Source organism: Odocoileus virginianus, chromosome 26 (genome assembly GCF_023699985.2).
Source record: "Odocoileus virginianus isolate 20LAN1187 ecotype Illinois chromosome 26, Ovbor_1.2, whole genome shotgun sequence".
Lineage (NCBI taxonomy): Eukaryota > Metazoa > Chordata > Mammalia > Artiodactyla > Cervidae > Odocoileus > Odocoileus virginianus.
Window position 1 is genome coordinate 3264769 of NC_069699.1, and position 144179 is coordinate 3408947.

At 43.4% G+C, this 144179-nt stretch overlaps 2 long non-coding RNA genes and 1 pseudogene across 2 annotated transcripts; 1 reads left to right on the top strand and 2 right to left on the bottom strand.

Moving 5' to 3' along the window:
• Positions 1 to 46746: 46746 nt before the first annotated feature.
• LOC139031288 (uncharacterized) lies at positions 46747 to 99935 on the bottom strand. Its single transcript, XR_011483771.1, has 3 exons — positions 99769 to 99935; positions 77646 to 77729; positions 46747 to 46941 (listed from the first exon to the last, which is right to left on the bottom strand). It is a non-coding gene; the product is annotated as an uncharacterized lncRNA (long non-coding RNA).
• LOC139031287 (uncharacterized) lies at positions 59178 to 65667 on the bottom strand. The gene is made up of 2 exons (XR_011483770.1): positions 65553 to 65667; positions 59178 to 59571 (listed from the first exon to the last, which is right to left on the bottom strand). It is a non-coding gene; the product is annotated as an uncharacterized lncRNA (long non-coding RNA).
• Positions 81211 to 82997, top strand: LOC139031192 (RNA-binding protein FUS pseudogene; annotated as a pseudogene).
• Positions 99936 to 144179: the final 44244 nt, after the last annotated feature.

Genomic DNA, 144179 nt, shown 5'->3' on the forward strand with positions numbered 1-144179 from the left:
CTCTGTTGCCCCCCTCTCCTGCCCTCATCAGGGTCTTTATCAGGGTCTTAGCTCTATAAATCTCTATTTTTCTGCATGTGCTCTGCTTAGCTGCTCAGTCATATCCTACTTTTTACAACCCCATGGACTGTAGCCCGCCTGACTCCTCTGTCCATGGGGATTTTCCAGGAAAGAATACTGGAGCGGGTTGCCATTTCCTCCTCCAGGGGATCTTCCCAACCCAGGATCAAACCCAGGTCTCCTGCATTGCAGGCAGATTCTTTACCATCTGAGGCACCAGAGATATGTGTTATTTCCATCTTATATCCTTTTTCACTTGTTCTGCACTACTTCTCAGTTCAGTTCAGTTCAGTCGCTCAGTTGTGTCCAACTCTTTGAGACCCCATGAATCACAGCACGCCAGGCCTCCCTGTCCATCACCAACTCCCAGAGTTTACTCAAACTCATGCCCATCGAGCCAGTGATGTCATCCAACCATCTCATCCTCTGCCATCCCCTTCTCCTCCTGCCCTCAATTCCTCCCAGCATCAGGGTCTTTTCCAATGAGTCAACTCTTCTTCGCATGAGGTGGCCAAAGTACTAGAGTTTCAACTTCAGCATCAGTCCTTCCAATGAACACCCAGGACTTATCTCCTCTAGAATGGACTGGTTGGCTCTCCTTGCAGTCCAAGGGACTCTCAAGAGTCTTCTCCAACACCACAGTTCAAAAGCATCAATTCTTCGGTGCTCAGCTTTCTTCACAGTCCAACTCTCACATCCATACATGACCGCTGGAAAAACCATAGCCTTGACCAGACGGACCTTTGTTGGCAAAGTAATGTCTCTGCTTTTTAATATGCTCTCTAGGTTGGGAATAACTTTCCTTCCAAGGAGTAAGCGTCTTTTAATTTCATGGCTGCACTACTTCTAGAACCCAGAAAAAAATCATTTCATCCCTCTTTGTTTTCAGTGATGTTTTCGATCGGGGATCAACCTGACTCTCACCGATGATCTAAGATGTGCCTTTGGCCACACCTCCCGAGGCAGATCCCAGGCCCTGAGCTCTCTGAGTCATCCATCACTGCTAACCACCTCATATGCATATTCAGCAAAGTAGCCATGGAGCCGTTCTGTTGTTCCTTTCTGGCTAATCTACTGAATAACACACTTGTTGGTTATGTGAACAACGGCATGTTAGCTGTTTTCACTTATCAAAGGCTGCCTTTGTGAACGGCGCTTGTTGCAGTCACTTCTGTGCAGAATAATGGACTTGCTCTTTGCCTCACTTAACAAAACCTTCCAAACGGGTTTGTTTCTAATTTCAGTTATAAGAAGACAGCCCTCCAAACTGCAGGACATTCATGCTATAGGGATCGTGATAAAAGAAGGAACGCTTAAAGTGAGAAGGAAAGATACTGTTCGACAAAAATCTAGGTTTCCAGAAAAAGCAAGTACAGTGAGAACCAGTAAACGTCCAGGTAGAACCATGCTCTTTCTGTAACAGCTCAAGGCTTTTTAACAGTTATGTGGACCCCCTGGTCCAGCCCTGGACTATTCCCTACCACTCCCTTTCACACTTTCTCTCCATCACAGCCCCTGATCTGAGTCCTAGCTCTCACCCATCTTTCACATATTACTTCCACCCTCATGGTTATTTTTATCCTCCTGACTTCTGATCTTGTCTTGCTCCTCTTTCTGCCCTTAACTCAGGCTTTCAACTTGATATATTATAACAACATCACAACTATAGGTTTGACTTAATCACTATCAAATATATCACTCTCGATTCCAAAGCATATGTTCTCAGACTACTTAAGGTGCTCATTATTGGACCCCTAGGACTCCCATTCCTAAAACCGCCCCCTGTCAAGGTTAGAGATCTAATATGTGTCATGGAGATCCCAGTGGGAATTTATCTGCAAACAATATAAGGCACTGGTTAAGACTGTAGACTCTAGAGTCAGACACTCTGGATTGAAATATCAGCTCCCTGAATTACAAGTTATGTGACATTTGTAAGTTTAGTTAAAATCCTTAGATTTAATTTCCTCATAAAATGTTGGTACTGACAGTATATATCTCCTGGGTTTACCAGAACTAAATATAGAGAGAAGACGATTAGTCTATAGGGTTACTGTTGTTCAGTCATTAAGTCATGTCTGACATTTTGTGAGCCCATGGACTGCAGTACACCAGGCTTCCCTGTCCTTCACTATCTCTAAGTTGCTCAAATTCATGTCCATTGAGTCAGCGATGCTATCCAACCATCTCATCCTCTGCAAGATCAAACCAGTCAATCCTAAAGGAAATCAACAATAAATATCCATCAGAAGGACTGATGCTGACTGAAGCTCCAATACTTTGGCCACCTGATGCAAAGAGCTGACTCACTGGAAAACAGCTTGATGCTGTGAAAAGATTGAGGGCAGGAGGAGGAGGGGGCAACAGACAATGGGTCTACAGGGAAACAGAAATCCTCATTAATGGTACTATTATGATTATTGGAAGTGATCAAACAGGAGATAGAAAGAGTGAACGTCGACATTTTAGGTATCAGCGAACCAAAATGGACTGGAATGGGTGAATTTAACTCAGATGACCATTATATCTACTACTATGGGCAAGAATCCCTCAGAAGAAATGGAGTAGCCATCATAGTCAACAAGAGTCCAAAATACAGTACTTGGCTGCAGTCTCAAAATGACAGAATAATCTCTGTTGTCTCCAAGGCAAACCATTCAATATCACAGTAATCCAAGTCTATGCCCCAATCAGTAATGCTGAAGAAGCTGAAGTTCAATGGTTCTAAGAAGACCTACAAGACCTTCTAGAGCTAACACCCCCAAAAGATGTCTTTTTCATTACAGGGGGCTGGAATGCAAAAGCAAGAAGTCAAGAAACACCTGGAGTAACAGGCAAATTTGGCCTTGAAGTAAAGAATGAAGCAGGGCAAAGGCTAACAGAGTTTTTCCAAGAGAACTCACTGGTCATAGCAAACATTCTCTTCCAACAACACAAGAGAACACTCTACACATGGACATCACAAGATGGTCAACATCGAAATCAGACTGATTATATTCTTTGCAGTCAAAGATGGAGAAGCTCTATACAGTCAGCAAAAACAAGACCAGGAGCTGACTGTAGCTCAGATCATGAACTCCTTATTGCCAAATTCAGAGTCAAATTGAAGAAAGTGGGGAAAACCACTAGACCATTGAGGTATGATCTAAATCAAATCCCTTATGATTATACAGTGGAAGTGAGAAATAGATTTAAGGGACTAGATCTGATAGACAAAGTGCCTGATGAACTATGGATGGAGGTTCATGACATTGTACAGGAGACAGGGATCAAGACCATCCCCAAGAAAAATAAATGCAAAACAGCAAAATGGCTGTCTGAGGAGGCCTTACAAATAGCTATGAAAAGAAGAAAAGAGAAAAACAAAGGAGAAAAGGAAAGACATACCCATTTAAATACAGAGTTCCAAAGAATAGCCAGGAGAGATAAGAAAGCCTTCTTCAGAGATCAGTGCAAAGAAATAGAGGAAAACAATAGAATGGGAAAGCCTAGAGATCTCTTCAAGAAAATTAGAGATACCAAGGGAACATTTCATGCAAAGATGGGTTGAATAAAGGATAGAAATGGTATGGGCCTAACAGAAGCAGAAGATATTAAGAAGAGGTGGCAAGAATACACAGAAGAACTATACAAAAAAAGATCTTCATGACCCAGATAATCACAATGGTGTGATCACTCACCTAGAGCCAGACATCCTGGAATGTGAAGTCAAGTGGGCCTTAGAAAGCATCACTATGAACGAAGCTAATGGAGGTGATGGAATTCCAGTTGAGCTATTTCAAATCCTGAAAGATGATGCTATGAAGGTGCTGCACTCAATATGCCAGCAAATTTGGAAAACTCAGCAGTGGCCACAGGACTGGAAAAGGTCAGTTTTCATTCTAATCCCAAAGAAAGGCAATGCCAAAGAATGTTCAAACTACCACACAACTGCACTCATCTCACACACTAACAAAGTAACGCTCAAAATTCTCCAAGCCAGGCTTCAACAATACATGAACCCTGAACTTCCAGATGTTCAAGCTGGTTTTAGAAAAGGCAGAGGAACCAGAGATTAAATTGCCAACATCTGCTGGATCATTAAAAAATCAAGAGAGTTCCAGAAAAACATCTATTTCTGCTTTGTTGACTATGCCAAAGCCTTTGACTGTGTGGATCACAATAAACTGTGGAAAATTCTTCAAGAGATGGGAATACCAGACCACCTGACCTTCCTCTTGAGAAATCTGTATGCAGGTGAGGAAGCAACAGTTAGAACTGGACATGGAACAGACTGGTTCCGAATAGGAAAAGGAGTACGTCAAGGCTGTATATTGTCTCCCTGCTTATTTAACTTATATGCAGAGTACATCATGAGAAACGCTGGGCTGGAAGAAGCACAAGCTGGAATCAAGATTGCTGGGAGAAATGTCAATAACCTCAGATATGCAGATGACACCACCCTTATGGCAGAAAGTGAAGAACTAAAGAGCCTCTTGATGAAAGTCAAGGAGAAGAGTGAAAATGTTGACTTAAAACTCAACATTCAGAAAACTAAGATCATGGCATCTGGTTTCATCACTTCATGGAAAACAGACGGGGAAACAATGGAAACAGTAGCTGACTTTATTTTTTTGGACTCCAAAATCACTGTAGATGGTGACTGCAGCCATGAAATAAAAAGACGCTTACTCCTTGGGAAAAAAGTTATGACCAACCTAGATAGCATATTAAAAAGCAGAGACATTACTTTGCTGACAAAGATCTGCCTAGTCAAGGCTATGGTATTTCCAGTAGTCATGTATGGATGTGAGAGTTGGACTATAAAGAAAGCTGAGTGCCAAAAAATTGATGCTTTTGAACTGTGGTGTTGGAGAAGACTTTTGACAGTCCCTTGGACTGCAAGGAGATCCAACCAGTCCATTTTAAAGGAGATCAATCCTGAATATTCATTGGAAGGACTGATATTGAAGCTGAAACTCCAACACTTTAGCCACCTGATGCAAAGACCTGACTCATTTGAGAAGACCCTGATGCTCAGAAAGACTGAAGGCAGGAGGAGAAGGGGACGACAGAGGAAGAGATGGTTGAGTGGCATCACCGACACAATGGACATGAGTTTGAGTAAACTCTGGGAGTTGGTGATGGACAGGGAGGCCTGGCGTGCTGCGAGTCCACGGGGTCGCAAAAAGTTGGACACGACTGAGCAACTGAACTGGACTGAACTGATTATCATTATTGGTAGTATTGTATAACTAATAATGAATTATAAAGAAGTGCTTTTTAAATTATCTTATGTTTCTTTAAAATCCCATAGTGGTTATTATTATGTACCGTCTACAGGGCGTACAGCAGAAACAAGTAGCTTGACTTGATATGTTCACAGAGAGTTAGTGAGGGCATTTCACACTGAGAGAACAGTCTGTGATGCTGATTCAAATTGTTGCCATCAAAGATTTCACCTCAAGTGGAAACTGTGTCATTATTTAACAACTGTCTTTTTTGGAGGCATTTCACAAATATTTTGTTGAAATGACAAATGAGGGAATCATTATTTAGTAAAAAATTAAAATTCAGTTGTCCATCCTCATAACTATAAAGCTTCCCCTAAACCAGTGAGTCTCAAGCTTCAGTTCGCAGCAGCATAACCTAAATGTTCCAGAACCTGCCCCCAATAGGTGTGTCATGAGTCAAGAGTCTGCATTTTTAACAAGTACTCCCGTGTCGTCGTTACTGTGGAGCTGCCTGAACCTCAAACTTCATGATTATTCTGAATAGGAAAGATAAGAAAGAAAAAAAAAATGTTTAAAAGTCAGTTTTTCAAAAATTGAGATATAATTGACATATACGTGTACATGCTAATTTGCTTCAGTCATGTCCAACTCTTTGCGGCCCTGTGGACTGTAGTTGGCCAGGATCCTCTGTCCATGGGATTCTCCAGGTAAGAATACTGGAGTGGGTTGCCATTCCCTCCTCCTGACCCGGGGATTGAGCCCACATCTCTTCCGTCTTCTGCACTGGCAATCAGTTCTTTACTGCTAGCGCCACTTGGGAAGCCCTAATTGACATATAACATTGTATTAGTTTCAGGTATAGAACACGAAGATTCCATAGTTTTACATAAATATATATCATGAAATGATCACAAGTCCAATTAATATCCATCATCATCCATGGTTATCAAATGTTTTCCTGTGGTGAGAATGTTTAAGATCTATTCTCTAAGCAACTTTCAAATACATGCTACAGTTTTATAACCTAGAGTCATCATGCTGTGCATTCCATCCAATGACTTATTTATTTTACAACTGGAAACTTGCATCTTTTAACCCCCTTCATCCATTTTGCTCACTCCCTACATCCACCGCTGGCAACCACCAATCTATTCTCTGTATAATGCAGTTTTTAAAAAGTTTTGACCATTAAGTTTTGCAGTTGAATTATCATATTAATTGCTTAAGTCTTGCCATTTTGCTCTTGTCCATGTAAACAAGCTAAAGGGTTGGCCTATAGCAGAAAGAGGTTTTTGTTGCTTTCCCGTTTCCTTAGTTAAACAAGTCAGTCTGGTTAAACAACAAACAAATGCGTTGCTCTGACCTCCCTGGATTTGTTTCGTATCTAGGTCATAGGGCATAGGGGTCACAGTCCCCGTCACAAACAATAGCTGTCATTTTTTGGTGTTCTCCTATATCCCAATTGCAGGCCTCAAACTCCAAACCCAGAACCAGGTTATCATCCATAACCCAGCACCATTTTCCATCCATTGGCTTCTCCGTGTACGAACCTGAAAAACACAGTCTCCACAAATTCAGAGAAAATTTTTATGCTTGGGCAGCAAATAAATTCAAGGAGAAAAAATGAGTAAGTCATTACTCTGTGTCCAGAGCCCATCCCTCAATAATTAACTCATCTGTTAGACACTTTAGGATAATACATTCCCTGGAGGCTCCCAGATACACTTCCAATACCTGGGCCAGGTCAGTGACCTCGGGGGTTGTCTGGAGCTTTACTGAAAAGCAGGAACCAAGCAGAAGCTTAGTCTGAGATGAAGCAGAGATGAATTTAGGGAGAAATTAATCATATTTTTCTTCCTTGGTGTCTCAGTCAAAAAGATGCTTTAAAATCTGAAAAGGGGCAGAGAACACATGTGGGAGAACGTGGGGAGATGACCTCATCGGGGATCTCCTGGGGCAGTCAGGTCCCCTGAGTCGTGTTCCAAAGAGCTATGACCTCATACAGCAAACAGGCTGAAACAAAAGACACAGGCCACCTCCTGTGGCCTGAGGGCTTGTTCAGAGCTGACTGAAGGAAGATGATGAGAGTGACTATGACGCAATCCGTACATAGGTGCATTCCTACATGTTGACTCAATTAAAGATGGGATTAGGTGCCCTCTGGTTGATGTCTCATCATCTGAATGGCCTTGGTATTATTCGAGGGGTCGGCAGAGCTAGGCCGAGAACTAAGCCACATTCTCCGGATACTTACTTGTCAGAGCTGTAGCAGGAGTTCAACTTTAATACCTTGCAAGCACCTCAGTCATTGGAATGCTCTCCCAATTTTTGTTATTTTGTCCTCTGGAAAGCACATCATCTGCTGTGAATCTGACTGTCTTGAGGGACAGGACGTAATACAGACACCACCTTAGGGAAGGAAAGCCAGTGGTTTGACCAGCATGGTGGACAGAAGACCGGCCTCCCAAAGATGTCACGTTCCAGTCTCCAAAACTGTGAACAGGACTTTGTCTATGTGATAAAGTTAAAAACAGGACATGTGAGATTATCCTGCGTGATTCAGGTGGGGCTAATGTAACCATGTGGGTCCTAATAAGAGGATCAAGGTCGTAGAAAAGACATGTAATGCATGAGGTAGGGCTTAGAATGATGAGCTGTTGAAGATAAAGGACCACAAGCCAAGGAATAGAGGATTCCTCTAGAAGCTAGAAAAAGCAAGGAAACAGTTTTCCCAAGAGATCCAAAAGGAACACACCCCTGCTGACACCTTGATTTTAGGGCCAGAGGACCTATTTTGAACTCCTTACCTCATGAACTATTAGATAATAAGCCACCTAGTTGTAAGCCATTATGTTTGTGGGAATTTGTTAGAGCAGCAACAGGAAATTAATACAGCCAAGGTGCCTTCAACTGAGAAACACGTGGTGCGGTATGTCATTGCTCCTGAGACAGATGCTGTTTAGGTTACTGAATCATTGTTCTGCAGGTGATGTTAACTGAGGTTGCTTATAGAGAGACAGGAGGTAAACACAGCAGTAGGTAAGCAAACAGAAGAAGAGTTATTAATATGCAACAACCAAAAAGACAAGAAAGCGCCAAGGACAAAAAGTAGGTTAGGAAAACGTTTATTATAAGCATTGGTGGTTAGAAGTTCTCAGACTGTCCCAATACGATAAGCTGAGGTAGAGAAAATGTGGCTGCTCTTACACAGCTGGTAACTGGCAACCAGAATCTGCACCAGGAAGTCCGACTTCAGAGCCTGCGCTCTCAGCCTCTCTGTTCTGCAGCCTCCTGTGTGCCTGTGACACCATCTGTGATTGGATGGGCAAGTTCTTCCAACATGTCACAGACTGAAGAACTTTGGGGGGGACCACTGATGGCATGGGAGTGCTTTAGCCAAAGGTGGTAAACATGGGCAGGAGAGGACCCAAGGAATGCCATCAGTCCATCAGAGGCAACAGGCGGTCCGCTGAGAGAGGTCAGATGAGTCAGATGGCAGAGATCAAGACTGTACAGAGAGTCTGGGTGGCAGGGAGGGTGGGGGGCTCAGAAGAGCAGGAGCACAATTGAGGGGAAGGATGCTTGAAGCCCAGGCCAACCTCTGCCTCAAACAGGATTATCAAGGCAGCCCCTGGGATGGACCCAGGGGCCAATAACTCTAGCATCTCGGAAATCCCTTAGAGTGGACCCTGGGAATACAGGAAACTCAACAGATATGCAGCGTTCAACTGTGCACCAAAAGTCATGTCCGAGAATATTTATAGAAACTATTTATAACAGCTCTACCCTGGAAACTACCCAAATGCTCATCAACATCAGGATCTATAAATAAATTACAGCACTTTCACACAGCGAAATACTACTCACCAAAGTAAAGAGAAGACTTCCAACTACACTTGAAAATATGGTTGAATCTTATAAACATAATGATACATGAGGGAAACAAGACATAAAAAGTACATACTTTATGATTCCACATATGAAGTTAAAAAACCAGCAATCAGAAGTATTCAAAGTCATGACCGGTGTTACCCTGGAAGGGGTGGGGGGGTGGGGGTGGTGTCTGGAGGGGAACACAGAGGGAGCATGGCTTCTGAAGCACAAATAACCTGTCTTTTAATCAGGGTAGTGCTTACATGGGTGTGTGTTCAAGAATTCCACACTTATGTGCGCACTTTTCTGAACAATAATAATGTTAATAAAAATAGGAAAAAGGTAGAAATATGGATGGATCTCTGGGTGACAGGAAGTGTTAAAGATTATATTTGAATCCAAACCCAGAATTAAACTGGGCTCAGCATCTGTAATTGGCTGCTGGAGGAAAATCCAATAGCTACTTGAGAAGAATCAGGACTCCACACTGTTGTCAGGTGAGCTGTATTTAATGCCACTTGGCCTGCACATGGTCGCTCACTGTGTTAGGGATAAATCCTTGTTGCTCGCTATTAATAATTACTAGCCACAGTTCAATTGACTTACCTTACTTCTCACACTGATTACATATGTCTTCTGATGAATAGTTCATTCACATTGGTAGATGATTCCAAATCATTCATGTCCTAAATATGCATCCATGTCGATGGTAAAAGAGATGGCAGTTTCACAGCTCTGTGAAATAAGCCAGATTCTGTGTTCAACCATCCGGTGGCTCAGATAAACTTTCTGTCATCTAGATACACACAATATCATCTAGATCCATTTCCTCTCTTTTTTGAATATTCATTAGTTCCCTGCTGATGAGCACTGAATTTGATTTGGGCTCAAAATCACTTTGTCTAAGAAAATTTCCTTTAACAAGACGTTACCAAGATAATCAAGTCAACAGTTTGTTTTGCTTTAAAATAATGGGGATTATAAGCACAAAATCAGGGCAGGATGGGTGAAGACATGGAGATGGTTCAGGATGTGTCTAAACTGATACTGTTACAGGCAGTTGTACGTTTTTGCAGCGTTTACACATAAAAGCAGAAAGTCAAAAATATGAATTGTATAATTTTTAAATTTTGTCAACAAGTCTTGAAAATTTCATTTGGTACAAGCCAAGCAAACTGAAGCTGAAGCTCCAATACTTTGGCCACCTGATGTGAAGAGCCAACTCACTGGAAAAGACCCAGATGCTCGGAAAGATTGAGGGCAGGAGGGGAAGAGGGTGAAAGAAGATGAAATGGTTGGATGGCATCATTGACTGAATGGACATGAATATAAGCAAACTCTGGGAGTTAGTGAAGGACAGCCGGGCGTGCTGTAGTCCACGGGGTCACAAAGAGTGGGACACATCTTAGCAACTGAACAACAGTACTGAACAAGCAAACTGTATCTATGGGTTGGGATTCAGCTCAGCATGGCTAGTGTGGGCTTCCACTAGTGTGATTTTATTCACTCTGCAAAAATGCCCTTCAGTAAAACTGTTTGGGTCAAGTTCACACAGCTACGGAAAGGCCACGCCAGGACAACACTCAAGTCTAATTATCCAAATTAGTCTTCCATTCCCCAATAAAGGCTTCCTGTTGGCTCAGGCAGTAAAGAATCTGCCTGCAATGCAGGAGACACGGGTTTGATCCATGGGTCCGATCCCCTGGAGAAGGGAATGGCAACCCACTCCAGTGTTCTTGCCTGGAGAATCCCATAGACAGAGAAGCCTGGAGGGCTACAGTCCATGGGGTTGCAAGGAGTTGGGCACGACTGAGCGACTAACACACACACCCACAAACACACCCTCCCACAAGCTTTCCACCTCCCTATCCTGAGTGTGGTTTTCCAGAGAGAAGTCTTAAAATGACCTCAACTAGTCATCCAAGTGTATACCCATTTTACCTGAAAACCTTTCCTCTTTAACAAATGAAGAAATATTTTTAAAAAATTATCTGGAGAACCAATAGTACAGAATTGCTAGGAAATGCCTCTTGCTTTGTTTGTAATATTCCAAACAGACATTAAATACATCTTGTCTTTGAAGAAAAGTACAACCATTTGTAAATAGTATGAAATGCGATTGAAGAATTACATGTGAGGAGAAAAGATGGCCTATTTATTTAAAAAAAATTTTTTTGTTTTTGTTTTTTCTAATATAGAAGCATGTAAGCTAAATCTAGCCTTATTTTAAATTAAAGTTTATTTTAAACTATCTTTTTAGTTTTTGTTTTCTCTAACATACAAGGGTATAAGCCACATCTAAGGGGTTCCAACCCTTTCAGATTGCAGGGCTGGGACCAGGCCTTGATCATCTCTAAAAATCACAAGATTCCTTTGAAATGAGATGCTTGTTTGCTTCACACCTCAGTATGGCGTTAGCTATTTTAGTTATAAATTTGCATCTGTTAGGCTCCTTGGTTGATATATATGGGAAAGGGGATGTATGCTCACATCATCCTTCATATGTTCACTGTTCAGCAAGCTATGTGGGAATGTGCTGAATGCAAATTCATTTCAACCTGCTAAAACCACGGAAATATTGCCATTTCCTCCTTTTGCTTTTACTGCTTAGTCGTTTCAACTTTTCATACGCATTTGCATAAAGATCTGACCACATATACCATCTTCCTTCCCAGGACAGTGACTCAGACCTTGACACCAAACCAAGAACGTTAATTTTGTTCCCCTCATACTGTTGATCACATGAACTGGCTTAGACTTGAACACAAAAATATTCACCATAAGTATGGCTTCACCTTTTACTCTAGACACTACAGTTTCATGGACAGAGAATATCAGGTACTTAATCTTAAAAAATAAAATACTAAGGCCCTAAAAGGAGCTTCTACTTGGTTAGTGTTTTTCCCTGGAGGAAATCAGCCAATTTATTCACCAATTCTAACATCATTACTACCTTGGGAGCTGAAGGAGAAAAAAGAAAGAAATGTACATGTTATTTACATATAGCTTAATATTTAGTGATGTATATTATTACATATAGCAATTCTTATAATTTAGTGATTTATATTATATATGTTAACATATATGTATCAGTTCAGTTCAGTCACTCAGTCATGTCCGACTCTTTGCTATCCTATGAACCGCAGCATGCCAGGCCTGCCTGTCCATCACCAACTCCCGGAGTTCACCCAAACCCATGTCCATTGAGTCAGTTGATGCCATCCAGCCATCTCATCCTCTGTCGCCCCCTTCTCCTCCTGCCCCCAATCCTTCCCAGCATCAGGGTCTTTTCCAATGAGTCAACTCTTCGCATGAGGTGGCCAAAGTATTGGAATTTCAGTTTCAACATCAGTTCTTTCAATGAACACCCAGGACTGATCTCCTTCAGGATGGACTGGTTGGATCTCCTTGCAGTCCAAGGGATTCTCAAGAGTCTTCTCCAACACCACAGTTCAAAAGCATCAATTCTTCGGTGCTCAGCTTTCTCTATAGTCCAACTCTCACATCCATACATGACTACTGGAAAAACCATAGCCTTGACTAGACGGACCTTTGTTGGGAAAGTAATGTCTCTACTTTTAAATATGTTATCCAGGTTGGTCATAACTTTCCTTCCAAGGAGTAAGCGTCTTTTTATTTCATGGCTGCAATCACCATCTGCAGTGATTCTGGAGTCCAAAAAAATAAAGTCTGACACTGTTTCCACTGTTTCCCCATCTATTTGCCATGAAGTAATGGGACCAGATGCCATGATCTTAGTTTTCTGAATGTTGAGCTTTAAGCCAACTTTTTCACTCTCCTCCTTCACTTTCATTAAGAGGCTTTTTAGTTCCTCTTCACTTTCTGCCATAAGGGTGGTGTCATCTGCATATCTTAGGTTATTGATATTTCTCCTGGCAATCTTGATTCCAGCTTGTGCTTCTTCCAGCCCAGTGTTTCTCATGATGTACTCTGCATATAAGTTAAATAAGCAGGGAGACAATATACAGCCTTGGCGGACTCCTTTTCCTATTTGGAACCAGTCTGCTGTTCCAAGTCCAGTTCTAACCGTTGCTTCCTAGCCTGCATACAGGTTTCTCAAGAGACAGGTCAGGTGGCCTGGTATTACCATCTCTTGAAGAATTTTCCACAGTTTATTGTGATCCACACAGTCAAAGGCTTTGGCATAGTCAACAAAGCAGAAATAGATGTTTTTCTGGAACTGCCTTGCTTTTTTGATGATCCAGCGAAATTGGCAATTTGATCTCTGGTTCCCCTGCCTTTTCTAAAACCAGCTTGAACATCTAGAAGTTCACAGTTCACATATTGCTGAAGCCTGGCTTGGAGAATTTTGAGCATTACTTTACTAGCGTGTGAGATGAGTGCAATTGTGTGGTAGTTTGAGCATTCTTTGGCATTGCCTTTCTTTGTGATTGGAATGAAAACTTTTGAGCATTACTTTACTAGAGTGTGAGATGAGTGCAATTGTGCAGTAGTTCGAGCATTCTTTGGCATTGTCTTTCTTTGGGATTGGAATGAAAACACATATACATATATGTATATATATATACATATTAATGTAACATTCTATCTTCAGATGGCTTACAATCTATTAAACAGTTGAAATTTAAAAAGTATAAGACTATGTCAAGTGAAAATATATCTTGCTTGTGTTTTTATTTAAAATAGCCCAAGATAATATTAACACACTCTTACACAGCTTTGGACACTAAATAAATATAAAGCAGGTGGTACATCAGATTATTTAGAGAATGTGTTACATGTCTATTTCATGTAGTTCTTAACCTCGTATAGGTTAATTTAAAAAACAAAAACAAAAAAAACAGTGGACTAGGAAATGTTTCTACTTAAGGGAAAATTGCAAAAAATTTCTTTCATTGATAAAAGTAGCATAGAATACCCACAGAATCAAAGGCCATTTTAAAGAGCTTCTGTCTTTATCTTTAGCCAATACTGAATTTTGTTGATTTTCAAATGATTATTACACACAAAGCCAAATGCTAAGCCAGGCTCCTGGGAGAATTAAAACTGTAAACGGTAGTCCCCACCCTAATAAAATCCCTCATCCAAATGGATGACATGAAAGTAAAATCTAAGTGGATGCCTGGTGGTGAGGGGAGCCAAGTGCTGGTCTGTGCAATCCAGTTTAGACCCCCTGCTGTGATGGAGTTGCTCTCAAATCCTGTCTCAGCAGCACATGCCGTGGGGAAACAGCTGCAAACATCAATCATGAAAATATCCACACACCAACTACATGTCAGCGTTTCAAGACAAATTACATTGATGTCTCTAGGTTCTACTGTTCTTGGCTTTTGCCCCAAACGCAAAGCTCTCCTCCAATACTGTGTCCTTATTGACCCTCTCTGGGCACTTGACGATTCTAATTTTTCTGCTCACATCTCTACTAGTGTTTCTGTTCTTCCTCCTACTGATTAGAGCTGTTCGTGATATATTCTGGCTATTAAGTGTCATTATTTTTCAAACATCACCCAGTGTGTCATCCGTCAACTTTGTTTATGGTGTCCCTCACTGAAGACAAGCTTTCAGTTTCGAAAGTCAAGTTCACTGATGTTTCCGTTTTGGTTTGTGATAGAGGGAGAAGAGCTTATTTATAAAATTCTTTCCCACTAGAGTATCTCAAAGACCTTCCTCAGAAGAACCCTTACTATTTACTCTTTATTTTTCAAATCAACTGGGCCTCAATTCTTCTGTATGAATTCAGAACAAACCTATCATTTTCTTTAAAACAATCTTGCTGGAATTTTATTGAATTTATAGACCAACCTGAGTTATTGTTCAGTCACTCAGTTGTGTCCGATTCTTTGTGACCCCATGGACTACAGTACGCCAGCCTTCCCTGTCTTTCACTATCTCCTAGAGCTTGCTCAAACCCATGTCCATTGAGTCGATGATGCCATCCAACCATCTCATCCTCTATTGTCCCCTTCTCCTGCCCTCAGTCTTTCCCAGTATCACCAATTTGGGTAGCACTGACATCTTTAAAGCGTTAGCTCATTGCAAATATAAACAATATAGCTCTCCATTGATTCAATTCCTCATCAGCATCCTACAATAGAGCTTACAAAATGTCCTTTCTACGGTTCTTTTATTGTCTTTGTTAAGTTAGTTCCTGAATAATGTAGCACTGTTGTTAGTTTCAAGAATATCTTATTTTTTGTTTATAATTTCTTAATTACTGTGAAAAGAACACTATTTATATTTATCTCCTCTTCAACCATGCTCTTTTATTAATTCTAATAATATCTTGATTTTGTATGATTCTTTGTAGATAATTAACACATCTGCAAATAATAATATTTTTGTCTTTCTGTCTTCTATGCTTATAACTGGACAAAACCTCCAAACATATTGAACAGTAATGGTGATGAAAGGGTTTCTTGTCTTTTTCTGGTCTAAAAGAAAATACATCTAAATGTTTTCCGCTATGTTTAATGTTTGTCTAAGTTTTGGATATACAGTTTTAATGACTGAAAGATATTTCCCTTTTGATCATCATTTTCTGAGAGTTTCTCCTATAAAAGTTTCTCCTATTGAAGTTTCGGCTATTTATGCAGCAGATGAGATATCCATGTGACTTTTTTCAATTCAAGCCAACTTTTCCAATCATGGTGTGGCCCAGATTTTGGAATGACTTCAGATCTCAGGAGCTGCTGAGAAGTAAGTGAGAGAGTGCTGGATCCCAAAGAAGCCGGCTGTGGTGTTGGAGCCTGGTTACCGGGAATGACCCCGGAAGGAGCAGCTCGGGTCAGCACCTAGACACGCAGGAACAAGGACACCCTGGGTGGTCCAGCATGCAGGGCTGCTGGCCCAGGCTGCCTGCTTCCCCCCGGGGATCTTACATGACCATAAAGCCCACCAGAACTTAGATGCCACTCCAGGAAACAGGCAAGGCGGAGGAAATCAGAACAGAATGTCCGAAAGTTTTCATCCACTGGCCAAATGAAGGAGTTATCGTAGAAATGGTGTTCTCGGTGGAAACCTGAAGTGATGTTTCTTGCACACTGAGTTTGTGAAATGAACTTTCTCCCCACTATACACTTTATATCTCCCAACTGAAAAGAGTACTTGTCAAAGATGTGGCATGTGGTCCACTGGAATGTAACCACCAGAGGTCATGACTTCTGGCAAATGATTCATCCTCTCACTGCCTCAGTCTCCACATTTATGGTGGGGACTTTATTGCAATTTGTTTAATACCGAACTGAAGCACTGCGTGTTTCCCAACACAGAGGGTCTAATTAGTATTCAGTGTTTATCTTTTCGTTTCCTAAGTCTAACTCCAGGGATAAAACAGGGAGAAAGTGGCTACAGAGATTTAAAAAAAACAAAGAGCTGGGGGAAGGTATCAGCCAGATCACTAATGCTGTTACTGCTAATTATGAGGCTGGGTGTGCAGCTCCCGGACAGGGACCTCGATTGGCAAAATTTGTGATTGGGGGCTCACGTCAGTTAGTGAGGCCAGGCCTGCTGGTTAGCCGGGACTCCAAGTTCTTATCAGCCTTTTTCACCTCCACTTGCAGCAGCTTGGGCATCAGCTGTGCAAGACGGGGCCCAGAGGATACCCATGATGCCTGTTTATCCGAAGGTCAGCAGACTACCTTCCAGGTCTGTGCTATTGCAACAGGGAGTCCCGTCAACACTCCACCACGAACTAACCCACGTGGAAGCAAGAACTGGTTTTGTGTGCTCACTGTCTTAGTCCTTCTGAGCTCCTGAACAGAAAAATGTATGGGTACTCCTCCTGATTTTGTTTTCTGCTACTTGCCATATGGCCTACCCGATCCAGCCATGTGCCTGTAATTAAACAGCATGTGGTTTCCCCCACCTTGCATTCACAGCTTCACCCTTAGAGATTTGTTCTTCTAAGTCCTGTATGATCTTCCAGTGTAAGGAGTTCCCCCTGGAAATGTAGTGGAGAAACTACTTGCTCTTCCCTGCCTCAAGTTTTATGTGGATTTGTGAGTGACAGCCTGGAAGATTGTTTCGGAATTTCTCGGCACTGGGGCTTTGGGCCGTATCTGAACGCTTTGCCTTTCTTGTTGATAAAAAGAAGTGTGAAGTTAAGTCATCTGTGGTTACATGGAACATACATCATACGTTTTCTGAAACAGACTCCATTTCAAAGATTCCTTCCCTTTGTTCTCATTAGTAGATTCATTCCTTTTAGACCCAGAGTTCAAAAAAGCATCTCAATTTACTTTCAAGATTATAGCTGATCAAAGTTTCTATGATTCCGTTAGAGAACAAAATATAAAACACCTTGGGAGAAGGAAATAGAGTGAGAAAGGGAGGAGGCTGGAAGGTGCCATGTTTCAGAAGGGAAGAAGTGGGTTCGGAAAGAGATGCTGGGAATGGACCGAGTGTTGACCTCAACTTCTTCACAGATTTGCTCAAGCTTTCCTGGCGACCCTGCAGCAGACATGAGCATGTTCTTCAAGATCAGGGCAACAGGTCCCTTCTGTGTAACTGTTTTCTTGTAAGTTAGAAACTAAACATTTTGGTACATGCTTTAAATATAAACGGGGGTGTGGAGTGCTTTCAGAATCAGAACTGAGCTGCAAGTGACAAAGAACAGACACAATTCATTCACTGGAACGATGTCTACAGACAACAACGGTCCCTCAGGTGCGGTGCCCACCAGTGGGAGAACAGGGATGAGTGAAGCCCTGTCTCTGTCCTCAAAGACCTCAGAGTCTAGGGGAAGAAGCAGAGGTATCAGTAAGTACAACGGAAATATAAACATGCATCAAAGGTAGCTCAGAGCAGGTGAGTAACTCCTATGGGGAAATAGTAAAGAAGGGATTCCTGCAGAAGTGGAGATCTGAGTTGGATTCAAAGGACGAAGAGCACTTCCTCTGGTGATAGTGGACAGCACTGAGGGGGACAGAAGGCAGATGATTCTTTACCATCTGAGCCACCAGGGAAACCCCACAGTACGTTTAGGAGATAGAATAAGACTCTCAGATGCTCTAAGAGGCTTGATATTTCTAGAGCACCAGGTGTAAGACGGGGCATTGTGGAGGCAGGCCAGAAGAAACATAAGCCTCAGGGAGTCTGTGAATTCAAGGGCAGGAACCCGTTAGAGCATTTCAACCAGAGCTACACGCCCATGAGGAGCTGGTGAAGCACCTAAAGCAGCGGAAAACGGGACCGAGTTTGCCAGCAGGGCTGGAAGCAACTGAGGAGGTACTGAAGGGCAGCTAGCAGGAGGTGTTCCCGAGCATACAGAAGCAGTACAGGTGGGAAGTCAAGACGGCTTCATCAGGGACAGCAGCAGTGGGAAGAGAAACAATGTCTCATTGGCGGGATGGTCACAAAACTCAACAGAATCCGATGCCTGACGTGAGGGGTGAGAGTGACCACAATCCTCAGGCCCACTGGACTGAGTGGGGTTTGGCGTCATCAATTGAAAAGTAAAATGAGAAAGGGGCGTGTGGAATGAATCTGAGGGGCCAGAGGTCAATCCAGACCCGAGGAGATGATGGGCAAGAGCTGTAAAAAGCTCCAGAGAGACAGCTCTGTCCAGCTCTGGAGGGCGCCACTCATCATCACTTATGTATCTGATGCCTGTCACACAGGAGCCACCAAGCTAGACTCAGGGCACACGTGGAAATCACCCCAGCCCCAAATGTAGTGGCCTCGAGGGGGTTTACAAAGATGATGTGGCAGAGGGTTCTCAGTGCTGTTAGGGGGGAGGCAAGGACTGTTGACAACACACACAGAGGGTTCACAGCAAAGACCTGGCCTTGAGGTGTAGCGGCGTGGGGCACGGGACAGGCCGCCTGGGAAATACAGAAAATGAAGAGTTAGTAGGAATTACAAAGTGAGTGAAAAAGAGGCAGCAAAGAACTTGCCAAGCAGAGGAGGCTGCAGGCCAAACAATCACAAGGAAGCATAAGGACAGGATCCTGAGGACAGGGGGAGGCCCCGTGGGCTGGATGGGGTATCGGAGAAGGGCCAGAGGCGAGGCTGTGAGAGTCAGCCCTGCAAGAGGCTGCAGAGAGCGCTTTGCAGAGCTGAAACTTCATCAGCCCTGTAAGAGAAAGCCACTCGAGGCTTTCAGCAGGGGACTGAGACAATTATAAGCCTCTTATCCTTATCCATCAGAGGGCAGACCGAATGAAAACCACAGTCACTGATCACATGGACCACAGTCTTGACCTAACTCAATGAAACTAAGTCATGCCGTGTGGGGCCACCCAAGACGGACGGGTCATGGTGGAGAGGTCTGACAGAATGTGCTCCACTGGAGAAGGGAATGGCAAACCACTTCAGGATTCGTGCCTTGAGAACCCCATGAACAGTATGAAAAGGCAGAAAGGTATGACACTGAAAGAGGAACTCCCCAGGTGGGTAGGTGCCCAATATGCTACTAGAGATCAGTTGAGAAATAACTCCAGAAAGAATGAAGAGATGGAGCCAAAGCAAAAACAACACCCAGCTGTGGATGTGATTGTGATGGAAGCAAGGTCTGATGCTGTAAAGAGCAATACTGCACAGGAACCTGGAATGTTACGTCCATGAATCAAGGCAAATTGGAAGGGGTCAAACAGGAGATGGCAAGAGTGAACATCGACATTTTAGGAATCAGTGAACGAAAATAGAATGGGTGAATTTAACTCAGATGGCCATTATATCTAATACTGCAGGCAAGAATCCCTTAGAAGAAATGGAGTAACTATCACAGTCAACAAAAGAGTCCGAAATGAAGTACTTAGATGCAATCTCAAAAACAAAGAAATCATCTCAGTTCATTTCCAAGGCAAACCAATCAACATCACAATAATCCAAGTCTATGCCCCAACCAGTAATGCTGAAGAAGCTGAAGTTGAAAGGTTCTATGAAGACCTACAAGACCTTCTAGAAATAACACCCAAAAAAGATGTCCTTTTCATTATAGGGGATTGGAATGCAAAAGTAGGAAGTCAAGAGATACCTGGAGTAACAGGTAAAATTGGCCCTGTGAATACAAAATGAAGCAGGGCAAAGTCTAACACACTTTTGCCAAGAGGACGCACTGGTTATAGCAAACACCCTCTTCCAACAACACAAGACAAGACTCTACATGTGGACATCACCAGATGGTCAATACCAAAATCAAATTGATTATATTCTTTGCAGCCAAAGATGGAGACGCTCTATACGGTCAGCAAAAACAAGACCGGGAGCTGACTGTGGCTCAGACCATGAACTCCTTATTGCCACATTCAGACTTAAATTGAAGAAAGTAGGGAAAACCACTAGACCATCCAGGTAAGATCTAAATCAAATCCCTTATGATTATAGAGTGGAAGTGAGAAATAGATTCAAGGGATTAGATCTCACAGACAGAGTGCCTGAGACTATGGACAGACATTTGTGACATTGTACAGGACACAGGGATCAAGACCATCCCAAAGAAAAAGAAATGCAAAAAGGCAAAATGGTTCGCTGAGGAGGCCTTACAAATAGCTATGAAAAGAAGAGAAGCAAAAGGCAAAGGAGAAAAAGAAAGATTTGAATGCAGAGTTCCAAAGAATAGCAAGGAGAGATAAGAAAGCCTTCCTCAGTGATCAGTGCAAAGAAATAGAGGAAAACAATAGAATGGGAAAGACTAGGGAACTTGAAGAAAATTAGAGATACCAAGGGAACATCTCATGCAAAGATGGGCACAATAAAGGACAGAAATGGTATGGACCTAACAGAAGCAGATGATATTAAGAAGAGGTGGCAAGAATACACAGAAGAAGAATACAAAAAAAGATCTTCAGGACCCAGATAATCACGATGGTGTGATCACTCACCTAGAGCCAGACATCCTGGAATGTGAAGTCAAGTAGCCCTTACAAAGCACTGCTACGAACAAAGCTAGTGGAGGTGATGGAATTCCAGCTGAGCTATTTCAAATCCTAAAAGATGATGCTGTGAAAGTGCTGCACTCAATATGCCAGCAAATCTGGAAAACTCAGCAGTGGCTACAGGGTTGGAAAAGGTCAGTTTTCATTCCAATCCCAAAGAAGGGCAATGCCAAAGAATGTTCAAACTACCGCACAATTGCACTCATCTTACACACTAGCAAAGCAATGCTTAAAATTCTCCAAGCCAGGCTTCAACAGTGCATGAACTTGAAATTCCAGATTTTCAAGGTGGATTTAGAAAAGGCAGAGGAACCAGAGATCAAACTGCCAACATTCATTGGATCATTGAAAAAGCAAGAGAGTTCCAGAAAAACATCTATTTCTGCTTTAATGACTACGCCAAAGCCTTTGACTGTGTGGATCACAACAAACTGTGGAAAATTCCTAAAGATGTGGGAACACCAGGCCACCTGACCTGCCTCTTGAGAAATCTGTATGCAGGTCAGGAAGCAACAGTTAAAATTGGACATGGAACAGACTGGTTCCAAATAGGAAATGGCTTCCGTCAAGGCTATATATTGTCACTCTGCTTATTTAACTTATATGCAGAGTGTATCATGTGAAATGCCAGGCTGGCTGAAGAACAGGCTGGAATCAAGATTGCCAGGAGAAACATCAACAGTCTCAGAAATGCAGATGACACCACCCTAACGGCAGAAAGTGAAGAACTAAAGAGCTTCTTGATGAAAGTGAAGAGGAGAGTGAAAAAGTAGGCTTAAAACCTAATTCAGAAAGCTAAGATCATGCAATCCGGTCCCATCACTTCATGGCAAATAGATGGGAAACAATAAAAACAGTGAGAGATTTTATTTTTGGGTTCCAAAATCACTGCAGATGGTGACTGCAGCCATTAAATTAAAACACACTTGCTCCTTGGAAGAAAAGTTATGACCAACCTAGATAGCATATTAAAAAGCAGAGATATTACTTTGTCAATAAAGGTCCATATAGTCAAAGCTACGGTTATTCCAGTGGTCATGTATGGATGTGAGAGTTGGACTATAAAGAAAGCTGTGCCCCACTATGAAAAAGAATAATTTGAATCAGTTCTAATGAGGTGGATGAAACTGGAGCCTATTATACAGAGCAAAGTAAGTCAGAAAGAAAACCACCAATACAGTACATTAACGCATATATATGGAATTTAGAAAGATGGTAACGATGACCCTATGTTGAGACAGAAAAGAGACACAGATGTAAAGAACATACTGTTGAACTCTGTGGGAGAAGGCAAGGGTGGGATGATCTGAGAGAATAGCACTGAAACATGTATATTATCAGATGTGAAACAGATCACCAGTCCAGGTTCGATGCATGAGACAGGGTACTCAGGGCTGGTGCACTGGGATGACCCAGAGGAATGGGATGGGGAGGGAGGTGGGAGGGGGATTCAGGATGGGAACACATGTATACCCATGGCTGATTCATGTCAATGTATGGCAAAACCACTACAATATTGTAAAGTAATTAGCCTCCAACTAAAATTTAAATAAATAAAAGAAAAAAGAAAAAAAGAAAGCTGAGTGCCAAAGAATTGATGCTTTTGAACTGTGGTGTTGGAGAAGATTCTTGAGAGTTCCCTGGGCTGCAAGGAGATCCAACCAGTCAATACTAAAGGAAATCAGTCCTGCATATTCATTGGAAGGAGTGATGCTGATTGAAACTCCAATACTTTGGCTAAACCTTTTGTGAAGAACTGACTCACTGGAAAAGACCCTGATGCTGGGAAAGATTGAAGGTGGGAGGAGAAGGGGACAACAGAGAATGAGATGGTTGGACGGCATCACTGACGGAATGGGCATGAGTCTGAGTAAGCTCCAGGAGTTGGTGATGGACAGGGAGGCCTGGCGTGCTGCAGTCCATGGGGCCACAAAGAGTCAGACACGACTGAGTGACTGACCTGAGCTGAACTGAGACAATCACAGCTGTATTTTAAAAGCTCACTCCAGGCACTGTGCAGAGGAGAGACTGATTAAGATAGGGAGCCTGGCATGGAGCACCATTTCATTCAGCATGCTAACGTGCTCTGCCCTGCGGCCTGCTTTTAAAAATTGCATTCTGAATTAGTTGTGGGCATTGAGCAGTTGGGAGCTCTCACATACACTTACAGTTACAGGCTTCTTTTGAAACTTAGGTGACCTGGCAATGCTGGGGACATATTCCTGACCTTTTGAAAACTGGCTGGAGCATGAGCCTTCTAAACAGCGACCCTTTTTGGTCAAAATGGGTGCTCTCCTGCATGCCATGGTCTGACAGAATTTCTTGGTTCAGTTTTATGGCTCCTGCCTTACCAAGAGAACATAAAGACCAAGGATGAGGGACTATGGTGTGCAACTATGTTAGACCAATATTGGGAGTCATGTCCCATCCCCAGGCCTGAGTCACTACAGACTTCACGCAAACAATTCTCCCCTTGATCATGGGATTTCCCCTTTCTCCAGGATCATTCTCATTGACAAAAGAACCTGTTGTCATTTCTTTGATCTTAAAAATAACTTCTCCTGTTCTGCTTTCTTAGAGCAAGAGGGATTGCACCCAAACAAACCTCCCCTTCACGTTGTCAGGAATTGGCAGCTGGCGAGTTTTAGCAGGCATCGCTGCCCTAGGCTCAGACTGCCTGATGCGTTCAAGAGCTGTTCATCCTCACTAGCAAGGCTGTGCTCACTCTGGCCCTGTAGCAGGGAGAGTAACAAGCAAGCACGTCCTTCCTTAGAGTTCATCTAACTGCTTCCGGCTCCGAGCACATTCCTCCAAGACAGCAGGGAACTGCATGCCTGATGGCATCTGTCACTGATGTCACCAGAACCCTGCGCACACCCCCCTGACCTTTTCTTTTTCTCATCTCTCACATCCTCCTGACTCTTTCCTCAAGGCTGTAGCTGACCACTTCCCTTCACCTCCAGTGGCACTCCCTGATTGAAGCCATGGTCTTCTCTGGATTAACAATATTCACTGTTTTAGTTATCTATTGTTACCTGTTAGTTATCTATCACTGTATATCACATGTCCCCCAAACTTCCTGGCCTGGAACAGCAACATCCATGCTCTCAAAACTCATGCGGATCAGGAGTGCACATGCGGCTTAGCAGGCTCCCCTGCTTTAGAACCCGTCATGGTCTCTAGGTATCCGCTGGGCTGCCCAGTCGGCTCCAACACACTGGCCTCCTCTCGCTTCTTCAAACATGCTGGTCATGCCGCTGCCCCGGGCCTCTGAACTGGCTCCTCCCTCCTCAGGAAAGTTCCTTCTCCAGGTTTCTGTATTGTTGATATACTCAGTGGGCCTCCCCGACGGCTCAGCTGGTAAAGAACCTGCCTGCCAATGCAGGAGACACAAGAGACAAGAGTTTGAAGCACTAACCTTCTTTAAGGCTTTGCTCAAACATCATCTCCTTTTTGCAGTCTACCCTGGCAAAATCACCCCATCCCCGGAACTCCTGATTTCTTTTATATTCTTTTGTTTTTCAATAACAGTTCTAATATACTAGTTAAATTACTTACTCATTACATAACATATAACGTTAAACCCATAAGGGTGAAAAATCTTTTTCTGTGGTTTATGGCTGAATCCCAAGTGCCTGGAAAAGAATAGGTGCTCAAGAAAAATTTCCTAAATGAATAAGTGAAGATGGCTGAGGACCAGCCTTGGGAAACACCATGTTTAAGTGACTGGCAGAGGAAAGGGACCCAGGAAGGAAATGGAGTACCGAGCATCTCCTGTGCCCTATTTCATGTCCTACTGGCCCCTTTTCTCTCTTTTTTTAAAGCGATAATTCTCTCAGTTTTACTAATTTAATTTTTGTCCACATCCTTCAGCAATGTGTGACCTTAGTTCCCTGATGAGGGACCAAGCCTGCGCCCCCTGCATTGGAAAGTGGAGTCTTAACCACTGGACCGCCAGGGAAGTCCCCTCCTTTCTTAATTTTGCCGTTTTCGCAGGTGCGCCCAGCTGAGCTCACACACAACCTGAAAGTATCTCATCACAACTGTACCAAGTGAGCGGGGGTTTTGCTACAAGGATTCGCTGCCATCGGCAGAAAGGGTACCTTCAGGGACCCCCTGGACTCTTTTCCCACTCACACAAATGGGGGAGCGAAATGCTTTTAACAGCCTTGACCAGTGGGGGATGGGAACTGATGGGTGAAGCCTCCCCTCTACTGAACCTCTGGAGGAACACTCCCAAGTGCATCTTTGTAGCTCTCTATACTGTCCCTAGCAAGATAGAATCTGGTGGCCATAGTGGTGATATTCTCAGTCCAGGGTAATACCAGAAAATCAGTTTGTTTTCCTTCTCTGCTTTACTGTTCCAACTCCCTCTGAACTCACGTTTAGACAGAAATCACTTTCAAAAATTAATTCCTGGCTTGCATGCCTTTGTTTCATCATCTGCAGGGAAAGCTATGTTGAGACATGTCAAAGTGAGACTGCTATTTATTAAAAAAATGAATCCACAGATAATCAAAAAAGCATGAATGAAAATACTTTCCAATGCTATACAGAGTCGAGTGAGATTAGGAAATCTGGAGACCACATTGAGTGCACTAGAGAAGGGGGGTGGGGAAGCAGTGTCAGAAAACTACAGTGAGGTATCAACTCACACTGGTCAGAATGGCCATCACCAAAAAGGCTACAAAGACAAATGCTGGAGAGGGTCTGGAGATAAGGGAGGCCTCCTACGCTGTTGCTGGGACTGTAAATCGGTGCAGGCACTAAGGAGAACCATATGGAGGTTTCTTAAGAAACCAAAAATAGAGCTACAGTATGACCCAGCAATCCCACTCCTGGGTGTATAGCCAGAGAAAATTCTAATTCATAAAGGAACTCTAATTCAAAAACTCTAACTTGAAAAAGCGCTCCAGTGGTCACAGAAGCACTGTTAACAATAGCCAAGGTCTGGAAGCAGCCTGAAGCAACCTGAGTGCCCACTGACAGATGAATGAATAAAGAACATGTGGTATATACATACGATGGAACATTACTCAGCCAGAAAAGCAATGAAATAATGCCACTTGCAACAACATGGATGGGCCCAGAGATTATCATACTAAGTAAATAAAGTCAGATAGAGAAAGTCAAATATTGTATGCTAACACTTACATGTGGAATCTAGAACAGGACACAAATGAACTTGTTTATGAAATAGAAACAGACTCACAGGCAGAGAGAGCAAACCTCTGGTTACCAAAGGGGAGAAGGTGTGAGGGGGTAACTGAGAAGCTTGGGATTAGCAGACACACACTACTATATATAAAACAGATAAACAACAAGGTCAGGGAGCTAGATTCAATATCCTGTAATAAGCCATAATGGAAAAGAATATGAAAAAGAATATGCATATAAATATATATGCATAATAACTGAATCACTTTGCTATACACCTGAAACAAACACAACAGTGTAAATCAACTGTTCTTCGTTCTCCAAAAAAAATAAAACAGACCATGTAGTAGATGAAGGTAAGAAAATGGAGATGACTCTGTTTTGAAGGAAATGAGCAGATTGGGGAGACAGCTTGAGGTGGGGGGTGGGATGCTGGGCACAGTGGGACAAAACAGATGTTCCAAGAATAAATACAATTTAATGAAGAAAGTGTCATAAAGTCATAACACAGGGATCTGCATGCCACATCGGCTGAGGAAGGAATACAGGAAGGCGATCATGAGCGGAGTCTTCCAGCACAGCGTTGCTGGCAGAACTGTTAAAGGGTTGCAGGCCCACAGCCTCTGAAAGGCACTGAACGCTGAATGAGAGGTGTGCCTGAGGAATTTCAAGTTCATCACCCAGGTTGGAGCCTACGCTGTCCTGATGGTTACAGGTGGCACCAGAGTCGTTACGGGGCCAGAAGGTTGTCTGAATAGTTTCTGAACAGTGGCTGAGTAGTGTCTCTCAGCGAGCTTTCCTTCATTAGGAACAGTTCAGTTACAGAAGAAAGAGTGCCGTGATCACCCTAACAAAACCGATAATTCCCTGGTGTCGTCTAATACTTGGTCCATCATTTATTGAGCCCAACTGTTTTTTTTTGTTTTCCTTTTGGCCAACCCTATGGCATGTGGCATCTTAGTTCCCTGACCAGGGATTAAACCCTTACCCCTGTATTGAGAGCACGGAGTCTTAACCACCGCACTGCCAGGGAAGTCACTGACCCAATGGTTACAAGAATATTTTTTAGAGTTGGTTTGCTGGAATCAGAATCTAAACAAAAGCAACATTTTATATTTTAAGTGACTCAAGTCTTTTTCATCTAAAGAAGTAGCCCGCATATTTTTTTTCCCATGACATTTACTTGTTGTGAAAATTGAATTCAAACATTTTAAAGTGTGTCTACTGAATAGCCAGGCAAGATTGATTTTATAATATCTGCTTTCTGGAAATTACTGAGATTTTCTTTACCACTGAAACATGGTCATTTTTGGCAAATGATTAATGGGCCCTGGAAAAGGAGGTCTGCTTTACATTTGGACAATCATGTTAAGGTTTTTACAGTCCTGGCAGCCCAGCAGCTGCAGGCTATACTCAGGAAAGGTGAAGACCAGGATCAATAAATAAAAAAAAAATACCTGTCCTGGATCAGCCCATCTGTTTGCTAAACAAGCATCCCTTTGTTTGTCAAGAACATGAAGCTAGTTGTCCCCAAGTTCTCCACACCCGGGGTTCCAGGCAGTCAACCAAAATTCTGTAGGAACATCTTCAGGATGACTCCATCCACAGGGGGAGACGAGGAGGAAAGGGTGGCAAATGACAAAAGGGAGCTCCTGGCTCATGTTTTGCCACAAATACTTAGGAGGAAGACTTCTTGTATAAATAATGTGGGGCATGACCCCTTAGCCCTCAAGGAGGTCTCATGATGACTGGCAGACAATTTACACCTCCTCTGCCTAACTGTGATGCTCAGGCAATGAAGGGCGGATGTGTCAGGACCTGAGCTGCTAAGCCCACAACTTCATGCTCCAGAGCCTCCATCTATAACCGTTATGCCAAGTGCCTTCATCCACAACAGTTATGTGCATGCTTTTGCCCCACAATCCTTGTACACATGCTCCTCCACTAAGGATCCTTGGGCACAAGCTCCTCCCCTCTCTCCCCAGAGCGGTACCCAAAGCTAGGTCCTGCGGGGTGACTGCACACTGACCAAACCCAGACCATGACCCCCCGAGTCTCCCAAGTTTCCTGGGACAAACTCTTCTCTGAGTCTTTTGACTGTATCACATCAGCTTAAAATTGAATGCAGATATTGGTAATAGAGACCAGAAATTCTAGCGGCTTCAGTTTGCTTTTCTTTTCTGTGTAGAGTATCTCTGAATTAGTCAGGACATGAGGAATAACAGTGGCTTCAGGACACCACTGAGGAACCAGGGTCCTCCCACCTTTCTGTCATGAACCAAGGTTTTTCAGCACGTAAGTACCTGCATTTCTGGACTTCCTCTTTCCCTTCTATTCCTACTGGAAGACAGGCCAATGATTTTTCTGAGTTCACCCCTTTAACGCGAAGTTCAGCCAATAGCACCAAGTCAGGCTACTAGTATTCTGTTTGTGACTCCTAAGACCACAAGCTCACTGAGCTCATTATCTGTCTTCCAAGTTAGTGGTGAGAATTAGATCAAATGTTTCACTACAGCATAAATGAGATGGATGGTGGTTTCATAACTTTCCTTGCCATTCTCTGACCAGACCCAGAGTTGATGCACATATATTGTTTGCTTGTTTTTCCCTCAACACTTACTTTTAGACACAGGTGCTTGTTGGGATGGTCTGGCTGTGTTTCTGTAATAAATAACCTCAAAGATTCTGAGGCTTATAACCACAAATTTTCTTTCTTTTTCATTCCCACCTCACTGAGATTCAGCTACGTATTTTCTACAATTCAAGACTGAGATTAAGTGAGCACTTCTCCCAGATGTTGCTGGGTACAAGGTAATAGAAAAAAGAGAAGGTGATGGCTCTTAAGGCTTCTGTTACAAAGTTGAACACATTATTTCTGCTCAAATTTCGTTGGCCAAATTTTCATGGCAGTGGCATAGAGCAACAAAATCCTCCTGTAGAGAAGATGATGCATTACATGTTCAAGCTTGAAGCCAGAGCAGGATATGCGTGCCTTTCCCATGGAGGGCAAAGCAGATGAAGCGAGCCCCCCATGAGTATTCCCTGGGCCTGACTATTTTGGTACAAATTGGCTTCAGATGCAGCTGCCAGCATGGAGCGTTCCTGTCCATGTTTAGAACAGGGCCATAATGCCAGGAAATCCATGCCTCCTCCCACTGTCCCCCACCCCCAGGAAGTCTTCCACCCAGTGAACATTCCAGCTCCCTCATCCCTCAGCTGCCCTCTGTGGTAACCTGCTTTATAACATCCCCTTTGCTGGCTTCTGTCCTGTTTCTATCTTGCTTTTCATTCCCAAGTTTGTTTTTCCTGTGATCACTTCCCATACAAACTACTTGCACTTGAATCTTTGTTCTGGGGTCGCCTTCTGGGAATCCAAACTAAGGCAGAAGGACATAAAATATTTAGAGCAATGATACAATCTGCCCGGAAGAGAAGAATGGCTTTGGGCGGTAGTTAGCCTTCAAGGCCAGAAATCCCATCTGGAGAATGGACCCACCCTTCTCCACGTGTCTGTCCTCAAATCTGTTCATCTCTTAGGCAGACCATAAACACTGTTTCCCAGAAGTGATAAGGACTCCAGTACTAGATTTTTTTTTTTTTTTCCATTTTTGGGCTACAGGAAGCAAGACTGGTTGTTTACTCTTAACAAATCTCACTACCTGTCACAGGGCCTGGAGGCATTTACACAGGAATTCCTTTTATAGGCAATTTATAGGCCCCCCGCTCACAGTACTGATGCTGCTGTAGCAGGTGGAGAGGCTGAGAGCAGGTGTGTCCCAGCCCTTCTCTATGGCTCACCTTCCCTGCTTCCCAGACACACCCCCTCCCCACGTGCCCATTCACAGAGCATTTCTAGTCCACAAAAATCACCCTGCACTGCTGCCCAGCATCTAAGAAGCCTCAAGCGTATACAAAGCACTCTCTCCACGAACAAAGGCGTGTGCTGTGTGCTAAGTTGCTTCAGTCGCGTCTGACTCTTTGCAACCCCAGGCCTGCAGCCCTCCAGCCTCCTCAGCCCATGGGATTCTCCAGGTAAGAATACTGGAGTGGGCTGTCGTGCCCTCCTCCAGGGGATCTTCCTGACTCAGGGATCGATCCTGCTCTCTTACATCTCCTGCATTGGCAGGTGGGTTCTTTACCACTAGTTACCTGGGAAGCCTGCACTCAGGCATGCCTACAAACTAAAGCAGAAATGAGACAACTTAGTTTTCTTGTTTTGAAGCAAAAATTAAAAAACAACAACAGAAAAAGACTCAAAAAATCTTTCTAAATTGGCGCGCGCTCTCTGTCTCTCTCACACACGCGCGCGCACACACCCCGAGTCAGTGTGATACTCACGGTTCTCCCACTGGAAATGCTGTGACACTAGGAAGTGTGGAAGCCCACAGTTCAGCAGCATGTGCTGTGCAGGGCAGTGTAAACTAGAACTACATCCGTCCGCAGGAACGAAGTGCTCTCGCCCCTTTAAGAAGAAAGTACATGTAAAGACATTTTAAAAGGAAAACCAAAACAGGAGTAGAAAAATCCCTATTCAATCTAGTGCAGGGCTTCCCTAGTGGCTCAGGGGTAAACAATCCACCTGCCAATGCAGAAGACATGGGCTCAGTCCCTGGTCTGGGAGGGTCCCACGTGCCACGGAGCCACTAAGACCGTGCATCAAAACTCCTGAGCCTGTACTCAGGAGCCTGGGAGCTGCAGCTTCCGAGCCCACCTGCCGCAGCTTCTAAAGCCCGCGTGCCCGAGAGCCGCGCTCCACAACAAGAGAAGCCCCTGCAATGAGAAGCCCACTTGCCGCAACTAGAGAAAAGCTGGAGCAGCAACGAAGACGCAGCACAGCCAAAAGTAAATATCCACAAGCTAATACAATTATTTTTAAAAATCCTGTCCAGAAATCAGAACTTGGTTATAAAATATTTTAAAGCCCTTTAAGAGGATGGATGTTGCTTATTACTGTAAAAGTAATCAAACCAAACCTTACATAAGGATGGAGCCATGCAGACTGTGACAGGAAGAGCAGAAGCCCTGTTCTAACCGACATCCTGCACACAGGCTGCAGCTGTCACACAGATGGGACAGGGAATGAGCTTCTGTTCCAGGGAAAAGAGACACACACTTGTGTCCAAAGGAAAAAAAGTTCTCAGCTTTTTGTGTCATCTTTGAGTTGTCATATATTTTCGCTTCTTTGTATTCTAAGTGTCCGCTCTTCTCTCTGGCCGCCTGTCATCATGGGTGGCTGATTCGCTGTTTTCCAGCCATGATCCTCCCCTGAAAGGGAGCAGTACAAGGACTCAGCCCCTCTGGGCAGGGCACGCTGGGTGGGGGGGACCTGAACTTCCATCTGGATGTGACTTTCGATGACGCCAGTTATCATTTCTTTGAGGAGATGGCCTCAGAGGGGAAAAATCAATGGAGTGACATGCAAGAGGCAATTGTGGGTTGGAGACACACAGCTAGAATCCAGACACTGAAGCTGACACAGCCCTTACATGTAGGCTCCCAGACTAGGAATCTAAGGGAAGTGAGGTTAATAGCGAAAAACTGGGGGATGGGGCAAAGCCTTGCAAACTTTAAATTTTACCGAGTGAGCAGATTAAGAAAAGCCAACCTACAAAAGATACCACTTATTAGTGCCACTATTTTCAAAAAGAAGGACATCTGACCCTCCCCTTTCAACTGACTGTATGTTGCTTTATGAGAATGGATAATACGGTCTTAGTTTTCCTCCAGGCTGACGTCTAGATTAGGCTGGGGAAAGCTCCACGTGGGTCTCACTCTATTCCAAGGATGGATGTTAGGGAAACACTGTTTCAGGGAGCCCCCTGGAAGAGCTTTTATCTCCTGGGCAGGAATCTTGACAGGCTTCAGGTGTCATAATGTTGAGCACTGAAGCCTCTGGTTCATCCCTGAATTCCACAAATGTTTTAAGTAACTAGTTTGGCAGTGGTCTCCCCTGATAGATTTATAAAAATTTATATTTTAATGCCATTCATGTAATTCTTGAATTACTCAACTGATAGGTTTGCACACATGGGTGCACAAGAATGAGCTAGAACAAATTTACTGGGCCAAGTGTCTTACTATAAACCATTACAGCATTGTAAGATAAACGATTGGCCCACGTATTTTAAAGTGTTGTCTATCTTTCTCTGCTAAGCAGAACATATATTTAAAATACATCTGGTCTTTCCTCCAGCAAAAAAACCTGAGCCAAAGGTAAGGAGAATGTGCTCTAGTTAAGCATCTTCCTTGAGGATAATGCAACATGTATCATCTGGGTCCTGTTTAATGAGTCTGGTAAAAGAATTGTTAAAAGATCTTTAGGGACTTACCTGGTGGTCCAGTGGCTAACACTGTGTACTTTCACTGTAGGCGGCGCTGGTTCAATCCCTGATAAGGGAACTAAGATCTCACATGTCTCACAGCGTGCCAAAAAAAGAAGACCTTTCATCAGGAAACCAAGAGATGTTGCTAGTTCTTTTCATCAAGGTAATTAATTTGCTTTTCTCATTTAAGAAAATGTCCATATTTTAAAATAATACGCACTGTTCAAGGTCAATAAACTTGTGATGACTATAGTAAGGACTGGTTCCCAGGCAAGACTCTTCAATGGATACTAAATATAGAGGGACATTTTTAATGGAGAGCAAAATATTTGCATGGTCTTACAGTATCTCCCCTTAGAGAATCTCTTAGTTGAAAGAAGAAAAAAATATCCTAAATATACAGTAGAGTAATTGGAAAAGCCTTGGAGCAGGTAGTCACAGTTAATGTCAGGTGGACATCATGGGCCTGCAGGTGTGGACCTGCCCTCACCTTTGTAGTGATTACACGGACAAAGGTCAAGTCCAAGGGATGTAGGTGCAAGACCTGAGATGAATCTTGGGACAACCATGGGAGGAACCACTTAGTGGCTATGGATCATCTTAGAACTAGTATTATGTGGAATGGAAATAAGCTACCTTTTTTTTTTTTTTTTAACATTTAAAGACAGCTAAAATCCAACTTAGATACTTTAAAGATTTCTACATTCTTGATTCAGAAGGAATATTAAAAACAACTGTAGAAAACTCATATGTGAATTTGTGGCCTGTTCTAAGAGGTATTTCATTGTTATAAATGCTATAATTATTAAACAAGAAAAATAGCACAAATGAGAAAGGATTCAACTCAAGAAGTTATATGAAGAGCAATAAAACAAACCTAATGAAATATAGGGAGTTAATAAAGTTGAAAGCAGAACATAAATAATTAAGAAAAATAGACTGCATAAATAATATATTCTTGAGGACAACAATGAATTTTTCTGTCAAGTGTCATCTCAGAAAGAAATTAGAGAATATAAATTCACAAAACTAAGTTGAAAAATATATCATATTTTTTCATAACCAGAGAAATGAATATTGTTTTCAAAGTTTTAAAAAGTAATATATATTACCAATTCTTACACAAAATAGTACAAAATTGTACACAGATAAAATAGGTAACGAATAGCTGCGAAAGAAATGGAAAATGTTACCAAAGTAAGGTTCACTCAGATATGGCTTTGTAAATTAGTTATTTCAAAGTATGAAGGGACAGAAAATTCTCATAATAACTATTTCTATCACTGAAAATGATGGGAAGCTTCATAGCTCATTTATGGAATGAGTGTAAGGCTGAGGCTGAAACCTAACAGAAAAGACTAAAACATAAAATTTAAAGCTGAAGTAAAATATACAATAAAACAAATTCCATGTGATTGTTTCATATTTATGATTTGAACTTTTCTATATAAATGTGACACTTCAGTAAATACTTAAAATAGAAAAACATAAATCTCACTGTTGATATAAATAGTAAGCTCTTAAATAATAGTTAGATTCAGTAGTTTATTAAAAACAGCCACCTCAGGAGCAAGTGGGGCACTGTCTAAAATTTTTATCCTTGAATTAAGATTTCTTAGTAAAATATGTAATAATTTATCTCATCAAATAAAAACCATGTAGTAAAAAGTCATTTGGTGAATATAAATATACACAAAACATTGAACTAGAAATACAAAGAACATTTAACATGGTAAAAAAGAAAATATAAGGCTAGCTTCAGTTCAGTTCAGTTCAGTCGCTCAGTAGCGTCCAACTCTTTGCGACCCCATGAACTGCAGCACGCCAGGCCTCCCTGTCCACCAACTCCCGGAGTTTACTCAAACTCATGTCCATCGAGTTGGTTATGCCATCCAACCATCTCATCCTCTGTTGTCCCCTTCTCCTCCTGCCCCCAATCCCTCCCAGCATCAGGGTCTTTTCCAACAAGTCAAATATTCGCACAAGGTGACCAAAGTATTGGAGTTTCAGCTTCAGCATCAGTCCTTCCAGTGAACACCCAGGACTGATCTCCTTCAGGATGGACTGGTTGGATCTCCTTGCAGTCCAAGGGACTCTCAAGAGTCTTCTCCAACACCACAGTTCAAAAGCATCAATTTTTTGGCGCTCAGCTTTCTTCACAGTCCAACTCTCACATCCATACATGACCACTGGAAAAACCATAGCCTTGACTAGATGGACCTTTGTTAGGAAAGTAATGTCTCTGCTTTTTAATATGCTATCTAGGTTGGTCATAACTTTCCTTCAAAGGAGTAAGCATCTTTTAATTTCATGGCTGCAGTCACCATCTGCAGTAATTTTGGAGTCCAAAAAAAAAAAGTCTGACACTGTTTCCAATGTTTCCCCATCTATTTGCCATGAAGTGATGGGACCAGATACCATGATCTTAGTTTTCTGAATGTTCAGCTTTAACCCAACTTTTTCACTCTCCTCTTTCACTTTCATTAAGAGGCTCTTTAGTTCTTTTTCACTTTTTGCCATGAGGGTGGTGTCATCTGCATATCTGAGGTTATTGATATTTCTCCCGGCAATCTTGATTCCAGCTTGTATTTCATCCAGCCCAGCATTTCTCATGATGTACTCTGCATATAAGTTAAATAAGCAGGGTGACAATATACAGCCTTGACTGTTTGGAACCAGTCTGTTGTCCTTGTTCAGCTCTAACTGTTTCTTCCTGACCTGCATACAGGTTTCTCAAGAGGCAGGTCAGGTACTCTGGTATTCCCATCTCTTTCAAAATTTTCTACAGTTTATTGTGATCCACATAGTCGAAGGCTTTGGCATAATCAATAAAACAGAAATAGATGTTTTTCTGGAACTCTCTTGCTTTTTTGATGATCCTTAGCTTACAAAAATACCAGAAACATTCTCATTATAATAAGAGACAAAGAGGGTGTGGAGAAAAGGGAACCCTCTTACACTGTTGGTGGGAATGCAAATTAGTACAGCCACTATGGAAAACAGTGTGGAGATTTCTTAAAAAGCTGGAAATAGAACTGCCATATGACCCAGCAATCCCACTTCTGGGCATACACACCAAGGAAACCAGATCTGAAAGAGACACGTGCACCCCAATGTTCATCACAGCACTGTTTATAATAGCCAGGACATGGAAGCAACCTAGATGCCCATCAGCAGACGAATGGATGAGGAAGCTGTGGTACATATACACCATGGAATATTACTCAGCCATTACAAAGAATTCATTTGAATCAGTTCTAATGAGATGGATGAAACTGGAGCCCATTATACAGAGCGAAGTAAGCCAGAAAGATAAAGACCATTACAGTATACTAACACATATATATGGACTTTAGAAAGATGGTAACGATAACCCTATATGCAAAACAGAAAAAGAGACTCAGATGTATAGAACAGACTTGTGGACTCTGGGAGAAGGTGAGGGTGGGATGTTTCAAGAGAAGAGCATTGAAACATGTATATTATCTAGGGTGAAACAGATTCCCAGCCCAGGTTGGGTGCATGAGACAAGTGCTCGGGCCTGGTGCACTGGGAAGACCCAGAGGGATTGGGTGGAGAGGGAGGTGGGAGGGGGGACCGGGATGGGGAATACATGTAAATCCATGGCTAATTCATTTCAATGTATGACAAAAACTACTGTAATGATGTAAAGTAATTAGCCTCCAACTAATAAAAATAAATGGGAAAAAAAAAATTAAAAAATAAATAAATAAATAAATAAATTTAAAAAAAAAAGAGAGAGAGACAAAGATTTGAACTATTGCCATTGCTTTTTCTTACACCTTATTTTGAAAGATTCAATTAATAACATAAATGTAACTAAGATATTTAACAACTGAAAAGGAGGAGATACAATCATTATTTGTAGTTGCTATCATTTGACTTGAAAAATGAAGATAATTCAATAGAAAATTTTACAGAACTAATAAAATGCCCAGGGACAAGGTATATATGTAAAAACCAATAGCTGCAGTGGAAAAACTATTACTTCCACAATAGACAATAAAATATTTAATATCTAGGAATATGCTCAACAGAAAAAAGTGTAAGACAATTCTATAAGAAAAATAAAATCTGTTCTTATGTACAATATTCTGGAGTCAAAATAAATTCTTACCAAATAAATTTAATACAGCATGTCCTTTAAAACAGCTCAAAGTGTGTGTGTGTTTGTTTTAACCTGGCAAATTGATGATTAAATTTCATTTTGCAAAATATACTTGCCAAGAATATTTTGAATAAACAAGTAGTATTAAAAAGAAACCACTCAACTAAGTATGAAAATACACATAAAGAGACAATAATTAAGTGAAAATAATTTAAACAACAGAAAAAAATGGTTTTTATATACTAAAAGAAGACTCTCAAAGGTAACGTTTTGCACCAATAAATATTACTATGACCATTGGTTAACTATTTTTTGGGGGGTGAGGGAGGATTAAGAAAGGCTTCTTAAGTCAACAATGCAAAGAAATAGAGGAAAATAATAGAATGGGAAAGACTAGAGATCTCTTTAAGAAAATTAGAGATATCAAGGGAAAATTTAATGCAAGGGTGGGCACGATAAACGTTAGAAACGGCAAGGACCTAACAGAAGCAGAAGAGATTAAGAAGAAGTAGCAAGAATACACAGCAGAACTATAGAAAAAGATCTTAATGACCGAGATAAGCACAAAGATGTAATCACTCACCTAGAGCCAGACATCCTGGAGTGCGAAGTCAAGTGAACCTTAGGAAACATCACTATGAACAAAGCTAGCGGAGGTGATGGAATTCCAGCTGAGTTATTTCAAAGCCTAAAAGATGATGCTGTAAAAGTGCTGCACTCAATATGCCAGGATATTTGGAAAACTCAGCAGTGACCACAAGATTGGAAAAGGTCAGTTTTCATTCCAATCCCAAAGAAAGGCAATGCCAAAGAATGTTCAAACTACCACACAATTGCATTCATTTCACATGCTAGCAAAGTAATGCTCAAAATTCTCCAAGCCAGGATTCAACAGTACGTGAACTGAGAACTTTCAGATGCTCAAGCTGGATTTAGAAAAGGCAGAGGAACCAGAGATCAAATTGCTAACATCCGCTGGATCATCAAAAAAGCAAGAGAGTTCCCAAAAAACATCTACTCTGCTTCTTGACTATGCTAAAGCTTTTGACAGTGTGGATCACAACAAATTGTGGAAAATTCTTAAAGAAATGGGAATACCAGACCACCTGACCTGCCTACTGAGAAATCTGTATGCAGGTCAAGAAGCAACAGTTAAAACCTGACATAGAACAACAGACTGGTTCTGAATTGGCAAAGGAGTACGTCAAGGCTGTATATTGTCACTCTGCTTATTTATCTTATATGCAGAGTGCATCATGCAAAATGCCAGGCTGGATGAAGCACAAGCTGGAATCAAGATTGCCGGGAGAAATATCAATAACCTCATATATGCAGATGACATCACCCTTATGGCAGAAAACGAAGAGGAACTAAAGAATCTCTTGATGAAGGTGAAAGAGGAGAGTGAAAAAGCTGGCTTAAAACTCAACATTCAAAAAACTAAGATCATGGTATCCAGTCCCATCACTTCATGGCAAATAAATGGGGAAACAATGGAAAAAGTAGCAAACTTTATTTTCTTGGGCTCTAAAATCACCTCAGATGGTGATTGAAGCCATGAAATTAAAAGACTCTTGCTCCTGGAAGAAAAACTATGACCAACCTAGACAGCATATTAAAATGCAGAGACATTACTTTGCCAACAAAGGTCCATCTAATCAAAGCCATGGTTTTTCCAGTAGTCATGTGTGGATGTGAGAGTTGGACTATAAAGAAAGCTGAGCACTGAAGAATTGATGCTTTTGAACTGTGGTGTTGGAGAAGACTCTTGAAAATCCCTTGGACTGCAAGGAGATGCAACCAGTCCATCCTATAAGGAAATCAGTCCTGAATATTCATTAGAAGGACTGATGTTGAAGCTGAAGCTCCAATACTTTGGCCACCTGATGCAAAGAGCTGACTCATTTGAAAAGACTCTGATGCTGGGAAAGACTGAAGGCGGGAGGAGAAGGGGACGACGGAGGACATGATGGTTGGATGGCATCACTGACTCAATGGACTTGAGTTTGAGCAAGCTCGGGGAGATGGTGAAGGACAGGGAAGCCTGGCGTGCTGCAGTCCATGGGGCTGCAAAGAGTCAGACATGACTGAGTGACTGAACAGCAACAACAATATCACCTTACACAAAACATCAAAACGGATTCCAGATTATTAAACAGGTGAACATCTTCAAACAAAGCCTATGGATGAGTAGGTGATGAAAGGTTGGATATTAAAGCCTTCTCTTACAAATTCTAACTGAAGTGGTCAAAAATATATAAAAAGAAAATGAACTGTTAAAAAAATAACAGAAATAGATCAGTGTTGGAAAAAAAGAAAATGTGTAAACATACACTCCAAACTTTAAGTGTTAACATGAGAACAGATTACAGAAAGGCAACAAAATTCTGATTTCCTAGTAAGCAACGAAGAAGTCACCTACAGAGTAACCAGGGGACACACCTGAGAAAATGCAGGACTCCCCTGAGCTCGAAGCTGGGTAGCAGGACCGACTGCGGGCAGCCCTGAGAGACTGGTGAGAAGTCCATGGGGGCACCACTGCCCTGACCCCTGAAAGTGCCCTCAATGCTCATCCAGGTCCACAGGGAAGCTGGAAGCTCTGACCATCACTCCGCTACCTTCCCACAGTCTCCAGAGACAAAAGAGAGAAAGCTGAAACAAGGGCAGCAAGTGGATAGAGGCACTGTGGTGCAGACATGCATGCATGTGGAATCTAGAAAAATGGTGCAACTGAACCTTTTTGCAGGGCAGGAATAGAGACGCAGATGCAGAGAATGGATGTGTGGACACAGAGCGGGAAGGGGCGATTAGGCCTGATACACACACACACACACACACACTACCACGTGTAAAATAGACAGCTAGTGGGAAGCCACTGAACACCAGTCCGGTGCTCTGTGATGACCTAGGCAGGTGGAATGGGGGGTGGGGGGGTGGTAGGAAGGAAGTCCAAGAGGGAGTGGAGGGGACATATGTACACAAGTAACTGATTCAATTCCTTGTACAGCAGAAACTAACAACATTGTGAAGCAACTAAAATCCTAACTAAAGAGGGCTACGGACACGGCAGTCCTTGGGATGGGTGGTGGGAGAGCCCCCTAATGTCTAGTCACCTCTGCCCTGGGGTCTGTGTCCAGTGGAAACTTTCTTTACATTTGGGAATCCCAGGACAGAGTGAACTTGCACCCCTGCTTGTCAGAACTATAGGTCCCTAGACGCCTGGAAAAGAGAATGATGATTAGGGCTCCTGTGAGGGCCTGAAAGCAGCTTCACTCCTCCCCGCCTCCTCCACCATCCCCTGATCCCCTGCAGCCTCACAAAGGCAGAGGAGACTCCCAGACCCCATCCTAGCTCAGGAGGAGGCCATGGAAGGTCTGAGGGAGGGCCCACTGCTGAGAGGGGCAGCCTTCCCAGGCCTGGTGACTGGAGGGTTGGTGGGGCCAGAGTCACGTCAGTGGGGACAGAACTGATGGCCAGTCTGCAGTGCAAGACAACTGGACAACTGCCAGGGGTCCACAGGGATGAGGACAGGGCCTGAGTGCTGGCAGCGATGACTAGAGAAGGAGCAACGATCCAAGCGCCCCACCACCATCACAGAGACCATCACCTCTGCACACATACCAAGCACATCTCGGCAGGATGCACGCAAGCCCCTACTCCCTGGAAAAGGAAGGGGTGATTGAATTATACTTTCGGATTTACTAAAAAGTCACTGGATTGAACCGAGAGAAACTTGCAATTGGAGAGATCTGACTGATTGCTGCTGGGCAGCCCGGGGCTAAAAATCAGAAGTTAAATTGGGTTATGAAATAAATTCCATTTTTCCATGCCTGTGGCTGAGACACGCGTGCCTGTTACACCTTCATCAAGTCCGGTCTCCCCTGGCTTACCAAGCCGCTATAGCTTCTCGGCTGTGTGTAGGGTTAGAATCAAGTCGTGGCTCCCAAATCTTGGTGAGCTCCGCCCTGTGTCCCCCCGCTGGTTCATCTCCCCAACTTCCTCCCCTCCTTTCAGACACCCCAGCAGCACAGCCCTGTCCCCACCCTGAACAGAGGAAGACCTCTTCTGTCTGAAGGCTTTTGACCTCCTGGGCCCTTTGTCTGGTCTGCTGTTCCATTGCTTGGAATACAGTTTTCTTTTAACTTCCTTTTTAGTCTTGAATTCTCCGTTCCACTGTCACATCCTCAAAAATGGTCTGTCTGACTTTCCTAACAAAGACAGAGCTCTCTCCTATTATATCCCTAATGTACTTTCTTCATAATACTTTGTAAATCAGATTCTGTATTTATCATGTTTACTTGTTTACCACGTATTATGTGCCTCCTCTCATTGAATGAGAACTGCCTGGTGCTAGGACATCTTTAGCTTTCTTTTTTTTTTTTTTTTAATTTTGTGAATCCCAATTTCCTAGAATGATGCCTGGTTCATAAGATGCATTCGATAAAACTTTTTTGATTGGACAAATTACTCAATGATTTAAAATCATATTAAAGGGACTTCCACGGTGGTCCAGCAGTGAAGACTTTGCCTTCCAACGCAGGGGGGGTGCAGGTTGACCCCTGGCTGGGGAACTAAGATCTCACATGCATCATGGCCCAAAAAGTAAAACATAAAACAGAACCAACATAGTAACAAATTCAATAAAGATTTTAAAAATAGTGCATATAAAAAATATTTAAAAATAAAATCATATTAAAGGAGAGAATGTGTAGAAAGGAAATGTTCATGATATATTAAGTGGAAAAAGCAGATTGCAGATTGCTATTGTTGTTTAGTTTTTAAGTCATGTCCGATTCTTTGAGACCCCATAGTTTATAGCCTGCCAGGCTCCTCTGTCCATGGGATTTCCCAGACAAGAATACTGGAGTGGGTGGCCACTTTCTTCTTCAGGGGATCTTCCCAACCCAGGGATCAAATCCATGTCTACAGCATTGGCAAGTGGATTCTTTACCACTGAGCCACCAGGGAAGCCCAGATTATAGATAGATGACTTCAACATACAGCTGAATACTGAAAATTTTAAGTCCTGGAAGGAAATGTACTGAAAACTAACAGTGACTATTTTGGGGGTACTTATCATTTCAACTTCCTCTTTTACACCTTACTGGATCCTCCAATTTCTTGATCCTATACATACAGACACTTTTTTTGTATTAAAGATAGCAATTATCTGGTGGAATTTTATATTTTTTAGTCTGTTTTCCTTTATCTTTTAATTCTTTCTTAATCCTAACCCAAGAAAGGGGATGTTGCCATGGAAACAACAGACTTAGCCTAAACTCCATCTGCCTCCTAACGAGCACGTGATGTGGGGCAAGGTATGCCTCAGCTTTCCTGAACTTCCACTTCATCGTATAATAGAATCATGTTACAGGGGAAGAATGGACAGTACCTCACAGGAGACGGTGCAGACTCCCGCCCTTCACGCTGCGCCCACCTGCTGTCAGAGAACCCGAGAGGAGAGGGGAGCTACTGCCTCCCCTTCCACTCTTGCTCCTCATCAATCTTTTACTTATAGTTCCTCCCTTTCCTATTTGATCTGCATTCCATCAGTTCTGGAATCATGTCACAGGCATCTTCATTTATCTGAAAAGGCTCATCTGCTCACTGAAAAATGGACTAGTATGGGCGGGGCTAGAGAAACCCAGAGTAAGATTCTTAAGATGCTTTGGGTTCTGCTTCTAAATCCCCATCATCCTTTCCGTTTCTCTCACTGCTCCCTTTCAGGCTTTGAAACTCTTGACACTAGAGAGGAGAAAATGGAAGTCTTTGGACTAGAGTTGGAAAATCTTAGAGAAAGAAAAATGATCAACCAATCATATTCTACATTGTCTTTTCCTAGCCAAAGAACAGGTCAAAAACTGCAAAATTCAACTTGCAAACTATATTTGGCTTAGACCAGGGTGGAGTGAGGTGGCAATGAATCTAATTCTAAACAAGAGAAAAATAAGTTTGGATTTATTTTCTAACCGACTCAGGATTTCGGAGTAGAAATGTTTCAGTGTGGCTGGCTTCTCTCTGCCAACACCAGGCATTTCCATTCCACGTGGGAAGAACAAAATGAGGCAAACAATCCACGATTAAATGAAAACAGGTGGATAGGGAGCTGCATTTACGTTTACCACCTGGAGAAAGAATATTTTCCTCTTGTGGTTTTTATAGACTTGGGGGCTGTTGAAGAAATCACACTGTCTATAAATTGAATCAACACTCACTAAGCTCATTGGGAGAGATTCTGTTAGGAAAACAACCTACATGGAAAACAAGCCCTTTGTTTCTACTGGATTTTACAATAGGGAGCACTCCAAGTTTGCAGACATTAAGGTGAGAAGGAGCTAAGTATAGAAATTATCTTGTATGATTGGATTTGGGGGAGACTCTGTGTCTATAGAGAGATAAGCGTATTTATAGCAGAAGACTGAGATTAGACAGATATTTTATTTTCTTAAACCCCCCAAATAATCACCTCACCATCACCGTACCCTCTTTCCCTACCACCAACAGACTCCATCCCCTGCCTGCTTCTCCCTCAGTTTCATAGCTCTGCTCTAAAGAGCCAGCTTTTCAAAACACCTCGTTCTGCAGCCTGATGATGTGAAGCTTACCGCTCAATGTCCAGAGCTGCAAACGTTACATAATCATAACTATACACAGCACTGCAGAGCCTTATCTCTGAAAAACAGCCCTGAAATGGCCACTTAAAACTCAAGTAAGCTCTCTTTCCATACCAGACTGGTCTTTCTGTAAAGACCTTCCAGGGTAAAGAAGTCACTCTTCCGAAGTCCACTGCAAACTGGTTTCAGTGTAAACACATCCCAGGCGCCAGCAGCTATGCTGAGTGCTGCACGTAGTATAAACAAGGGAAAGGGGAAGGGGAAACTGCCAGACTCTTTCTGGGAGCTCTAGACCTTGCTTTGTTGGTGACCATTTACTGTCCGTTAAGCTGAGTTACAGGGGATAATTGTTACCAGCTAGAACCCTAGAACTGGAATGCAGTTAAATTGTTCTAAAGCTCATGATTTTTCCACTATCCTAAAGTTTGAGATGACTCAGAGGAAATAAATATTTAGCTTAGTACCAGCCAAAACTCTATGCACAAGAAGTACTCCTGGAAAGAGAGAACATTGTTCACTTGGGAGAAATTCTTTGATATGCCCATCCCGCCACCCTGTTCCTGGTAAGATTCTTTGTTCATGATGGGATGCTGAAGGCATGATGGACAAGAAAAGGGATCTGTCCTGCTTCTGGGAGGGAGAAGGCAGGCAGGTGAGCAGAAAGTGTCTCAAGTCTTCTGCAGACTCCCCCGTGTTAATGAGTGCTGCTAAGTCATGTCCAACTCTTTGTGACCCTATGAGCTGCAGCCCTCCAGGCACCTCTGTCCACAGAAGTCTCCAGGTAAGAATACTGCAGTGGGTTGCCGTCTAGGGGATCTTCCTGACCCAGGGACTGAACCTGGGTCTCTTACATCTGCATTGGCAGTCAGGTTCTTTATCACTAGTGCCACCTGGGAAGTCCATTAATGAGTGGGGTATCCTGAAGACAGTTGGAAAATTAAGTTTTGAGTCATAACTGACCTGGAGGTGAGACTCAGCTCACGTGATCTGGGAATTGAAGCAACGGAGAGGATGCTCCTGATCTGGGAATTCAAGTGACAGCTCATGGATTCCTTCTGCTTCCTGGACTGCCTGACTCCCCTGTTAGTAAAGAAATTCCCACCTTCCCATAGAAAACCAGCTATTTAGACCAAGGGTCTGTGGCAGGAGAAGCTGAAAACCACCTCTAAAAGAGCAAACATATATTCTGCCTTCTTTAAAAATTGCCTTTGCAGGTCTGGATATGTTCAAAGTGTCACTTTGTCAGACGGCAGCAGGAAAGCCCATCACCCTCGGATAAACTTGTGCTCACAGGGAAAGCTCAGGACCCCAAATCGAAAGGACCCTGGCATGTCACCAGGGACTCAGGCAAGTGTGACTTTAGGACTTACCAGAATCAAGTGTTCTTTCAACAGTCTAAGTCTACCAAGAAAATGTCTGCAAAAATCAATTAGATGCTTTTTAAAGAAAGTTGTTCATGCTTTTGATGCATTTTTTTTCAGTTAAATAATGAAGCAACAAGCAGGCCAAAAGCATTCTCCAAATTAAAATGTTAAGGTTATTCTAATTGTACCTAATCTTTATTGTTTCAGAGACCAATATTAAAAGCGCTTCATGTGAAACCATTAATCAAAATGAAGTCACTGCTCACTACCCAGAGAATTAAATGCACCAACAGGGTTTCACTTTCTGACCAGGGGATGTAGCAGTCAATCATTTACTTATAATGCAGTCCCTTTAAATAATTAAACTGTATTTTCAGGTCTTATGTGCTGTATGAAGAGGAACAATGAGGTTTTTAACTGCAGAATTTCATGCTTGAATTTCCACATCTTTGGAGGAGAGAAAGCCAATGTTCTGGAGTGGATGGTGGGGATATCAACGTGTTTCCTGATGTAGTTTTTTTTTTTTCTACAGAAAAGAACATACTACTCATTCCTGTCCTCTAGATCCAGCACGGATTATCTACAAAGCCATTTACCTCAAATTAAATAAACAATCTATTTGCCTCCTTTTTAGCACCTTGGCGCTGCCAATCCAAGTAGAATACAGTAAGCACCCCCGCCCCATACAAACGTTCAAGTTGTGAACTTTCAAAGATGCAAACGTGTGCTCCATCACTGTCAGGCATGAGGGGGATCACAGCTCGCCCTCCATCTCCTGTTACTGACGACCCTTCAGCTCCACCGTCTCCCACCTCCTGTCCCTACGCCAGGCAGTAACTCTCCTTGCCTGTTCACTTGATGCCAGCCCCTATATGCCAACTGCTGTACTGAACTACTGTACTTTTCAAGGTACTTCTACTGTAAGATTAAAAATGTTTTCTTCATATTTTTGTGTTTGTTTTTAATGTATTATATGTGTGAAAAGTATTATAAACCTATCACAGCACAATACTATATAGATAGATGATTGTGTTTGTTGGGTACCTAGACTAACTGTTGGATTTATGAACAAATTGGACTTACGGACAACCTCTTGGTGTGGAACTCGTTCACAAGTAGAGAGCTCACTGTATACAAATTTAGTATCATTACCTGTTTTTCTGGTGCATTAGTTTTTTAGGTTTGGGGCCTTTCTGCCAATTTCATTTAGGATATGATTCACAGATAGTACAGTTCACTCATTTAAAATATAAAATACAATGGATTTAAGCATATTCACATTACACAATGATAGCTACATGACTTTTTGAACATTTTTATCACTCTAAGAATAAACTGCATTTATTTTAAAATATTTTTAAAATATTTATTTAGGCTTTGCCAGGTCTTAGCTGTGGCACAAGGGAATCTCCTGGAATCTTCAATCATGAGAACTTTTAGTTGCAGTATGTGGGATCTAGTTCCCTGACCAGGGATTGAACCCAGGCCCCCTGCATTGGGAGCATGGAGTCTTAGCCACTGGATTGCCAGGGAATTCCTATTTTAAATTCCATTCCTATTTGAGTTTTGATACATGGATCACCTATGGGCCTGTTCCTCTTGACGGTTTCTTTTCTTTCTTAGTTACACTTATTTTGCTCTGTATCCTGACATATTTGGTAGTTTTGAATGAATGCTGAACATTGCAAATGAAGTATTACTGAGGCTCTGTGTGAAGTTACTTTTTTCAGAAAAATTTCATTTTCTTCTGACAGGAAGATAGACTGGGGGCAAATCATCTGATCTGATCAAGAATTGAGATGTTTTCAGCTTGAGAGTTTGTCATTGTGAGGGCTAGTCTAGTTCTAATTGTTCATTTACTCCCAGTCTTCTCAAATGAGATCCCAGCATATACACCAGGAACTCCCTTCAAAGAGCCCTGAAATTCAAATTCTCTCTCACCAGCATGATAGGTTTGTTACAAAGCTGTGCTAAATTAACATTTTAGCTTTTAGCTGCTGTTCTCTGCTTCCCTTGTATATACTTCTACTACACGTAGTTTATGATTTTGCAAGTGTTTGGCAGGTAAAACCTGAATAAAATTTTAGAACCACTTCTCTGGAGTTTCCCTTTCCTCTGAGACAATAGGCCCTCAAATTCCAGCTATTTAATAATAACCATGAGCACCAAAGTTGTCTCCTCAAGCTAGTGAGACTAGTAGGCTTGAGCTGTCATTTTTCTGCTTTTTTCTTAGCCCTCCACCTCTTATAAATTAGTAAATATGTTAAGAAGAAAAGTAGCCAGGAGTCCTAGACTCACCATGATACATTTTTCTTCAAAATCACGGTTGCTTTCCAAGGTCTTCAAACAGCTAGGAGAAAGGGAGATTGTTTAGTTTTGTTTGCAGTTTACTCAGCTTTTAGAGATTTCTAAGCAGTCTAATTGACCTATGTAAGCTACCTGATCATTGCAAAAATCAGAAGTAATATTCTATTAAAAGATTTGCTGATGGAAAATGTTATGGGAGTTTCAGGTCATCATTAGTGCCAATCATAAAATTTTAACATGATCCCCATAAAATTGAATCTGACTTGCTGCTATATATACATGGAAATTTATAACTGGAAAAGACCTAAGAACATATCCCTTTATAATTTCCCTGTAAGTGAACTGATGTAAGTGACCCATCAATTTAGTGATGAAGTTGGGGGTGGAACCCTGGTCCCCAGGCTTAGTCCAGTATGGGCTCCTAGGCCATGGTGCCTCATGAGTAATGCCACCACATTTTCAATAACTGCATCTCCATAACTACATCCTTCCAAAATTCCTTCAGCAGGGTTAAGTTGCAACGACTTGGGAATAAACATATTCTTGAAGTTCTACAAGGAGTTTCTACAAATACACAGACAAAGTTTAGTCAGACCAGTCTCCCAGTAGGAAACTGTCATTCTTTCATCCTTTGGCTTCTATTCCTAAATAAAAACAACCCCTATGTCCCAGATAAATAAATGACAATGTCTGTAGGCAGAATCATGCTAAGAACCCAGGGCAGGTAGAATGGCTCTAGGACTGGAGAAATGTCCACATCTACTGGTGAGGACTTTGGGACTGAAACCAGAGAAGCCCATTAATCTGAAATAAACTGGAGCGCGTCAGCCCAGTTCAGCTAGACAACTCCCGCGGTGCTGCTTCTGCTGCTGGCACTAAGTCCAGTTAACGGGGGTTCATGTTTGTCTCAGGAGGTCCTAGGATGGGAAAGGCATCTTTAATTTTAAAAAGCAGGATGAATCTCTTTCTCACCCTTTCCCTAACAAGTGCTTCCACAAACCTGGTGGTGGGAGTGGAACTCTGTAAGGCAGTGTGTCTGCATATGGCTTTGGTCCCCAAAGTCAGAGTGTATTTAGTAACTGTTTGCTATTGAGTCCACAGTCCAGGCTGAGTATTTGGGAGCCTTTCAACAAAACATTGGTGGAGCGACTTTCAGCCTGGCTGTCACGTGACCAGGCTACCCCAGGGTGTGAGTGATATACTCAGCTCAAAGACTTTCCAAGGGCCAGCTATAAAAACACACAGAATTCTCCCCGGTTACCCTTGTGAAACTTTATTTCCCCAGTGCTTTTTCTTTCTGAAATTAAGTTCCCTCCATTGAGAGAGATGGGAATTTGCTTAACCAGCCGGAGAGTCATAAAAGGCACCTCCCGATATTTCCTGCCCTACAGCCCGGAACACCCTTGGCATCAGAATCCACTCTGTTTAATGTACAGCAACGCATTGCTCCTACAGCAAGCAAAACAAAAGTTCCATATTGAGAACCTAGGCATTCTGACTGCGCTGTCTTATTTTCAGAGATTGTATAAAATCATCAGTGATAATTACCACCTAGAAATTCATTAAACACCCCATCAGTCGAGGTCACGGAGAGAACTACGGTTCCCGCACTCTTGACTCTGGTGTCTGTCAAAGGAAGTCACAAAAGTGCTGTCAGGTAATGAAGGAAAGCAGATAAACTGTTTTTACAACCACAGTTTATCTCTTAGGAGGCAGGCAGTACAACAGAATGTTCTGGAAAGAGTCTGCATTTTAATTGGGGCGTGAGTCAAACAGATACATGCATTTGTCCAAGCTCATCAAATTCTACACTTATGACCTGTACATTTCACTGGTGTATAAATTGTACTCTGAATTTAAAAAGAGTTGGGAGGAGGAAAGGGAAAATGACTCCAGTTTTGGCATGAACAACAGGTGTCATTTACTGAAATAGAGAATCAGGAACTTTCCTCAGAGTCATTGGAGGAACCAGGTGGGAGAGGCAGCCTCTGGCATAGCTGGCCAGGGAGCCTGTTTGCAAAAACCCTCCACATGAGGTTTAACTTTCTGTTTCTAGTGTGATTCTCTTAATGTGTCTGTATCTTTTGGTATAAGTCATCTCACACTCCTTTTGATAATAGAAAGAACATAAGCCACCAACAGATTCAATTTATCACACCCTAATGACCAGCTCAACTCAGCACAGGCATCTCTTTATCTCACATCCGTCTGACCAGCTCCTTCCTACTTGGTAAAGATCCCATGGTTCTTGTAGAGTGCTGGTCACTCTCTGGAGCACAGTGAATTCAGCAGAACAGTAAGGAAAAGTTCCATAGCACCTATAATGTCCTCTCCTACAATAAAAAGGAAGCTTTGTTTAAGAAACAACTGCTTGCTTCTTCTCCCCCCAGGAATCTCTCTATGCTTCTTTTCTTTAATATTCTAATTGTTATGACTAAAGAACAGTTAAGAAAAAAATGCCAGAGATCTAGATGCAATTTTAAAATAGCAAACAATTGTTATCTTTCCAAATTGGCAGGTATGTTAAAACAACACTTTCTCAGTGTATCTTGAAGGGAAGTAGTTTTTCTCTGATTTCCTACAGTGACTGTAAGATAATAAGGCAGGTACTAAAAACTAGCTTTGGCAATTAATAAACATGTCCAAACCTACTTCTGCTGTTTCTTTGTGTAAGTGGTTGTAGCTTATGATGAATAGTTAACATGGCCCTCATTTCCAATGGGACTGCTGCCCAGCTGTTTCCGTTCAGGGAAAAAAAAAAAAAAATCTTGAAAAATAAATTCCATCAGTGGAATACCTTAGGACTCTTACTGTGGTTCACCTTACAACCCCCCACTATTTCCATGAAATAGCTCCACTCTAAGGCCAGAAATCAGATGTCATTTTATAGAATAGGTTCTAGAGGCAAGAAGGTATAACAGCACAACCTTACTTCATACATTTCCTTATGTATTGCTTAAAAAAGAAATGTCCAACACAAAATACAATGGTGGAAGGTGGAAAATGAGTGGGTTAAGAATCTGGAAATCTGTTTCAAAATATGCTGATTGAAGAATTTTAAGTGCAGGATTGTACTTCAATGGTGCTGGTGGTGAAGCAGAGGAAAAGAGTTGACAAGATTACTAAAAACCAAAGGAAGTGGGTTCAAGTCATGGTCGTGCTACTGGTTGCAAATGTTAGCTAAAGCATGGACAAATGCATGCATTGGTTTGACCCACAGCCCAGTTAAAATATACACCATTTCTAGAAAATTCTGTGGTACCCACTGCCTCCTAAGAGATAAATTGTGGTTGCAAAAATCTTTCAAGAAACCTGTTTTCTCACCCTTTCAATTAGAGCACAGTTCTGGGCAATCTAGCACTCCCTCTGGACCTAGGATTCTGTGCAGAGTGTGTGAATGCGGAGGCTAGATCAATACTGATTTGTAGCATTTTAAATCACCTAGGCAAATCTCAACATAAAAAGTGCATCCATTTATTTATTCCTATCGTGTGCACCTGTCCACAATAGAGCATCTGTTTTCATTTCCCAAGTAATGGCCATTTATAGATCAAGAAGTTAAATGAGCAAAAAAGCAGATGGGTTGGCACATTTTCTCTTTTTCCTAATACTCAACTTCCGGTAACGGCAGTGAAAGTCTTATTTGCTTAGGGAATAGATCAGCCGTTAGGATCCCAACTGACTATCCAGTCAAGGTCATTGCAAGGGCAGAGACCAGCCAAGGTAAACAATTCAGAACTCCCTAAGCTTATTTTTAGTTTGAAGTATCAGCCTGCTCTCTTGTTTTCTTTCCAATGTGCTTCCACATAATATGATTCTGATTACTAAATTAATGAGGGAATTTTGAGATTTGGCTGTTGTTCATCTGTCTTGCTCAGGACAAGAACATGCCTCTGGTTCAGAACATGCCATTTACTGTTCTGGAGATGTTAGTCCCTCCTATCTGAAAAACGACTGGCAATTTTCTGTCTCCCAAGAAAAAGGAACACATCCTGGTGTGTGGACTCTTGCATTATTATTTACCATCTACATAAATAAGAGGGTCCAAAGAGAAATGACATATTGCACAAATCACAAACTTACAACATTAATAAACAAAAACCACACAGCTGAGAGCAGCTGTTTACAGTTTCCTTTGGGGCCCTGACGTTGAACCCAGCAAATGAGTAAGAACTTGATGATTTCCCCATAACTTCAACAGTAGGTGGCACTAAAAAATCTGTTTCCTAAACCCTGTGTATTCTATAGGATTTGATGCATCCCCACCGCTCGATCCTGAATCAGAGCTGTTGCCCTTCTGTGAAATCAACACCTTTGACTACACTCAACCAGTGGCCAGGGGTCTCGGTCCCTCGCCTGTACAGATAGTTAATAAGGCCAAGCCCTAGGCTTCAGACAGAGTTAATGATACTTCTTAGGACTTTAAAACTCCTGTCTACTTAGAGTTGTGCTCTAAACAAAGCACTAACCCCAGCCTGCCCAGGAATCGCCTGGCATCCTTGGCAGAGCTGCTGTGTGTGGATCATCAGCAGGTTGAAAGAGGGAATGGGAGTGTACCCAGGATATCCCTGCCTCTTACTCCTTCCACCTGCACGCCTTTGCTATGAGCCTGTGGGTCAAATGTAACTTCTGTCTTCCGAGGAGAGAGAAAGAGAGGAGGGGAGTAAGCGAGGCAAGAGAGCTATTAAAAATATATATTTTTCATGAGCCAGGGTCCATGTCAGATTCAGGCAACACAAAGATGGATAAAAGGCATGAGTGTAACCTTCAGACATGGCCCCCCCACCCCCGGCCCGGTCCCGGCCCAGTCTAACGGTGGAGGCAACATGTGCTCATGACGATTACAAGAGTGTGATCAAGTCAATTAGAACTACATAGTGATTCCACTCTGTCCTCCCAGTTGAACTGGAACCACAGAGTCTATCTGTTAAGATCCTGAGTTCCAAGTTCACAAGGTCTTCATCAAGGTCCTGATGATGACTCCATGCAAGCTCTTGCTTAACTACCAGACTCCTCTTGATCTTCAGTAACCCCTTCTGTGATGTGGGAGTGGGGAAAGGACTAGCAATAACACCTATATCATAGAAGTGCTCATTAGAACTAGCACAATAATACCTGCCAGTGTTTACATAGGGGCTTCCCTGGTGACTCAGTTGGTAAAGAATCTGCCTGCAATACAGGAGACCCAGGTTCAATCCCTGATGGGGTAGGAGGGGAGCGGAGATTCCCTGGAGGAGGAAATGGCAACCCATTCCAGTATTCTTGCCTGGGAAATCCTACGGACAGAGGAGCCTGGCAGCCTCAGTCCATGGGGTCACAAGAGTCAGACACGATTTTGTGACTAAAACCAATGTTTACATAGGGTTTGCAATGCAGTAAGGATGCAATAAAAATGTTAGCTCTTTCTATTAGATCACAGATGAGAAAACAGGCCCAGTCTATGCAAGGGCCTTTGTGTTGCAAGAACCCAGCTTGATTCCATATGTGACTCTGAGCCCAAAGCCCTTCCCCGTACAGGACTAACAGGAAGATAAAGTGACTCCGTCAAGGGCTCTGTCCGCAGAGACGCATCGTTGTGCTCCAGAGTTCTCTCCTCATGTGCTGCTGGCTGCAAGCTTATTCCTGCCCTCACCTCAGTGGCTCAGTGGCTATAGGAGCTCCCAAATATCACAGACTGTGCCTTCATCTGCTCACCAAAGAGCAAGAATTGAGATTGTGCCTAGGGGAGGGCCAGTGACTCAGGACAAAACGCATTTCTTCCCCTCGTCAACATCACTCATCCCTTAGTGAGAGTGGGCATGTGAAATCTCACTGAAGACTAGTTCTATCATTCAGGTGACTTTGTGACAGGTGCTGTTAAAGAGCCTGGACTCTGCGTAAGGCAAAGTCTGCGCCCGTGGGGAGCTTAGCTCTGGTTGAGGGAGCAAAACATGAACGTGTAAACAAATCTATCCTGTGTTTTAAAGTGTGGATCAGTGCTATAAACAGCATAAGGCAGGAAGATGAGATGCAGAGTGGGGCTGGGGGCTAGCAGCCTGCAGGGCAGGGACATTGTGAGCTGGGGAGACCGTGGTACCAACTGAGATCTGCAGGAAGGACCAGCTCCATTGGGAAGGGTCACTCGGGCCCCAGCGGGGAGACTGGAGCTCGTTCCAAGTGTAATGCAACTTCCTGGAAACATTTAAGCTTAATGAGAATCTCATTTTTTAAAGTTGTCCTGACTGCTTTGTGCAATGGGCTACAGAAGGGCAGGGGGAGAAAAAGGAAGACTATCTGGGAGGCGGGCGAGAAAGTCCTGGTGAGACATGCCGGGGAGTTGGACCAGAGAGTCAAGTGGTCAAGTTTTCAGCGAACTAAAGCGATTATTTTGTATGAAACATTTAACACTGGAGTCTGTACTTAAATAATTTATAGAGTGGTATTTCTACAGCAGAGATAAATCGATACTACAGTCTTCAAAGTTTGAAATGAGGTGATATGTACTCAAGAGTTAAATGCCCCGCAAGATCCTTAAAATTTTACTTCCAAAAAACCTATACCTTGGAGAGACACCTTTTGGAATCTAGGCCTCATCTTTTTTTAAAAATTAATTTTTATTGGAGTACAGTTGCGTTACAAGCTTGCGTTAGTTTCTTCTGTATAGCAAGGTGAGCCAGCTGTATGCGTACATATATCCCTTCTTTTGTGGATTTCCTTCCCCTTTAAGCCACCACAAGGCACTGAGTGGAGTTCCCTGTTCTATACAGTAGGGTCTTCTCATTAGTCATCTATTTTATACACAGCAGTGCACATATGTCATTCCCAATTCACCCCACTCTACTTTCCCCCTTGATGTCCATATATTTGCTCTCTACATCTGTGTCTCTATTTCCGTTTTGCAAATAAGATTATCTATACCGTTTTTCTAGATTCCACATATATGCATTAATGTATGATATTTGTTTCAGAAAGACACATGCATGCCAGTGTTCATTGCAGCACTATTTACAATAGCCAGGACGTGAAAGCAACCTAAGTGTCCATCAACAGAGGAATGGATAAAGAAGATGTGGTGCATAGTGACACTGGAATGTTACTCAGTCAGGAAAAGGAATGAAATTAGATCATTTGTAGAGATGAGGATGGACTAAAGACTGTCATACAGAGTGAAATAAGTCAGAAAGAGAAATCTATGCTTCTTAACCACTAAGAGCTAGCATCGTTTTCTGGAGAATGAAATGGCAATCCACTCCAGTGCTCCTGCCTGGAGAATCCCATGGACAGAGGATCCTGGAAGGCTAGAGTCCATGGGGTAGCAAGAGTCAGACACAACTTAGTGACTAAACCCCCACCACCAGCATCGTTTTCACTTGTATATTGAAAATGTAACTAACTGGTCCTGCCTGTCCTTCCTCACTTTGAGAAATACAGAATATCCTACAAGCCACAAATCAACTATCTGAGTCTGACTCATGTCTGTGATGTTTTTTCCCTCCTTCCCTTTCTCTTTCTCGTTTTGGTTTTTGAAAGACCCCTTTGCCAGGAGAAAAGATCAGCCGTGAGAAAAGGTCCATTAAGCAGCCTCCACTGGTCACAGTGGTAGATCACTTTGCAAGTGTTCAAAGCGTGGGAGTGACTGTCATACACCACTGCACAGCCTGGAAGTGCAGGTGTGAGAAAGGAAATACCTAGTCACTAAAGAAATGAAATCCTCCAAATTGCTACTATCTGGCTCCATTTTGAAGAATAAACCACAGAAACTAGCAATATTTAACCACTGATTTATAGCTCCTACCCACTTTCCAACGTCATCCAAGCCACAGGCATCCAGCATTCACTACTGCAGGGATTAATCTGGTCAATGACTTGGTTGGCCTCAGGAGAACCATTGTGGGAACCATAGGATGAAGCAAGAAGGATGCCAAGATTACTCTTTATAGGTATAAAAGCCTCCTCTTTCTCTTTATTAATATTTTCCTCCACTGAAAGATACCAAGATATTGCCCATGCCCATTGCTCTACAATAATCTTAAACCAAGGGACTTTTCATGGAGTGGGTCCCTGAAAGCTTTGACAGAATACGCCAGACCTTTCAAATTCTACTCTCAGGGTTCTCTGAGTGTGCAGCCCTTGAGGCTAACACCCAGAGATTCAAGGTACATAAGAGCGTGTGTCTACAAAAGCATCACACTCAGTGAAGTAGCATGTTCTTCTTTACCCCTCCTTCTTTAATCTCCAAACTTAAAACATAGATCCCACCCAGTGAAGGCAGCAAAGCTTATTCTGTAGCAAAACTATGACCTGAATAATTTTTAGAGGTATAAATGCAAAGTCTTCACTTTTATCTTTAAGGCAAACAACAGGGCATGGCAGTAGGGTAGCCCAAGGGGGAGAAAACAGAAATTGTTGATGCTTGTAATGTCATTTGATGGATTGCTGGAAGTTTTTGCTTTTGAGGTAGATGTGAGATTTGTCTTTAGGGTATGTGCACTCTCTTTGGAGACCACTCCCCCAAGCCTTATTACAGGTGCCTCTAATTAAATGACCTTTAAATGCAGCAAGAGCTATGAATCAGTGTTTAGATTCTGCCAGTTTCTGTGATAGATTGCATCAATATGATGTCAAAGAATGCAGTAGTTGGATGGATTTACTTTTTTCTATAACCTTGTGGTTTCTTGTTTACACACACACACACACACACACACACACCCGACTCATAAACACGTCAGTCCTACTGGAAAGGGCAGGATGGACTTACCAAGACCACTGAGTAAGGCAGAGGTCATTCAAATATCTACTCATTGTCCTTGGGAAGGACAATGCAGCCCAAGCTACTAAATGTTGTTCAGACATTCTATTTCCTTTTGCAAGAAAACTGATTGTTCTTAAAACAAATGTGTTTTGAAAGGCATCTTTTTAAAAATTGGGAGACCAAGGCCCATCAGGAGGAATGAAATGCTGGAGGGTTAGGGAAAAGTATCATCATGGTTTGCTATCTCCCCATGGTGTTATTTTAGCTTGAATCAGCCAAACAGGAAATGAAATGTTGAGGGCTGGAATTGCCTGCTTTAGACATAGAGGCCAATTTACACCCTTAGGATGGAGATGGATATTTCCTCGAAAGGAAGTGAACATTCTCAGCTTCACAAATCCTGGGGAAGAAAAACACCCACCAATGTTGATATCTTAAATTGAGGGAGGTAAGAACTCTTTCCCTTCTACTGAGCCCAACGGAAATCTGGGAGCCTGTCTTCAAAATACCTTTGTAAAAAGCAGTGAAGTTGGCTCCAGATACACTGAGGCATACGAAATCAGGGAAAGAGAAGATCTCTGTTGCTGAGACCAAAAAGTTGCTCAGGATCCAGTGACATTTTCTGCATTGTACTATCCTGCTCTTGTTCCCAAACCTTGACCTTAACTGTCCTTTTGGGAAATTAATAGAGATGCCGGTCCCCATTGTGAAGGCGTACCAGCACTGAGGAAGGAGATATGAAACAGATGGCTGGTGAAACTGACAAGTGAAAACCATGTGGAAATCGTCAAACCTGTAAACAGTCCCCTGGCATTCTCAGATACACTTGGAGAGGGGATGAAATAACAGACCAGACTTTCCACAGTCAGGATGACAACGCACATGGCTGACATTTGGGCATTAAAGGGAAAAGAGGCCACAGAAACACTTGCTTACAGAAGCGCAGGCCAGACAGAGGAGGGGAATGAAGACCCCAAGGTTCAATGACTAAGGATAACACGCCGTCTCCTAGGTCCCTCCCTGTGTTAGGCACTCGGGCCCTAAACCATCTCACTCCGTCCTTACAAGAGCACGGGGGGGTGACGACTTCCAGTTGACAGGAAGCAGCCCTGGCCCCCTTCATTGTCTCTCTTATTGACTTTCTAAATCTCAACACCGATGAAGTCAGCCACCAAACAGAGCCAGACCTTCTTTGGAGTAGAAAAAACAGAGCCCAATTCTTGCTCTGCCATTCATGGAATCCTCCCTTTGGGTGATACAGTAAAGCTTCTCGGGTGTCAGCTTTCCTCTCTGGAGGGACTATTTGCTGAGTATTTATGGATATTTTGAGGAAAGCACAATAAATGTGGGTTACTTTTCATTCACTGTCCCTGGGAAAGGTTAAACAAAGGCCTCAGTTCAATTCGGTCACTCAGTTGTGTCCAACTCTTTGCGACCCCATGGACTGCAGCATGCCAGGCTTCCCTGTCCATCACCAACTCCCAGAGCTTGCTCAAAGTCATGTCCATTGAGTCGGTGATGCCATCCAACCATCTCATCCTCTGTTGTCCCCTTCTACTCCCACCTTCAATCTTTCCCAGCATCAGGGTCTTTTCAAATGAGTCAGTTCTTTGCATCAGGTGGCCAAAGGATTGGCGTTTCAGCTTCAGCATCAGTCCTTCTAATGAATATTCAGGACTGATTTCCTTTAGGATGGACTCTTTGGCTTTTCTTGCAGTCCAAGGGACTCTCAAGAGTCTTCTCCAATACCACAGCTCAAAAGCATCAATTCTTTGGCACTTAGCTTTCTTTATAGCCCAACTCTCACATCCATACATGACTACTGGAAAAACCATAGCTTTGACTAGATGGAACTTTGTTGGCAAAGTAATGTCTCTGCTTTTTAATATGCTGTCTAGGTTGGTCAAAACTTAGACAAAGGCCTGCCATACTGTTATTTTCATTTATTTTTCCTTGAGTTTTGGTACATGTTTTCTAAGTTGATAGAAGAGCACCCATCTAGAAAAATCTGACCATTAATTTGACTGAAAAAAAATTACTCTTCACTAAGGAAACAATGATCATCATTTGACATGGGGACTCTGTTAGGAAATGTTGCTAAGGAAGCAAATGCTAGTCAGTGTGCTGAACAGACAGATATTTTGATGGGTGCCCTGTGAGCATGCAAGCTCTGGAAACATAAAGTATATTTTCTTGGGAGTTCCCTAGTGGCCGAGTGGTTAAGATTCTGAGCTTTCACTGCTGTGGCCTGGGTTCAATACCTTATTGGAGAACTGAGATCCTACAAGCTATGTGGCTCAGCCAAAAAATTAATAAATGAATGAATAAATGAGTGAAAAAACATTTTCGTGACTCATGAGAAATTTCATGTTTTATCATGAGTGAAGCTTTGATATTTCTCCAGAGTTATGGGTACTTGAGTCCCCCTCCCAATCCTGAGCAGTAAATCTATCACACAAAAAAAGGAAAAACAAGTAATTTGCAAAAGCCACTATCATTATGCTGCATAAACTGATAAAAATAATGTATGTAGATTTACCCAGTAGGTTGTACTGGAAATTGGTGGATGATACATATTAAATCAACCCTAGAAGGCCTGACTACCGTTATGAAATTTTGTGATTTATATTAGCTATTAAGAAATATTAGAAAATCCCCAGCTAGAGAAAAATTGCACCAGAGCTAGAGGGGTTCCCTGGACATCCTGAAGATGGAGGGGCTTCTCCTGGAAGAGATGTCCTTCATGCTTGACAGCCGCTGGGCACATTCTGTGATAACCTTCCAAATTTTCCAAGGTTCACGTTCGTTTCATGGCTTAATTACTAAATGCTGGCTGTTCTAATCATCCGTGGTTTGCAGGTCTGAGGAATTTGCTCTCAAGTCCTCTGGTGAATGGTAAGTCTTTGTTGGTGAGTAACTACTGAGGAATCACTCAGATGTCTGAGAGACCAAGCAAACCCAAGGGAAACAAAAATAGAGATGCTGGCCTCTGTGGAGTTGCAAATGTTAAAAAGGAAAAGTGCTGGTGTGAATGTCCTGCAGACCCAGTTACCATTTTCCTGACCCCAAAGAAATGCTCTTGAGAAAGAGGGCTTGTTCTGATACTAAAATGTCTTCTTGTCAATTTCACAAAGCTGTGTTTTCCAACTCTTATGAATGCATTCTTATGACTTATATATAGCTCAAGCTCTTGGAATAAGGATGGTTGAGTGACAATAATATCATTATTGTTCTAATGGATCAAAGCATCCCTTCATGAGAAAAGCCATTTCAACAGACTTATATGTTGACCAGAACAGGCCCATAAACTGCACTGAAGTTCTCTTTCATCAGGGTTTGATTCTATCCAGGATCATCAGAAATCCTTCCATGGGTAAAAACAAAACAAAACAAAACAAAAATAGCCAAAGACACCTTGAATCTGGAGAACATGTTCTAAACATCTGAGGCAGAAACATTATTAAAAGTCAGATGTGTGGTGAGAAGACCCATATAAAACATGGTGTGTTTTAGGGGCTAAGAAGGGCCACATTTTTCAATCTAGAAAATAAGGATTGACAGAAACATGTGCCTGTATTTTTATTCTCTCCTCCAGTTCTCCAAAGTTTTAAGAATTTGATGGGGGGGCATAACTTGAAAGTTGTAAAGATAGTGCAAATAGTTCTCATATGTCTTTCATTTTTGCTGTTGTTCAGTTGCCAAGTTATGTCCGACTCTTTGCTATCCCATGGAGTGCTGCACACGAGGCTTCCCTGTCTATCACCAACTCCCAGAGTTTGCCGAAGATCATGTCCATCGAGTCAGTGATGCCATCCAACCATCTCATCCTCTGTCACCATCTTCTCCTTCTGCCTTCAATCTTTCCCATCATCAGGGTCTTTTCCAATGAGTCAGCTGTTCATTCATAGTTCCCCACAAATTTTGTATTAGCTTTGTCTTTCTCTAGAGATAGATACAGATACATGATAGGTAGACAATTAGATAAGTAAACAGATAACAGAAATGATAGATGATAGCTAGAGATAAACACGTGATAGACTGATAGATAATTTTTTCTGAACTATTCGGGAACACACTGCAGACACATGATCCTTTTGTCATTAAATATGCCCTCGTGAATTTCTTTACATAAGACATTATCTTATACAACTGTAGTACAGGTATTCAAATCATGAAATTTACACTGATATAATATTAACAAATCTACAGACTTTACCCAAATTTCACCAATTGTTCTAATCAGTTCAGTTCAGTCAGTCATGTCTGACTCTCTGCAACACCATCGACTGCAGCACGCCAGGCCTCCCTGTCCATCACGAACTCCTGGAGTTTACTCAAACTCATGTGCACTGAGTCAGTGATGCCATCCAACCATCTCATCCTCTATCGTCCCCTCCTCCTTCCCTCAATCTTCCCCAGCAACAAGATCTTTTCCAATGAGCCAGTTCTTCGCATCAGGTGACCAAAGGATTGGAGTTTCAGCTTCAGCATCAGTCCTTCCAATGAACACCCAGGACTGATCTCCCTTAGGATGGACTGGTTGAATCTCCTTGCAGTCCAAGGGACTCTCAAGAGTCTTCTCCAACACCACAGTTCAAAAGCATCAATTCTTCGGCACTCAGCTTTCTTCACTGTCGAACTTTCATACCCATACATGACTACTGGAAAAACCATAGCTTTGACTAGACAGAACTTTGTTGGCAAAATAACATCTCTGCTTTTTATATGCTGTCTAGGTTGGTCATAACTTTTCTTCCAAGGAGCAAGACTGTTTTACTTTCATGGCTGCAATCACCATCTGCAGTGATTTTGGAGCCCTCAAAGATAAAGTCTGTCACTGCTTCCACTGTTTCCCCATCTATTTGCCATGAAGTGATGGGACCAGATGCCATGATCTTAGTTTTCTGAATGTTGAGTTTTAAGCCAACTTTTTCTTTCTCCTCTTTCACCTTCATCAAGAGGCTCTTTAGTTCTTCTTCACTATCTGCCATAAGAGTGGTGTCATCTGCATATCTGAGGTTATTCACATTTCTCCCGGCAATCTTGATTCCAGCTTGTGTTTCATCCAGCCCAGCTTTTCTTCTGATGTAGTCTGCATGTAAGTTAAATAAGTAGGGTGACAATATACAGCCTTGACGGACTCCTTTTCCTATTTGGAACCAGTGTATTGTTCCATGTCCTGCTCTAACTGTTGCTTCCTGACCTGCATACAGATTTCTCAAGAGGCAGGTCAGGTGGTCTGATATTCCATCTCTTTAATAATTTTCCACAGTTTGTGGTGATCCACACAGTCAAAGACTTTGGCATAGTCAATAAAGCAGAAATAGATGTTTTTCTGGAACTCTTGCTTTTTCATGATCCATTGGATGTTGGCAATTTGATTTCTGGTTCCTCTGCCTTTTCTGAAACAAGCTTGAACATCTGGAAGTTCATAGTTCATGTATTGCTGAAGCCTGGCTTGGAGAATTTTAAGCATTACTTTACTAGCATGTGAGATGAGTGCAATTGTGCAGTAGTTTGAGCATTCTTTGGCATTGCCTTTCTTTGGGATTGGAATGAAAACTGACCTTTTCCAGTGCTGTGGCCACTGCTGAGTTTTCTGAATTTGCTGGCATATTGAGTGCAACATTTTCACAGTATCGTATTTTAGGATTTGAAATAGCTCAACTGGAATTCCATCACCTCCACTAGCTTTGTAGTGATGCTTCCTAAGGCCCACTTGACTTCACATTCCAGGATGTCTGGCTCTAGGAGAGTGATCACACCATCATAATTATCTGGGTCGTGAAGGTCTTTTTTGTATAGTTCTTCTGTGTATTCTTGCCACGTCTAACATCTTCTGCTTCTGTTAGGGCCATACCACTTCTGTCCTTATTGAGCACCTCTTTGCATGAAATGTTCCCTTGGTATCTCTAATTTTCTTGAAGAGATCTCTAGGCTTTCCCATTCTGTTGTTTTCCTCTATTTCTTTGCACTGATCACTGAGGAAGGCTTTCTTATCTCTCCTGGCTATTCTTTGGAACTCTGCATTCAAATGGGTATCTCTTTCCCTTTCTCCTTTGCTTTTCACATCTCTTCTTTTCAAAGCAATTTGTAAGGCCTCCTCAGACAGGCATTTTGTTTTTTTGCATTTCTTTTTATTGGGGATGATCTTGATCCCTGCCTCCTGTACAATGTCATGAACCTCTGTCCATAGTTCATCAGGCATGCTGTCTATCAGATCTAATCCCTTAAATCTATCTCTCACTTCCACTGTATAATCATAAGGGATTTGATTTAGGTCATATCTGAATGGTCTAGTGGTTTTCCCTATTTTCTTCAACTGAAGTCTGAATTTGGCAATAAGGAGTTCATGATCTGAGCCCAGTCAGCTCCCGGTCTTGTTTTTGCTGACTGTATAGAGCTTCTCCATCTTTGGCTGCAAAGAATATAATCAATCTGATTTTGGTGTTGACCATCTGGTGTATACATGTGCAGAGTCTTGTCTTGCGTTATTGGAAGAGGGTGTTTGCTATGACCAGTGCATTCTCTTGGCAAAACTCTATTAGCCTTTGCCCTGCTTCATTCTGTACTCCAAGGCCAAAGTTGCCTGTTACTCCAGGTGTTTCCTGACCTCCTACTTTTGCACTCCAGTCCCCTGTCATGAAAAGGGCATCTTTTGGGGGGGGGGGTGCTTGTTACTGCATGAGGTCTTTCTCGAGCTGTGGTGAGCGGGGCCTACTCTCTAGCTGTGATGCCCCGACTCTCTTGTGGAGCACAGGCTCTGGAGTGCAGGCCTTAGTAGTTGTGGCACATAGGCTTAGTGTCCCGTAGTTGCGGGATCTTCCCAGACCAGGGATTGAACCCATGTCCCCTGCACTGGCAGGCGATTCTTAACCACTGGACCACCAGTGAAGCCCAATAATGTTTTTAACAGCAAGAGGAAAAAGCAGTATTTCTATATCAATGCATTTCATTTCATTACTGTGCTTCTTTAGTCTTTTTAAAATCTGGAACAGTTTCTCATTCTGTTGTATCATACACTTAACACAACTGAAGACTCTGAGCCATTGATTAGTTTTTAACTGTTCCTTAGTTTGACTTTGCCTGATGCTTCTCCATGATCTGGTTCCATCACCATCTTTGGTACAAAGGGCACATAAATGATGTTCGAGCTTTTCCTCCCTTTGGAAAGACGCTACTCCCCAGGCTTCTGTGACATAATGCTCACCTGAATTTGCTCCCACTTCATCTGCTGCTCCAGCCCTGTCTTCTCTATTAGATCCCTAAATGGCAGCAAAACCAGAATGTTCCCTCTGCCCTCCTCCTTCCACACCACCTCTGAGTTGTCTTGTCTAATATCATAGAGATAGGCACCGCCCAGTCAATCCCCTCTCTTCCCAACACTCCAAACTCACGTACACAATCTCCAACTCACATCTTTCTTAGGGTGTCCAAGAAGCATTAAAAACTGAAAGAGGGGTTAAACCAAAATATTGACCCTTTCCCTCCAAAATTTACTACCAGAGACTCGAAGTTAAGACCTGAATAATAAGAAGGAGGAATCCAGGCAAAAATGAATCAGTTAACCTTTCTAGGACCATTAGAATCAGACAACCGAAGAACTGATCATTGCCTTAGAAGTTCTAGTCTAATATTGCCCAGTCTATGACAGCCCTTCCATAGGGGCTGTGACCCTACAGTTGTTATGGTTGTGATCTCAGTTTATTAAAAACTTAGTTTAAAACTAAAAACTATTTTAGTTTTTATATATAAAACTAAATAATATAAATAAAACTAATATATATAAAACTAAATAATTTAAATAAAACTAATATATATATTTTATATATATACTAATATATATAAAACTAAATAATATAAACTGTTTAATAAAAACAGTTTATTAAAAACTAAAAACTTAGTTTACTAACTAAGAAATCTCAGTTTATTAAAAACTTGTGTCAGAGAAGTGATTAACTGAGAAGACCACATATACCTCCATATCATCTATATTGTATATTATTTTGGAAATGAACATAAATCAGACTGCAAAAATGCACAAAATTGCAACACAGTTCATGACTGCTGACACTGAATAAAGGGATGGATGCAAAGTAAGCAAGCAGCACTTGAACATCTGTGTATTATTAATACCATGCTTCCTGTAACACTTTTTCCCCTACGCTATCATGTTATAGCTAATAATGGTCTACACAATACAGATTGTGTTCCTGAATTAACCAATCAAACTACATGTAATTAAGCTTAAGGGAGCACAAACTATAGAAACAGTATCTGTAATTAGCTTCTGCTCCAATGCTCTTGCTGACAAGGAGACTACGATCTCACAAAGTGACCCTTTTCATTTTTAAAATATTACCCAATATTAATAATGACTTCCTCACATTAAATCAAGTGCTACCCCTCAATACTTTTTCCCACTGACTCTAAGCTCAGTCCTCTGAAGCCTCAGAGAAGTCTTAGTTCTTCTGCACATAATGTGGTATGGAAACCACTTCATCTGCTTTATCTATCCTAGGCCAATACATTGCTGGTTGTTAAACAGCTTCTTAATAAAAATAAAGACAAAGAGGTAAACGTGGCTGTTTGTAGACTGAATCAGGACAAGCTGAGGTCTTGGTCCAGGCTGATGAGATTGATCTTCCTACCCCCCAGGCTCTTCCCAGCATTCCAGTCTTACGGTAATATATGCCAAGTCCACGTTTACCCGTTGTAACACTCACCATGTGGTCTTTTTCTACCCCAACTGCAATGCAAGTCTTACCTATAACCAAGGTGGCTCAGTGGTAAGGGATCCACTTGCCAAAGCAGGAGACCCGGGTTCAATCCCTGGGCTGGGAAGATCCCCTGGAGGAGGGCATGGAAACCCACTCCAGTATTCCCGCCTGGAGAACTCCATGGACAGAGGAGCCTGGTGGGCTACAGTCCATGGGGTCGCAAAGAGTCAGACACGACTGAGCAACTGAGGACAGCAGGTGGCATAAGGACTTCAGCGTCCATGAAAAGCTAAGTGATTTCCCTCTAAACTCGCCTTTGGTTCCACTACGAAGAACTCACATCCAGTAGCTCTGACACCCTGGAAGCTATTGCACCATTTCTATGGCTAGCCCATGGCCAACAAGTCACAACAATGTTCTTGCCATCTATGTGAAATATATTCTGCTCCTCAAGGTGGAAGGCAGTCTTCTTTTCCAGAAGGTCTCAAGATCAAACATAATTGTTATGGCCACTGAGTGACCACAGTTGTTTGTGTGGAGATTTAACAGCATCATTTAACGTATACGATCTGAAATATCTGGCATATGTATGTACCTAGAAAGCAGTCACCACAATCAGAACGGCAAAAACATGCATTTTCCCCCAAGTTTCCTTGTGCCCCTTTTAAATTCCTCCTTCTAATCTTTTCTTGCTTCCTCAAATACTCAAGCCACTATCAACCTGCTTTCTGTCACTATAGTTTCATCTGCATTTGTAGAGCTTTCCATAAGTGGAATCATACAGTACGTATTGTCTTTGTCTTCTTCCACTCAGAATAATTATTGAGAAGTTCATGTGTATTGTAACATGTCACGATCTCATTTATTTTGTTGCTGGATAGTATTAGATGGATTTTCCATAATTTTCTAACCATGCATCTTCACCAGTGTCACCGGGAAGACTTAACCATGCATCCAGCAGTTGTCAATTGGGCTGCTCCTACATTTTGGATATTGCCAAAAAAAAAAAAGAAGTGAGCAAAGTTATACTGATCTATCTTGGACAAATAGGCTTATCAATGATTATGGTTCTCTGAGGTCTTCCAAGGGCCCACTGATTCTTTTAAAGATCCTCCTTTTACAAGAACTTAGAGTAAGCCCTTCAAAACCTGTGCTTATAGGAAACATCAGCTGGCATAGCCCTGGGGTGTGTTTGTTGCATACCTTTAGATCTCTCTCTGCTCAGGAAGATTTTCTGCCTGTTGAGAAAACGTGAACTTTCCCTTCCCGAAGACTGTAGAAACCATGTTTCTCCTACCAGAGAGCTTCGGGCTCAAATCTTGGAATGTGCATTGTTTGTCCTCAAAGTTCTATGGTCCTTTGTGAGGGAGGGACTCCCAATATTTTACCTCTATGTTCCAGAATCTCTAGGTAAATATTCAGCTTAGATCCACACTCCAGTTCTCCTCCTTAAAGTCGAAGGATATTAGGGAAGAAGATATTCTCTGCCTTTTTTTGTGTTAAGTTCCCCACTTTGAGTGAAAATGATCTACCACACGTCCCCTACTTTGGATCAAAAGTTTCCTTTAGAATAACATGGGAAATGTTAAAAATTGTCAAAAATCAATGAGATGGGTCTATCAGTTTTCTTTCTTTTTCCAGTCAAGTCCCGTTCTGCTGCAAACCTGCTAACTTGGAGTAAATCTGTGGGAATACAGGAAACGCAAACATCTTTTTTTTTACATATGAGACAGACGACAGCCAGAGAGGCTGTCATCACTGGGGTCAGTGCCGGGTTACTTGAGAGCAGTTTCGGGCTCTCACATGTTTGAAAATGGTCTCCCCTGTCAGCTTACTTGAGTGACTGTTGGGGATACAACTTGGCCTCAGTCGAGGGCCCTGAGATCATGGAGCCGCTCACAGTTCACCTGGAAACCATTCTGCTGCACCTTCAACAAAGTTCTCTCCCCTTGTCTTTGACTTTCAGGCAAATTACCTTTCAACAGCGGCAGGAAAAAGTACCCATCAAAACCAATTCAATTTCTTAAATTGCAACCATTTAAGTTTATAGGACCATATTAGAGCTATTCATTCACCTTTCATGTTCAAATCATTCCATTCAAAAAGGGCAGGTAATACTTGGGTTTTGTTGAGTAGCTTGGCTCACTCTAAAGACTTCATCCAGTCAGAAATTACTCTAAATCTGGGAAGCAGATGCTAGGGCTCTCCAACCCGGATTCCCTCACTGAGAACCCCACCCATCAGTGTCACGCAACCTCTCAGTCTAATTGGTTTCCCTGTAATTAATAGGATACTCAGAATGAAATGATTAAACTGTAACAGCCTGTGGTACGCTTGCAAAGAGGATGACACAGGAAGCCCAAGGACACCGCACACGAAGTTTTATGGGATTGTGCAAGGGTGGCCTTCATTTCAAGTTCAAGAATACTCCTTGATTCAACGGAGCTCTCAGATCTCAGACCACCTCTGCTTCTAGGATGATGTACCCAGAACTAGGATCAAAGAATGAGAAACAACACATGCAGATTAGAGAGAGAACACTGACCTGAGCTTAAAGCTTAAGGGTTTATTGTGATTTGATGAGTATTCTTTAGGTTGAGACACTTAAATCCAGCTCAAACTGGTTTAAATGGCGATGGGGAGGGACTAATTGCTTTTGAAACTAAAAAAGTCCTAATGTGTGTAAGTTGAAGAAATGGCTGGATCCAAAAACCCAACAGCGCTGTCAGTACCCTGCCTCTCCCCATCTCTGATCCGCTTCTTCTGTGCTGGCTTGACCCTATGGTAGGCTTTCCCCTCCTGGTGGAAAGGTAGCTGTTGTCTTTCTCTGAGTGTTTATCAGTAGGTTTTAGAGAGCATCTCTTTCCTAGTGTTATCATAAAAATCCCAAACAAATAAAATTATTTTTAAAAAATTAAAATAATAAAAATTAAAATCGCAAAGGTGCCAGTTAGCGATTCCTTGCCTCTTGGCTACAAACCTAGCCTCCGTTGCCCTTCCTGTGATGCGGGAACATGTTTCTCTTGCCGGCCGGAATGATGTTAAGCTCTGTCAGTAGCAGGGGCTGGAGGCGCCCTGGGGAGGCCCTGGGGAGGCTTCCTGGTTCCAGCAGGCTTGGCCTCTCCTGACTCCTGCTGTGTTGGGCTGACATCCAGGACACTCACGGGAGGTCACCGCCCCGGTGGGTTCCCGGCAGGGAGAGCCACTGGACAAAGCCCTGTGCACGGCTGCCCGGCCAGTTCCAGGGGTGAAGCAGCAGGCTTCCCCGGAGTGGGTTCCACAAGGGCCCTCGCTCACTTACCATCAGCTTCCTGGTGACAGGTTCCCAGAGTTCCCAAGGCTCCAGAACCCCAGCGCCACTCGAGGACTCCAGCATGATTCCCTGCAGTTTCCATAGCGACTCCTACAGGCAGCTTTCCGGGGAATCTCTGCCTGATGGCCACACCCCAGCAACGCTGGACCGGCTCTGGTCTGAGCATCCTCAGGAGCCTCCCCTCATCTCAGTCTCTCCTGTGGGGTCTGAATCCTGGCCTCTGGGAGAATGTCCCATCTCAGTTTGGTCCTTCCTTGGGTGTTGTCCCTCAGCCCTAGAATGTTCTCTAGGCTATTCTTTTATCCCTTTTTAACTAATCCCCTGTAAAGCATCAACAATCCTTTATAATAAATCTTCCTGTTCAGACAACCCTGTATATCTGTTTCCTGATCGGACCCTGATCAACATCGCAGAGGTGTTGGTTAGTCACAGACCCACGGCTAACTTCATAGTTTTGCAGCCAGAGAAGCTCGTTGGCCGAGCCTAGGTCTGCGTCCTCTCCTACAGCTAAAGGCCACAGTCAGAGATGCCCACACTGTATGGACTGGGGACAGGAGCGGGCTGGTTCCCTAAGATGCACCGTGAGCAGTGGATTTCCGGGAGGCACCCAGAACACAGTCCATCTGTGTATGTGCTTCAGCAAAAAGAGGGCGAGAAAGACTTAATGAGAGTCCTGAAGCAAAAAGCAGGCATTTCAAGTCAGAAGAACACAGCTGACAAAAGCATTGTAGGTCCCACAGGGTAGAATCTAGACCGGAGGAGAGGCCTTTATTTAGACTCTAGAAGCACGGGTCCCAGAGTTTCCAAGAGAAGAGGGATGAAGACTGGGACCCAAACACAACAATCTTGCTAAAACAGCAAAGAGGCTACTTTGGCTCACCTAACTAAACAGGTCAGAATTAAGGCAAAATTTCAGCAAGACTTGATCCCTCAGCTCAGTACAGCGTTTTCTGTCATCTTTCTGCCTTGTTTTTCACAGTGCTGGCTTCCCCAGACCTTGGCCTCCCTCTTATTTTTTCAGAGGGCTGCTGACAGCTCCTGGGTTTCCTTGTCTGGAAAGAAACTGGGAGTGTCTCTGACCCAGATTCCTCTGCAGAAGTTCTGAGACTCCTTTTTTGTTTGACCAACCTTATTCACGAATCCATCCCGGAACCACTGACTACAAGCTGGGGCAAGGAAACATTAATTAGCTGAGCCTACATCCTACCTTTTGTGCCTAAAACCAAGAGCAGCACAATCTGGGATGGTGAGAAAGCACAGCACCCATGCTAGGAAGTCAACCAACAGATTCACCCACAGGACTTAACTACTCCTTCACCGAAACACACCACCTCAAGCAAACTTCTAACACCTCGGATGCTTAATTGTATTTGTCTTCACACAGACAATCCCTCCACTAGATTCTGGGCAGTTTCCCTCAGTGACAGGAATTGGTCCTTGTTTCTGATTTTACTGTCAGGGAATAAACTGTAGAAGCTTAATAAAAGTTGGGATGACTAAAAGGCCTTAAACATTATACATGACAAGAGAGTTCAAATTTTACCCTGTAAACCATGAAGCATTCTTGAAGGGTGTTGACAGAACAGAATCATATTTTAAGATGTTTTAAAACCAGCAATGTTGAAAAGAAAAAAAGAAAACTGTAAAACTGATATGGAAGTGATTATAATTGACCAAGCAATTGACTGCAAGACTAGTCTTAGCAAAGACGGCAGAAATGGAGAACAAAAGACTCTGAGAAATTTCAGAGGTGCAAAGAGACAGGCTTTGATGATGACTGTGAAGACTGATTTGTTGTTTAGTCACTTGGTCGTGTCTGATCTTTTGCGACTCCACGGACTGTAGCCTGCCAGGCCTCTCTGGAGTTTCCCAGGCAAGAATGCTGCACTGGGTTGCCATTTCCTTCTCCAGGGGATCTTTCTGACCCGGGGATCGAACCTACATCTTCTGCATGGGCAGGTGGGTTCTTTACCACTGAACCACTGGGCAAGCCCACAAAGGGTAGAGGGAAATTTTTAACCAATTCAGATTTCTAGCTCGGGTCACTAGGCAAGTTGACAAAATTAAAAAACAGAAAACAAGGAACAGATGTGTGGGAAAAGATAAAGAGTTTACTTATAAACTGTAGAACTCAATACTGGTTCATAAATACTCAATGAGAAGACATTTATTTATAAATAGCTCTAAGATTTTCCCAGCTTACCTCAAATTAGAGAGGTAAAATATTTGTTGATAATTATTAGTTCAGTGTATATTATACCAAGAACAGATGGCTCTAAAGTGACTAGCCTACAACATGACTTCTTCCACTTATGATGGCTTAGTGGGTTTCTTATTTTGCTATCTACAGGGCCTGCTGAATTTCCTTAGACAGCTGGCTGCATCAGTAAGAGAATGCAGTGATGGACAGTAGCCAAATCCACCGTGGCCATGTCTGAGCTAAGGACTGGAGTAGGGGATGAAGGGTTTTGTCTGCCTGCTGTTATGCTTTTCATAGCTGAGCAGGGCTGAGTTCAAACCCCTGACCACAAGCCTGCAGAAGAGACCTTGGCCATGGGCTTCCTGCCAACCAGCAATAATGGAATGAGGGTATCAAACATGCTGTCTGGGGCCCAGCTTTTCACTGCTCGTCTCTGCTGATCTTAAAAGGATGGGGTTTGGGACTCAGAACAGGGCTAGGGTTTATAGCACATACTTTAAATCAGGACAGACTGACTTTGAATTGCATTATCTACCACTGATTTTCCATGTGATCTTGAATTATTTTTTAAATCTTTTTTAAACCTTAGTTACCTTATCTGTAAAATGAGAATAAGTGGAAGTCACTCAGTCGTGCCCTACTCTTTGTGACCCCATGGACTATCCATGGCATTCTCCAGGCCAGAATACTGGAGTGGGTTGAAATGCCTTCCTCCAGAGGATCTTCCCAACCCAGGGATCAAACCCAGGTCTCTGACGTCTCCTACACTGGATGGCGGGTTCTTTACCACTAGTACCGCCTGGGAAGACCTATTCTAGTCAAGAGTAAACCTAATGGACTTCTCTGGTGGTCCAATGGTTAAGACTCTGTGCTCTCAATGCTGGGGACCCAGGCTTGATCCCTGGTCAGGGAAGGTCTCACATGCTACATGGTGTGGATCCCGCCCCACCCAAGAAAAATAAATCTAATGGTGGCATGATGATATGCTATGAAGGTCACAACTGTGTGATGTGATGTCACTCTGTCAGACCCCACTCCCTTAATACATACACAAATACCTTATTATGAAAGGCCATCTCCCCATCCCACTCCTCCCAGGAACTAGCATGGAATATGGCACACAGATGAAAATAGACAAGGATCTGGAGTCCCACAGGCTTGGTTTCAAATAAGTTTTCTGTAATTTGGGGGCTCATCTGAACATTGATGTCAATAATACATCTTCCCTCCAGGGCTAATGAGTTCAAGGAGGTTAAAGATTTCATCTGTGTTGTTCACTAGTATGACCCAAGCATTTCACCCAGTGCCTGGTATGAAGCAGGTAGTCAACCCATATCTGTTATAATAAATACTGGGTTGGCCAAAAAGTTCATTTGGGTTTTCTGTAAGATGTTTTGGAAAAAACAAAACAAAATTTTTGGCCAACCCAATAGTATTGAAGTTATTTGTATTTCATCTGCACCATTAAATCTAATTTTTTTTTTTCATTTTGTGTTCCTCCTTTATTAGCTAACTGATGACCTGAAGTTCAAGGCAAAAGCAACAGAATTGTCAGAGATGCAAGATTTCACTTGTCCCATAACAAAGCAATAGCTGTTTTGAGCCAGTTCTACTTTTCAGATGATCTTTGTTCCACACAGCACTATTTGAATTTCTGCTAGATAAATCTGAAAAGATGCTAGCATCTGCGCTAATAAAAGATTCCACATCAATATCCAAATTGCAGCTTCTCCAGAAATTTGGAATATCTGGCAATGCACAGCTACATTCTCACCAGGCAATAATGAACAGAGCATCTGTGCCCTTAGACAGGGTGGGCAGTGTTCCAAAGGGTCCCAGTCTCTACATCTCCCTACTGTATCTCTGACACTGCAGCTGATTTGCCAGCTATTGTCAATTTTGCTCTATTGGTTTTCTTACATCCAAATACTTCTCTTATTTACCTCCCAACTTCTGTAGGTAGTTGAGTTTGTCAGCCCTGTTCCGTAGTTTTAAAGGATTATTGAGAAAGGGGTGGTTTAATGAATACTTTTAAGCCTAGGATAGGAGTGGGGACCTAAATACAAGCTGAGGATCAGGTGGAAGAGGAGATAAGAGTCATTTCTCCTGCTAAGCCATATAGATACTCAACAGTGTGCTTTACATTTCATGACAAACATTTCCTCAATCTGTAAATACAGATTGAGGTATTATATCTCAACATTATAGCTGTCACCAGTGACACCATAAAAACGCTGACATGTTTGGAAGCTCCATGAATGTTAAAATGAATAACCTTGAGTGTTTTATAGTAGGGACATGTCTGGAAACATTGGTTGGGCGTGCGCTTCAGAACTGAATCTTAAGTTATTTCATGGACCAGTGGTATTTGAAGCAGCAGTCAGCGACCAAGAAGATGACAGAAAGCATTTGCTGCTGGAATAACCGCAGCCTTTAAAACGCCTCCGTCACGGTGCGCTTTCCCCAGTCTTTGTTTATGTAAGTCGGTGATTTGTGGGCTCAAGAATTTCAGGATTTATGGTCCTAGGAAAGGATGATGGGAAACAAGAAAACATAATCCTCTGCAGCTAACTTTAAAACATCTGGCTCATGCGGTGTGGAATAAATGAAAGAAATCTACCCAGAATTCAAAGAGAGAAAGAGGTGGGAGGGAGGGAGAGGGAAGGGAAGGAAGGGCATGGAAGAGCAGAGAAGAGGGGAGGAGGAGAGTGCACGAGGTGGACGGAAGGGAAGAAAGAGAAACTCAAGAAGCCAGGAGTTGCAGCCTCGCTTTTCTTCTATCCAAGTCATGAAAGGAGAAGACTGCAATCAGAAAAAAAAAAAAAAAAAAATGAGGAACTTCCCTGGGGTCCAGTGGTTAAGACTCCAAGCTTCCAGTGTGAGAGGCATGGGTTCCCTGGTCAGTAAATTAAGATCCTGCATGCTGTGTGGAGTGGCCAGAAAAAAGGCAGGGAAGGGGATGAAAAGGTGGAGGAGAAGGAGAGAAAGACGGAGAAGGAGGAGGAGAAAGTAATTAACTAGTTGAAATGTCAGGATTTCTATCTTTCCTCTGCTCCCTTATGGAGGCTAAATAAAAGCAGAAAAAGAAATCAAGACCCCCCCACCCCCAGAGAGTTTATAAGATTCTCTTACTGGGTGGAATATGCCAGCTCCTGTCATCCAATGAAATGACAGAAACCTGAATTCTGAAGGACTCATTCCTCACCTACAACAGCCCTGTAGTGAAGGCTGGCACCAGATAAAATGTACCTTTATTTTCAACCATTCTCCCTCACCTCACACCCAGACATACAGCCTCTTTTCTCCGGCCTCAGTCCCTTAGAGTCTAAAACTGCCCTAGAGAGATGCGGTGGGTTTTCTCAATGAACGAATAAGAAGGGAAGAAGGATTATCCGGGTTCATGGTTGTGGCTGTAGATCCAAGGTGCTTTCTCCTACACCATAAATAAAGTTGGTATTTTGGTGTTCATCTAATTAATTCATTTCTCTGTTCCTTATTCCTGAACTCAGAAATGCAAGAGAAAAAGAGCCATTTATTGTTCTGTAAAACTCCCAATTAGCGAATCAACTGGGAACCTTGAGAGTTTTAAGCACTGATATTCAGAGGCTGAAATAATCTATGAACTCCATGGAGATGCAAAGGTTACTGGTTCAGTCAGGGCGGGAAGATTAGCTTCAAGCTTCAGTGTTTCATAAATGCAAACCTTTCTGGTTTTTGATCTTGGTAATTTGTGGCAGTTTTCATGGTGATTATACAGCTATTTTTTTTTTAAACAGACATGAGCCGTGGGGGCCTCTGCAAATTACCCTGAACTGTTCTCATGGGCTCAGACTGCCTTTAGCAGGGATTATATCATTCAAATGCATAAATATTTCACAAGGACCTACTAAGTGCCAGGCACTGCTCTAAATCTTTGGAATCCCACCAGAGAACTAAGAATAGAGGACGATAAAGAGGATTAGGAATTCCAGGAGCTGGACTTCCCTGGTGGCTTAGTGGTAAAGAATCTGCCTATAACGCAGGAGATGCTGGAGACGTGTGAGAGACATGTAGGTTTGATCCCTGGGTCGAGAAAATTCTCTGGAGGAGGAAATGGCAACCCACTCCAGTATTCTTGCCTGGAAAATTCCACAGACAGAGGGACCTGGTTGGCTACAGTCCATGAGGTCACAAAGAATCAGGCACGACTGAGCAGGCACGAATATATATATATAAGGGGGATTAGGAATTCCAGGGGTTGGGGGAGGGTTTCTAAGGTAAAACAATGCCTCAGTCAGGCTAGTCCACAATGAAAAGATTATGTTAGAGTAATGACTTGTGGGAGGTGATGGATTGAGCCAGGTAGCTATGAGGGAAGGGGAATATTAACAGAAGAGCATTTCAGGCATAGAACATGGCTTAAAAAATAATGTACTGCAACGAAGCCTGTGAGGCCAGGACAGAGTGAGCAAAGAGGAGAGTGCTGGAGAGGTCAGGAAGGCGTGAAGGAGAAAAAATAATGCAGGGACCTGTTAGAACGGTGCAGGCTTGCCTGAGTGAGAGGGGAGGCCATTCCAGGGCTTTGTAATCTGAATTAACATTTGTAGAAATCCTTGTCTGAGGTGAGGGAGGAAGTACGGGGACCGGTTAGAAGGCTGCTGTATTTATTACATGTGAGAGATGATGGTGACTTGGACCAAGGTCATCAAAAGGGAGGTAGTATGGGATATTCAGTTTGGGGGTGTTTTTTATTAAACTGTAGTTGATTTACAGTGTTGTGCTAATTTCCGTTATACAGCAAAGCGACTCAGATATACATTCTTTTTTCATGTTCTTATATCATGGTTTATTGTGTGTGCTGTGTGTGTGCTAAGTCGCTTCAGTCGAGTCCAACTCTTTGCAGACCCATGAACTGTAGCCTGTCAGGCTCCTCTGTCCACGTGACTCTCCAGGCAAGAATACTGGAGTGGGTTGCCACGCCCTCCTCCGGGGGATCTTCCCAACCCAGGGGTCAAACCTGCATCTCAGTCTCCCACATTGGCAGGCAGGTTCTTTACCACCGAGAGCTTCCCCGGTGGCTCAGATGCTAAAGAATCTGCCTGAAATGTAGGAGATGGGGGTCCAATCCCTGAGTTGGGAAGATCCCCTGGAGAAGGGCATGGCAATCTACTCCAGTATTATTGCCTGGAGAATTCCATGGACAGAGGAGCCTGGTGGGCTACAAACAGGGTAGCAAAGAGTCGGACATTATGGTATTGCATAAATTACTGAATCTAGTCCCCTGTGCTATGCGCAGGTGGTCGTGTGTATACACCGTAGTGTGCGTATGCTAATCCCAAACTCCTAATTTATCCCCTCCCCTACTTTTCCCCTTTGGTGACCGTAACTTTGTTTTCTAAATCTGTGAGTCTCTTTCTGTCCCATAGATAGGTTCATCTATGTCATATTTTAGATTCCATGTACAAGTGGTATCATAAAGTCTTTGTCTTTCTCTTTCTGACTTTGCTGGTGTGTGTGGGAAGCCAGCTGTGCTGTCCTGCTGTGACAAAACCACAAACCAGTGTTACTGGATCCCAAGGAGGTGAATGTGATGAGGCGGGATTGCCTCTCCAGGGCACACACTTCTAAGAGACCACAAATGAATCACTTCACTTTTTAAAAAAAAATAATGAGATCATTCCGATTCCCTTTTTCATAGCTGATGCATCAGTCCACCCTCCAACTCACCCCCTGCCCCAATACAGGTCAGCATGTCCTTGTCTTCCCACCTGAGACCCCACCCCGGAATGAGCTTTGACTCAAATGCTGATCCTTCCAGGAGGCACCAGCCCCTTCTCCCTGGGGAAGTGACAGAAAGGTTTGCCTGATAACCATAACCACAGAGAGACAGTTTTGAGGAATTGGCTGCTGCTGAATAATGCATGGGCTGTGTTTGTGAAGCTAATTAACTGAATTCACTTAATCAAAAGATGGTGCTAGGAATCTTTCACTTTTAGAAAAGGCTGAAGGATTGAATAGGAAAATTATCCCTTAGCAGCAGGGCTCTGTTCTGTCACCAGAAAGTCATGTCAAACCTCTGAAGGTGCAGAATATATTTCTCCAATTGCTTTTTAGCTCTGTAATTACAAGAATCTAAAAACCTTGGTCTGACTTTTCAGTCTGTGACGGAGGAAAGCCACTGCCAGCACAGGCAAAGCTATTTCCACCATGCCCGTGGGGAGGAAGGGGATCGTGGCAGAGCAGGATGGGAAAGTGATATATTTTCCCACATCTTCAGCAGTGGCCTAGTTTGTCACTCATTTCATTTCCTAGTGTCAAATTCTAGCTGGTGTGTCGTGTGTTAGTCGTTCAGTCGTGTCCAACTCTTTGCGACCCCATGGACTGTAGCCCACCAGGCTCTTCTGTCCATGGGATTCTCCAGGCAAGGATACTAGATAGAGTGGGTTGCCATTTCCTTCTCCAGGAGATCTTCCTGACTCGGGGATTGAACCCAGGTCTCCTGCATTGCAGGTGATTCTCTGCCATCTGAGCCACCAGGGGACTCCCCAGTTCCACATGGAGGGGTTGTTTCACTGATTTTGAAGCCTTGCAAGGCCACCTTCGAATAGAAACGGGGTCCTATTTCAGCTAAACTCTGGAGAGCTCGGCAAAAGAGGTGATTTCTGTTTTCCTCCCTGCGTGTGCGTTGCTCATCGTTCTCTGCCGCGTCAATGCATTAATAAGACAAGGTGCTGTGTTGAGTCTGTCTTTCAACATCACTCAAACGCCATCCATGAGGCTTTGTTTCTTCTCTAATTTTTGTGTGGAATTTGTTTTTGCTGCTGTTATGTTACATTTGTTTGGGTTTTTTTCCCCAGTTTAATTTCAAGGTTGTTTTTCCCCCCCGAACAATCCATCATCCAATGTTTGTATTTATCTAAAAATAACTCACATCTCTCAATAGCTGATTAGTCTAGTGACAGTTGACTTTAAGATACAGTACATATACGCAACTTTTCATCCTGAAATTCAAAACTATGCTTGATAGCTAATGATGGAATCCACAGCTCTGCAGGGAGAGGAAACCTGCTGGTTTGTCCCCAGGCCTTCTTCCCCAGAGTTGTCCCACTTGACTACCTGAAAATTCTCTAGAGGGCAATTCAAATGCTTGGGAGAGTGCTCGGGCCTGGTGCACTGGGAAGACCCAGAGGAATCGGGTAGAGAGGGAGGTGGGAGGGGGGATCGGGATGGGGAATACATGTAAATCCATGGCTGATTCATGTCAATGTATGACAAAACCCACTACAATATTGTAAAGTAATTAGCCTCCAACTAATAAAAATAAATGGAAAATAAATAAATAAATAAAAATAAAATATAGTATTTAAAAAAAACAAAAGCAAATGCTTGGGAGACATTTCTGGAGAGCCCTAAGGGGGCCCTTGAGCTCAGCCCACCCCAGCTTGAGCAACAAGTGACCTCCATCTCCAGGAGCTATGGATTTCCCCTGCTTTTGTTACCAAAGGCTGTGAGCAATCAGCCAGCTATGCTGGCCCCAGCCCCGGGTGGATTCAACAAAAGACAGATGTGTGTCATGTGGCCATGCCCTCTGCGTGCCACAGACCAGAACTGCCCCAAAGTGTGGCCACTACACACTTCTGTTCTCAGAAGTCGGCGTGAATGGAAGATTACACGGACGTGCACTAGAGAGGATACAAAGCGCGGATCAGGGGTGGAACACTCATCACAGCAGCGTTTGCGCAGGGTGACGGCAGCTGCATCTGACAAGGTCATCGGAGAGGAGGGATGATGTTCTTGCTCTTACCGTGGCCCACACAAGGGCAACCTGATGGGTGTCATCAACCTGTATGATGTCAGAGGCTGGGCAAGATGCCCACAGTCAGTAAAACTGAAAAAAGAAAGAAAAAGAGAGGAAGAGAACATTAATTAAAAACCTCTAAAATCTTACTGAGTGAAGTACATTAGAGAAAGACAAATATACAGTATCACTTACACGTGGAATCTAAAAAAAGGGCACAAATGAACTTATTTACAAAACAGAAGTAGAGTCACAGATGCAGAAAACAAACTAATGGCTTCCAAAGGACAAAGGAAAGGAGACTGGGGCTAACATATACACACTCCTACATGTAAGAGGGGAGTGAGAGTGAACGCCGCTCAGCTGTGTCCGACTCTCTGCGACCCCACGGGGTATGCAGTCCGTGGGATTCTCCAGGCCAGAATACTTCTCCAGGGGATCTTCCCCACCCAGGGACCAAACCCTGATCTTCCCACATTGCAGGTGGATTCTTTACCAGCTGAGCACCAGGGAAGCCCAAGAATACTTGAGTCAGTAGCCTGTCCCTTCTCCAGGGGATCTTCCCAACCCAGGAATCGAACTGGGGTCTCCCGCAGGTGGGGGGATTCTTCACCAACTGAGCACCAGGGAAGCCACACACGTAAAACAGGTAACTAGTAAGGACCTACTGTGGAGCATGGGGAACTCTACTCAATACACTGTAATGATTTACATGGGAAGGGCATCTAAAAGAGTGGGTATTTGTGTGTGTGTGACTGACTCACTTCATTGGACACTTGAAACTAACGCCACATTGTAAATCAACTACACTCCAGTCAATTTCTTTTTAATTAAAAAAAAATTCACTAATACAATATATCCCTTCCAATTCTCCACCTCCTTGGAGAGCTAGGCTAGGGCCTCTGGGAGACATGGTTAACATCTGATTGATGCAGATGGAATTGGGGATAGTAGACTCCTGGGCTTCTGGTGGAAGCAGAGACAAGACCCTGTGAGGCAAGCCAGGGGCCAGGGAGTAAAGTTTAAAGAGGTACTCACTCCCAGGTGCTGGCCGAGGAAGACAGAATAAATATCTCAAGCAGCACTTTTTAGAAAATGAACTGGGGCACCAAGCAGGAAAGGAACGATGAATAAAATAAAAGGATTCATGCCATACATGCAGCAGACGGAAACACAGAGTTCCTGTCCTCTAGGTTGCAGGGCTCTATCCACTTGGGTTTGACTTACTCGGAATCCACAGTATTATTTTATGCTGGTTGTTGTAGCAACATGCTATTCATATTATCTCTGCATTTTTTCTACGTTCTGACTTAGCTGAAATAACTGTGGCTGTGGGGGTAGGACAGACTGGATTCCAGTTTTACCACTATACAAATTTATGCAACTTTGGGGACATCCCTGGTGGTCCAGTGGTTAAGACTCTGTGCTCCTAATGTAGGGGACTCGGGCTTGATCTCTGGTCGGGAGACTAGATTCTGCATGCATGCTGCAACTAAGTCCATATCCTACAACTAAAGTCTGCACACCACAACTAAACATCCCATATACCACAACAAAGAGCCAGTGCAGTCAAAATAAAATAAATATTTTTAAAACTCACCAAATGTGTCCAACTTTGAAGAAATTATCTGCCACCCCTGAGTCACAGATCCTTATCTGTAAAACAGGGTAATTGCTGAAATTAAATGAGATAATTTATATGCGTTTACTTACGCATTCATTCGGCAAAGTGTGTGGGCTTAGTCGCTCAGTTGTGTCTGACTCTTGAGACCCCATGGACCGTAGCCCGCCAGGCTCCTTATCCTTGGGATTTCCCGGGAAAGACTACTGCAGTGGGTTGACATTTCCTTCTCCAGGGGATCTTTCTGACCCAGGGATTGAACCCCAGGTCTTCTGCATTGCAGGCAGACTCTTAACTGACTGAGCTACGAGGGAAGCCCAAATGCCTAGCTATGCCACGGTTTATAACAAGGGCATGGAGAAAACCAAGATGGCCCTAGGCTTTAATCTAGTGAAGGAAACATACATAAGCACTGTCTTTGGAATAGATTAGACATCAGTGAACATCTGCTCAAGTACTGGTTGTCCAGAGATGGAGTAGATGCTGATATTTGAGGTTCCCTGTTTCTAAGTGTAGGGGTGCTAGAATCAGTTTATATAAGGGGTTATTTCTTGACTCATAGGTTTCATCTTTCCCCCAGTAGATTACTTTAGCTTTACACCGCACCAGGCAGACATTAGAGCTCATTGAGTGGATAATACTCATTTCAGAAATTCTCTTACACAAAAGACGGCAGTGAGTCACACTTTCAAAAGTGCCTGAAGATGAATTTATGCCCCATGACAGTCATAATGGTTCATTCAGAGAAGTTATACAGTCTGTTGGGTAAACAATGCAAGTTGTATAAATCTCATGGATGCCGTGTTTACACAATAGACCATTATGACTCCAGAGGTGCTCAAACAATCTGGTACAAGAGCATGTTATAAATGATGCCAATACAGTGCAGGTTTAAGTTAATCAAGGAAGCAGCCCCAAGAGGGCTGGTTTGTCAGGGAAGCCTAAAGAAGATAAAATGAAAAAAAACAGGTGTCTCTGGTAAAAGTTTATATTAGTTATGCCTCTTGGCTGCCAAATCACTGGAGTTTATCTAAACTTCCTTTAATTTAAAAAAAAATGAGGAAGGGGAGAATTATCTCTTAAAAATATCCAGGGGTGCTTCACAGAACCCAAAGTCAAAATACAGCTAAGTTTTCAGAAGGAACTGAAATTAGGAGACGGAATGTTACAAAAACCCCAAAAGTTTCTCATTTCTGCCCTTTTTTCACTCAAAAACTTCATTCTACTTTTGAAGTACAAATTGGCTTTCTCTGCTTTCTCGTTTGAGTGGCCTCTTAGCATCTGAGTTTCCCTGTTGCTTGTTCCAGGTGTGTACAGAGGCAGATTCCCTGTCTTTAGGTATTAATTTCAATTTCCCAGGAGGGAGATTCTCCGTGGCTCACTTAGGGTCAGATTTCCCCACCCCCTCACTCCTTTATAGGAAAAGGTTGAGGGCATATAGGAGAATCAGGGCTGACTGGAGCAGAGGTCTGTAGGGAAGGAGGTGGTTCTCAGATGAGGGAGATGGCACGTGGACTGGAGAGACAGTAAAATATATGTCATTCAGTCATAATGGTTGTCCCGTTTATGATGCAAGTCCCCTTTATAAGAGGAGAAATATGCTGTGAGTAGATTCAGGAGATACTGGGCTGCCTAAAAACAACCAGGAGTGAGAAAGGTTGAGAAAGCTATCAGGATGTTGTCTGCTTTATAATGACTCAATTTACCTTAGATATCAATTTTTAATTCCAATGGAGTACTCACGTCTTGGCAGAATGCACTGCAAAATGAACAAATAAAAATGAAAACAAAGCCCACAATTTCAAACACAAGAAGGATAGGCCTCTGGTGTTTCCCTTCACATCCTGTGCCCATGAAAGGAGCTCAGTGAGTGTCCCCGATTTCCACAGGATCCAGATTAGAAACCTGTAACTATCTAGGCACCTCTTAAGAATCAGGGGCTTGAGTCCTCGAGGCGTCGGTGCTCTGTAGTGTTGGAACCTTGTTGCTTGTCGGCCTGTGCGCACGTGCGCGGACATGGCCTCAAACGACTATACCCAACAAGCAACCCAAAGCTACGGGGCCTACCCATCTTAGCCTGGGCAGGGCTACTCCCAGCAGAGCAGTCAGCCCTATGGGCAGCAGAGTTACGGTGGCTACGGCCAGTCTACAGACACTTCGGGCTATGGCCAGAGCAGCTACGGTAGTTCTTATGGACAGACCCAGAACACAGGCTACGGCGCGCAGTCAGCTCCCCAGGGGTATGGCTCAGCTGGTGGCTATGGCAGTAGCCAGAGTTCTCAGTCGTCCTACGGGCAACAGTCCTCGTACCCTGGCTATGGTCAGCAGCCAGCTCCTAGCAGCACCTCAGGAAGTTATGGTGGCAGTTCTCAAAGCAGCGGTTATGGGCAGCCCCAGAGTGGAGGCTATGGCCAGCAGTCTAGCTATGGTGGACAGCAGCAAAGCTATGGACAGCAGCAAAGCTATAACCCCCCTCAGGGCTACGGACAGCAGAACCAGTACAACAGTGGCAGTGGAGGTGGTGGAGGGGGTGGCGGAGGTAGCTATGGCCAAGATCAGTCCTCCATGAGCGGTGGTGGCGGCGGTGGTGGTTATGGCAATCAGGACCAGAGTGGTGGCTACGGGGGAGGCCAGCAGGACCGTGGGGGCCGTGGCCGGGGCGGTGGCGGTGGTTACAACCGCAGCAGTGGTGGCTATGAACCCAGAGGTCGTGGAGGTGGCCATGGAGGCAGAGGCGGCATGGGCGGAAGTGACCGTGGTGGCTTCAATAAATTTGGTGGCCCTCGGGACCAAGGATCACGTCATGACTCTGAACAGGATAATTCAGACAACAACACCATCTTCGTGCAAGGGCTGGGCGAGAATGTTACAATTGAGTCTGTAGCTGATTACTTCAAGCAGATTGGTATCATTAAGACAAATAAGAAAACAGGACAGCCCATGATTAATCTGTACACAGACAGGGAAACAGGCAAACTGAAGGGAGAGGCCACGGTATCATTTGATGACCCACCTTCCGCCAAAGCAGCTATTGACTGGTTTGATGGTAAAGAATTCTCTGGGAATCCTATCAAGGTCTCATTTGCTACTCAGCGAGCAGACTTCAATCGGGGTGGTGGCAATGGTCGTGGAGGCCGAGGGCGAGGAGGACCCATGGGCCGTGGAGGCTATGGAGGTGGTGGCAGCGGCGGCGGTGGCCGAGGAGGATTCCCCAGTGGTGGTGGCGGGGGCGGAGGACAGCAGCGAGCAGGGGATTGGAAGTGTCCTAATCCTACCTGTGAGAACATGAATTTCTCTTGGAGGAATGAGTGTAACCAGTGTAAGGCCCCTAAACCAGATGGCCCAGGAGGGGGACCAGGAGGTTCTCACATGGGGGGAAACTACGGAGATGATCGGCGTGGTGGCAGAGGAGGCTATGATCGGGTCGGCTACCGAGGCCGAGGAGGGGACCGTGGGGGCTTCCGAGGGGGCCGGGGTGGTGGGGACAGAGGTGGTTTCGGCCCTGGCAAGATGGACTCCAGGGGTGAGCACAGACAGGATCGCAGGGAGAGGCCGTACTAGCCTGGCTCCTGAGGCCTTGGAGCAGCTTTCTTCCTGTACCCAGTGTTACTACCCTCATTATTTTGTAACCTTCCACCTCCTGATCACCCATAGGTTTTTTGTGTCGGACTATGTAACTGTAACCATACCTCTGGTTCCCATTAAAAACCATCATTTTAGTTAAAAAAAAAAAAGAATCAGGGGCTTGATATGGGGTTATTATGACAAATGAAAGCTCATTACCCAAGCACACTGTGACTCTGGCTAACTCCCGCTTTGCCAGGAAGAATGACTGCTGATGGCTTCCATCACAAGAATGCTAGGGCGGTCCTTTGAACTTACAGCGCATGCGCTTGCCAGTATCCTGCATCCCCCATGGTGACCTTTACCTCTTGGGCTACCCAGAACTGTGACTTTCCTTTCCTTGTCTCTTTCCTTCATTCCCCGTTCTTTTCTAGATGGTTCTCATAACCCAAGAGAAGAACTTATTTATCAGTTGATGAGCTTGGAAAAGCCATTTTATTTATCAATCAGTCCAATATACATGTAAGTGGACAGACAGGCATTTCTGGGGTGTTTGGGAGACTCCTGCTTCTTTCCTTACCACTCAGCACATAATTCAGTCATAGAAATGCAAATTCATGTGATATTTTTCTAAAAGTATGCTTTTTCTTCTTTGTGAGAAAAGGGAAGAAAGTTTAAGGATGAAAATGAAATCCACCCATGATTCTACCAAGGTTAGCATGAGGCGTTCCTCGACCAAAGAAAGGGAAGACAGAAATAACACAAAGTGGATCTTTCCCTGAAGAGTACACATGCTTTGCTGGAGGAGTTAATGAACTCATATCAAGATCAGAAGGATGGAGACCTCAGACAACATTGACTCAACACTTACTCCACAGTGTCAAACACGGGCATCACCTCAACTCAGGGCGATCCTATAAAGTAGTTAATGTCCACATGTTCGCTTTAAAAGAGGTATTCTAGACTCGGGGAGCTTAAATGCCTTGTCCAGAGTGACACGGTAATAGATGGGATCACTGGAACCCAAGTCAGAGTTTCTCCAATGCTGACATTCACCCCCCGATAAACTACTCTCCCTTCGTAAAAACAAAGGCATGTGAACTTCTTAATGGGAGGAAAATAGGCTTGCTCTTCAGACGCTCCAGCTGTGAAGTGTCTCCTGAGACACATTAGTGATTATTATTGTTAGTTATTAATCACACAAATCAGGTGATTGTTAAAAATCCTTTCCTTTTTAAATAGCAGTCCTTGTCTACTCCCCACTTAACCAGATACAGAAGTTAGACAAGAACCTGCAGCTCTGAACCAAGCCACACTGCAGGATGTGGTCAATGCGTCACTGATACAAAACATTCCAAGCAAAATACAGTCAAAGGGACCATCTCACTACAGAGTACGCCACTAGGTAAAGTAAGCCATGGGCTTCCCTGGCAGTTCAGTGGTAAAGAATCCGCCTGCCAATGCAGGAGACACAGGCTCGATCCCTGGGACGGGAAGGTCCCCTGGAGAAGGAAATAGCAGCCTACTCCAGTATTCATGCCTGGGAAATCCCATGGACAGAGGAGTCTGGCAGGCTACATTCCACGAGGTCTGCAAAGCGCTGGACACGAAAGAGGGACTAAACAACACCACCACCACAAGTAAGCCACATGCCGAAGAAAGAAAAAAGCCGTATCTGACACTGGAGCCGGGCCGACATCAGATCTGCAGGTAACTGCCAGGTCTCTGCTGTATTTGACAGGTGAGCTCTGAGCTCAGTGATTAATGCAGCAACTCCGCCAAGAGGAGAGGATGCTGGTAAGAGAATACTCTGGTCAGATTATTTCACTGCACTGTCAACTCCTGACTGGGGTTGGAGCCTGGGAGTGGCCATTTGTTAATTCACATTCATGGTTTTAACAATGTACAAAGTACAGTGCCATGTACTTAATAGGTACTCAACAAAAACATTCAAAGCAGTTGAAAAATATGACAACGGTCAGGAGTTAAGGGGGAAGATATTAAAAAAAAAAATTTAGTCTCTCTCTCTCGAGAGAAACTGCAGATAGATTTCCCAACATCTTACAAAAAGAAGGATTGTGGCAGAGTTTTGAGAATAACTCACTTCTTAAAGATGTCCTCTGAGGACTTTTCTGGCGGTCCAGTGCTTAAGACTATGCATTCCTGATGCGAGGGGCCAAGGTTCAGTCCCTAGCTGGAGAAGTAACATCCCACATGCCTACCATGAAGTGTGGCCAAAAATAAGGAGAAGAAGATGTCCCCAAAAGCAGATCAGAAAATGGTCCATTCACACCAACTTTCAGTTGCACAACAGATTCTGAAGTGTACAGAGTTGGTGCTTGACTACCAGTGGGGTCCAGGCAGTGGAGAAAGTCTGGGGAAAGGCTTGGCCCGGTTTGAGCTGCAGGCCTTCCGTTGTTCTGACCCCTCAATGTTAGACAAAGGAGGGACTTTCTAGGGTCCTAAAATAAAGCTGTTGTTTCTGTAGGGGATTTCTCACCCTCAGTCTCCAGTTTTTTTTTTAAGTCTTTCTTGCAACAGATGCACTAGCATACTTTAGGGAAGTTCTTCTCTTCCCTGGCACTTGGAGTGGAAAGATATTCTTGAGGATCCAGGGACTGATCGAAGGTGGCTGCTCTCAATTTTAGGGGGAACTGAGCTGCAGGTTCAGCTCTGCCACCTACTAGCTATGTGACCTCGGGCATCACTTACCTGGTGTATGCAAGCCTCAGTTTCATCTGATGTAGATTGAGGAATCATAAGGGTTCCCTAACCTTATACTGCCGCTAAAAATATAGAGAGAAGGTATGAAAAAGGTAAGCCCAGTTCAGGCTCTCAATAAATTTTTTTTTTCCTTTCTTTATGGATGAGAATACTTTGCCATACTCATCATCATCTGTCAGGAATATATGAGATGGTTCTCAGGGTTTACCTAACAGATACAAGTAGCAGGATAAACTGTAAAGAGTCAGTATGGACTTAGGGAGTTTATATAAAACTCCATGTGAGTATTATCCAAGTGTCAAGGTTGCTGCGAAGTCTCTTGAGAGATTAGAAATAGTTACCGATGAATTAACAGGAATGGGTCTGTCTCTTTTTAGTTTCTTTTCCCTGCTATTCCTTTGCTGCTGGCAGCTCAGGTGTCTTCAGCAGAATACCGTAGACTGGGTGGCTGAAATGACAAACATTTATTTGTCACAGTTCTAAAGGCTGGGAAGTCCAAGATCAAGGTGCTGACAGGTGCGGTCCTCGGTGAGGGCCCTCTTCCTGGCTTGTGGATGGGCCGCTTTTTTTCTTCTGAGTGCACTGGGCCCTCACTGTGAGCAGAGGTGTTCCGCAGCTGCCGCGTGAGGGCTCCTCCTGGTGAGCACCGGCTCGCGGGCACCGGGCGTCCGCAGTTGCTGTGTGAAGGCTCAGCGGGTGCCGCTCCCAGGGTCTGGAGCCTGAGCTCCGCTCAACAGTTGTGGTGCACGAGCTTAGGTTCTCTGGAGCATGCAGGATCTTCCCGGACCAGGGGTCAAACCTCTGTCTCTTGCACTGGAGGACAGATTCTTTACCACTGAGCCACCAGGGAAGGCCCACATTTTTTTTAAACTGAACTATACTTGAGTTACAATATTGTGTTAGTTTCAGGTGTAGAGCAAAGTGATTTCAGTTATACATATTCTTGTTCAGATTCTATTCCATTACAGGTTATTACCAGATATCGAGTGGAGTTCCCTGTGCTGCATAGTAGGTGCTTACTTCATACACACTTGTGTAGTTGCGTGACTATGTTAATCCCAAACTCCAATTTATTCCTCTCTTACTTCTCCTTTGGTAACCATAAGTTTCTTTTCTATGTCTGTGAGCCTGCTACTGTTTTGTAAATCCATTTGTATCATTTTTCAGATTCTACCTATAAGTGGTATCATGTGATATTTGTCTCTTTCTGACTTACTTCACTTGGTACGGTCATCTGTGGGCCACCTCTTTGCTGTTTTCTCACAGGACAGAGATTGGGCGTGAGCTCTGGTTTCTTACTCTTACAAGGGCACTAATCCCCTCACTGGGCCCCACCCTCATGACCTCTAAACCCAACTGCCTCCAAAGGCTCCCCTCCTAACACCACCATGCCAGGGTTAGGGCTTCAACCTCTGAATTGCCGAGGGATGCAAACATTCAGGCCGTAACACCTCTTTTCTTCCCCACCATCCACCCACGCTTGGTCTTTCTCAATGACTGAGATCCATCTAGTTAGCATACACTGGTGTCATAGAAAAGGAAAGGATGAGCCTGATGGTATAGACTAACAGGAATTTTCTGTTATACATGAGTAGAAGCCTTAATGACCTACAAGAGTCTGGACCTGCTGTCTAGTTGCTCACAGAGAGAAGGCATGCAGATCAAATGTTCTATAATCAAAATTTCTACTGTGCCTATAATGGCCTAACACCAGCAAAGTTACATAAAAGGTGAACTCGAGTGTCTAGGAGTATATTTGTCCTGAAGACTTTCCAAAAACATTGCATTATTTAAAGTGGATCCTGAGAGCATAGCTATTCCAATTATTGAACTGTTGGGATTTTATACTATAGAGAAGAGATCATGAAACTTTCTATAAAGGGCCAGATAATAAAAATTTTAGGCATTTAGGCTCATATAATCTTCATCACAACAACTCAGTTCCACCATCAGAGCCCCTGAAGCAGCCATAGAAAATTTAGAAACACGTGAGCATAGCTCTAGTCCAATAAAACCATGTGGACACAAACTTGAATGTCATACAATTCTCCATGTCTCAAAATATTATTCTTCTTTTGATATTTTTTCAAATATATAAATATGTAAAAATTGTTTCAGCTCATGGACCTTATAAAAACAGGCAGCAAGCCAGATCTGGCCCCGGGGTTGACACTGCTTCCCCCGCAGCACAGCACACTCCACACTAATGTAAGCTTCGGAACTCATTCCAGTGGGTGCTGCCAAAGACCATTCACATCTGATCATTCATTTCCCAACCTCGGTGGGGAGCTGAGATACATGTTATATGGTCACGCCCCAGAAGACCGGGACTCTTGTGCAGTTCTGGTTCTGAGTGATCTTGGGGAAGTCATTTAACACCCCAGCAGCCTGCAGGCTCCAATAGAAGCTTGGGATACTGACGGTGAGGGGAGGGTGCACAGGGCCTGGCCCCTGCCTGCCTCTTTCATCTCAACCCACTTCACTCCCCAACCCCACTCCCACTCTCTTTAGGCACCTGCGTGTATGGGTGCATGCAGTCATGTCCAGCTCTTTGGAGACCCCATGGAGTTCCTGGCTGTTCTTCAAACATGTCAGACTTGTTTTTGCCTCAAGGACTTTTACTTCTTTCCCTCTCAAGCCTCTTTTCCCAGAGACAGATACGTGAATCGTACACATAGTTTAGCCTTTTACTTACACATGACTTCCTCCACTTGTCTCCCCTACTTCCTGATCTAGATCAGCACCCAACACCCACTACACCACCTCCTTGTCCTGCTTCATTTTCTGCACTGACATTTATTTACTTTCAGTTTTTTAATATTATTTGGCTGCACTGGGTCTTAGTTGCAGCATGTGACATCTAGTTCCCTCACCAGGGATTGAACCCAGGCCCCTGCATTGGGAGTGCAGAGTCTTAACTACTGACCACAGGGAAGTCCCCTACATCGACATTTATTGATAGCAAAATGATCTTGTTCATTTAAATGTTTACTTCTTTGGTATTCCTACTTCCCAATTGTCATGAGGACAAGCAGACCAATCCACTGCTAGAACAGAGTCTGGAAAATGGTGGCTGCTGCACAATCATTTGTTCAATGAACAATGAATAATTAGTATGTGTCTCTGGAAATAAAACATCTTGGGGGTCCTTATCCTTGGAACCAATTCCCAGAATCTGATTCATAGTATTCTCTGTAGTGGCGGATACTAAATACATTCTGCCATGTAAGGCAAGCTCAGATAAATATTAATAACTTGCCGAGGGCTCAAAGCTGATATGTAGCAGAGCTGATGGGTATTTGAACCACAGTATTGGATTTGAAATCCCTGTTATTTTTGCCTCCCCCCCTTTTTTAAGATTCTTTCTCTCTTCCTTTTACTTTTGGCTGTGCTGCGTGCCTGCTGCGCGGGTTCTCTCTCTTTGTGGTGGCATCAAGGCAGCCTCTCTTGTTGAGCTCGGGCTCCGGGGCGTGCGGGCTTCTGTAATTGTGGCACATGGGCTCCGCAGTTGCTAGTTGCGGCTCCTGGGCTCGAGAACCCAGGGTAAGTACTTGTGGTGTGTGGGCCCAGTTGCCTTGTGGCATGTTGGGTCTTCCTAGACCAGGGATCGAACCCATGTTTCCTGCACTGGCAGGCGGACTCTCTACCACTGAGCCACCAGGGAAGCCTCACCCCACTCTTTGATGAGGTCTGATATCCTGTAGCTATGGTGACCAAACTGTCCACCAATAAAAGCCAAGATGCTCCCCCGTCCAACATCCTGGTTTATTTATAAATTAGGACACTACAGAGAAGTCCAAAGGGACAAGTTCCTGCTGCTTCCAGCATAATGGGTGCGTCTCACAGAGGTCAGACGGAGTGAAAGGAGCCTGACCCAAACAACTCTGCACTGTGTGGTCCCGCTTCTGTGAAGTTCCAAAACAGGCAAAGCAGAACGATGATAACGAGGGAACCTCACAGAAGGCTGGCAATGTTCTATCTGTGTCTGTGGGTACCGTTCTCAAGATGTACGCTTAAGGTTTGTGTTCTCACATGCAGATACTCCTTGAACAAAGAACTGGAATTGAACAGACACAGAAACATAAAAAGTCAAGCTATTTGTAGAGACTATGGGATAGAACCACTGAAATTAGGGTGGCCTGAAAAAATTCCAAAGATGTGGTGCCCAGAGTTACAGAAAAGCTAGCAGATCATCTAGAAGGGAATTCACTATGGTCTCAGGCTGACAGCTGATGGAAGATGAGACTAACCTCTGCCATCTGTCTGAAACCACCACAGAAAGAGCTGAGCTGTGCAAAATCTGGGGAAGTGTCTCGTTTTCTCTTGCCTGTCTTGCCTCAGCTCCCCACAAGTCTTTGAATTTCATGAAGCTCTTTCTACTCAGATCCTGATCACCCTGTCTCCCTTAAGCTGCAGGAGAGATGAGACACTTGTCAAATCTGAATCGTGTTTGACAGGAAAATAAGCTTATGTTACCATTTGTCTTGGGAATTATCTTCCATTAAAAAGATTACAGTGAAGACTGCAAGTCTTTCCTTTATTTATTTATTTTTTTCATAACAAGTCATAAAAACCTCAAGCCAATTAGGTATGGAAATCTCTGAGAGTGCAGAGATTTGGGGCAGTCTGAGTTTTTATTAAAGAAACACTCACTCCCCTGAGAAGGGGCCAGATAGGACGCAATTATGATGGGGGAGGACAGTCACCCCCAAAATGAGTCGGGATCCTAAGAGATAAGTTACAGACAAGTGACCTCCCTGAGCAGTTCTGACAAATGACATCTGTGCTGAGACCAAATCAAAGGACAAGGTTGGTTTCCCCAGCGAATGAGGCTGAGCAAGTCATACATCTGGGCGCCCTGCATGCCTGGTCCATGAAGTCATCAGTGCGTCTAAAGAGAGTTATGTCTAAGGCTGAAGCTTGTTTATGGAAAAACGAGTTTCAGGGCTTGGCGGTGCTCGAGCACAGACCTTCTGGGCTAGGAGTACATCGGCTATTCTTTACAAAGTAGTTCTTGTCCTCGAGAACAAGTGTCTTGATTCCGGCCTCAGCGTGGAGTCCAAAGGCCTGGCCTATGGGTTTCTTCATTTCCTGCGCAGCCCCCCCACCCCCCATTCTCAAACAGCAGCTTTGAAAGTGACGTCCAGTACAACTGGACGCTGGTACCCCATTCAAACAAGGAGGCCAAGGAACACAGGAAGTGTACGCAGTCTGGAAGCAGAAAAAGGTAGCAAGGACCGCGGTGGCCCTTTTACTGCACAGCTGGCCTCATGCACCCCTTCCACACACACAGAAAAGGAAGTGGACTGAGCTTTCTGGGCTCAGAGGCAGAAGCCTCCCTGGCAGTTTTCTCTGCCCACAGGATTCTTATCTGAACAAACTAATTACTTATTGCCATTTTCTGCTTTCATCAAGAACGTTATGTAAAACCATGACAAGATGATATGAAAATTGATAGGCCTCTTGTTATGTTGCTTGCCCCAAGTCTCCATGGAGATCTCAGCATCTTCAAAATAAACTTGACATGATGCTGACGCACTTGAGCTACTGTGGACTTCTGAGAAAATACAAGCGTGAACTAGAATGTTACCATGGCTGACAAGGGGGCAGCGGGGGCTGGGAGGATGTGGGGTTGTCTAGCAACGTGCCTGATGATCTGTGGTCCCTATTGCCTCTTGGAAAATGTCTCTGCTTTCCCCAAGGCGCGCACGGTGAGAACAACCCTAAGGAAACTTCCACTGCTCTGCCCCTTCTTTAGGGTCTGGTTTGTAAATTCCAGGATGGTTTTTAGGGACAGGGGTGAGGAGATGGCGCTGTGACAGGGTGAGGCATCAGCCAGGACCACTACTCCTGTGGGCAAGTCTTGGGGACCTTTCCCACCTCCCTTGCTCAGTAACACGCTGAGCCACCAAAGGCGGGTGTGTGTCTGACAAAGGGACTGTGTCTCTCCTCCTGCTTTAAAGCACGTGATTTACCCAAGGGAATCAAAATACCTCCTGCCCAGCGAAGCCCACAGTGTGAGCAGACCCGAGGCGGCCTGGCTGGGGGCGTGTAGGGGACGGCGTTCACTGGCCCTACTGTGGGTGCTGGGGTGGCCCCTGGCCTCCCGGGTCCACCCAGCCATTCACTCACAGACACCCGATTATCATTACTAGGCACTGTCTTTCCTGCGCTGCAGCCACTGTGAAGTCCCGGCTTCTTGCACAAGACTGACTGTAATCGTGAAGTTTTCAGTGCCCTCGAGACCCTGCAAGTATACAGGATGCAGGCACGATGATGCAGCCTTCTTATCCCAAATGTGATTTCTGTTTGTTTTAACTGCAGCTCACATGAGCCAAAAGAGGCACTTTCCCGCGCGTGCTCTGCCCAGTATTCTAACAGTAGGGTCTCCCAGCCCAGCCCCATATCCATCCTATGAGAAAGGGTGGTAAAAATACTAAGCAAGACACTGAGACCTCTGGCCTCTGTCTTGGGCCGTCCTTACCCATCTTTTCCTTTCCTGTGGAACCTTAATATCTTCCCAAAGACTTCCTCAAGCACAAAAGGATCTCAGCTTTACCAGCCACTTTGACCAGTGGGACCATCACCGAGGTTCAGGAAGATTACAACACCTGCCTTAGTCTGCTTGGGCTGTTAACAGCAAAATGCTACAGACTGGGTGGCTTAAATAGCCAGCATTTATTTCTCATGGTTCTCAAGGCTGCAAGGTCTGAGACCGAGCTGCCAGCATCTGCTAAGAGCTGTCTTCCTGGCTTGTCGACAGCTGCCTTCCTGCTGTGTCCTCACATGGGGGTGGCAGGAAAAGCGGTGTCTTCCTCAGCTTATAAGGACACTAATACACGCGGAGCTCCGACCTTTTCTAAACCCAATTCTCTTCCAAAGGACCCATCTCCGAATACCCTCACTAGGGGGACTAGGGTTTCAAAATCTGAATTGGGGTGGGAGGAGAACACAAAATTCAGTCCGTGGCAACACCCCTGGTCTTCACCCACTTAAAAACTATTAGTGATCCCAATCATTGTGACAGACTGAAACGCTTACACACACTTCCTATGTTCTCTGCAGGGAACCACTAAATGAAAACAAATAAATAAAATCCTTAAGACAAGGGAGAGGTTGCTAAAATAGGATGGCTTTGTTAGGTACACGAGAAAACACATCCAAATCTGAAAAATACACACACATACACACACACACACACACACACACACACATAACTGAATCACTTTGCTGTACACTTGAAACTAACCCAACATTGTAAATTAACTATACTCCAGTTAAAAAAAAATCCAAATAAATAAGTAAAACCCATCCAGGAAAGCTATAACACTGCATTCAGGATACTTGAATTCAGCTCTCATCCACCTCCATTCTGCCAGATGTAGTTCAAAGACAAAAGCAATGCCAGAATAGTAAAGTGTAAGAACATCCAATGTTGGGGTTTTTTCCCCTAAAACAACTACTTTTTACTTTAAAAATGTACAAACTGGTTGAAAATAAAATAAATGTCCTTCTCCTGACTCTGTGATATCTGAAGCACATGTGTGATCTGATCATTGGGAAATTCAGCACTTCCCTACAGCTGAAGGGAAAGACTTCATTGGGACGGCCTGGGCTGGCCTCCCCACCCTCCCAAGCCCCACACTTTGTGCTTCAGGCACCAGGGGTCATGCAGATTCTGTACTGTATCCACCCCTGGCCTTTGTCCTCTAAACACACACACACACACAAACAATGCAAGCTGAAGTCTTTGATTTTGTTCATGCTTCCACATTATATGGAATGCTCCTCCCACTCCCAATACCCAGGCCCTGTTTACTAGGCTATTATAATTCCTGTTATTCTTTGAGCCTCAGTTTGACAGCCTCTCCTCCAGACAGCCCTCCTGACTGCCTGGTCCCTTCCTCATCACCCCTGCAGGCCTCTACCAGCATATTCTACACTGGTCTGCAGTCATTTTTTCACTCTCCTTTTTTCCTTTTTTTCTTTCTTCTTTTCTATTTTTTAAATTATGAAAGTATGATAACACATTTACAGGAGACTGGGAAAATACAGAACAAAGTTACATATAGTTCCACTATATAATTATTTTTTAAGTAGACAAATTAAAATTTGTAGTTGGGAGTTTCAATATCAAACTCTCAAAAATTAATAGAATAAATATACAGAAAAGTAGAAGGATATAGGAAAAGTAGAAGGATACATAGAAGCGAAGGGACTAAAAATAGCTCCTTAATGGAGTACTTGGAGTAGGAAATGGCAACCCACTCCAATATTCTTGCCTGAAAAATTCCATGGACAGAGGAGCCTGGCGGGCTACCGTCCATGCAGTCACAAAGAGGAGAACACAACTGAGTGACTGATCACAGAAGGATACAGTAGATCTGAAAAGCACCACAAACCAATTCAACATAATTAAGATCTACACAATTTTCCCACAACAGTAGGATACAAATTCTATTTAAGCTCCCACAGACTATAAACTCAGAGACACCGGAACATACCCACATACATGAAACAAGGTGCAAAAATTTCATGGTCTAAAAATATTGTGCAGTCATCTTTCAATATTCATCTTTGCCACTAGATTATAAGGGTTTTAAGGGCAAAGGTTGTTTCTTTTTCATCTTCTGTTGCTGGTTTGATGAACTCAATTATTTCTAGTTTTTTGCAACATAGTGTTCCTAAAAGTTATAACACGTGCGTGCTCAGCCACTTCGACCATGTCTGACTCTTTGTGACCCTACGGATTGGTAACCCGCCAGGGTTCCCTGTCCATGAGGTTCTCCAGGCAAGAATACTGGAGTGGGTTGCCACGCCCTGCTTCAGGGATCTTCCCGATCCAGGGATCAAACCCGCCTCTCTTATGTCTCCTGCATTAGCAGGCAGAGTCTTAACCACCCACAAGCAGGTAAAGTCATTTTTCAAATATCTGTGAAACTGTCAGAAATCCCTAAGCATCTTCCATCCTTCCTTCCTTCCGGGCACAGGTCCTCACTTCCTCTTCCCAAACAATCACACACCTGCTCTGACCAAGGCTTTCTCTAACAGAAAATATTTCTTGTACTCTGTCATGCTTAGGCTGAGCAACTGACCAAAGACCTGACTTTGTTCATTAACATTTCTCCTTTTTGCACAGGAAACTTTTCAACCCAGCTCTGTGGCAGGAGATCTGAAGAACTAGTCAAACATTTCCAAGAGGATGTGGTGAATTATTTAAGGTGGCATTTTAATAGTTATAATTAATTTTATTATTTGTATAATTTACATAACTAGTAGATTGAATCAGGAATTTCATAGTTATAATTGCTTAGGAGGAGGCTAAAATTTGAAGGAAATGAGTCACCTTAATAGAAAATATTAAGTAAGACTATAAGTAACATAAAAATGTGACAAGAATCAAGAAGAATCCTTAACTATGGTGGTCAGGATTAAGGGCCAGTTTGGCTCAACCTACTGTACCCAGTTATTCAGTCAAACAGGCTTCCCAGGTGGCACTAGGAATAACGAACCACCTGCCTGCCAATGCAGGAGACATACGAGACTCGGGTTCAATGCCTAGATCAGAAAGATCCCCTGGAGAAGGGCATGGCAAACCACTCCAGTGGAGAATCCCAAGGACAGAGGAGCCTGGCGGGCTACAGTCCATAGCATTGCAAAGAGTAGGACAGGACTGAAGCAGCTTAGCACACACGCACGCATGCATTCAGTCAAACTAATCCAGGTGTTGCCATGAAGGTATTCTGCTGATATGATTAACACCTAAAGGAGAATATCCTCCACAATCTAGTTGGGCCTGATTCAATCGGTTGAAAGACTAAGGGTAGAGAATTCTGCCCGCAGAACTCTGATCTGCAGTGTCAGGTCCTGTCCGAGTTCCAGTCTGCCCTCGAGACACGGTGGCCGGCCCCGCAGGTTTCAAATGTATAGAGCCAAGCCCCACGTCTGCCAATCAGGAAAGACAGACAGGTAGATAGGGAAATAGAGATGGAGAGAAATATATAGAGAGAGGAAGAGATTGACGAAAAAGAGAAAGAAAAGAGAAGGACCGCATCCTGCTGGTTCTGTTGTCCTGTTCTCTGGTGTACACTGATACATTAAATGACTGAGGTTTTGCTTGAGTTTCCCACCACCAGGGATAACTGCATATTGACTCTGACCTTCTGGAATCAACGCTTAAGAGCATCACTGTTTAGGACTGCTGTAAACAAAATCTGAGACATTCATACCTTCACAAGATGCCTTGGCTCCCTTCCTGCTTCCACATCCTCCACCGCACTGGCTCCTGCCAAGTGCATCGGCTGGGACCAGAAGAGTAATATATTTCAGCTGACATATTATCACGTGACTCAGCTAACGGGTGCTGGTACTGGGTACTCACACATGCTGTCAAGACAGAGGTAATGCCTAGAACCCTGGGATCATAAAGGAGTCAGGCTCCACAAAGCCCTGGCACCCAAATTATCTAGAGATTTTTTTTTATTAAAAAATGGGACTTTTTAGACCCCCCATCTCAATTCTCCTAATGTCTTATAGAAGGCCACAGGACCTAAAAGCACATGGCATGATACTTATGTGTACTAGGTTTTAAATCCAGTGCCCTGGGATTCCCTGGTGGTCCACTGGTTAAGACTCCCACCTCCCAATGCAGGGGGCCTGAGTTCGATCCCTGATCAGGGAACTAGATCCCACATGTTGCAATGAAGACCTGGCACAGCCAAATAAGTAAATATTTTTAAAAATAAGTCCAATGCCTGAGGAATCCCCTAGAGGGACTACAGAATGATTGTAGCTTTATATGTTTTAAATTTCGGGATCCTCAAACAGACTGCGTTGAAGAACAATTTCTTACAGCTATAAGGCCCAGAAGTTTAGAACCCACTAAGCCAGTCTATTGTAGGTTGAATTACTAATCTCAGTTCCTTCCCTGTCCCACACCCGTGTCCTGGCTTCTTCATGAATGGAGAGCATTTCTACAGCCATTTCTTTAGCCAGTAGTATATGGGGCAGAGCTGACCTGTTGACCCTCGGTGTTGAGTCTTAATGTTCAGGTGCTAAGTCCTATCTGACTCCTGGCAATCCCCTGGACTGCAGCTCGCCAGGCTTCCCTTATTGTGATAGCTAAATGATACATAGTCTAAATCCCTGTTTTTAGAGATGAGGAAACTGAGGATCTAAGATGCACAGTGACTTTCCTAAGGAGACAGTCTGAAGGAATAACTCAATGTGGCAAGACTTTCATGGCAGGTCAGAAGGAAGCTTTCAACACTATTCCTTCTGATCACACGAAACAGACCAACATCCTCAGGCTGATGGACCTTTGGAGTAACAGCATTGGTCCCTCCAGAAAACTTCACCATGGCATTCTTAGTCAAGGAAATAGCTCAAATCCAGTGGGACAACCTTACACTCTGCAAGGACACCTGGCATCCTTCCACCTCCTCTGATGACCTCAGTTACTCTCAAACAATCAAGTACTGCCTGTTGGAATGAAAACAGATGCCACTAAATGCTACTGTCTTGAGCATGGCATTTTTTGGTCAACCACTGAACTGTACACAGCCAAGTGCCTCTATTCACTACACCCAGAAACCATCTTGCCTACTGGACAAGCACATATAGTAGTTACTTTGACAGGGGAAGAGGAGAGTGGGACCATTTGTCATATGAGAGTTCAGTTAGGACTCGGAATTTAACTGTTCACTAGGACTTAGGAGAGTCCACTCTGGGTGTTACAGAAGACACTGGAAACTCACGAGAACCTAAAGGACATTGTTTTAATGCCTGTACATGTCACAGCCTGGTGCTCTGGATTACCACAGTGTTTCCTGGAAACTCTGTTTTGCCAAATATCTTGAATTCAGTCCAAGCATTTCCCCATTCATAGCCACATGGTGGGGTCAGTACTGAAGGGCGATGAACACCGCAGTGTCCTTGCAGAAGGCTCGGACTATGCAATATTTAAATTAAAAAAGGTAAACACCATTCTAGGCACATTCCATGCCACATCACCATGACCCAGTTCCTGTTATCCATCAAGTAGGTTTTAAAATAGTCCGCGTTTTTTAGTCCTGCATAGTCAACAGTTCTGGAAAGTTGGCAGGTCCGCTTGTTTAAACAAAGCTCCCAAGTTTTCTGCTGGCAGGTGTTTCCAGAGTTCTTGGAGCACAATTCTTTGGATAGGATATTTGCCAGTATACATAGCAACAGGAAAAAAAATGTGTTTTCCTTTGCCACAGTAGAGACACAAAAATGCCTTAGATGCAAAGCTGGATATTCAGCTTGGGGCTTATTTTGGCTCTTTGTCAAGGAATAAACAATAATAAAATCCAGCATCTCTCTATCCAAATCTGATGGGTTTCAGAGGGGAACAGGGCTACTTCTCAAGTTGCCAGAGTGGACTCTCCACCCACCTGGTAATCTCTCCACCTGGTAATCTCTGCAGTGTGACCCATGAGTTTGTCTTCCCTTCTTTGTCAGTTCCTCCAGCCTCCTGAGCATCCCATTCTCAAGCCTTCCTGCTAATTCTGCTTGAAATTGAGGTGGGGGAGGGTTGGTTTGAAATTTAATTTGATGTTGGAAGAACAGGTAAGATTTATTCCTCCTCTATCTGCCCTTAGGTGTTGATTTTCAGTTATTCTTAAACTAACTTTCCAAAATCCAAACGTGGGACTGCTTTAAAAATCACATGACTAGTTTTATAATCTCTTTCTTGCCAGTTGGACTAATTCATATTTACTGCCATTAGATTCATTCCCTAGTCATTCAGTTAAACTTGACACATGTGCTGGAATACCACGAGAGAGAAATAATCTTGGCTCTCACCCTGAACTGAATGAAAATAAATAGAAGATTCTTTTAATGCAAAATCAAAGTTTTTTTCCATTGAGTTTTAAAAATTTGCCCCTCAAACCTTCTCCCCCAAAACTTAAAGGAAGTCAAAATGTAGCCAACTTAGAAGGTACTTACTTAATGAACATTAAATTGAAACTCAAAGAAAATTAAGACTTTCAAATTCTGTTTACAAAAAAAAGAATATCAGGCACTACTAAAATTTATTTTAAGTCATTTTCCTCTTTAGTTAGTTGCTGGTGGGGAATGCATTATTTCATTCTGGTGTTAACTGGCCTTATTTATGCCTCTCTCTGTTACCTGGTTGCTCCCTCTCTCATATCATCTTGTCCTTCAGTATCTTTGGAAGCTTCCTTACAAATTTCAAAATGAAGATGCATTTACAGATATTTTGGGTTTAGAATGGACCCTTTCTGTAAAGAGTCATGAACAGAGCCAAGGGTCTTATAAAATCCATCAGTTTGGGGAAAAAGAACTGGATATTTGATTGTTAGGGAGAAAATTTATTTTTTTCATTCACCTTAATTTAACTGTGGCTACAGAAAGAACCACACTGATCAGATTCTGGATTTTTCCCCTCCAGAATAATATGTCAGAAGGAATAATAGTAGTGATGAACACAGGCTTCGATCAGACAGACCTGAGTTCAAATTCCTGCACTGTTACCTACTTGCAGGTGTTAGATGATAAGGCTCGGACTTCCTTGCTGGTACAGTGGATAAGAATCTGCCGGCCAATGCTGGGGACACAGGTTCGATCCCTGGTCTGGGAGGATTCCACGCGCCGTGGAGCAATTAAGCCCATGGGCCACGACTACTGAAACCCCCAGAGGCAATAACTGAAGCCCCTGTGCCTCGAGCTTCCGCTCTGCAACAAGAGAGGCCACCTCAATGAGACGCCCGTGCACCGCAACGAAGAGTGGTCCCCACGCACCGCGGCTAGAGAAAGCTCGAGCAGCAACGAAGACCCAGCAGAGTCAAAAACAGAGTGAACAACAACAACAACAACAACAACATTTAAAAACCGGTAAAGCTCTTGGGACTTCCGCAGAGGTCCAGTGGTTAAGATTCTGGGTATACAATGCAGGTGGCCTGGGCTGACATCCTATGTGCTATGTGGATGACCATAAATAAGTAAATAAATAAGGCTTTTAATTCAGTAGCAGTCAAGTCTTCCTATCTCTGAGACCTAGGTCAGCTTGTGAAACTCTCATGGGCAACATGAGTGGATGTGTTTGGCTGCAATCCTGGCATCACCACACTTTGTTTCAGCTTTCATTGTGTTTTATCTTGTGACTAATAAATACTTGTTGTAAAAAAACCTGGAAAATCTAGGTAGATTTTTTACAAGTGAGAACTGCTTACTCACCTATAGAAGCGTCTCCCAGAAATAATTCCCATGGAGAGTTTGAATCCTTTCAGACCCAATCCTGAGATATCCAGGTGACCTTACAATGACCCTTAGAGGCTCCACTTCCACCTGGGGGGAGTTGGGAGGGGGGCGCGGTGGATATGGAGGCATCAAGAGGGCCATGGGAAAACTGATTCCTACAAGATAATAAATCAGAGAGAGGATCCTGAGAAGATTCGGGAGGAAATGAACTTTTGTTTGTTTGTTTTCACAAATGAAGAAATGCTGTGGATTCCAGGCAGGATACTGCTTTCTGCCAGATGGTTTTTTGGAAGAGGCAGCAGTGCTAAGACAGAGCTCCTCCTGGAGAGATCACAGGCCCTGGAGGGTCCCTGCTGGGTGAGGTTTCAGTAAATATGATGAATCCATAGTGTTTTTACTGTTAACTCCCAGTGACTGAATTGGAAAGGACTGATAGAGCAATAATTTTTAAATAAGCTGCCTTGCTTTTCCCTTGATTAGTGAAAAATCTGAGAAAACTTTTTGGCTGTCTCTGTGGTCTTGACTGTTCCAAGATCTCAACTAGTATTTCTGAAATGTTTCTCACTCTCATAAAACCTGTTTGTTAACAATGTTGCACGTAATGTTTATACACTGCTTCATTATTCATTATATTTAGAATATTAATACCTTAGCTATCATCTTCGTGGTGCTTTGCATAAATCCTCCAAATCTCATTTTTAAATTAAAAACACTGAAGCTTAGAGCAGTTAAGTAAACTGGTCAAGGTCACAGAGTTACTGGTAGGGGACGTGGAATTCAAACACAGGTCTCCCATTGTGACTACAATGGTAGTACAAATGATATTGTAGTCACTCTAACATGTTACACCTCATTGGGCGTGTACACACACAAGCTCATATATGCTCCAGACCACTCACCAGGACACAATCAAGTAACTGCTGATAAAGGAGGCTATGCATAATGACAGGAATATTGGCATGCAGGAATACGCTTGGCAGGGGTTCATAGGGAGCAGAACACAATGACGCCTAGACTTCCACTTCCACTGACAGCATTGCTTTTACCTGTGTGTCACACTCAGTTACTGATTTTAGGACGTTAATAAAATCTACTGATGGTCAAAAGCCTATATATACACATGAAAATTATATTTTCAAAACCCAGAGAAAGAAAGAAAAAGCACCAGTGAGCTCTTCACAGGTTCTGAGATGACTCCCATAAGACCATGGCCTTGATGTGTTGGCGAAGCCAAGCACGGATAAAATCACCAGCAACTGGAGGGCGAGCATGAGGGGTCAACGGAAGGGGGACGCAGAATGGAGTGGAAGTTACACCACCCGAATTTCAATGCTTCCCTTCTATACTTCATAGACTCTTCAGTCCCTTAAAACTGGAGTGAATATCACAAGGAAACTTCTAGAAGAGCATGAACCACCTTCTGCCCTTGTCCTCTCTCCCTTAAACTTCTGTTTTGAACTGGGGAAGGAGCTTTATGAATGAATGGACATGAAGTTGGAGAGAGAATAATGTTTATTAAACACTCTTGAGGGCCAGGCATTCACCCAGGTGGTTTGTATGTTGACTCCCTCCCAAGGCCCCTGCAAAGTATAGATTATTATCCCATCTTCCAGGTGAAGAAACTGAGGATCAGATAAGTCATCTAACTTGACTAATTTAATCCATGTATTAAGTATCATGGACTTCCCAGGTGGTGCCAGTGTTTAAGAACCTGCCTAACAATGCAGGAGACATAAGAGACACCACTTCCATTGCTGGGTCGGGAAGATTCCCTGGAGGAGGGCATGGCAACCCACTCCAGTATTCTTGCCTGGAGAATCCTGTGGACAGAGGAGACTGGCGGGCTACATTCCATGGGGTCACAAAGAATAGGACACAACCGAAGCGACTTAGCACACACCTGAAGCAACTTAGGACACACACACACACGCATTAAGTATCACAGGAAACCTTCCTACTGTATTGGAAAAAGAAAATATAGGCCTGAACTTTCCAATTTTATAGCCATGGAATGACATATTCTTAATTCTGTTCATTTTATGATTATAATATTTGAGGATTGAATGTGTATCATGTTCTTTGTGTTATGGTAATCTTTTATAAATTTGAATTCCCAATAAATGCCCAATCATATTCCAGTCCAGACCTTGCAGTAAAAAGAGGTTCACACAACAACAGTAAAAACACATGTCTTTGCTTTGGGGTGACACAGAGTCTCTTTACATTCCTGCACCACAGTTCTGCAAATTTCTAGAGTGTATTAAAAAGTAGAGACATCACTTTGCCAACAAAGGTCCATATAGTCAAAGCTATGGTTTTTCCAGTAGTCATGTACAGATGTGAGAGCTGGACCATGAAGAAGGCTGAGTGTCAGAGAACAGATGCTTTCAAACTGTGGTGCTGGATAAGACTCTTGAGAGTCCCTTGAACAATAAGGAAATTGAACCAGTCAATTCTAAAGGAAATCAACCCCGAATATTCATTGGAAGGACTGATGCTGAAACTGAAGCTCCAATATTTTGGCCACCTGATGTGAAGAGACAACTCATTGGAATAGACCCTGATGCTGGGAAAGATTGACGGCAGGAGAAGGGGGAGACAGAGGATGAGACGACTGGATGGCATCATCAACTCAATGGACATGAATTTGAGCAAACTCTGGGAGAGAGTGAAGGACAGAGGAGCCTGGTATGCTGCAGTCCATGGAGTCACAAGGACATAACTTACTGACTAAACAACAGCAACAAAGGGTGTCTAAGACACACACTCTATGAACTGTCTTCTTATGACACTAGGTGTCTGCCTTTTTCCTTCTGTTTTCTCCATCTCACTGTGATGCGTTTTGGGCTCTTCACAATATCAAGAGTGGCTGCTCACCCCACTGCCCACCACGAAGGTCCTCACTGCTGCGATGCTGCCAAGCCACCCTTCCCCCAAGGTCCCCTGGGCCAAACTCTGCCTCTGCCCAAACTCCAATACCAATGCTGCTGATGCACTGAGATCCCAAAGCCTGCTGGAGAAAATCATATAAAAAAGTGGAAAACAAACTTTCTTTACTTGTTCATCTCATTCTGGGCCTGGGCTAGAGCATCACTGGAGAGAGGTCCCAGGAATGCTCGAGATGCCCAGCCCTCCTCACACCAGTCCCCCACTCAAACCAAGGTGTCTGTAGCTGCCCTGTCTTTTCCCCGGGTGTGGTCTTTCTTAGGAGGAACCTCACTCCTTCTTGTAAGGACTGGCTACACACATAGGAGCTACTAAAGATAATCTCGGTTTGGAGCCTACCTCGGATCCCTGTTTTTGATATGTGTATGTGGAAAATGTGGTCCAGGGAATGTACAGGTTTTTTTGGTGACCTCAAGCTTCTTGGGTGCAGAGAGGCAACCAGAGTTCAGATATCCTAACTGCTAATTCAGAAAAGTATTATTTGGGGACTTCCCTGGTGGTCCAGGGGTTAAGTCTCTGTGCTTCCACTGTAAGGGGTATGGATTCAATTCCTGTGTTTAGGGAACTAAAATCCCACTTGCTACATGGCCCAGCCAAAAAAAAAAAGACAGAGAGAAACAGAAGTATTACTTTGTTTATTTATGTATCCATTCAGTAACTATGTATGGAGGGCTGGTTTCACAGGACCATCTGTGCTGGTTCTTAAAGCTCCTGCCCTAACGGGTGTGATAAAGCCCCAATACTTTGGCCACCTGGTACGAAGAGCTGACTCACTGGAAAAGACCCTGATGCTGGGAAAGGTTGAGGGCAAGAGGAAAAGGGGGAGACAGAAGATGAGATGGTTGGATGGCATCACTGACTCAATGGACATGAGTTTGAGCAAACTCCTGGATACAGTGAACGACAGAGAAGCCTAGCGTGCCACAGTTCATGGGGTTGGAAAGAATCAGACACAACTTAGTGATTGAACAACAACAAATGGTTCATAAGGGGTCTGTAGGGTGAAGCTTAAGTTCAGTGGTAATTCATAGGAGGGGCTCCTAACCTGGGAAAGACCCCAAGATGAAATGAACATCAGGACAAGGAAAGGTTCTAGGGCATTTAATGACAGAGGCTGACTTGTAGGTGATGTGCTGGGGAGGTTGGGGAGAGAGGTTTTTGACCCAGTGAAACCAGAAGGTGGCTGAGCTCTAAGCTTTTTGGCCTAAAAGCCTATGTTTTTCCTTTAGAAGTTAAATACTCATTTTCTTTTTCTTGGTAATAACACAGACCTTTAAAAAACAGCAACTTTATAACACAGAGGTTTCCTTATGAATTTTTAGGACAGACAGAGGATGGGAACTTTGTTAATGAGAATGACAGGGTTGGATGTGAGATTATGACTTCAAATAAATTAGGCAAAACCAACATCAAATAATCTTCAGAGATGGACCCAGTTTTTGTGGGGCCTGAAATGCACATGACATGGGAGACACTTTTCAAGAAAAATAATGCAAAAAAAAAAATCTCACCTTTGCGATTATTTTCAAAGACACACGAGTACATGTCACACAGTAATTTGGGATGGGTCTTGTGAAAACACGAGGCCCTGAGGTTTGTCTCATTAGCATCTTAATAAACCTCCTTCTAAAAAAAACACCTTCTAAAAAAACAGGGAGAGAGGGTCAGCCTAAGGCAATGATAAAATTTCTCAAACCCTGGGCTGCAGGCCCTTGAACTCCTTATGATATTAATTTTGAAACTCTCCCTGTTTGAGTGGTCCCAGGGAGTTAAGAGACGGGAAAGAGAGAAGAGGAATATGGTCAAGTTCTGTCTGTCTGTCTGTCTGTGTTTTCTTATAACTGTGTCCACTAAGGGGGCTTTCTCAGGGTCAGTTTTAATCAACTGTGTTCTAGGAAGATTTCAACACCTTCTGAGCAAACAATGGCCACATAAACTGAAGTGAGTAGCCAAGAGGACATGGTCTTTCAGCACTTCTATCTAAAAATCACTGCCCGGGGACTTCCTGTATGAAGGTGAAGGAAAAAATAAATCTTCCTGTGGACACACAGGTTCTCCGTGTGACTCACAAGTGTCTGGCTTGGGCTCTTCAAGCATGGGCTGGGGAGAGGTGTGGGAATGTGGAGGGGGCCGGGAGGGGAGGATGGGGTCGGGAAGGTGCCCAACTGTCCGTCACATTGTCCCTGCAGAAGAGAGAAAAGCCCTGATGTCCATGCACGGTCTGTGCTGTAAACACTCCCACTAGGGCAGATTCCAGCCCACGGATCTGCTGTCACTGACCGGGGCTGGGAAGATAGGGGTCCAACCAGTTCCTGCAGGTCACTGAGCCCCACAGCAGAAGAGCTCTCCAGACGTCAGTTTTCTGTGGTCTGGTTGAGGCTTCCTGGTGGGGGTTCCGGGGCAGACCTTTTATTTCAAATCATTTCACATGGGAGAAGCAGGTGCCTGACTTCGCCTCCAGCACCTGCAGATGAGGGACTTCAGGCCCCACACACGCTTGAGAGAATGATGCTGCAGGGAAGGTGAGTTCAGACCTGGGAGCAGGCTGGCCTGGGCTTGGGGGACTCCAGACGGGGTCCTGGCGCCCTGCTCATCAAGCTCCGCTCTCAGAAGCTGCAGCTTCAGGAGCTGAGGCTCCAGCTCGGGAACGAGCACAGACATTACAAAACAGGGACCTTTACCAGGGGCTTCCCTCGTGGCTCAGAAGTTAAAGCGCCTGCCCGCAATGCGGGAGACCTAGGTTCGATACCTGGGTCGGGAAGATTCCCTGGAGAAGGAAGAGGCAACCCACTCCAGTATTCTTGCCTGGAGAATCCCATGGACAGAGGAGCCTGGTGGGCTATAGTCCATGGGGTTGCAAAGAGTCAGACACGACTGAGCGACTGCCAGGCCAGGAGCAGGCTTTAAGTATGGTTCAGGTTTGGTAGAACATTATGAAATAAATGTTTTGAAGACAAATGTTGGTTGATTGGCGGTTTATTTATATATTAGGAGTACAGGTGACTTGCAATATGAATGTTTTTCAGAAACCGATGTCCCCCTCCCCCCTTCTCTCCCTCCCTTCCTCCGTCACAGTGAGTATTACCAGGCTCTACACTAGATGCTGGAATGAAACAATGAATAAGGCAAAAAGGATGTGGTTCCACAGTGAAGGGGAGCCTCATGTGAACGCCCGCCTAATGTGCTGTGTTTCAGAGGCTGAGACAGAAAGGCGAGCCAGACAGAACCGTGGAAGGAGTGTCAATCCTGGCTGCAATGAGGGGCCAGAGAAGGGAAATCAAAGAAGACTGTGTGTCGGGAATGTGGGATTAGCAAATACACACATACTGTGTATAAAATAAACAACAAGGTCCTACTGTATAGCACAGGGAACTATACTCGATATCTTGCAATAACCCATAATGGAAAAGTATCTGAAGAAGAATATGCGTGTGTGTGTGTGTACATATGACTGTATCACCGAATCACTTTGCTATACACCTGAAACTAACACAACTTTGTAAACCAGCTGTGCTGCATTAAAAGCAAGAAGATAAAAAGCAGATTGTGTGGCGTCAGAGCGCAGAAACATAAAAGGGGAGACGTCCGATGACCAGGCAGGCTGGGCAGCGTGTGGACAGTGCAAGAGGGCACAGGTGGAAACCCATGGGCTGGTCGAGGCAGCACGAAGCCCTGAGGCCCCCAGACCCGGGACGAGAGCTGCAACAGGAGGACACTTCCCATGGAAATCCTGGAAGCCTGTGCCAGGCTGTTGGGATTTTATCCTGCTGGTATCGAGGAGCCTCTGGTGGGCCTTTAACTGGAGCATGAATGGATCATTCCTGGATTCTGTTCGGGTTTGGTTTGACGCCTCACTCTGAGGTTGCTGCAGGAAGAATGGATCGGGGGATAAGAAGCTCAGGTGATGAAAAGCAGTTAGAAAAGCAGTCCTGGGCTCTAATGATGCCACTGACCCTGGTGTCATCTTATGAATAACTAATGAAGACACACAAAGCAGGGGAGGAACTAAAAACTTCTAAGGAGACAGAATTATCCAGGCTTTGTCACCATTTTGATGTAGGGTGAAGAACGGTTTAAGATGCTTTCCAGGTCTCTTGTTAGGGGTGAGGGGCAGGCAAGTATTTACTGAATGGTGATGAACAGAGGGCTTCACTAGAGGGTCAGAAGGATAAGAAACAAAATAATCAGGGTACAACAGCAGCGAGGATTAATTTATAAAACACTTGGCGATCTCTAGGATTCAGAATGTGATAAACAGCATCATGAGGTTGAGACGGCTAGATGGCATCACTGACTCAATAGACACGAAATTGGGCAAACTCCGGGAGATGGGGAGGGACAGGGAGGCCTAGCGTGCTGCAGTCCATGGGGTCGCAAACAGTTGGACGCAACCTGGCAACTGAACAACACATTCTTACAGTAATTATCAATTCACCACCTCACTTTGATGATGACCCTTATATACTACACATCCAAACCTGGTGTTATGAAGACAGTGAGCAGAATTCAGAGGGATGGAGGGGCATGTTCAAGGTCACAGAGCTGCAACAGAGGTGAGGCCAAGAGTCAGGCCGTCTCAGTCTTGGAGCAAGAATGCAGGGGCAGACTGGACACCTGCAGACAATTTTCCTTTTCCTCTGTCGGCGGCTCTGCCACTGACCCTGGGTGGGCTGCCTCGTCTCTAGTCTCATTGGGCAGTTTCCCCATCAGTGCCAAGGTCACACGAATGGAAACTTTAAAGGCTGTATTTGAGTTGCCTAGAATGATGTCCAAATAGTAAAGCCTTGACATTCCTGGGGCTCCAATGATCCATGACATAAGAAGGATCTGAAATACTGCCTTCCCATTTGTCATCATAAGATCTTCCAAAGAGGAAGAGGCAAATCTATTGTCATCTTTTCCTTTTCTGTGGAAAGCGGAAAGCAAAACACAGCAAAGCAGCCGCTGCCCTCAGGTCAAGCGACAGACACTGACCCTGGACATTCGATTCAGAAAGTTCAAAATAAACAGAGAAAGATGGAAGCCTGAAAAAAGGAAGCCAAATTAGGGACATCAAACTCTCTCTTGCCTACGAAAGGACAGCTTTTCCTACTGCTCTACATGGGGCTCTGGAAGAGAAAATAAAGTTACTTAAAACTCAGTTATAAGTGAAAGAACGAAGAATGCAATGTCCTTTGCAGCTTCTCAGAAGATGGCATGCAGCTGGAAAATCTGGAAATGTTAGCTTGTCTTTTGTAAATTTCACCAATCTACATCTTCCTCCTACACTTACTGGACTCTGTGCTAACTGGCGAGCATTGAGGGAAATGTCTCCGCATACAGTATTCAAGAAGGAGGGAAGAAAAGGATCATGGTTCTTCTCTCATCTCGGAAAAGAGAAAAATACTCTGATTTATCTGCACAATTAAGCCTAGCCTGTTCCAAATAGGAAAAAGAGTACGTCAAGGCTGTATATTGTCACCCTGCTTATTTAACTTATATGCAGAGTACATCATGAGAAATGCTAGGCTGGAAGAAGCACAAGCTGGAATCAAGATTGCCGGGAGAAATATCAATAACCTAGATATGCAGATGACACCACCCTTATGGCAGAAAGTGAAGAAGAACTAAAGAGCCTCTTGATGAAAGTGAAAGAGGAGAGTGAAAAAGTTGGCTTAAAGCTTAACATTCAGAAAACTAAGATCATGGCATCTGATCCCATTACCTCATGGGAAATAGATGGGGAGACAGTGGAAACAGTGTCAGACTTTACTTTTTTGGGCTCCAAAATTACTGCAGATGGTGACTGCAGTCATGAAATTAAAAGACACTTACTCCTTGGAAGGAAAGTTATGACTAACCTAGATAGCATATTAAAAAGCAGAGACATTACTTTGCCAACAAAGGTCGGTCTAGTCAAGGCTATGGTTTTTCCAGTGGTCATGTATGGATGTGAGAGTTGGACTGTGAAGAAAGCTGAGCACCGAAAAATTGATGCTTTTGAACTATGGTGTTGGAGAAGACTCTTGATAGTCCCTTGGACTGCAAGGAGATCCAACCAGTCCATCCTAGAGGAGATAAGTCCTGGGTGTTCATTGGAAGGACTGATGTTGAAGCTGAAACTCCAATACTTTGGCCACCTCATGTGAGGAGTTGACTCATTGAAAAAGACCCTGATGCTGGGAGGGATTGGGGGCAGGAGGAGAAGGGGACGACAGAGGATGAGATGGCTGGATGGCATCACCAACTCGATGGGCATGAGTTTGGGTAGACTCTGGCAGTTGGTGATAGACAGGGAGGCCTGGCGTGCTGCGATTCATGGGGTTGGAAAGAGTCAGACACGACTGAGCGACTGAACTGAACTGAACTGAACTGGGAGTAGGTGCTGTCACTCAGTATATCTTCAACTTCAACCATTTGACACAACGGAGCCCCACTCCCCCCTCCTAAAGGCTTTATCCTCTCGGTGTTCTGGACACCCTGACCTCCAGGTTTGCCTCTTTCCTGGGTGCCACCTTGTAAAAAGCCTTCCAGGAGTCCAGGCCCTCCTCCTTCCATCAAGTCTCCCAATTCTCTTTTCGCTTTCCTTCTCAGAAACTTCCCAGTGACCTCATCCAACTCCATGCTTTGTGACCTCTTTGTTGTCGTGGTTGCTGTTCAGTCACTAAGTCATGTCCGACTCTTTGAGACCCCATGGACTGCAGCATGCCAGGCTTCCCTGTCTTTCCCTATCTCCCAGAGTTTGCTCATATTCATGTCCATGATGAATATGGTGGCATCATGGACATAAATATGAGTCAGTGATGCCATCCAACCATCTTATCCTCTGTAGCCCCCTTCTCCTCCTGCCTTGACACATTCCCAAATCACTACACTGGTCCTGATCTTTCCCATAAAATCCATATTGGTAAAACCAACAGCCAAGCTGACATCTGCAGGTTGGTATCCACCAGCATCTGAAGCTCATGCACAGATGGACTCTGATCACTCGCTCACTCCTGTTCCCAAGATCACATCCCTTCCTGCCTCCTCACAGCCCTGCTCCCCGTCTCTACAAAATGCCATCACCACATCGCCGTCTTCTAGTGTTTTAGGGCAGGATCCTTGGATTCCTCCTTGATCCACCTGTTTCTCTATCATCCCAAATCCAATCCATCATCTTCCCTGCTCTCCTTTCACAAGGCATTCCAATGCTGACCTCTCCTCCTGGGTGCCGTCACCTCTCACATGGATTGTTGTAGTCACTTCGCAACCTGGCTCCCTGCTTCCTCTCTTGTCTCCCTAAGTCTACTACTCCTCCACCTACCAGAGTTATCTTTTAAAAGTCAAAATGAAACATGTGACCCTCTTCAAATTAGATTCAAGCTCCACGCCCTGATCATCACAAATTCTTCTCTGGTTTTGTCTCTTCTGGCCTCCTGACGAACTGTGTTTCTTGCCTGGCCCTGAACACACCCACTTCCTTGCAGCTCCCTCATATCCGTATCTGGGTATGTGTCCACTTTGCACCTGCCATTCTCCCCCTGGAATTTATTTTCTTCCTGTGATTCTTTGCAAAGCTCAGTTGGTACGATCTCTCAAGTGTTGAGTTAGATGTTACTTCCTCAAAGAGGACTTTTCTCACCACCCAAACATTCTGCCCTCTATAATCTGCTCTATTTTTCTTGAAAACGCTATCACTACTATCAATTTTCATGAGTTTACTATTTTTCTGCTTTCTTTCCTCGGTGTTACTAGGGACCATTTCTGTATCCTCAGTGCTTGAAAAGTGCATGACAGTAGTGAGCAGCACAGATGCACCACCTAAATTTTGATGGATGAGTTAATCAACAAATGCGTCTATGAGATTCAACATCTCGAGCAAATAATTTTTTAACTCTCAGCTTGCACAGATAAGCAGTATGTGTGTGGGTGTGTTTCCTGAGGCTCAAGCACAGAAATGATGGAACTCAAGATTTTCAGCAATCTGAGAAATTAACATCATTAATTTAGAGACACTCTCTTCCAAGCACAGGTTGGATGTTACTACTACTGGCCATCAATAAGAGCAAGCTGAGAATTGAAGGACTTTCTCAAGAACGTTCTAGCTATAAAGCAGACACTGGCATTACCGGCTGCTCTTGGGTATATCCCTTATTCTCTCATGCAAAAAGAGCAACAGAGTGCCTGCCGTAAGTGTGACACTGTGATCAATGCAAAGATGTGTGGTTGAAAAGACAGGCGAAATCCTACCCTCACGCTGCTAACAGGGAAGTCAGACATTCAAGAAATAATTACAAAGAGGCAGAAAAATGTTCGAACCACAGAGTACTAGAGAAAACCATTAAACTCACATTTATAGACACAAAAAGGCAGCTTACAGAGAAAATACGGCTAACTACAAGAGCACCGTTGATGTACGGCAGCCCTGGGGCATGAATCTCAGCCTGCGTTTTTTCTTTAACTTATTTATTTTAAGTGGAGGATAATTACTTTGCAATAGTGTGGAGGTTTTTAATGATATTTTTGCCATACATCAACAGGAATTGGCCACAGGCATATACATGTCCCCGCCCTCCTGAGCCCCCCTCCCCTCCCACCTCCTTCCGCACCCCACCCCTCCAGACTGTCACAGAGTACCTGCTTCGGGTGCCCTGAGTCATACATCAGACTCCCACTGATTGTCTTTTTTACGTATGGTAATGTATCTGTTTCAACGCTATCCAGTCTGTGATTTATCAATTTTTTGCTCTAATTTAGGTGGCATATATCCTAGTTTGGCCATGGCAGTGCTGGCTTATCCCTTCACTCTATTCTTTTACTTTAATTGACATATAGTTGGTTTCCAATGTTGTGTGAGTCTCAAGTGTAAGCAAAGTGATTCCGTGTTCTTGCAGACTGTATTCCATTGCGGGCTATTTACAGGTATGGGGTGTAATCCCCTGTTCTATGCAGTATACCCTTGTTGCCTGTCTATTTTATACAGTGACTTGTCTCTGTTAATCCCACACCCCTAATGTGTCTCCTCCCCCTTCCCGCTAGGTGACCACACGCTTGTTTTCTGTACCTGCCTTCACTCTATTTCAACATCTCCCTCCTTTCACCCCCACACGCATCCTGGTGTGGACTGTATGGCATCTTAACCCCGTCACGCTGTCTGCACTAGAGCAGGACACAGGACACCGGAGGGGGCGGCCACACTCATCCGTTTTACTGGAAACCAGTTTCACCCCTCATATGCAAAATGCCATATTCGCGGTCATTCTAACAACAGTTATCTGGACTAGAAATCACTCCTGGAGCATCCCCACAGGTAAGAGGAGAGACTGCCACCCAACAGGATGTTAACTGCATGGCAGTTAATTGATCTCCTTTTAAGGAGTTGAGCTTATGATTCAGTCACAGTGACAGCAGATGGAGGCGGGGACTGGTGGAGACCATAAAGAATGAGCCTCAAAAAAAAAAAAAAAAAAAAAAACTTGCAAGGAGCAAAATGACCAGGTCACCAGGGGCTGCTGTGCAGTCATGAACAGTAAAAAACGACATCTCCTTACTGTTGACGAACCAAAAAAAGCACAACATAAAGCTGAAAGTTATATTTTATTCCAGGGAGCTAAACTAAGGGAGGGACCCATAGGAGTTTTTGCAACAAAAACCCAGGTGATCTGAACATTGAAAGATGACTGCTAATTAAAGAAAACCAGACATCACAAGTTAATCAATTTAATGCTTTTCTATGTATGGGAAGATGCAAGAGTCTGGGCTTACGGACATCACCCCTTTGACACGCACCTTAACTCTTGAGGGGCCAGTGTCCTGCTTTTCTCCACCCTGAACCTCCTCGGGGAATACAGTCTGGGCCACGGCAGTGGCTGACGACCCCACTATCCTTTGTTTACCGATATGCATGTGACATTTTTTGTCCACATTACTCTGTGAAGTGTTCTTGCTCAAGTGCTAATGTTTTCCTTGAGTTCCTCCCTTCTGTGTATTTTTCACAAACTGAAAACACTTGATACGTTTATAGTTCATGGATACTCTCTCTTTCTTTCAATGCCTCCCGATGAGATGCAAGTTAGGGAGCATCCAGGTCTCCACTGTTACATTCTAGAATTCAAGACACATATCACAATACAGCCACCACCAGGAAAATCCACATATAACAATGTCAGCTCAGCTCAGGTCCAGCTAGTCCTCACAGTATTTCACAAGAGGCTTGCCTAGGCCAGGATATCCACACGTGTTATATGTTATATATAATAAAATTATTTAAATAATAAATACAAGTATTATTCTATTATTAGAGCTAACTTTTGTGCATCGACACACTCTTTATGTTTTTGTTCCTGTAAATTACCCAAAAGACTAAAAGGATCTACTTCTACTGATGTCTGAACACTACAGAAAAATATAAAGCCAAAATTGTTTTCTCTCCCTCTACTAATTTTTATCAGAAGAATAAGATAAAGAAAAATTGAGAGTTCAGAAATCAATAACATTTAAATTATATTTCTTACTGTTTTATTTCTATTCGGCTTTAATAACTCTTCTCCCAGGCTGAATCAGTCACATTAAAGCAGTCATCCCGTAATCAACAGATCAACAAGTCTTCACAATATAAATGTTACTCACACTGTCCTCAAGTTACCACTGTCAGACTAACTTTAATTTCTTAAAGGAAAAGTATTACAACACAGAGCAGGAAGAAGTCCTTGGCATGGCATTGTATGAACAGGACTACTAAAAGACATCTTTTCTCAAAACTATCTCACATTTTTAGATACATGCCCTAAAATTCTATTCTTGCAAAATCAAGGCTTTTGGTTAATGTCTTCTGAAGTGTCACATAATTTTGCAGGTTAAAACACATGAACTCACAATTAACCATCAACAGCACAAAGTGAATCAGTCCAGAATACACTTTTCAGAGTGTATTATTCTTAAGTGTGCTGGTATTAATATGCTTTTTAAAAGGGGTTTTGGTTTCTCAAAAAATTAAACATAGAAATATTATCTGATTCAGCAATTCTACTCCTGGGAATATAACCAAAAGGCATGAGGCAGTCAAATAAAAACTTGTACACATGTTCAAAGCAGCACAATACTTTGTGTTTTGGTGGGTTTTCATAATAACAAAAGATGAAAACTCAAAATGTCCATCAACTGATGAATAGACAAACAACATGTGGTATCATCCATGCAGAATATTATTGAGCCGTAAAGAGTAATCAAGTACTGATGTATGCTGAACCTCAAAAGCATTATGATAAGTGAAAGAAGCCAGACACAAAAATCTATATAGTATGTTGTATGATTATATTTGTATGAAACATCCAGATTAGGTAAACCTACAGAGACAGAGGAGATAGGTGGGATGCCAGGGGCAGGAGGAGGGGCGATGGAAGCTACTGCCCAGTGAACACAGGATTCCTTTTAGGGTGATGAAAATGATGCGCAGCTAGATAAAGGTGCTGGTTGTAAATGTATGAAATGCCGCTGGGTTGCGTGCTTTAAAATGATTAATTGTATGTTATGTGAGCATTTTAGACTCCAAATACTCCTGCGGTGACTTAGATCTAACTCAGAATTTCTCAAGTGCCTCTGAGCACAGAGATGTCAGTGCTTCGTAATTGTATGTGTGTGTGTTCAATCAGTCTCACAGAAAGAGATAACAGAGTGAAAAGCAGAGACATCCTACTAGGATCAGGAAGAAGAAAAAATGGTCCAGTAGGGAGCCCTTAAATATCAAGCACAGACCAGGAGAAAAAGACAAAAGATACAGGAAAGAGTGGTGGATAGGTGACTAAAATCCAGTTGCAAAGTAACACGGATGACTTAATGAGATGGGGACCAGGAGAATGTGTGTCCATGTGTCTCAGGTCAGGTTTTCTAGGAAAGTAGCCTCTGAGATGAAGATTCATAGGCAGGAAGTTTGGGGGAATTTCCTAGGGATCCACATCTGTAAGGGGTGAGGAACAAATGACTGACAGAGGAAGAAGCTGAACTGTAGTGCAAATCCACAGAAGACCTTAGCCAACCCCATGGAAACCCTGGAACTACATGCCTTTCAGAATGGGCCAGGCCTCCGTCCTCCCTACCGGCAAGTGTGGGGTGCTGGCTGCCTCAAGGGTGTAACCTTGGTTGAGGAGGAAAACTCCTGCAGACATGTTTGTCTGTAAGCCCAAGGAAGGAAATGCTCCCGGCAGCTGGGTGATCAACAGCTCTGTCCTGAAGTGGGGATCCGGAGGCCACACCAGAGCATCCTCTACCGTAGGCCATGATTTTCTGAAAAGTCCCCAACATCCCACAGAGGTCATTCCAGCAAGACCTCTTCCCACACCCACACATCAAAGGAACATCACCTTCAGGAAATCTGCAGCTCAGTGCTTCTGAGAGATTTCCTATCCCATGCACTGTGATGCAGCCTTTTCGATTTGTGAAGAAAAAGGGAAAGCACAAGTCTGCTCTCTAGTAGCAATTTCTCTAGTAGGGTGGCCTGCAGAATCAGTATTAGCATTACTTCAGAAAGAGTTGCTACAGATTAATCACCCTCAAATTGAAAAGATCGTTTCTTGCTGCCATCCCCATATGTTCCATTAATTTACATCAAATAATGCCATGGTTTGCTTTTCTCTGCATAACAAAGAGCGAAAGCTGACTCCATGCTGGATCTGTTTCTTTTACTTTAACCTTTGCTTTTGGTTGCTTTTGTTTCTATAATCACTAAAAGGATGTCGCCTATAGCTGTGAGCATACATAATAGCCTGCCTTGGGGAAGCTGTCTCTCTGCCTGAATGTTAAAACTACAGTGCCTTCGTTCAGCTCACGGGAGACATTCTGACCCTGCCCACCTGTGAATGGCGGCAGGAAGGAAAAAATGAACACATTCCCTCCTAAAGGCTGGCCAAATCAGGAGATATTTTGCAAGACATTTCTTTTTAGGGCTTCCTGGTGGCTCAGATGGTAAAGAATCTGCCGGCAAGGCAGGAGACCCAGGTTCAATTCCTGGGTTGGGAAGATCTCCTGAAGAAGGGAATGGCAATTCATTCTGGTACTCTTGCCTAGAGAATTCCACGGACAGAGGCACCTGGCGGGCTACAGTCTATGGGGTTGTAAAAGAGTCAGACAAGATTGGGTGACTAACACTTTCACTTCATGGCTTTTTTACTTTACTTCCTCCCCTCCTCCCCTCCCACTCTCTGGTCTGTAAAAGAAACTGGCATCCAGACTCTGATAACATAGTACTCTAGGACTCTAGTCCACCATCTTTTAGGATGCCTGGATTTCTGAAGTCACTGCGCTTTGCCTCAACATCTCCCAGTTATTGGCCTGTCATGCAGCGAGCAGACTGAGCAGCTCCTCCCATTGGGGTTAGTCCTCCTTCTGCAGTGGACTCACTTCAGGGGGCAGTAGCTAAACAGAGACTGCTGGTCCCTCTCGGATGATCTGCATGAGAATCTTCAAGGAAGAAGCACGGCAATTCATCTTTTGTATTTGATGATTCTTGTGGACATAAACATCAGCCATCTACTATTAGAAGTATTCAGACCTATCCTAGTTTGAGTAGATGATTAGGGAGTCATGGGTTTATGGTCCATCACACTGGCCTCAGCAGCCCTCATTTTACCTAACTAGATGCCAGGGTTACCAAACTCGGGTTTGTCTGCTTGCTGCTGGAAATCTCTATGTTGATAGGAAAGAAAAGGCTGCTTTATTCAGGAGACTGGCAACTGGGGGAGAAGCTGGACTCATGTCCAAGTAGCAACTCAGAGGACTCTGATCAACCATGAAAGTTTTTAAAGGAAGAATCATCTGGGGAAGGAGGTCAGAGTCTTTGTTTTCTTCCAGTGTGTGCAGACCTTATGAATGGTTGGTGGTGAGATAATAGGGTGGTGTCTAGGAATTTTGAGCTCAGCGTGAAAATGTCCTCAGATGCATTTTTCAGACCTCCCCATCACTAATTTGAAAATCTAATATGACTGTCTCTGATCATCTCCCTCCCCTGTTCAAAATGTCCTTCAATGTCTATCGTCATCTTGAATAGAAAATAAAAACTCTTCGGTCTGACATGGAAAATGGGGCCTCCCGGAGTCGGGTTGTCCTGTATCCCTCTTGGTTTATTTTTTTAATATTTTTATTTATTTATTTGGCTCCACCATGTCTTGGTTGCACCATGTGGAATCCAGCATCCTAGCCAGGGATCAAACACAGGCCTCCTGCATTGGGAGCACACAGTCCTCGCCACTGGACCACCAGGGAAGGGAGAACCACTAAAACATGGAGAATCACTAAAATGGAGAACCACTAAAAATGTAGAGAACCACTAAAACAAAATCTCAATATTTTGGTACATGTTTGCAGCATGTAATAAGGGTTTCCCTTTTGGTTCAGTGGTAAAGAACTCATTTGCCAATGCAGGAGACATGGGTCTGATCCCTGGGTCGGAAAGATCCTCTGGAGAAGGGAATGGCAGCTCACTCCAGTATTATGGCCTGGAGAATTCCAAGGACAGAGGAGTCTGGGGGACTACAGTCCATGGGGTCCCAAAGAGTCAGTAGGACTTACTGGCTAAACAATGACAACAACTGAAGTTACCATCCTCCACCTGGGTGGGGGCACAGTTCCTGCAGAAGAACCCAGAGATACATTGTTCTATATATTCCTTGAGGGGAAATCAGGACCCTGCCCCGGGGCAGCTGCACTATTGTTTCTGGCGCACCTCCCTAGTCTCTGCAACCGTTCCCTGATTAGCAACTGTTTGAATCTGCCCTTTGATCTCAGGGAAGGTCAGGGAGGCTGAATGAACCCTATTTCCTATAAACCGTAAATGGGAGACATGAAAAGGATTTGTACCAAGGAGGGTCCCCAGGGTCCTGCTGTGTTTTACCAGGAGCCCATAATGTGCGGTGTTGTAAGAAACTCCTCTGAACAAATATGTCTGTGTTTACTGATGAGATAATGTTTATGACATTTCATAACTCTATAAAGACTCGTGGGAGAAAGTTCTGACCTCAGAATCAGAATTGTTCATCTCTTGAGCAATTATTAAATGGTTTTGACATTATAAATGGTGTGAATCACCCACCTATAAAGTTTCCTTCCTTTTTTTGGCTAGAAGAAACTTCAAATCAAGTTTGTGCCCTCCTCCAGCAAATATGCATGACTTCATTGTGTGATTTTTCTGTCCTGACTCATCTCTGCCTCTACTGTACTTTCCTGACTCATTTTTCTTTGTTATTTCATATGTATCTTAATAAGCTCTTTTACATCCTTTCTGGGGGGGAAAAAAAAGATGGGTATAAATAATCAACTGTTTTCCAGTTATTAACAAGTGTACAGACTTTGGACAAACCCAATACATCAATGAAATATCTTGACAGCAAAGTATCCCCTGCCAGTGTATTCTAAGTGTTTCTGCACAGAAAACTAAGTGAAGTTATTCCAGTAAAACCAAACCGTAGCTAATTAATTGGATAGAATTTTAACTTTTGACACCAAGAACTGGTCTAACAACATTTTGTGACTTGGCACAACAGGGGATATAGAAAATAATAGGCCTTGTTCATTTCCAAAGAATTACTGAGGAAGGAATTTAGAAAATGTCCTACAATTTTAATTCTCTTTCCTTTGCCCCAATCTTGTTTGCTTATGTATGTGTAGGCAGAAAACTAATACAATGGTTATAGAACCCCAAGATTTGAATAAAGCATTTCTGGTTCTCTGAGCTTTTACACAAGAGCAAATTCCCGCTTTTCACTCGACTAAAATGCATGTGTCACACTTTGCTACGCACTGAGGAAATCCCTAACACATGGTCTTTTGCCATGACTGCGTTCACCTTGGGAAAGAGAAAGTTAAATTGAACATATTTAGAAGCTTGGGGTTAACACAGTACAGATGAATTTGCATTTTGTAGTAGGCATTAATTGTAAGAATATATTATAATTAGTGCTGGTTATTTCCTAGAACTATACGAAGTATCTGTGTCAGCCAGAAATGAGCTAGTAATTCTAATGACTGAGGACTTAATGCGTGGATCATGAAGCAGCTCCTCTCCCCCATTTCCACTGAAGTCATCTTGGGAAATAGCACAGATACGGGAAGAAAGGGTGGAGCCCTGGAAAACCTCTGGAGCTGTTAGAATGACCCTTCCACCACACTGGTGGGTGACATGTCACACAGCAGTTAAGCTGGCTCTGGCATCAGATTGCTCGGAGTTAAACCCTGGCCCTATTACACGTTAGTAGGGACATAGGGATGTTCAATTGAACCCCTCCGTGCTTCAGTTTCTCTTTTTTTATAAAAATAATATTTCTATCTCACAGATTTGCTTTGAAGATCAAAGCAGTTGATCCATAGAGAGCTCTTGGAGCTGGACAATACCACAAGTTTAATGTGGGCTCAATCCCTGGGCTGGGAAGATCCCCTGGAGAAGGAAATGGCAACCGACTGCAGTATTCTTGCCTGGGAAATCCCATGGACAGAGAAGCCCAATGAGCTACAGTCCATGAGGTCACAAAAGAAGTGGACACCACTGAGAATGCGCTGGATGATGCCCTGAGACAGAGATTAACCTGCATTCTTTATTAGGAGATTTGGCAGGAAATTTCCAACAAGAGGAGCCACCGCCAGCATAATTGTCAGCAGCCGCATTCCTAATGAAGGACCGCAGGAGCGGCAAGGCTGACTTGCTCAGAATGAACCAGCCTTGAATGCTTCACTAAGGAGATGGGACTTTACCCAGAGACAAATAAGAGCACCTGGAAGCCTGTAATAAGAATAAAAGAGCTAGATTTGGCTTTTAGAAGGACGTTTTTTTGTAGACAGAGATTTGTTAAAGCGAGAGAAAACCACACAAAATAAAGTGGCCTAAACAAGACAGAAGTTTGCATGTGTGTGTTCTGGATGCGCTAGGTAAGTATGCAGTTCTTTCTCTGCCTTCCCGTCCACCCTCCCTTCCCTTGCCTCTCCTCCTTCCTTTCCGTCCCTGTCTCTCTGCCTTTCTTTTTCTATTTCTTCCCTTTTTTTCACGTGAATGAAATCTCTTTGTACCCAGTCCCACACTGGAGGCTGTTGAGACAACTTCTCAAACTCCAGGCTCAAAAACAGGACTGCGCTTCAAGATCCAGGATGAGTGCTCAAGACAAGGCATTTCGTCTTCACTGCGGGCATCAGGGAAAGACAGAGAAAGGAAGGCTACGCATTCCTCCTTTAAGACAATCCCCTGGAAGTTGCATATAAGACTTCTGCCTACTTCCTTTACCTGCGCTTACTCACTCAGGAAAAGTGACTCCTTTGTGGTCTCCTTGAGCTGCAAATGAGTCTGGGCAACGTGGTCTTAATTCCAAGCCACTGTGGAATTTAAAATCTCTGATTATAGGGTGAGAAGAGAAAGGTGATTTTAGGGTGCAGTTAGCAACTACTGGCAAATATCTACAGACAGTGTCAGAAAGCTAGATCCCACAGGGCCAGCTTTGTGTGACGCTGACTCCAGAGTCAGGAGTGACCCAGGTTTCTGTTCTTTGTGAAAGTATAGACAGTAGTTTGTCAACTGATCCAAGGAAGAATTAGTTTGTAAGGAACAGCATGTATTCATCTTTGAGCACCTTAAGCTTGAGATATTTGCGGGACAACCAAATGGGAAATACATCTGAACAGGTGTATTTAAATTTGAGGAGCTCAGAAGATTCGTTCCAACTGGTGCTAACTGATGTATCACCGCTACAGAAGGCGGTTAAAGACAGGGAGTGGGTGAGACGGCATTGGCTCCACCTTCCTTCTCTTCTTATGGCCCAGAAGGGTGAGGGGTGCGGCTGGTGAAGGCTCTGGCTGCGACAGACCCCGCGTGGTCACTCTGAAAGCCAGGATGACTCTAGACCCTCACAGAGGCTGGGAAGGACCCTTATGGAAACAGGAAGCCTATTAAAGGCAGAAGAGGTAGAAAAGAGCTGCTAAGGAGAGGGTGGGTGCAGGAGGTTCCGCGGGTAACACCGGCCGGCCTGCAAGGGAGGAGGGGACGGAAGGACAGGCAGAAGGCCGCTGCAGAATCGTGGCCGCCGAGGCCGCGTGCTGAAGGGTGGCTGAGGAGGGAGGCGTGGGGGTCTCCCCACGAGACTTTGCCTCTTCCCTGAGTCCTGGCAACTGCTAATGCTTAAGAAAAGGGTTTTCGCGAGGGATTTCTCTAATGATGGTATTTTGCGTAGGTGAACCCGTGTCCTAAACTGAAGCAGTAGCAGAAGCCTAAGGACACCACCCCCCCGCCAACAAGGTGCTGGACCACAGCCTTCTGCCTATGCTCTGCGCTCCAAGGGGCTGGGAGAAGGGGTAACACTGAGACTCCCAAAGATGTGGAGCTGCTTGTGGGGGCGTGTCCTACCTGTCCAGAGCAGGAGGGAGGGATCTTATTGCTCCATATCCCATGGGCAGCTACCTTCAGGGAGATAAGTCTTTGACAGATAGGCCAGCTGTTTAGGAGTATCCACTTGGACCGAACATTGGCAAACTGGAGCCCAAGGGGCCAGACTGGACCCATGGCCTGTTTTTGTGAATGAAGTTTCACGAAGACACTGTAGTTCCTTTAGAATTGTCTCTGGCTACCTGGGTGCTATGGCGACAGAGCAGAGTAGATTTGATACAGACTGTATGCCCTTCACTGTCTACAATGCTTATTACTCGGCTCTTCACAGAGAAAGTTGGCCAAGCCCTAATCTGATAATATATGCAAAGCACTTTTAATACAGTAATCTAGTGCAGAGTAAGTACTGGTAATTTATAGATGTTTTTATTTTTACCTTCTGCATCACTAATGCCTTTGTTATTGGCAATTTGATGTTAGATGCTCTGGAAAAATGATCCATCCTTGCTAATTTACATGTTGTTGGTGGTAAAACTTTCCTATTTCTCCGTTTTTCTCTGAAGGCATGGATGTATCATTTCAGTCATATGGATCTTTATGAGTGTGGTGATCGTGCCTAATTCAACCATATGGAAATTATTTTCAACTTAAAGGCATTTAAAACTAACAGATGATTTCATCTCTTATGCATGCAATTATTATGAGAACTAAAACGTCCTACTTTTGGATGCCAGGACAAGTGGATTCGAGGGTCTTTTAATCACTAATATTGACTATAAAAAGGGAAGTAAAAGTGCAATTCAATTAAAGTGTAATATTCATGGTTGTCACATATGAAAATTAATAATGTGCTGGAATAACAAAACACAATGAGACTTGTGGATCCTATGACCTATTTTCCATTCACTTTAAACATACGATTAAAAGATTTCAGCCTTAAAATGAAAATTCTGTGATACAGTAATACACTAAATGTTAACCCAAATGAAGCTTAGAGTTTAGTGGAAAGACATTCCTTCTACAGAATATGGGAAATATACCTAGCTAATATACTTAATTAAATTTAATTGGAATCATCTAAAGAATGTAATTTGAGAAGGGGTGGACTGAGCTGCCACCTTATAAAGAAATACCAAAAAGGGACTCGGTAGATGAAAGGTAGGAACAGCAGGGCCACAGTGCAAGGAGACTTCGAATTGAGCTCAGGTAGTGATAGGAAAGGAAATGACTCATGTGGGAAAGTCTGGGCATATCACGCTCAGTCCTTAGCATCCCGGAGGGGCAGAGAAGTTCACCTCTCATAAAATCTCAGACTTCAGCTGAGGTCAGATCTGAACCAGTAGAAGGTTGTTTTTGGTCACTGTCTTGCTCCTATTTTAGTAACATACTCACCTCCTCATGAGTTTGTCCTTTCCCGCCACCAAGGCCGGCACTGTGATGAGGGAAACATTTTGTATCTGCACTGCCCACATGGTCACCTGTCACTGCCCCTGGCTCCTGAGCCTTGGGAAAGTGACTAAATGTACCAAGGAACTGATGTTTCTGCTTTGTTCCCTTTAAATTTATGTTTAAATAACGACATGTGGTTGATAGTTACCACGCTGGAGTCACAGGGTCTTACACCAAACGGGTTTCAGAGTATCTTCGAAGCACAGAGGAAGGCTCAGATGAATTCCATAAGTGACACTGATGGATTATGGCTTTAGGATGTTTCCTGATGCTGCAGAACACCCACCAGATGTGACCCCAGTGCATTCTGTACCTCTCACGATCTCTCATCCTTCAAAACACATTCATCCTGTGTCCTATTTCTGAAAGTCCTGTCTTTCAGCCTCTTTTCTAATTCATTAACTCAGCCAAAGGTTGCTGAGTAATAAACATCAAAGCAGAAAGTATTAAGGGACAGTGCAGTGTGCTCTGTCGCCCCAGTTGTGTCTGACTCTTTGTGACCCCATAGACTGCAGCCTGCCAGCCTCCTCTGTCCATGAGATTCTCCAGGCACGAATACTGGAGTGGGTTCCCATGGGGATCTTCCTGACCCAGGGATCGAACCTGCATCTCCTGCATCACCTGCATTGCAGGCAGATCTTTACCCACTGAGCCACCTGGGAAACCCAGTAAGAGACAGTGCCTTCCCCTAAAGACTTAAAAATTTTTTAAATTGGGACGTAGTTGATTAACAATGTTGTGTTAGTTTCAGGCGTACCGCAAAGTGATTCAGTTGTACATATACACATATCCATTGCTTTTCAGACTCTTTTCCCATATGGGTTAATACTGAATATTGAGTAGACTTCTTTGTGTTATACAAGTAGGTCCTTGTTACCTATTTTATACATAGCAGTGTATAATGTCAATTCCAAATCTCCCAATCTATCCCTACCCCGCACCATATGTTTACTCTCTAAGTCGGCGAGTATGCTTCTATTCCCCCAAAGTCTTTTTTAAGTCAGTTTTGTTCAGAGATAAATACTATAAATAATTCAGGTTAAGATTAAAAAATTGACTTAGAAATTGTGGGAAATCCTTACAATATCATCTTGGTAAATATCTGACTATCTAGCATGATTCTGATTTTGTTTGTGTACATGTATAATCCCGTGATGTCCAAGTTATTAGACACAGTGAAAGTATTATCTTATAAAAGCAAATAAAATGTAGCAGGACAAGACTGACTCTAATAAAAGAACTTTCCAGAAAATCTGTAAAATGGAAACATTTCTATAACCCTGGACTTTTTTTTTTTCTTTTCCATTTTTCTCAAGTAAAGGCCTGTGTCTGTCTACTGGGGGTAGTTAGAGAAAAAAATCATGTCAGCACCACCAGTGACCAAAGCCAGTCCATCTCACAAATTGGCCACCAAAACAGAATCTTGTCAATGAGTGTTCTGACTCTCTCATGAAATGTTCTTCTGTTTCCTGAGTTTCAGTTTCCTCCTCTCCGACAGAGATCAAGCGCATGAGGGGTGCCCGTGACTGAGAACTCAGGATGCTGCCACCGGGCAGTTGTGAGAGTGAAGCCCACCGGGCCGCTGTGGGGCTCCGGGCACGGAAGCCTTTCAACGGGCTGCTCGTCAGGCGAGGGAGGGGATGCAGAGACAACTGGGGAGCCGCCCGGAAGCGACAGTGCAGCCTCGGGGCAGGGTCCTGGTTTCCCCGAAGGGGTGCACAGAACAACATTTTTAAGCTGTTCTGTAGAATAAAAACCCCAACAACTGGAAGGCGTTCCAGAGAGAAGCCACAGTGTGATAACCTCCACGCCCATCAGTGAGGCCAGATTAAAGGAATGCAGGCCCTAATCTTATCAGCGACCCCACCCTGGACCACTGCTAAGAAACTCATTCAATCCTCCTGGGTTGGGACACATAGTTTTGAGGCATGAGTCTGCCGTGTTGCTCTGTGCCTGGCAAAGCAATAAAGCTGTTCTTTTCTACTTCACCCAAACTCGGTCTCCAAGACTGGAATTCAGCACCGGAGCACAGAGACCAAGTTTTTAGCATCAAGAGGAAAAGATGATTGTGTCTTTGAAAGACTTTCAAAGGGTAGAATGTGCCGATCCCCATATGGCACTGATTTTCATCCAGTGGTCACATCTAGGTTTTAGAGAAACTGCAGTATTTCAACAAGGAATTGGAAAGAACTGGCCCACATCCCTCAATATCCCTCTTAGCTGTATCACTGCCTCCCCTCCAAGTAGACCCTACACAGCCAACTCAGTTGGACATGAGAAAGTGACTTCCCCAGCCAGATCCCAGCCTGGGGACACAGGAGACTGTGTGCTTTTATTAAATAGCGAGCCACTTTCTCCGGCTCCCCTAGACCTGGCTTAACCCCCAGCAGAGCTGTGAACTCAGACACCTTGCCGCCACTCTTTGGCTGCCCTGTTATACTACCAGCTGTCTCTATTCTTAATTCTTCTCAAACTTCCATACTTAAAAATTTTAAATAAAATCCTTAGGGTTAATAGAAAATTAAAGTCATGTTTGATATGTATGCCTGAGAGGGATATTTCAAATCCCTTTAACTATCCATGGGACACTAACAGAATCAAAATGAAGGCCTCATTGAAATTCCAGGCTTCCACTGCAAGAGAGACAGGTTAGATCCCTGGTTGAGTGAGTGCCACATACCACGCAGTGAGGCAAATAAATAAAATAAAGGGCATATTTTGATAAACTTAGTATTAACAGAGAAATAAATTCTGATCCAAGTTGCTGCCTTAATTAGACTGAGGTGATATAATAAAATATAGCTAGAAGTGCAAGTAAATCTTTTTTTAAAAAAATGTCAAAACATGAAAAGGGGCAACTTACATAGGGAGGGGAAAGTAGGAAAAAAGATTATATCAAAAAAGTAAAGTATGCATGAGACTGCAAGCTATGTGCAACTTTTTCGATTTTTAAAATAGAAGATTATCCAGTCTCGTGGGCACTTCACAAGGCCCCCACTCCACTCTGAGGAAACTTGGAAAAGCTCCGTTTTAGAACCTGGAGCTCAGGTTCTGATGGACTTTCTGCCAACTGAGGCCCAGGAGGGAGCCTCTCAGACGGCTCTGAAGGACTGCTCCGTGTGGGTAAGGGAGGAGCCAGGATACATAGGAATTTTTGAAAATGAGACCAGATAGTCGGAACATCAAAAGATAGCTGTTTGTTAAAGAAAACAAGACATTTCAAGTTAATGGATTTAGGGCTTCCCTTAGAATGGGAAGATGCAAGAGTCGGGCTTCCCTGAAATCACTGATATGCACCTCAGCTATCTGGGGCCAGTACCGTGTTCCTGCACATCCCAAGTCCCCGCAGGGTGCACCCACCACAGTGGTTGCAGCGGCTGGGGGCTTGGCAGTGGGCAGTCCATCAACAGGGCAGCTATAGTGGCTGACGGCTTGCTGGATGCAGCATCCTTTATTTGCTGATGTGGCAGACAACATTTTCCATTGCCAGGATGAAAAGAGGAAACTGGTCTCTTGGTGCTGATCCCAAGACTTTCCCACTCCACTTTTAAACTCAAGATCTTCCCCAAGCCAGACCTGAGGCTGCCTGCTCACTTTCCTACTTTTAAAATGTTTAGCAAATGGATGAAGTAATTAATAACAGATGGTGACTAGGAGAAGTAGAATAAAATACTATCTCCCCATGCATTCTTATTGAGACCCTTCTCCCCAGATGGGTGTGCGGCAGAAGGACTACTCCAATGAAGTTTAACATGTGAACTCTGTGGAATAATCAACCCAGTTTGGGGACACTTGGGTCTCTGTCAGGCAGCAGGAACACCGGAATCGCCCTATGGAATGGAACAGTGACTTATATTCTGATATTCTGTCTGCTACTGAAACTGATGCCAGCTCGTTTTCAGGAAAGACTAAACATCACAGAAGCACCTATTGTTTACACTGGCAGAGGGGTGTTTTGGGGAGTATGAGAAGGGTGGTTTTCTTCCTAAAGCACATGGGATGTATAAACAGTACTGACCCCTGCCCCCGACTTTGGATTTCTGGACAACATGGCAAGCAGGATTTCTGAGCTGCAAAAAATATACTGTGAATAATGACAAGAGACACATACTATATATTTTATTATTATTGGGAGTTTTTTGTTTGTTTTTTACTTTTTGGCCATGCCCTGTGGCATCTAGTTCCCTGACCAGGGATTGAACCCATGTCCCTTGCACTAGAAGCATGGAGTGTTAACCACTGGAACACAAGAGAAGTTCCTATATTATTTTCAAACACCTCTTGTTTTCTCTGTGCCTTGCCTTCTTTCATCTCCAGGAGGATCACACTACCACATTTTTTGAGCTTTCTATTTTGACCTTGGGTAAAGGTTATATATTTAGTTTTCCACTCTTGCATAGCAAATACTAATAACTTATAGCAATTCCATTAAAAATGTATGATCTCAAACTACCTGGAGCATCAAGACAATGATTCTATTTATCTCTATTTGATGTTTATTTACGCAACTGTTAAAAAATACTATTTTCACTCTGGAATGCTTCAAAAAACCCCAATGCCCCCTTGCCTTTTCCACTGCTTGCCTTATTTTGAGAGAATCTAATGTTTTCTCAAGGAATTTTTTATTACATAACATTTTATATCCATTCAGGAAGTTTCAAAATATGTCAACAATTTAAATTTCTTAACTGAGGAAATATCTTTTTTTTTTTTAAGAAGAAATGTAAAAGTCTCAAACACATTCTCATTATATCAGAGTCCCTGGTTCTGTCCACTGTTGGCAGCACTAATGATGTGATGCCCTCAAACTACAGAACCTGAAAACTTCTTCTTTAATATGGTAATAGCTACAAGAAGATGGATTGAAAATTCACAGGTAACGTTATTCCAATGCAGTTTTCTCTGAAAGGAATGCCCTCACCAAAGTGACAACAGAACTCATATGGGAAAATGCTCCATTAGAAGCCCCAAGCACTGGGGCATATTCAGAGCACTTTACCAAGGTGTCTGCAGGGACAGATGAAAAAGCAGCAGAGAATGAAGGGGCCAGAGTCATGCACATTCCGTTTGAGGTTTCATTATTCTGACCCATCTCCTATGGTCTGGTTATTTGTTTTTAAAATTTTTATTATTTTCATTTTATGAGAAATAATTTTATTAAGCTCAATGAATGCGCTAATTCAAAACATAAAATACAAAGGAATCTGCCCATATAACCTGAGATTCACAGTCATACAAACAACTTGGAGAAATATCTAGAAAAGAAAGTATATCATACTAGATAGAAAAGAAACAAGAAAAGAAAAAGACCAACACATGAATCCTGTTTGACTGAATCATCCATGCTCCAGTAAACAGTCCTGGCCCCAGGATACTTTGCATAAATGGTGGAGTAGATTCCATGCAGTAATGTAGGAGAAGAAAAATCTTTTTCCTTCCACATTTCTATGTTCAGTAACTGGGGCCTGTAAATTAAACTGGCAAAAAGACTAACAAGAGAAAACACAGTTTTAATTCTGAGTCTATATACCAGACTTCACAAAGAAAAACGTGGCTCCAGAAGGCAGCCAGGTAACTGAGGCTTACATGCCATGTGGGGCTAGACAAATGAAAAGGGGCTTTGGGCTGCTGGCCAGGGGAGGCAAGCTTTGGGAAGACCAGGGGAAGAAAAGTATGACCAGCAAGGATCATCTTGTGACGCCGATTAGAGTGCTCTGTAATAAGAGTCCTCTCGCTTTCTGATAGACAGACAGGTCTACAACGGAAATTCCCATTTGTCATAAATAAATGCATTTAATCTATAAAAAGGGACATTTATACTTTATTTCTAGGCAAGTAGGGGGAGGTGAGGAACTTTCTCTGTGTCTGCTGGCTCTCAATTGCCTTTAGCTCAAAATATCCCTAATACCAAAGTGACATATTTTGGGGTGCCCTATTCTGGTTCCCTCCAGGGACGTATTACCATAAATTAATGAAAGTGAAATTCATCACCTCCCACTCTTCTTGTCCCTGGAGAATGCAGACTTCATTTCATCCCAGGAAAACTGCTAAATAATTTAAGAACATAGTGTGCTGCAAAGCCCTTTATTTTATAACAGGGATGGGAAAAAGTTTGCTTTAGAGGGTAAATACACCACCAGGACTAGAGTGAGGCCAGTGAGGCTTCTAAGGCACACATTTAAGGAAGTTGTCTCTTATTCAGGGTAATGCACACGCCCCTGGGATGAGTACTTGGTTAAACTTTACCCCTCAGGCCCCTTCCTCATCTCACCCTGGTCCTGATCCCAAGTCAATCTATTATGCTTTGCAGACCAGTTGGGCCCCTGCCTTTACCCCACTCTGCCACTGTCCCCCATCACAACATAGACACTGAAACATGAATGGGCAAGGCTGAGTTCCAGTAAAAATTTATTAATAAAAACAGGCTCTGGGCCAGATCTGACCTGAAGGCTCTAGTTTGCTGACTGCAGTTTTACAGGAATATTTTAAACTAACATAAATGCTATATTATTTGCCCATTAAATTTCATCAGTATGCAGAAAATGTTTTGTCAGAAAATGACATCTATTTAAAGACAAGCTTCTAGAATACTGAGTGGACTTATGCAACGCTGGAAAGAAAGTTCTAGGATTGGGATCCCAAATGCCACTCATTTCTGGCTAAGGTATGTATGTATTTTCACACCTTTTAAAACTTGTTTTAAAATTTTCTTTTCTTACTTTTTTTGGGGGGTGTCTTTCACCCACCTACCTTCTAATCCACCTGACAAAATGCTATTTTTTTTTTCTTAAAAAGCTAAATTTAAAAACTGCTTCCTCTATGACACTGTCTCTCTTGGTCTCATCTCCCCAGATACAACATTACTCACACTCCCTCTGTGATGACAGAGGCCCTGGTTTAGAATTCTATACCAAAAGTCTTCAAGTGGCCTTGGGTTATAATTAACTATGTGTGTGTAAGCACTCAATGGCTCAGTCACGTCTGACTCTCTGTGACCCTTTGGACTGCAGCCCACCAGGCTCCTCTGAGCATGGGATTTTTTGAGGAAAGATTATTGAAGTGGGTTGCCATTTCCTCCTCCAGGGGATCTTCCTGACCCAGGGATCGAACCCTCGTCTCACGCCTCACAGGCAGAATCTCTACCACTGAGCAATTGGGGAGGCCCTACAATTAATGTCCCAATCCTCACTAAACTGGAAAGGTAGGTCTCTTCTGAACTCACTTATTTTCCTAAATACTAAAGCATATTGCATTCTTGTGTGCTAAGTCGCTCAGTCGTGTCTGACTCTCTGTGACCCTATGGACTGTAGTCTGCCAGGCTCCTCTGTCTGTGGGGCTTTCCAGGCAAGAATACTGGAGTGGGTTGCCATGCCCTCCTCCAGGGGATCTTCCCGACCCAGGGATCGAACCCACGTCTCCAGTGGCTCCTGCACTGCAGACAGGTTCTTTACCACTGAGCCACCGGGGAAGCCCATTGCACTCTTGGTGGTCTTTAAATATACATTGCAGGAAAGTGAATTGATATTCTGCATTGATTTGTTCTTAGAGTTTATAAAGCACCACCATTACAAATCTCTCTCAGACCACTGTGCTCCACAAAGAGGTGCCCTAAGCCACGTGGGAAACACGCTGGCAGAACTCTTGGCTACAGACCACAATCTCAGCCCACACTTTGTATTTTTAACAAGCCGATATGCCACCCACCAGTTAATTATCATACTCTAATTTTCTGACGCTACGTAACTCATAATGAGAATGCTCCAACAGTCCAAACATGCTACTCTTCATTAGAAAAAGATTAATTGCAGATGATTTCTCAAGGTTATTCCACCAAATGCTATGATATCTGGGATTCTCTTTATAATCACCCAGTGGGGCAGAGGAAGAGAGGGCACAGGTGAGCCCAGAATGGTCATGAGTTGATGCCTATTATACTTATGTGCTGCGTCTGAGGTAGGCTGGGACCTGGGAGCTTTGGCTGCAGTGCGTGCACCTGGACACACCTCTCCTCCAGCAACAAAATACAAAGAAACTGGACGAGACTAAGAATAACTGTGCACACAGGCAGATGGGGCAAATTCTGGACAAAAGATACAAAAAGACCAAAAAACGCAACTGCCACTTTTGAAAAGTCTGGAGCAAAAGCAGGGTATTGTGCATGTCCCTGCACAGAATACCACCGAAGGGGTGGGCAGACCACCTAAGCCCCCCACCGGCACGATCCCTGGACACACCCCAACCCTCACTCCACGTAAGGAATGAGTGCGCCATCCCCTCACCAAGAGTGTGCGAGCAAGGGAAACTGACCTTTGTTCTCACTGCCCCCTGCAGCAGCAGGGGCCCCAGGAAAGCCTTGGCTGAATTTGTCTGGCCTCTAGTCAATTTCTATTTATTAAGGAGGCCAAGAATACTGGTCGGTATCAGATTCATGGGGTTTTTTAATGTATTTCTCTCTGGTTTTACGTTATGCTTAAAATTTTCCAGTAATAAAATAATAGCAATTCAGCTAAAAAACCAAAGTCTGGCTTTGGTAGATACATTTTAAATTAAAGGCCAATCCAAAGGGAAATAGAAAGAATAGATACATAGATGCATGGTCATGGTTTAGTCCCTAAGTTGTCTCGGACTCTTGCAACCCCATGGTCTGTAAGCCCGCCAGGATCCTCTGTCCTTGGGATTTCCCAGGCAAGAATACTGGAGTGGGCTGTCATTCCCTTCTCCAGGGGATCTTTCTGACATAGGGATCAAACCTAGGTCTCCTGCATTGCAGCTGGATTTCTTAGCATCTGAGCCACCATGGAGAGACAGATAAAGCATTTCCTGCTGAACCCATTTTTCTGACCTCATTTGCTTTGCCCCAATTCCTTCTAGACCTTCATTTGTTGGTCTGTGCTTATGTTCACAATTCTGGCGCGCTGAGACAGTTTTCTTACTGTCTCAGCCAAAAGCAGAGCGGCATAATAGGCAGGTGGCTGGGGTCTTACATTAATACCAGCTAAATACTGAATGTGGAATAAAGACAAAATGGAGAAGCGCTGTACATTCCATCAGGCATCCTTGCATACCAACCAAAGAGCTCAATCCTGTTTATTACTCTATTTTAGAGAAGATATTGTGTAATGTGACCTGTGCAATTCTGCTCATATCTCACTGGTCAAAATTGGGTCACAGAGTTACTCATATTTCAAAGAACTCTGGGTCAGTCTAGAGATCTCTCCAGAAAACTAGAGATGTCAAGGGAACATTTCATGCAAGGAAGGACATGATAAAGGACAGAAATGGTAAGGACCTAAGAGAGGTCAAGAATAACAGGTGAAGAATCTGCCTGCAAGGCAGGAAACCCAGGTTTGATTCCTGGGTCAAGAAGATCCCCTCCAGTATTCTCACCTGGGAAATCCCATGGACAGAGGAGCCTGGTGGGCTACAGTCCATGGGGTCACAAGAGTCGGAAACGACCTAGTGATTAAGCCAAAAACAGAGGCAGAAGAGATTAAGAGGTGGTAAGAATACACAGAAGAGCTATACAAAAAAAGGTCTTTATGACCCAGATAACCATGATGGTGTGGTCACTAGCCTAGAGCCAGACATCATGGAATGTGAAGGCAAGTGGGCATTAGGAAGCATTACTACAAACAAAGCTAGTGGAGGTGATGGGATTCCAGCTGAGCTATTTAAAATTCTAAAAGATGATGCTGTAAAAGTGCTGCACTCAAAATGTCAGCAAGTTTGGAAAATTTAGCAGTGGCCATATGACTGGAAAAGGTCAGTTTTCATTCCAATCCCAAAGAAGGGCAGTGCCAAAGAGTGTTCAAACTACTGGACAATTACCCTCACTTTGCATGATAGTAAGGCTATGCTCAAAATCCTTCAAGCTAGCCTTCAGCAGTATGTGAACCGAGAACTTCCAGATGAACAAGATGGGTTCAGAAAAGGCAAAGAGGAGCCAGAGATCAAACTGCCAACATTTTTTGGATCATAGAGAAAGCAAGGGAATTCTATAAAAACATCTACTTCTGCTTCATTGACTACATGAAAGCCTTTGACTGTGTGGATCACAGTAAACTGTAGAAAACTCTTAAAGAGATGGGAATACCAGACCACCTTACCTGCCTCCTGAGAAACCTGGATGTAGGTCAAACCTGGATGGAACAACTGACTGGTTCAAAATTGGGAAAGGAGTACAAGGCTGCATATTGTCACTCTGTTTATTTAACTTATATGCAGAATACATCATGTGAAATGCTGGGCTGGAAGACACAAGCTGGAATCAAGATTGTTGGGAGAAATATCAACAACCTCAGATATGCAGATGATACTACCCTAATGGCAGAAAGCGAAGAACAACTAAAGAACCTCATGATGAGAGTGAAAGAGAGAGTGAAAAAGCTGGCTTAAAACTCAACATTCAAAAAACAAAGGTCATAGCACCCAGTCCCATCACTTAATGGTAAATAAAGGGGAAAAAGTAGAATCAGTGACAGATTTTATTTTCTTGGGCTCCAAAATCAGTGTAGATGGTGACTGCTGCCATCAAATTAAAAGATACTTGCTGCTTGGAAGGAAAGTTATGACAAACCTAGACAGTGTATCAAAAGGCAAAAAGACATTACTTTGCTGACAAAGGTCCATATAGTCAAAGCCACTATTTTTTCACTAGCCATTGTATGGATGTGAGAGTTAGATCATAAAGAAGGCTAAGTGCGGAAGAATCAGTGCTTTCGAATTGTGTTGCTGGAGAAGACTCTTGAGAGTCCCTTGGACTGCAAGGAGATCCAATCAGTCAATCCTAAAGGAAATCAACCCTGACTATTCATAGGAAGGACTGATGGTCAAGCTGAAGCTCCAATATTCTGGCCACCTGATGCGAAGAGCCAACTCATTGGAAAAGACCCTGATGCTGGGAAAGATTGAGGGCAGGAGGAGAAGGGGGAGACAGATGATGAGATGGTGAGATAACATCACTGATTCAATGGACATGAATTTAAGCAAATTCCAGGATACAGTGAAGGACAGGGGCACTTATTGTTGTTGTTCAGTCACTCAGCTGTATCTGACTCTGCAACCCCACGGAGTGTAGCACGCCGGTATCTTTATTTTAACTTTTTATCTGAAAGTAATTATAGTCTCAGGAAGTTGCAAAAATCATACAGAGAGTGCCCATATCACTGCTTCCCCCAATGGTAATACCTTCCATGACAACAGTATGTCATCAAAATTAAAAACTTTACATTGACAGATTGCAGTTAATGAGACCAGACTACTGACCCTATTAAGGTTTCAGCAGTATTTTTTTCATGACCTCGGCTTTTGGTTTTTCCATGTCTGTGTATGTACTTCTGTGACATTTTATTACCAGTGTAGACTATGTTTAACTATGGTCACAATCTAGATATGGAACAGTTCTCAAACACAAAGAAACTACAGGAGATGGGTCTTTTTAACTACACACATTAACAATCCTGAACAAAATCAGGGATCCTGCTAGGAAGGAAGAAGGGAGATGGATTTAGGGTAGGCAGCAGGCAATACCTGCCACAAAGGGCAGCTATTTTAAGCAGGTGGCGTTTTCCATGATCCTGGAGGTATGAATAGATTGCATCCACCCCCATCCTTCCTTCCGACACATATACTCCTTTTGTTCTTTAGAAATTTCTCAAACAAATGCCATACAATTTGATTTATCTCATGCCGAAGGGCTGTAATAACCCCATTGAGACGTGGAATTCATGGTTTCAAGAAACAGCAAATATATGTCTGAGGTCAATACCACTAAAACCCCCCAAGAGACCCATGAAAGAACAAAGGGTTTTTGTTGTTATTGTTATAATGAGAATAACTCCTTGACACAAGACCGAAAGGCAACAAGTATAGGGAAATGAAAACCTCATAGGTTCTCAAATTGCATCATGTTTGGACAGGGCACTGGGAGTGGGGGTGACCTCTTAACTAGAGGACCAACCATTATTTGCAGCTCAATTCCAGAACTTCCTGAATGAAATCCAGCAACTTGATTATCACAGGACCTGAGGAACATTCCATCTCGTTGACTAACATGAAAGTTCTTAAAGTGCCAATAATAAGGAGAAACGACTATGAAGAAACATGTGGAGAATTCATACATTTATAGTTGTAAAAAAAATAATCTTCCAGAAAGTATAAATGTGTCTAATAAAATAGGACTGTTTATCGAGTGCACTCTGTTTGCATTTGCTCCATCAAAACAAGGGCAAGCTTGATGTGATGTGGTTGATTAACTAAGAAAGGCCATCCCGGGACATTCTAATGATTTAGACAAGAGTCATGATAACTAATAGCTATTGAAGGGTCTGCTACAACCACAGCTAACATAATTAGCAACAGGCTACTCAGATCCTGGGCAGAACGACCACACCCAAGTAATGAAAGAGCTACAGGGAAAGCAGTTGACCCTCCTGAGCACATCCTTTTGAAATGCGGCCTTTTCTACCATTTTTGAGGTAGTCTTGGCATGATGGTGGTTTAAATGGTTGATGTCAAACACCAGAGAAAGTGGTGAGAAAATAAGGGCCAATCTACTCAATACGGGGTTGAAATCTTGGTGGTTAAACTACAGACAACCAGCAAGAGTAACCAGAGGTGAACACCATCATTATGTGTCAGCTCCCCAAAGACAGGGTGCTGCTGGTGGCATTCCATCTTCCCCCAGCTCACCTGGGCCCCAGTACTAGAAGCTACCCTCAGTAGGTAAGAGTGGCGATATATATTTTATGTACTCATTTCCCTACATGATAGAGGTGAGTTTCTGAACTAAAGACTTGAAAGACCTTAGAGAAGGCCATCAAGCTAATATGGCCTTCTCAGGTTTCAGGCCCTGCACAAGTAATGTCCCTAAGGGAACAGGATCAGTGCATTTCAATAAAGAGTAGCGAGGACCATGCCTAAAGGTGGCCCCGAATACCCTACCTAAGCACATTCAAGTTCACAATAAAAACATAAGAAGCAAGGAAAAAAAACACAAGCAAAATGGTATGTTCCCTGGACAGTGAGGGACAAATTCAATCTGGGATCCTCTACTATGAGACTTCCCCTGGATAAAATACAAACATGAGACCAGTTGTGCTCTTCCAGCACTCTCCACTTTTCCTTTATTAATGAGCTGAAAGCCAATTTTCTGCCTTCCTCATGGTTTCTTCCATTTGTAGGCATTTTGCAATGAGTTAAACCTTGATATTTTATTATTCATCTCTGATGTGGTGCATTTATCTTCTAATTCACCTACACAGCCTGAAAACTGGCTGATGTACGAGTCTTGCCTTTTGCATGCTGAGTGATAATCTCTTACAACATCCAATAGCTTCAAGGAGGTGGCAGATACCTAAGCACATAGTCACCAATTTCTAAGGGCTTGAATTCTCTTGTGGTTCAGTTCACATAAGAGAAAGTCAAGACTGCCCATCTTATTTTTTTTTTTCCATTTATTTTTATTAGTTGGAGGCTAATTACTTTACATCATTATAGTGGTTTTTGTCATACATTGAAATGAATTAGCCATGGATTTACATGTATTCCCCATCCCGGTCCCCCCTCCCACCTCCCTCTCCTCCCCATCCCTCTGGGTCTTCCCAGTGCACCAGGCCCGAGCACTTGTCTCATGCACCCAACCTGGGCTGGTGATCTGTTTCACCCTAGATAATATACATGTTTCAATGCTGTTCTCTTGAAACATCCCACCCTCGCCTTCTCCCAGAGTCCACAAGACTGCCTATCTTAAAATCAAGAAATTCTGTGCATGCCCTATAGTACAAAACAGCTTTATTGATAGAAAATATTGAAGGATTAACAGCTCAATGCTTTGTGTGGCCCAAAGTCCCCAAATACAATTTTTTTCCTAACAGTATTTAAACTGTGTTTCAGCAGCAGCACGAGTGAGGCTGAAGAGGGAATATGTTCCCAGGCAGTGATGTAGTGCATGTGTCCTGGGCTGGACCAGAAGGGTATGTCCTTGATGAGATAAAATTCTTCACCTTTTCTCACTGGGATGTGGAGTCTGGCCCTTTCCTCCTTGAATCTCCATCTGTTTCTATGCTTGCTTGAACAACAGAAGGCAGCAGAAGCTATATTCTGGAACTTCTAGGGCCAAATCTTAAGATGGCTTGCAGCTTCTACCTGGGTCTCTTGGAATATGCACTTTGGGAAAAACATAAGCCACCATGTGAGGGCTCTTATCGCACGGGTGCTGTTAGTCTGGACAGACCATGTGTAAGCCTGCTGCAAGATGGACCAGGGGCCACACATGTGAATAAAGCCATCTTGCACCCAGGTCAGCTCAGCCCAGCCACCAGCTGCGACCCACTGAACGACCCAGTCAATGCAGCAGAAAAATCACCCATGTGAGCCCTACCAAACTCCCGTCCTGTATAATTGGGGGATATAATAAAATACCTGCCTTTTAAAGTCACTGCGCCTTGGGTCAATTTTTAAGAGGAATAGATAAACTGAACCCTAAAAAATACAAATACCATGTGTGATATTATAACTGATAAGAAATATGACCAAATTATTTCTCATCTATTTGGTCTTTATCAATGTTCTCTGGATCAGCGATCCTCAAACGCTTGCAATTTCCTTACCAATGAGAGGTGTGGGAATATATTTCATCATATTTGGCGTCTGGTCTTTAGGTTTCCAAGGTGGCTCAGTGGTAAGGAATCCACCTGCCAAAGCAGGAGACAGGGATTTGATCCCTGGCTGAGGAAGATCCCCAGAGGAAATGACAACCTACTCTAGTGTTCTTGCCTGGATAATCCCATGGGCAGAGAAGGCTGGCTACAGTTCCACGGGGTCACAAAGAGCTGGACACGATTGAGCAGCTGAGCATGCACACATCTTGTCCTTGGTTTCTGAACGCTTCTCAGAGTCCTAAAGGCGAAATGGGCACCTTGTTATTCATTACAACCCCTGTTCCATGAAGACTGGGTTTATGCTAGTGGAGTGACTTTAGCAAAGGACCTGTGGCTGGGGGCTGGTTTCCAGGGCAACTAGTAAGAAGGTTGAAATCCCCTGATCTCTGGGGAGAGGAAAGGGGGCTGAAGATCGAATAAATTATCAGTAGCAGGTGATTTAATCACCCAGATCCATGTAATGAGGGTTAGGGTTTTAATCCTAACCCAAAAGGATAGAGTTTGGAGGACTTGCAGGTTGGGAACATGTGGAAATTCTGGGAGAGTCACACTTGAAGAAGGTGGGGAAGCTCCGAGCTCTTCTCCATACCTTGCCTTGCACATCTCTTTCACCTGGCTGTTTTTTGTGTGGTGTTTTTTTTTTTTTTTTAAATAACTGGTAATCTAGTAAGTAAAATATCTTGGGAGTTGTGTGAGCTGCTCTAGCAAATTAATTGAACCAAAAGAACGAGATGATGGGAACCTCTGATTTATAGCCAGTGATCAGTCAGAAGAACAAGGGACCACCTGGATCTGTGGTTGGCATCAGACGCTGAGGGCAGCCTTGGAGGACTGAGTCCTTCCCCTCTGGGATCTGACATCATCTCCAGCAGACTGGGTAGAACTGAGGTGAATTTCAGGACACTCAGCTGGGGCAAGAGAGTCACTTAGGATGGAAAACTCTCTCCGCCATCCATCGGTCGACACGCTAGAATCGGGAGTAGAACATTTTAGATGGTCCGGTTCAAAGACCTGTATAGGATAACTACATTTACATAATACTTACTATGTGCCTGGCACTGTAACATGCGCCATTCTCACAAAGCCGTGTGAACTAAGTGCTATCATCCCTACAAAGCAACTGAGGCTCATGAGGACTCTGTGACTTGTCTGTGGTCATTCCACTAGTAGCTGTAGGGTGAGGGCTTTTAAAGCCTGGAAGCCTGGCCTCAAGAATCTGTGCTCTTAATATTTATGGGAGAAGGAAATGGCAACCCACTCCAGTACTCTTGCCTGGAGAATCCCAGGGACGGAGGAGCCTGCTGGGCTGCCATCTATAGGGTCGCACAGAGTTGGACACGACTGAAGTGACTTAGCACAGCAGAACATGTCTTTATTAAAAATTAGATTCCATTTATTTGCTGTAGGCTAGGGCTTTGGGAGTGTGGGCCTTAAATTCTTTTAGGTGGTCAGCGTAGGCAGACTATCTGTTCCCCTCTGCTGTGCTTCGAGCAAGCTGGCCAGCTCCAGGAAGGACTGGGCAGGCTGGTGCAACGGCCACTGTCAAATGGAGGCTCTGTGCACAGTCCGACTCTGTTACACAATGATCCATTTACAAAGGGCCTTGAAAATATATCCTTCCTGACATTAGGATCAGGAATAGTTACAATTGTTCAGAACAATTGGTTGGCTTTGAATAAGGACTACTTGGTTTAAAAAAATATATACATCCCAACAATAGAGGATCTCAAGTTGTGCATTTTCTTTCTTCCTCTCTCTAGGCTCTGTTGGGTGTCCTGACCCTTGCTTGCATTTAGATTTCATCCTAATTCTTTTTATTTCATGTGTCTGTAATTTGTGAATGTTTTTAAGTTTTTTAAAACACAAATTGATATCAGTCCACTGATAAAACGATGTGTGAGAAGACAGTTTTGAGCACTTGTGCAACTTATAGAATTTTACTTAGGATGCTCTGATATTTTGATGTTGAATCTGAAGTGTGTGTCTGCCTGTCTGTGTGTGTGTACGAATTATACCATAGGTTGCCCAGTTAGAAACTCTGAAATGCTACTTAAAAAAAAAAATTCCTAGGAAAGTATTATACCAAGAAAGGACAGGCCAGAGAAGAAGAAAGAGGTTTGCTGTAAACATCACTTATTAATTGAACACTGTCAGGTAAATGAAACAAAAACACTGAACTACAAGGAAACCCAAAGTTTAAGGCCATTGACTTCTATTTATCAAGAAGTCTGGAGCAGCCCGCCCGGGCTTGGTACATTAGCTCCACCGTGAATGTGTGAGGGAGTGGAGTTGGATGTTCTCTTGGACTTTGCCCTGGGGTGTAAGGTGGGTTAGATGGAGATGGGGCTGCCCTTTACATGTTAGGCTCCATTAGACACAAGTCCCCCAAAACAGTAGCAAAATTCTCACAAGAATGTTCCTGTCAACTTTGTAGTTCTTCCCAGTAGAGAGCCAGAAGGGCTTTTGTGGAATTAAGCTTGAGAAGCAAGGTTGGCTGTGGGCAGGCCCCGGGGACACTTGCTGGGTCACCGCTGAAGGCGAAGGGCAGGTCAAGGCTGCCGCTTCTTAGAAGGACTAAGAACCTTAGAAGGACCAAGTACCTGCCTCGGCACGAGCGCCAGTACTGTTTGTCTGTTCTCTGTACTTCGTTTGTTCTCTTTCTACACTGAGTTTATAAAGCGTTTGTCCGCTCCCAGATGTCCGATAAACGTGTGTACTTTCTTGCAGCTGTAGCGTTTCCCCAAGTGTGCTCTGCACCAGAATCCCCTAGGCCTGTTTATTTAAAATTCAGTTTTCAAGATTCCATTCCAGGCTCATATTCTGATTCATTGATTTGGGGCAGGGACCAAGTTTCTTTATTTCAAGCAAAGTCTAAAGCTGGAAACCCACCGAGATTCCTTATAACCAATACTGCCCTAGAAAGAATATCTATTTCAATAATTTGGGATGTGAGCAAAGATTAAGTTACAAGAATGATTATCCCTTTGTCTTTGACACTGATTTTTTTTTTCTTCTTCTTCTCTAAATTCTTGTGTTTGACATTCAGCCTTGAAATTCTCATATACAGATCCTGAAATTACACCCATGGTTTCTCTTGGCTTGTGTCTGTGTACCCAAATTAAAAAGTGAAATATCCACTGGAAGTGTTATACGTAAGTCACTTCTTGGCCCATGCCAGAAATGCTTTGCTCCTTTCAGCAGTGAGGCAATATTTTAGAATAACTGTTTTAAATGACTGATGCAGATTTTTTCTTATCCAGGAGTTAAAGAAAAACAGGCAAAGTACAGACAAACGCAAGCAGTACTTTGTGAATGGTTAAAATTCAGGTATTTTATTACATCACAGCAGCTAGAGCCAGATTAAATTTCAAGCATGGAGACTTTCAATATTGTTCCTGTGACTGCAAAGCGTCCACAGGCATTTTTTGCACTAATAATTACCCTTCTCAGTGAATGCAATTGTTCCTAAAAACCAAACAGTAAGGTCCCAAGAAAATTAGTTTCTTTTTGTTTATCCCAATACAGGAGGATCAACAGTAATTAATTAAATGCTCTTGCTTCAGTTCCTATACAGAATTGGTTTTCAACTCAGAGTTAAAGCTTATTCTTTCGCACTTAAGAGCCCATTTATAGGATCATTTTTAATCCTCTTCTGAAAAGGTTTAATTTACAATTGAGCATGCTCTCTTCTCTAGTTTAATTGTTCACAACAAACAATGCAAATGAAAATGTCCTTTAAGGCAGGAAGACTGGGGATGAGAGAATTCTCACATGTTGACTTTCAATATGTTTTTCTAATTTCTCCGGAAAGGGCATTATATTTGAATAAGTGCTCCCTCCCACCACAATGAAACAGGGACCCAAAGAACCAGAGAGTACGGGGTTTCCTCGAAAAGGCAAGCCTGCCAGGACCCAATATGGTGATAAAGAGCAATGTCTTTAATTAATGACTAAAATGAGTAACAATTCTGTCCAGGCTTCATTTCCTCTGACTTCACCTCCTCCTGCTCCCCTTTTTTCCTTTTTAATTTCAATGACTTATCTCTTGTGAATCTTTAGAAATCCCTTCTTCAAAACAATGTTTTGTATATTTTAGGAAAATACCGAGGCAATAAAAGAAGAACTGAAACGGGCAGGGAGAGTGAGCTGCAGGAAACTGCAAGTTTAAAAAAGTGTCCCTAGGGGCTTCCCTGGTGGTCCAGTGGTTAAGCCTTTGCCTTCCATTGCAAGGGGTGTGGGTTGGATCTCTGGTCGCGGAACTAAGAACCCACATGGCTTGGTACCAAAAAAACCAAAACCTAAAACAGAAGCAATATTGTAACAAATTCAATAAAGACTTAAAACCAAATGGTTCACATCAAAAAATCTTTTTAAAAAAATGTCCTTAATAATTGCTCAAGTTGGAAATGTTGCATATACACATATACACATAAACAAGCCCACAGAAGTACACGCACGCGCGCGCACACACACACGTATGTAGAAAGCAAACAGTAAAGATAGTTCTTACTTAACGTATCCTTTAAAAAGGGTATGACCTACCTTTCAAGATGAAAATAAAGAAGCTTATTAGCACAAAATGATTCTGTCCCTTTATCTTGTCTATCTTTGGGAATTTCTTTTTGTTTCATTTCCATTTCTATTTGTATTTAAGTTTTAATAGGCAAAAGTCAGCCTGATCTCAAATGGAGCTCAGAGCCGCAATGCAGAATGGAGATCACTGATAAGAGGTAAACCCCTTTTCTCCCAGCCTGGTGGGTGAGCTCTGGATGGATTAAGCAGATTTGGATCAAACCAACAAGGCAATCACTGATTTATCAAAGTCCAAGCTGCGAGCTTGGCATCACACAAGAAGCCATTCTTTGGATGCCCCATGTGTGTGCTAAGTCGCTTCAGTTGTGTCTGACTCTTTTCAACCACATGGACCATAGCCCACCAGGTTCCTCTGTCCATGGGATTCACCAGGTAAGAATACTGGAGTGGGTTGCCAGTTCCTTCTCCTAGGGGATCTTCCCAACCCAGAGATGGCACCTCTGTCTCTTATGTCTCCTGCAGTGGCAGGAAAGTCCTTTACCACCAGCACCATCTGGGAAGCCCCCTTGGATGCCCTACCCAGGAAATACAGCTCAGCCTCTTCTTTCGGGCAAGGTGGGGTCACGAAGGAAACCCAAGGATCAGAAAGCCCACCCAGTTTGGAGACCATCAACTGGCCTGCAGATAAATGTTGTTTGGCTCATACAGGTTTTTAATATTTTAAATTCATTGCCTACATTTAAAAAACATGAGATTTAACAGAAAAGCAAAACAACTGGTATGTTTTTTAAAAACTAAAATCTCTCTCGGCACCGAGCCTTCGTGTGGCAGTGACTGGCAAGGATGAAGTGGATGGTACTCCCTTGGGACAGAATGAGGGCCCTCCTTCCTGTTCTCAGTCTCCACCCCCACCCCTCACCTCCTCTTGCCCACGACCGGCCTAGCCTCTATTGCTATCTGAATGTGTCATCTCTGAGTTCAGCATATGCACATTTCCAGCCTGACTGAAGTCGCAAGTCTACAGGGGAAGCCAGCTTATCCCTCCCAGGGTAAAGACAAGCAGGACACAGGGAGTCCAACCCCTCCGTGCTGGGAAGATGATGTGGTGTCATTCCAGACACCAGTGAGCAGGGGTCCCACGCGGCAGGTGTGTGGGCAGAATTCCTTATCTGAACAGTCGTCTGCTTTCTCCCCATAAACTTGGGAGCCTCATACCAGGGATTAGCGGTTTATCGTTACTGTTACTAACAACATCGTTAACCTTGCTGGAAAAGCCAGGCCCAATTCCTGGGGCCTCATGAGATATGACTCAGTTCCAACAACTAACAAAGACTGCCCAAGACCAAGGAGAGCCCAGGAGGGGCTGGTCCCCACTGCAGTCAATCAGACAGGGATGTAGTGCATGTGACAATGCTAAAACAGTAATAAAACTGACTAAAAGTCAGCCTACTCTTTATTAAGCACATTTTAGCAAATCTGAATAATGCCAATGATACTGAGATATTCTTCTTTATAAAAGTATGTTGCTGTTTAAGTTCCAAGCAATTGCTCTGGTTATCATATTTTTTAATGTAGAAGCAGAAAGTTAATATATTATTTCTACATGAAACTCTGAAAATCCTTAGTTAGACATCTTGACCCATAACACCCAGACCCAGCTATGTGAATCCACTTTGACGGTACGTTTTGTGACAGTCTGAAATCCTCTGAGCTGAGTTCGGGCTGAGTTCCTATTTCTAACCTCTGTTGTACTACATCTTCCTGTGTCTGAACAGAAGCTTGGAAATAAACAAAGAGGGCACAGTGATTGCAGAGACAAGACACAGAACCTGAGTGACGAGTTCTGTCCTTGTTGGGTGTTTTAATTCGTGTTCACAGTTCTTCAACTGCAGAAATCTTTATTTAAAGCCCCTGCAATCAATCACACTGTCTTGAAGGGACAAATATATGGGTTGTTGCATTTGGGGAGATTTGTTATAAGATGGAGTTTTAATAATCCCTGCCAAATTTATTCTTATGTTTAAGATTTTCTGTAACTATGTTGCTTCATGTGAAAGAAACTTACTGAAATTAAAATGAATAAAATGTGTTCTCTGATCAACTATGAGTGAAATCAATTTTAAAAATCTAGTTATCCTCTTTTTTTCCAGGAATATGTTAAGATTAATTTTGATGAGGTTATTAACAAATTGGCAGAAGCTAAGCCTCAAAAGCCAAATGTAATGTTATTATTCATTACTATGAGTGAACGATATGATGGCTTACATCTTCCCCTTTGTTCAAAGAATACATTAACGTAATTTAAAAGTATTAAACCATTACTCTGTGTTTCTTTTCTGATCATTATTATTATGAAAATTACTACTGAAAGTAATTTTATCTAATAAAGAAGTGTGTTGAAGTAGCATAAGCTCTGGGTGGTAATTATGCTAGAGCTCTCACATTTTAAAGTGCCATGTTTCACATTTATCCCAACTAGGTTCCCA